Below are 144,179 nucleotides of genomic sequence, written 5' to 3'. Positions count from 1 at the left end.
GGGTCTGCCTAAAGCTCTAGGTTTTCATTATCAGAAAGCTAAAAGTCAATGAAACATACCCAAGCAGAGAAGCTATGATTGACTTATATATGTAAATAGGATTATGTGCATAGTTTGCTAATAGATTTGAGGAGAGCCTTGGAACTGTTAAAGAGATCATTAAATAACTCATTTGGGATTAGCTGCTCTAATGGAACAGTGACAGTTAGGAATAATGAAGTTTCTTACTGCTTTGAAAAAAAATTGAAATGCATGCAAGTTTAATTTTCATTGTACTTGTAGTGTTGTGTTTGCTCATTAACCCCTTGAAGTCATTTTATGTCATGAAAGAGGAAAATAAAGATATAATTCTGAAAAAAAAAACAAAGCAAATCCTGAACATGAAAATCTAAACGAAATTTAAAATTTTTAAATGTAAAAAGAGCCCTTCACAGAGATATAGACATTTAGCCATTTTCATTTAGCTTGAACTTTGGAATTTGTAGCTTGAAAGGAAAAGCATTTTGGCCCGAGAAGATTCTACATTCTACCTTTTACTTTTGTGGGCAAAGCAGAAGAAATACTAGGAAAGAAGACCTGGTATCACTACTAAGATTTCTGTTGACATGGAGCACCCTAGAAGCTGAAGTTTACCCACTGGGTTGTAAATCACAGGCAGGGCAGTGTACTGATCTGATTTTCAATTACAGGCCAACTTCACCCTTATTGGGGTTTATCCTTACTGTTCAGAATTTTCCATTGACCTTGTGCAGAGCCAGGGATCCACAAGAAAAGGGTAATGGTGACAACTTCTTCATTTTTAGGGAAAGCAGAAGGGGAGCCAATATCACTCCTAAATTTACACAGAATACCATAAGGGATGAAGTTTACTCACTGCATTTTAAAGCAGAACAGAACAGTATGCAGGTCAGATTCCTAACTACAGACCAGTTTCACTCTTTCTTCAGTGCAGTGTTTTCCAATCAACATACAGATATGCAGAGCCCTGGAAGTGGATCTACAAAAAATACACTCTGAGGATATTTCCCAGAAAGGAATTTCTGGGAAGGAAGCCCATTATCATTTCTAAGATTTCTTTTACAGAGGATTCGCTAGAGGCAGAAGGTTATTCACTTTAAACTCACAATATTTAGCTTGTATATCACAAATACGGTGCCAAAATTAGTTTCAGAACAGGGGATCCAAACAACTGGTTAGGAGCTCTAGCTAGATTTTTTTTAAAGCCAAGGGCTCTGACCACTGAGACATTTTGGTAGAAAAACCTTTATTATTTCTTGCATAAGAGAAATATACTTTATTCTGTGATGTTATTTTTTGTTGAACCCCCCCTGTTATATATCCCAACTTGAACAGCAGCTTTTCAATTACAGCAAGGGTTGAATTCACGGCAAAATTCCACATTTCGCCATCTGCGATGCGTTTTCAATAGTCGCCCACAGTTGCCTCAGTGAGGCAACTTCGGGCGATTATAGAAAACGCATCGCCGCGTGTGCATTAGCGCAGGCGACTTTGCGTTGCAGCCTATGGGGAAAAACGCCGAGGCAGTTTGGGGAGATAGTCGCGCAAAAGACGAGGCGATTAGTCGCCAGGCGACTAATCTCCCCAAATCTCCTCGTGTGGCCTTACCCTTAAGAGTGCCCTGAAGTCTCTGAACTGCTGCCATTGAGATGGGCTAAAGGTGCATTACACAATATATGTAATGGAAACCGAGAAACAGTTACATTTGTGAATTATAATATGCAGAGCATCAGTTATGAAGCACATACTGTACTTATTATACCCCATGTTGCAGGTTGATAACTTATCAGCTCTAGTGACACTTTATACAAGCCATGCAGTGCCCAGGGCTCTAATTTAAAAAGGTGTTAAATTCTAGACGAACAATAAAAAAATAAAATGCAAGAAGGTGATTCAAACACCTTTTTGTCTATATATATCTTTTAAATAAACCGTGAAAAGATAAAAATGGCATAATGAGAAAACAATTACAATGTAGTCTTTGTTGTTTAATTGTTCCGTTAGTGCACATTGCTTCACAATGTCTACAGCTCATCAATATCCTTCTAGAGCCGAGAAAATGTCAGATGAATATGAATTATTTCCATTCTGTTGATATGACTAACAGTTCCCTAACATCAACAATGTCACCCATGGATGTATAAGACCTCTTGAAGGTTTGATAACTGCTCTTTAGAATTCTTTATGATGGCACCCTATTAAATTACTTCCAGCCAATGTGCACATAACTGCTTTTAGGTTAAACAAGTGACATTTAATCATTTATTATCTCTCTTATGGTCGCACCTTAGCTTTGGTCTTAGAGTCACACTACTTTTGCTTTAATATTACATAGCACATTCAGCACAGGCTCGTGATTTATTGATGGTTTCCTCTATCCAAGCCTTTAACATGATCGTGCATGAAATCCAATTTATCTTGCTTCCACCAGCATTTTCAGATTAAGCCCACCCTATGCAACACTTTTCTGTCTTCCTACTTCACCCCACATTTATCACACCCTGGAATGTATCCATTATACAATAGTCAGCTAGTAGGCTCTTTTATTGTATAACAGCTTTATAAATCAGGAGAAGTGAAGATTAAACAAGACATTTGCGAGACAAAAAATGATTATTAGGAAGATTTAATTTTTATGCAAGGGACCTTTGTCCTTGACATCTTTTGAACAATGCATGTACCAATACAGTTTTAGTTTTATTATACACAAAAAAAACCCATTTCAGCAAAAAGTGAGATATGGAGGGGAAGCCCAGCCTGCAAACTGTATATCAGGACTGTATATCAGACCTTGCAGGCCTTGTACCACGACCCGGACCCAATCGGCAAAGAGAAGGCCTCGTTATGACTGGGGGAGCTACAGAGATCGTTAAGAGGAGTGGGACCGGCCCTTATCGGGGAATCCTACAATTTGGATTGAAGTTCTCCGAAACTGAGATCTGAATCCCTAGCACTAGCACTGTGATTGTTGAAATGGGACACAATATTCCCCACTGCCAGATAGGAAAATCCGTAAGCACCATCTCTCTGCTTAGCTTAGCTGTTTTAACATCTTTGGGGAAAGCTCCCAAGGTGGCGGGTAGCGCGAGGTGCTTGTTTAACTGTGTCTATGTAATAGGCTGAACCCACAGGGCAGGAGATGAATCCATTCTGTGAGTTCATGCCAGCAGAGGAACTGGTTATTGCTGCCAATTGGAGTTGTTATTAGTTCTTACTAATAAGTTAACAGGGAAATGGATTTTAAATAATCTAGTTAATTGACCTACACCATATAAATGCGCCTTTTTTTTTTAAGTGTCTTCCACCCAAGGACATTTTTTTTGCACAATTCCAGAAACTACAATTGTAACTTTACAATTTACATTATAAATTCGAATTGTACTTTGGTTTTAAAGTTACTTGTAAATGCAATTGAAAATAATTTTATGGTTGGGGGTCACCACAACATGAGGTTGAGAACCACTTTAAAAATGCTCTTTTTTGATGAACTCTTTTTTACTTGTTATTAAAAGGAAAATTCATATTATCGTTTGCTGAAAGTGATACTTTAACCATTAAGGAGTTGAAATTTCATGCTGGACATGTGAGAAGTTTGCTATAGGCAATTTTTGTCAAAAGAATCTCTGCAACTTCTACTTTAGCTACTCATGAGCATGTTGCTTCTGTGCAAAAGTAGAGTTCTATTTTCACGCATCCCTATCTTCAGTGTGTAGCTGCCTGGGGAACTATCAATTTTTAGTACACCTAGGGGCACATTTACTTAGCACGAGTGAAGGATTAGAAGGAAAAATACTTCGAATTTCGAAGTATTTTTTTGGCTACTTCAACCATCGAATTGGCTACTTCGACCTTCGACTACGACTTCAAACTATTCAAAGTAAAATTCGTTCGACTATTCGACCATTCAATAGTCGAAAATACTCTCTCTTTAAAAAAAAACTTCGACCCATTGCATCTAATCAGTGAATAACTTTTTTTCAATCAGCTCCAGGTAACACTGGAGTAGAATTAAGTGTTACTGGGTTACTGGGTTCTTTTATTCAGGGGGTGGCTCTGCCATTTAATGCTTAACTTTATACTGCTGATCATTATGCAATGCAATGCTGTGGGTCTCTATAGCATCTAATGCAGGTAGTTGCCATGTTATTTTATGCTGGAACCCACTGGTTTGCCATCTAAGATTTGAGGTCTCTGCGCCCTTTAATGCTGTAAATTACTGTGCCATTTAAGCGGTTATTTAGTAGTAGTAGTCTGAATGCTAAAAACTCGAAAAATTTGAGTTTTTTTACTATAAAATCCGTATTTAGGGGAAAAAACCCTCACATTTTTTGGCATTTGCATAATTTATGTATCAACATATACTAAAGAAAGATATTCTGCAGCAACAAAAGTAAATGGAGGATTCAACCAAATCCTTCTAAAATGCTCAAAAACTGCTTAAAAAACATTGAAAGCCTGTACTGTACTGTTTCTTTAAAAATTCGACTTCGACCATTCGCCATCTAAAACGTGCCGAATTGCTGTTTTAACCTATGGTGCGCCTCCTAGAACCTATTTGGAGTCAATTGGTGGACTTAGAAAAATTAAAAAAATTTTTGGGAAAAACTTTTGATTCGTATGATTCAAATTAGGCCAAATACAGACCTATTCAGCCAAAAAAAACTTTGACTTCATTTTGGTTGGTCTTTTTAAATTCAATTTTCAAAGTTTTTTAAATTCAAAATTCGACCCTTGATAAATCTTCCCCCAAGTGTTCTCTATTACCAATCTAGCCCTCTTGTAAGCCTGTTACAAGCAACTTCTGGTTGCTTGATCATTGAGCTCCCCAGCCAGATCTAGCCTGTGACTCCTTGTTCTTTTCCAAGTTCCTAGTTTCTGAGTCCTCTTCCTGTTCTTGTATCCTTGTCCTGGTTCCCTTCCTGATTTGTGTGAATCTCCTGGTACTGACCTCAACCTGCTCTCTGGGCTTTCCCTCTGACCTCTTCCTGTCTCGACCTCGGCTTTTTTTGACCTTCCTGCTAGCCGTATGTCCTGATGTTTGGCCCGTTGACTTGACTCTGTGTTGCCTGCTGGTATCTCAGTATATTCTGTTTATTCATTGGTTACTGTTTTTGTATCTTTTTCATTAAACCTTCACCTTTTCATAGCTTCCGAACTCCTATTTATGGTTACATACCAGGTTATCCAGTATACAGGCTCCCTTCTTCCTATCTGTCCTCAGTGACGGAACGTGACAGAAAGACCCCTTATCCAGAAAACCCCAGGTCCGGAGCATTCTGGATAACAAGTTCCATACCTGTAAATAAATTTTCTCATAAGTTTTCATTCAGAATGTATAGTTGTCCTATACAAAGAAAGTAAAGAATAATGGGGATGCCATTTTGTTGAATATAATGTGTCCTCCGCACACCTGTTTTCTCAAAAATACTGCACTGGTGGTGCTGGCTATCCATTGACCTTGGCTAGGTCCCGTAGCAACTACAAAATATACGAAGCTGCACACACTTGATTTACTCAGTTGGGCAGTTTACTCCATTTATTGCATCACCAAAAGTATCAACATTTCGGGGTATACCCTCCCTTCGTTAGGATCCAGCATAGCGTATACACATGCGTTTAAAGCCAAAGGTCCCTCCTCCCTTACCCAGTGTCCCATAGTCCTTAATAATCCAATTAGTCCACAGTGTGATGAAAATATCCAAAGTCCAATCCAAGTAATGAGGCATACATTCCATTATTTGTGAAAATAATATACATATAGCCTCATATGTTAATTAAATTCTAGCATTTACTACATAAGGTGTAGTAACTTTATCTTTACTCATTACGTATTCCCCCCAGCATCTCTTATCTGCCTCTCTATTCACCCCAACTGAATAAATTGAGTGTGTGCGGCTCCATATATTTTGCAGGTGTCATTTAGTTAGACATCCCTCTATGATGAGCTACCCTGGTATACTGCACTTCTTCTTGAAATAATTAATTGGTGCATCAGGTGTCCATTGCATGCACTCAACTCAAGCCATGTATACAATACTTAATGATTTCTTTAAAATTTTTACTTTGTTCCACTGTGGCCCCATAGAAGCCTGGTGTAAAACGTATGGATTAAACAGCACATACTGGGTGGTGGTAATTCCTAGCAATATAAGGCACACCTGCACACTGTTCATCAGAGCAGGCTGGTGAGGTACATAGGTTATTAGTGCAAGTTAATATGTTCAACAATATAATCAATTTTTGCATTCTGCACTTTTCTTTGCATTGTAAATGAGTCTTATAGAAGCTCTGTTACTGCCAGGTAGGTACTTCAGTAGCATTACCGTAGGTTCCACAGTAAGGCAAGCGATTAAGATAATTTTATGTTCAGGTTATTGGCAAACAAACTGTCTTGTTTGGTGAACACACCAATTAAGGGATATTTGATAACCCAAGTGGTGGGTCAAACTGGACAAAACAATCATCAGTTGCGGAGTGGGGTTGTGAGCTACCATTGTTTGCAGCGGCACATCTTTTCTGAAGCAACCACACCTGCTTTACCAGTCCAGAGCAACAGTACATTATATTATTGTTTATTTAAAATACTTTCATTATTTGGTGCTACTGTTCCTGAATTGCTGTTTTTGCCTATGGGGGACGTCCTGGGATCAATTTGGAGTTGTTTACAGCCTTCCTGAATATCAAGTTTCTTTCAGAAAAAAAAAACTAGAATCAAATTCAATTTGAATTCGATTCAAGTTTGCGGGTTGCTCCCCTTCACCCGAGTTTGAAAAAATCGAATTTGTTAATAGATTGCATCTGGTCGAATTTTGGTTGAATTTCAAGTTCATGGGATTTTAGGGGAGTTTAAAAAAAACTCCCATGAACTTTAAATTCGACTCTTGACAAATCTGCCCCCAAAAGTCTGAAAAAAAAAGACAGCCAGTCAACGCTAAAACGTGGTTAGATCAAGTACTCACAATTTCTTTTTGTTTCGGTTTTCATTTCTAGTATACCTAAAAGCAACTCTGTACATAGAGACAAAACACAAGTAACCATTGTATTTTGGCATGCAAAGAATCCTATGCAGCGGTGTGAAAAGTTAAAACTGTATTGTGGGGGGTTAGTTCTTCTTTAAAACATTAGTATTACACTTATAAACATTGGCATAGACACCAGTCTATATTAATTCAGGACCCATCTACTGGCTTTTCAGTTGCCTACAGCCAGCTCCTTAACAAATCAGGTCTCACACGGCACCAATGTTTACCATGTCAACCTGCCCTTAACTGGCACAATATTTAAAAGTTGTAAATACTGAACTGAACAGGTGTTAGTAGCATTACACAAAATGCACATGTGATTTTTTTGTCTTTGTATATGGGTTAGTGTTAGAATGACTGAATGTGCTCCTTTTCCTGTAGTTCCCATTCCTTATGTTCTTAGAAGTTTGAGAATTGAAAGAAATGCTGAAACCATTGATTGCTATTGACCTATCATTCTTCTATCATTTCCCCAAAGTATAAATCAAATGTGCACAACTTGATTCTTTGAAAATAGCCCACTGCTTTGCAAGTAAAATGAGACAATTTGCATATCATTTTGGAAGTCTCAACAGCGTGACGCGTTCTTATCCCTCAGGAAATGGGTATTTCATCCGAATGTTGTTATTTTTTCAATTAACATCATCTAAACCAAGATGTTGCTTGAGACTAGTTTTTAATTGCGATCTCCCAATCCCCCTATATCAGAAAGCTGCCAACATTCATGCCCACTGCTCTTGGCAAAAGAAAAAGATAGTGAGAGACTCCTCATTAGTAAGAAAATTATAACCATGAAAAACATGAAAGCTGTGTGCTGGTACTGGAGATTAAATTATGCTGTGAATGTTAAACACTCCTCTGAAGATTTCAGTGTGTGAACTCTTCTCCTCTGAAGTGCAACAGGTTTATTGAACAAGACACAATATTGATGGGACAAATACAGTAACAAATGCTATAAAATTACAGAATGGCACAATGCCACAATACATATATACATATATATATAAATAATCACATGTATGGTCTTACTGGGAATAAACTAATATACAAAAACAATTACATACGCATTGTTACTCTCAGAGATAGATTTTCAGCTAATATTTATGGGCAGGGATTTTCAAGTCAGTTCTCTTCATTTTCCCCAGTTCTGGCCAGGCTCTCTGGAATATTAAAAGAGAAAAGAGAAGGGAGCATTTGTGAATAGGCAATTGGCGTTCTGTGATTGCTTTTAAAATATTTATTAAACGGAATTATACTATTATTTTCTCTCTTATCTCCACTTCATGTATGGAGTAATGAATCAACTGCGGAACACAAAACAAATATGACATGGAAGCTGAACATTGACTGTTTGTAAGTACATGCACAAAAGGGAAGCCTGATTTGTGTGTGCACATTGGGTGGATCCAATTAACTCTTTTTTTTCTGAACACCTTTTAACCCTATTGTGGCTGGATTGCCCTTTTCAGACAACATAAAACAGTATTGCCCTATGTGCGTTTCCTTCTCTTTTCTCTTTTAGATAATTTGCAGCACTGACCAACTTTATAGGAGAGTTGGATTTAAGGAAGCAGCAGAGATATTAAGTGAAGTGGCGCGGTATTGAGAAAAGCCTCTCCCAGTGCTTTTAATTGCCTTTGTTCTCTGGAATATTAGTTAACATGCAGGATTTTGTTACAGTTCGGCAGTTTTGATGGTGCCAGCATGACATGCTTCAGGTCAACATGTGCACAGTGGTACCTCCTCAAATATACATAAGCTGTGCCCATTTGGTTTTAGGCGACATTACATTACATTACATTTTCAGGAATTTATTAAACCCAGAAGGTGTTCGGAATAAAAAAGTACTCCAACTCAGACCTGCCGAGTTCATGTAAAAGTTAATGGGAGAAGTCCCTAAGATATCCTGATCTGTGCTGAGGCATTCCAAATATAAGGAGCAGCAAGGCAGAAGGGTTTGATGTGGGAAACAGCGGTAGTAGTGGGGGGTGCAACCAAAAAAGTTTATGAGAAGCCATGATAAAGTCTGCAGCAGGGGTGGAGCCTGTACCCTTTTGGATGAGAGGAAGAGAATGCTGGCAGCAGTATTTAATACAGATTGTAGAGGGGAGAGATGGGAGTTATGGAGGCCAATAAGTAGAAGGTTACAGTAATCTAGTCAGGATAGGATGAGAGCATGCATGAGTGTCTTGGCCATAGAAGGTGAAACAAAGGGACAGAGTTTCGCAATATTGCATAAGAAAAAGTGACAAGTGACAAAGGATCAGAGAAAGAGAGAGAGAGAGGAGTCAAAGATTACCCCCAGACAGAATACTGAGTTGATTAATGGACATGTCATCAATAGAGATAGTAAATGGGGGAGTAGGACCAGGCTCAGGCGGAAAGATGATTAGTTCAGTTTTTGTTAGGTTGAGTTTGCGGTGGTGCTGGTTCATCCAGTTGGAGATGACTAGGAGGCAGTTAGAGATTTTATATGGATAAATATATTTGGGTATCATCAGCACACATATGATGATTAAAGCAACATGAGCAGATGAGATCTCCTAACGACTCCCAAAGAGTGTACAGGGAGAACAACAGCGGGCCAAGTACAGAGACTTGTGGCACCAATAAAAGTATATAATAATGCTGGGGTTTCCTGTATAAAATTAAATCTGTTGTTTTAGTGACTAGATAAGTAAAGAAGGGCGTGTCAGGTCCCATAAACTCTGTGAAAGGATGTTTATTAACTTTATTTTTAAATATAGGCCTTAGAGTATGAGGTACAACTGGTAATATTATCTGGAAGGATGTTCTATATGTTTATACTGTATATTTGCAACCCATGTACAGATGAAGCCACTTGGATTTGTGAGTTAAATGCGTCATGACTCAGAGTTAATTGAAGAAACTGTGTTATCTAAAGTTATCTTAACTCATTTAATGCATTTAACCTTTTCATTAGCATACCAAAGCACCATTGTTCACAATGGTGAATGCTTTAATTAGATGGGATGTTGTGACACAGTTTTCTGTGTTAAATGAGATAAATGGGATATCTGTGTTTAGTTATTCTGTGTCAAACAGACAAACCAAAGTGGCTGCATCTGTATGTATAGATTGATTTCATTCATTTCAACATGATGGAAAAGTGTTAATAAATTGTCATTTATCACTTTGGTTCTATGTATGTTATACAATATTTCAAATGATTGTGGTTAAGCACTTGGCTTGGCTCACCTTTGCTCACAAACCTGCATAATTACTAGTGATGGGCGAATTTGCGCCGTTTCGCTGAAAAATTCGCGAATATTGCGCGAAATTCACGAAACGGCGGAAAATTCGCAAAACGTCGCCAGCGTCTCGTTTTTGACGCCGACGCCTGTTTTTTGCCGCGAATTTTCGCGGGCGTTTCGCAAATTTATTCGCTGGCCGCAAATCGCGCAAATTCGCCGCGAATTCGCGCCTGGCGAATAAATTCGCCCATCACTAATAATTACTGATATAATGTTTTTGAAGTTCCCTGAGTTTTCATGACAGTAAATAAGCATTCAACCTAAACGGAATGGTCTTCAAGCCTATCATCCTATAGTTTATCCATTCCCTTTTTTTTTATATTTTCCTTGTCTTAAGGGATAACCCATTCATTTCAATTTTGTAGTCAATTGGACCTTATTTATTCACCATTGTACCTACTCTCTCCATGCCATTTGTGAACCTTTATTTTATTGTCATTTATCACTTTGGTTCTATGTATGTTATACAAAATTTCAAATGATCACATAAATATTTCATATGATGCGTCTACAAAATGTTATGAATTCCAGTTATGCTCATTCTACAAAACAGTAGGGAAACTTGTGGGTCATTTATAAACACTGAGCAAATCTGGCCGTGGGCAGTTACCCGTGTCAACCAATCAAATTGTTGCATTTATTGTTTTACCTGCAGCTGGCTGATATTGTGTTATTCAGGGTTTGGCTGTGATACAGATTTTGCTCCTTTATTCAGTTATGTTCGCTTATTTCTGGGTTTTTCCACTGCTCCAGAATTGATTCACAAACTGCAGCATTCGTTAACTCCTGACCCAACTATAGCAAACTTGTCCTTACTACCAATTGGATAAGGCAACACCTTTAGCCCTTATGGAAGCAACCTAAATATCATGACCTGTTTGGACCTAGAGAGGCAAAATATGTACATAAGGGTACATAATGGACTACTGCCTTTAGTTTCCGTAGTAGTTCTCAGTAATTCCATTACTAAGCAGGGTTTAACCATTACTAGCTGGGTTTGGTGCCTGATAACCTCGCCAATCTTCGTTTTTTTTCCACAAGTGTTTTTTTCCCATTTTTTTAAAAAAAATTTGAAAAGGAAAAATTACTGAGGGAACTACCATCTGGTTGAAAGGTGGCTGTAACTCCTTGGTTCCGCTGTCAATAGGTGCAACTGCATGCTATTTGGAATGGAAAGCAGGTACCTGCATTAACGTGCAACTGGCTGCGGGGAACTTAGCACAAGACAGCTGTATTTGCTGTTGTAAATTACCTCTTGTATGTCCTCCTAGTGCAGCATACAGCTTCCTCCCACACCACAGTAACATAAGGTCAGGTAAATAGATAAAATCAACCATAGTAAAGGGGCACAGATTGTAATCTTCATTGGAGAAGAAACTGATGTGAATGATAATCTATGTTAAGCAATGAATACAATTTTAGTGCTGTATACATAAAGGATAATAATACATTCTGAAAGTCAGCTCCTAATTTTCTATTAACTTTTCTTGTCTAGTTTTCTGCCTGCCTGCATCAAACCTCAGGGGAAATTAGGAGAGTTTTTAGAGGTGTATTAAGTGATGTAAACTGGATCGGCAAAGTAGAAGGGCACACTTGCTATTGCCAATGTAGTTTGTTAATTCTTTGATCTATCACACTACCATTTAATTGATACATTTGTCTATTCCATGGGGGCTCAGATGAAAGTCTCAGAATTCACAAATAACACTTGAGGCCATGCCCCACAAGGAAAATATCTAACATATTCTAAAATAGAAAGGACATAAAGTTATCCTCAGGGATAAACCAGGCAAGTGGCTTAGAATGATGCAAGTATTTTCCCTTAAAGTTATCTGCTATTTCCCAAACTAATTCCTTTATCCACTTCATGAGTATCTTTATGCATTGGTTTTCATCCTCTGTCCATGCCCTTACTTATCCAGCACATCAGGCAGCAAAAAAGCAGTGTGGCTGTGAATAAATGCTGTGGCCATTTTGCCCCATTTCTGGCTCCTGGTTTTTCATTAAGGTATGTTATAATGGGGTTCAGTGGGATGGCTATAAGTGAAGGATCAATTGAGTAGTCCCCTTGTCAAGATTCTAGAAAAATTTGAGGCATTCAGAAATTTACACCCAATACATTGGGTGAGGTTAGTAAGTACAGGGTTCTGTTGTGGTCTGTGCCTACTGTATGCTAACTGAGGTGTAGGTTAGTGGATGGGTAAGGGATGCAGGTATAGAATATCCACTTTAGAATGGTTGCACTCGACAAACAAACACTGATATGAGATGTCAATCTTTATTAAGTTATTAAAAGCTTTTAATAATAATAAAGATTGGCTTTTAAGTGAGGAGAACGCGCACAAAGTGCTTCCATTCGCATCAAACTTTGCCCGCCCACTACCCTCCGTCCCACTGCCGACACTTTAGGGACTGCGCAAATTTATTTAAAGAGGAAGCAGCTGCAGATTTTCATGTTATAGAGGAAGCCAACTCCATTGTTGGGACCCAATTTTTGACAGTCCCCCCTGTGACAGTGGGGTCTGCTTCTTCTATATTTAAGCCAGTGATCAGTGCTGCAACACCTGACTTTACTGAATTTACTGGGTGACTGCTGATATATATATCGTGGTGTTTATACAAATGGAGAGAGAGGGTGACCATGAAATGCAAAGCAAAGGGCCTGGGCAATGAGGACCCAGGCCAGTATTTATATGTGTACACAAAAAGAAGAAGAAAGATTTCCAGCGCACATTTTGCCTTTAAAAATAATTTTTACAGAAAATGAGGTGTTAGTACCACATTTTGGCCAAAATATGTAATCTCATGTGCCACATCAAAGCCCCTCATTGTGCGTGAGTCCTTCACTATCTGTGAGCATTCTAGTTTTGTAGTGCATTTAAAATCAAGTCCCCCAACAGCAGCAACTAATGTGACTAAGTAGTAAGACCAGTATGCACTTAACCTTCACTCAAGAGCTCTAGTGAAAAAGCAGGGAGCTTTTAAGTCCCAGCCCACTAACATAACCTGTAAATAATTCCCTTCCTCCACTTTCTATTAGCATTCTATCTTTGTAGTGCATCTAAACTCAAGTCTCCAGCAGACAGTGTGACCAAGTAATAAGACAATGGTGCACTTACCCTTAATTCAGGAGCTATAGTGTGCTGTGTCCTCACATACACGGCCCAAGCTTCTCATGTAGGCCCTTCACTGACCTACTCCTGAGTGCTCACTTCCCTCTCTGGTATACAATCACTAATATTTGTTGGGACAACAGGCTGTCCGTGCTCACTAGCCCTCTCTATCTTTCACTCCTGGAGCGAACTTACTTGCCCCTACTATCCACTGGCTAGCCCTACGGCACCAACCTTCCCCCCACTGGCCATTCAGTCTGCTCTTGCTTTAAGATGTTACAGGCCAAAAAAGAGGAAGTGCTTCAGCAAGGCACTGTCTTATATAGACTCACAGGTGAACTTATCGCCACCCGCTGGCTGCACTACAGAATAGTTTAACTATTTACATTTAAAAAAACGATTTACATAATAAAAATGAGTCCTAAGAAAGTGTAGGACTCATGCACAATGAGGGGCCTTGATGTGGCATGTAAGCTTACATATTTTGGCCAAAGTGTGGTACTAACACCTAATTATTTTTTAATAATTATTTTTAAAGGCAAACCATGCAGTGGCAATCTTTCTTCTTTTTGTGTACAAATATTGGCTTTTTATTGTTTATAGCAGCTGGTCAACTCCTGATGGGTGCAGCGTTGATTCCACACCTAACCCTCTACCTCCCCCCACACCACAATTCTCCTACCCAAAATAATACATACACGCCACTGGTTTGGAAAGAGATGGCCGCAGTTGTTTATTTAAACACAATAATAAAGTAATAGTCATGTATAAAATTTTTAACCTTTTAACAACCGTTTGTATAACAAACTTTTAAACCTTTAACCTATTATTGCCCCACCCAGGGAGGAGGGAATGGGGGTGGGGTGTCTGTACCCAACCCTAAACCGGGCTGCATACCATACTATGAGGACCCAGGCCTACCAGGCTACTTCCACTGACTATGAAATAACCCCTTTTAACTTCCCCTGGGGGTCCTTGCAAAGATACCCTCCGCAACTGAGACTAACACACATATTATAGGGAGGGAGGGTGGGATGCTGCGTCCTTCATCCTCCACGTCCTGGCGCCGAATGGTAAGTATTACCGCTGTTCCTTCCTCTGCTCCTTCGCCCGGGACTCACCAGCCCATCAGCACCTGAAACAGAAAAAAGGGGGACAGGCGGGGATAGCTGTACTCCTAAGGCCCAGTCAAGACCCTGTTGCCCCTATTCAGGCCATGGGGTCCCCAGATTGTGGGTTAGACCAATCGCTGGCACAAGGGTGTTTCTAGCAGCTGGGGAATGCCACAGCATGGGTTATACCAAACGCTGGCAATTTTTTTTTCTGTTTCCAGTACTTATATGAGTTATGTATTTTGTTGTTAAAAGGTTCTATTCCCCTATTATTCATCAGTGGAATGCAGGTTTCTACACCAGGGATCCCCAACCGTTTTCACCTGAGTGAGTTCCAGTTGTCAGCTTTGTAGTTAATGAGAACATAAATGCATTACTGCATACTGGGGAATAGTCTAACTATTTAGGCTATTATTGTAATCCAGTCATTCTCCAGAGACAGGGCTGTCATTTTACAATGCTTTTTATAAAATGATGTGACTTCAAAGAGTATTAGATGAGCAGTGAAGTGAACGACAGTACTTTTTTTTAAGCTTTACCGCAGCAGCTGAGGCCTAACATTTTAACACTGCAATTAAATGAAATAAAAGGGCTCATTTATGAAGGGGTAGGTGCAGGAATAACTAAGCTAATTGTCATATAAACCGTCCTCATTAACACAGCCATATGCCTATCCCTAGTGCAGTAAACAAGTACATTGTGCACTTCTGCTGTTTATCTATAGAAATAAGTCAAATTAACTGAACTTGCTGTGTTTTTCTTGAAGACGTTTCACCAGTCATACAACTGAATTTTTCAATTCAGAATAACTTGTAAATAGGATCTTTTTTCGGGAATATATCCTCAGGAATTTTCCTCCAATCAGCATAATCTATTTATCATAATCCGCAAGGATGTCATTAATTTAGGTGTAGTGATGGGCGAATTTGTCCTGTGAAACGGGTGAAGAATTCGCAATTGGCAATTACGCAAATGTATTCGTCCACGGCGAAACACTAGTTAGGTGTTGATTGTATTAGCATGACTGGAAATTGGAGGTGTTATTAAACCTTCCAGGGAGTGTTGCCATAACAGCATTGTATGTTGCAGACAATAGATGTCGAACCCCCCCCACCTCTATTCAAACTTGGTTTTTAAATTTTTCTTTTTATATGGCTTCTGTAACACCTCTTTTGAACCAGTTGCTCTCCCGGTCTAGAGTCTGGGCCTGTTGGTCTTCAAACGTGTGTCCTTTTTCTTTTAGATGTAGGTACACAGCTAAGTCCTGACCAGAGGAGCTGGCTCTTCAGTGCTGTGCCATTAACTGTTGTTTGGTTTCTCCCAAATACAAATCAGAGCACTCCTCACTGCACTACATACACAGTGTTACTCTTCTTGTGCTTTGGGGTTGGGTCTTTTCGGTGAACTAGTTGCTGCCTCAGTGTGTTGTTGGGTTTAAAGTAGATAGGGATGTAGTGTTTATTAAAAATCCTTCTAAGTTTTCCGACACCCCAGCTGCATATGGGAGGACCAAGTTCTTTCTCCTGTCCTGTTTTCCACCTTCACAGGTAGTCTTGGTGTTATTGCTTCTCTTTCTACCGGTTTTTACAAAGGCCCAATCTGGATACCCACATGACTTCAGGGCCCCTCTGAGATGTTGCATCTCTTTCAACTTAGCCTCTGTGCTGGTGGGGATCTTGTCTGCTCTGTGGTGTAGAGTTTTGATAACCCCCAGTTTATGATCTAGTGGATGGTGGGAGTCAAACAGCAGGTACTGGTCTGTGTGGGTAGGTTTCCTGTAGATCTCTATATCCAGCTTTCCACCCTCTCTGACTCTTACCAAACAGTCCAGAAAAGGCAGTGTGTTATCTTGCACATCTTTTCATGTAAACCTGATATTGTGGTCCACTGTTTTGATGTGTTCAGTGAAAGTCTGTACCTCCTATGTGTGTATTTTAACCCATGTGTCATCCACATATAATGCCTGAGAGTGATTCCTTTGAAGCTATCCAGTGCCTTTCTTTCCACTTCTTCCATGTACAGGTTTGCCACAAAGGGCAAAAATGGTGATCCCATGGCACAGCCATGCTTCTGCCTGTAGTACTTGAAATAGTTGGTACTTAGACATAGGTCCAGTAAGGACCTACAAAAGAAGAAGGTCCAGTAAGGAACATACTTGCTCTGGGTTAAGCTTTGTTCTGTTGTCAAGGGTGTTGTCTTTTAGCAACCATTTTCTCACTGTTTTAACTGCCTCTGCAATGGGAATGCTTTAAGAAAAACACAACAAGTCCAGTTGATCTGACTTATTTCTACAGATACACCATAACACGGATGAATTAGAATCTTCACAAACACTTCTGCTATTTGTTTCCTTCATTAGCACAGCCAACACAACACTCATTGGCATAGCACTCTGGAGCACAAAGGAGCCCTGTACTTAAGGCTTGTCTTGAGCATCCACAGGTGCAACTTGTGCTAGCACCTAAGGGTAGAACTACACGGTGTGCTTCCGTTCATTCCGACGCAATGAGAGGAAATGCAGGCGTCACGTCGAATCCGCCAAATCTAATGTAAGTAATACAAATGTTGCATGTAAAAGCTGTCATGTCGGATGCAATCAGCTTCTACGTGCGACATTTGTATTACATTCGATTCAGCGCATCTGATGTGACACCTGCATTTCCTCTCATCGCGTTGGAATGCACGGAAGCTCATCAAGTAGCTCTACCCTAATGCTTACAAATATGCTAGTAATGCATCTGCATGCCTATTAGTAGTGATGGGTGAATAAATTTGCCGGCGAAAAATCCTCCGCAGCAAAAAAAAAATTGATGCGCATCAAAATTATTCAAACGCCCATTGAGTTTAATGCATTTGGACCAAATAGTCCCACATATAAAAATTGTCAATCGCGGCAAAATTGACGCACATCAAAATTATTTTGACACCTATTGACTTCAATGTGTTTCTCATATTTCGCCTATCCCTATCTATTAGCTTCCCCATGTATGGTAGAGCACAGAGCATTATGATCATTAAAAAACCATGTAACTTAACTGCCTTTTTTTCACTAACACGAGTTTTGATACAGTCTATTAAAAACAAATTCAACGAACAGAAAAGAAATTCACAAGGCTTTTTTTCTTTTCTCCTTTAATCCTTCCCATAATCATTTTTACTTGTCCCATGGGTTAAAAGAAACCCCTGCATCTCTGATAATACAGCTACTCACTCAAGCAAGAGCTATAAAAGAGCAGTTCAGAGCCACATTGTAATTGCACGCTTTTATTATGCATACTGCCTCATGCATTCTAACTGCCTCCTCATATGTCTCAGTACAGGGACTTTGCTAGGTGATAGATCAGGTTGCCTGACCTGCCAGCAAATCCCTGTGTCTGGAAACTCAGTTTCCTTTGTCTTCCTGCTAATGAAATGGTAATCAGATTGCCAGGCAGATCTCCAATTAATGGTTATTATGCAGTACTATTATGGAGATTCTGAATTATTTCTTTTACATGAGATATGTGCTCTTTACTTACAATTAATGCTTCCATTTCAGGCACTGCTGTTAATTTATCTTTGAATTTAAAAAAAATTATTTTAAAAGACTTTAAGTCATGTTTTATTAACTGCAGCATATTGTTTTTGCTTTCTGCAATTGGTGATGAATTTTCATTTCACAGGTTGAACAAGTACAGGGCATATGATCTTTAACATGACTTACTGTGTATTCTTGGGTCAGTGGCAATCTGGGTATTTTTTCATCAATGACATCATCTTACAAAATCCCAGAGGTCAAAATGCAGTTCCCTGCCAAAATGGGAAACACGGTAGTTTCATTATTGAACACTGTACAGTATGTGAAGTAGGAATTGCTCAGTAGCATCAAATAGAACATCAAAAGATACCAACCTAATGAATATACAGTTTTCTTTTGGACAGCTTATTTTTAAACAGAATGTGAAAAAGCTTTCACCAGGGAAGGGTCTTTTAAATTCTCATTTAGATTATGATCCCCCCTAAGAAAAGTGCAGAAATAAAAATACCCATCTTTTTGCTCCCCAGGATAACATTGAGTTTCTCCATATCAAGTTTGTCCTATTGGTGGCCTATTGGGTTGCATCCTTTCCTTTGGTCATGTAGCTTGTGTTTGTCCCCTGCCTCAAACAGATTTATTTTACCTTTTGCAGTACATAAATAAGCAAATTAACTGTACCAGGATTGTATATTCAGCAATTTAAACTCCTGCTGCTTGTCCAGTCTCATTCTATCTTCTTTTTTAGTAGTGTATGGGAGTGCATCACACATCTTCTGTAGGCAAGAATTATGCCCAGCAAAAGGCACTGATATAAAGCCAGAAATGTCCACCTGGGTATTCTCTAGTATTCTGGCATGCTAGTCTCCCTCCAAGGCCAGCACCATAACTGTAGTGCATTATATTTAGACATTTACAAAGCATCACAAGGTTATGCAGAACTTTATTAATTCACTTTAATGGATTAAGATATGACACTCTAATGTGATGTAACCCACATGTATATGTTTGTTGTGATATCCTGCTATCCACCTGTATTGACATTTTTTTCCTTATGCAAATGAATATGAATACATAATAAACCATTAACTTTATAGGCTATGGCTATAGATAACAAATCCGTGCATGAAAATTAGAAACCCTTGGTCCTTCTAATCCATAAAAGGCAATTCTTCCATTATTGGCAGTCCTACACAGCCCATAAAAGTGCAGAATCCCAGTCATTCCAAACTAAACTAATATAGTCATCTTTCATTTAAGTCTGCCTCTCCTGTGTTTAGTTGTTATTGCTGGTACAAGGAAGGTACACTATAAATCTTACTTCGTTGGAATCTTTTCTGATGTCTCTGAGAAAGCTTTTTTAATCAATCTTCTCTCAGACCCTAGTTCAGCACTATTCAGAGTGCCATTCAAGAGTAAAACAACGTGAATAACCTTTAGCAGTGTGAAAGCCATTGTAAGAATACAGTGGAATACATTCCAGCTGTGGGTTTATTTTATATCTTCAGTAAAGATTGGATACCACTTTAAATTTTTATTGAATCAATAAAAGAGGGATGTTTGCTGCAGAAAAAGAAACTTCCACTGCATTGTTAGTAAAAAAAAAAGTAACAATGGAGCGTTCCACTTGAAATCAATAAATTAATTTACTGTTTTCCCCTTTACTGTCCTTTCTTTACAGGCTGATGTCTAATACACTTAAAATGTGCTCTACTTATATATAATCATATCTGTGATTTTGTCAATGCTGTAAGAAGTTTATTCCTGACAAATTAAATAATCTTGCTTTTTTTCACATGTGCACTCCAGGTGGCAGCAATTCTACCCAGTTGAAGTAAAGGCAGCAAATAAGGAGAAAAATCAATGGGCTTTGTCATAAAAAAATGTTTAATAGAAAATGCCCAAATAAGACATTTTCATGCAAGGAAACTATGGAGTAGCAATACCTTCCTGACTATAAAAGTGTACAGGGATAATCCCAGAAGAACTGGCACTTCTTATAACCTTAAAGTTATTTCCTACAAAACTGAATTACAACAAAGCAAATAAACTGTTAAAATCAATATCCAGTTATGAGTTTAGTGACTCAAGCTTCACAAAAGCAATTCTGCAACCAGCATGCCCCTGAAATAAATGCACATATAATGTGTAGAAAAAAATGTAATTTCATATCACAAATGTACACTAGGTACTAATTATATGTTATTTTAAATAATGACTGTACAGGCAGTATACTGCAACACAACTTTTGGTTAAAATCCTAAAAAAGATGTCCTAGTGATGTTTAGAAAGGGTCAACATGATGTAATTAAATTTAATCTAAGGAACATCACCTTTGAGATTAAACAGGCACTGGATTATATTGGTTATATTTTTTCCGAGGTTAAAAAACACTTTAAGTAAATGCAATAATGTGCTAGTTATTGTTTTATCAGTTAGAACAGGAGAAAAACAATCACTAGTTCTTTAATATAAGATGATACAATTCAAGACTCAGTCTTACATCTCAACTTTAATCATCTACTCTTGTAGGGGCATGTTTGCAAAATGTTACAAGTTCCCCCTTAAACTTTGAGAATAAGGCAGCTTTCCTTTGTTTGTATTGAAACTAACTACTTACGAGGCAGTGTCCCACATGAACCCCTATACCTCTTTGGTCCCCCAGTAGTCAGAGTGTCTGCTTCCTTTATAGCTATGCCCCTGTATACTTGAGAGATACCTCATTGATAGCACTCACCTGTTTGCTCCAAGCATAATGCTCCCTTGATTATACAAAAAAAGGTTGAAATTAATGCCTCCACTTCAGGTATGTCTACTGTATGTTCAAATTCCTTCTATGCACACTTTCATGACACAGAGGCAGGTGACAATTCAACAAACAGTCAAATAATTTTGTTTTATTTATTATTTTTTGTGGCCGCCAGCCAATTGTTGTCTTAGATACTACTATATGAATCATGGTGCTTGCAACAAGTCATCAACTTCTTTCTAAAAGACTGTAAATACAGAACCCTAACTGACCATAGCCCCTGATCCTAGCTTTCTGGGCTACTCTCTCATATACTCATCTTAGGCCCCTTGTGCACTTCTTGGGAATATAATCTTTCAGCTGTTGGTGTTAGATCTCAAAGGCTTGATTCACAATTGCACTAAATTAATTGCCATACAATTCCGTTAGTCAAAAGAAAGTTGTGGCGTAATATCCTCATATAATGTGGCATAATATCCTCATTTACTGTAGAAGTTACAGTAGTATGTTTGAATATGAAGCAATTAGGGATGCCCCCAATCCTTCGATTTGAAAGATTCAGCCGAAAATATCGAACCGAATCCGAATCCTAAATTTCATATGAAAATTATGAATGGGAAGGGGGAAAATTTTAATTCCTTGTTTTGTGACAAAAAGTCCAGCGATTTCCCTCCCCACCCTAATTTGCCTATGCAAATTAGGATTCGGTTCGGCAGGTCAGATGGATTCGGCCGTATCCGAATCCTGCTGAAAAAGGCCAAGTCCTGGATTCGGTGCATCCCTCGAAGCAGTCCTGGAGCCTTGTTGTCAGACAGGAGTCAGTTGGTTGATTAGAACTGCAGTAAAGCAAATATTCTGAACTGTTATTTTTCATCTGTCTACACAAATGAGTAACCAGGTAATGAAGGTTTGCTTCTGATATTTCCAATTCTATTAATACATCAAATGATGCGTGTTTCACATCTGAGGAAATTCAAAAAGACTAGAACATTTAAAGATAAACAAGGGTCCGGGACCGGATGGTATTTATCCCATGGTACTTAGAGAGCTAAGCTCTGTGATTGCCAAACCTCCTCCTTCATTTAATTTTTCAGGAGGTCTGGCATGGTGACGAAAGACTGGCAAATTGTTAATGTGGTGCCAATATTCAAAAAAGGATCCCATTCTCAGCCTCTATAAAACTATAGGCCGGTAAGTCTGACATCAGTGGTAGAAAAGCTTGACTTTATTACAAATCATAATACTCGGAGTTTGTGTCAGAATGGTTTTAGGCGTAACCAATTTTACCAAACACATGTAATTGACTTTTATGAGGAGGTGAGCAGGAACCTCCACTCTGCAATGGATTGAACTCCACTCTGCACTGGCAGTGGATGGAATCTACTTGGACTTTGCTAAAGATTTTGATACAATGCTGTTATGTTTTGGGTAGACGAGGATGAGTAGAGTATAACAGTGCTTTATTAGCAGGCTCATGTAGGCATTACACAACAGTAACTTTTATTTCACTTTTAAGCTGTCCAGGAAGTATGCACAGTATAAGTCTGAGCACAGTGACATCTACAGACCATTTGTATAAACACCACATATTCCCCCTATAGTAGGAAAGCATTTGGACAACTATAATAAACAGCAACAATTAAACAGTATGCATTTTAAGACAATATTATACATTCTTCACATAACAAAAGTCCTTGGTCCATGCAGGTAGTTTTCTGATTCTCTCAGTACACCTTATCGGTTCACTTTCTTCAGGCCTATTGCAGTTGACATCAGGAGTATGAAAATGGCCTTCATCAAATGGAGCTTCTCCAGAGTCATATCTAACAGGAGCAAGACAACTTGCATTCCATATGCGACCATCAGACAGTTATTTTGTGTATGGTCCTTGCTGGTGTCTCACTTCAAGTGGTGTAGTCAATTTAGATTGTCCTTGTTTCAGTATTCCTGGTTTCTTAATTCTGACTAAAGATCCAGGCTGATAGTGCACCTCTCTTGCACCACGTTTTCTGTCAGTATAAGCCTTACATTTGGCTTGTTGACGTTTCACAATGTCAGCATTAGATGATTTTATAGGCACAGTATTTTGTTTGATTAAGTTTGATGTCTGCAACATGTAACTTAGTGCGCATCTGTCTGCCATGTAATAATTCAGCTGGAGATGATTGGGTTGTTGCATGGCGCGTTGTTCTGTAGTTATGTAGGAACTCTGTTGTAAATACTTTCCAAGATTCCCAGTAAGATTTGCTGTCTGTAGTGCTTCTTTCAGACTTCTGTTGAATCACTCGATTTCTCCATTTGCTTGTGGTTAATACACTAAAGATTAACGATGCATAATATTCCTCTCTCTAAGAAAGGATTCAAACTCAGATGAGACAAACTGTGGTCCATTGTCTCATATTAACTCCTTTGGATTACCTTCTCTGCTGAAGACTGTAGACAGAAATGCTATTACTGTAGCTGATGTTATATGAGAAACAAATGCAATTTCAGGCCATTTACTGTAATAGTCTATCAAGGTTATAGCAAATCTACAGTCTATAGGAGAATCTGTAAAAGGAACTACAATATCAATAGCAAGTTTTTCCCATGCTGAATCAGGGAATGGTACTGGCTGAAGTGGTGAAATTTTAGACACTGGCTGTGTGGCAGGCACTGGTGCTGTAGTAATGAGACCGTCAACTAATTGTAGGTTTAATGCAGCAAAGAGATCCCTTCCAAGTATAGCAGTACCCTTATTCACAATGTAAAAGTCACATTTTGCAGTATTTGATTCAAATTGTACAGTCACTGGCAAGCAACCAAGCACAGGGATTGAATCCTTTAAGTAACTGACCAGTTTCAGGGCAGGTGCAACCAGCGGATCTTTTGCAAAGTATTTCAAGAAAATATCCTTTGGTAGTATAGAAACAGCTGAAACTGTATCAAGCATCAGGTTAATGGAGTGTCCCTTGTCAGCAGAAGCAGTATTGACACTGACAGTGAATATAAACTTGTCTGGAATAAATGTACCAGCTTTATCCGCACTTAATAATGTAACATTTGTAGTAGTGACTTCATGAACATCTTTAGCAGATCTTAAAAAAAGTCCTACTTTTGTGCATTTGCGGCACCGTACAGCTTTTGCAGGGCATGTAACTAGGGATGTAGCGAACGTCGGAAAAAAAGTTCGCGAACATATTCGCGAACTTGCGCAAAAATGCGAGCGGTTCGCGAACGGTTCGCGAACCCCATAGACTTCAATGGGAAGGCGAACTTTAACATCTAGAAAAGACATTTCTGGCCAGAAAAATGATTTTAAAGTTGTTTAAAGGGTGCAACGACCTGGACAGTGGCATGCCAGAGGGGGATCAAGGGCAAAAATGTATCTGAAAAATCTGCCTGTGTGTGCTTGGAAGAGATAGTGTAGGGGGAGAGCTGTTAGTGATTTCAGGGACAGATGATAGTAAGTTTGCTGGCTAGTAATCTGCTTGATACTGCTCTGTATTGGAGGGACAGAAGTCTGCAGGGATTTGAGGGACATTTTAGCTTAGGTAGCTTTGCTGGCTAGTAATCTACTGTTCTCTTTAAACAACTGCCATACGTTGACCTTGTAGGCATTGTTTGCCCAGTTTTTTTGGACGCAGCCACTGAAGCACAGTTGCCAGAAAAAATATGCCATATAAATGCTGAAAATAGTCATTTTTCGCCATACGTTGACCTTGTAGACATTGTTTGCCCAGTTTTTTTGGACGCAGCCACTGAAGCACAGTTGCCAGAAAAAATATGCCATATAAATGCTGAAAATAGTAATTTTTCGCCATACGTTGACCTTGTAGACATTGTTTGCCCAGTTTTTTTGGTTGCAGCCACTGAAGCACAGTTGCCAGAAAAAATATGCCACATAAATGCTGAAAATAGTCATTTTTTGCCATATACGTTGAGTCAACGTATGGCAAAAAATGACTATTTTCAGCATTTATATGGCATATTTTTTCTGGCCTCTGTGCTTCAGTGGCTGTGGCCAAAAAAACTGGGCAAACAATGCCTACAAGGTCAACGTCGTTGACCTTGTAGGCATTGTTTGCCCAGTTTTTTTGGCCACAGCCACTGAAGCACAGAGGCCAGAAAAAATATGCCATATAAATGCTGAAAATAGTCATTTTTTTGGTCGCAGCCACTGAAGCACAGTTGCCAGAAAAATTATGCCATATAAATGCTGAAAATATAAATTTTTTTGGTTGCAGCCACTGAAGCACAGAGGCCAGAAAAATTATGCCATATAAATGCAGAAAATATGCATTTTTTTGGTCGCAGCCACTGAAGCACAGTTGACAGAAAAATTATGCCATATAAATGCTGAAAATATAAATTTTTTTGGTTGCAGCCACTGAAGCACAGAGGCCAGAAAAATTATGCCATATAAATGCAGAAAATATGCATTTTTTTGGTCGCAGCCACTGAAGCACAGTTGCCAGAAAAATTATGCCATATAAATGCTGAAAATAGTAATTTTTTTGGTTGCAGCCACTGAAGCACAGAGGCCAGAAAAATTATGCCATATAAATGCAGAAAATATGCATTTTTTTGGTCGCAGCCACTGAAGCACAGTTGACAGAAAAATTATGCCATATAAATGCTGAAAATATAAATTTTTTGGTTGCAGCCACTGAAGCACAGAGGCCAGAAAAATTATGTCATATAAATGCAGAAAATAGGCATTTTTTTGGTCGCAGCCACTGAAGCACAGAGGCCAGAAAAAATTAAACCAGTAGGGTTTGCACCCTAGTTTGTAACGGTGGCGGAGGGAGGAGGAGGACGCTAAAGGACAGCTGTGTGTGGAGTCATGAGGCTTGAAGAGAAGGACAGCTGCATAGAAGTCAGAACAAGTCTTCCGGCGTGCAGTAACCCTCCGAGATCCACCCCTCATTCATTTTAATAAAGGTCAGGTAATCGACACTTTTGTGACCTAGGCGAGTTCTCTTCTCAGTTACAATCCCTCCTGCTGCACTGAAGGTCCTTTCTGAGAGCACACTTGAGGCTGGGCAAGACAAGAGGTTCATGGCAAATTGTGACAGCTCTGGCCACAGATCAAGCCTGCGCACCCAGTAGTCCAGGGGTTCATCGCTCCTCAGAGTGTCGATATCTGCAGTTAATGCCAGGTAGTCCGCTACCTGCCGGTCGAGGCGTTCTTTGAGGGTGGATCCAGAAGGGTTGTGGCGCTGCCTTGGACAGAAAAACATTTGCATGTCTGACGTTACAGACTGGCCAAAGGGCTTTGTCCTTGCAGGTGTGCTCGTGGCAGGATTACTGGCACCTCTGCCCCTGGAATGTTGATGAGTTCCTGAAGTGACATCACCCTTAAAAGCATTGTACAACATGTTTTGCAGGCTGGTTTGTAAATGCCGCATCTTTTCGGACTTGTGGTATGTTGGTAACATTTCTGACACTTTATGCTTGTACCGAGGGTCTAGTAGCGTTGCGACCCAGTACAGGTCCTTCTCCTTAAGCCTCTTGATACGGGGGTCCTTCAACAGGCATGACAGCATGAAAGACCCCATTCTCACAAGGTTGGATGCAGAGCTATCCATCTCCGCTTCCTCATTATCAAGGACTGCATCATCCACGGTCTCCTCCCCCCAGCCACGTACAAGACCAGGGGTCCCCAAAAGGTCACCACTAGCCCCCTGGGAAGCCTGCTCCTGTTGGTCCTCCTCCTCCTCCTCCACAAAGCCACCTTCCTCCTCTGACTCCACTTCTGGCACCTCTCCCTGCGTTGCAGCAGGTGCCTGGGTTCGTTCTGGTGATTCCGACCAGAAATCGCGCGCTTCCAGCTCCTCGTCACGCTGGTCTACAGCCTCATCTGTCACTCGTCGCACGGCACGCTCCAGGAAGAAAGCGAAGGGTATTAGGTCGCTGATGGTGCCTTCGGTGCGACTGACCATATTTGTCACCTCTTCAAAAGGTCGCATGAGCCTGCAGGCATCGCGCATAAGCACCCAGTAACGGGGGAAAAAAATCCCCAGCTGTGCAGATCCAGTCCTACCACCCAGTTCAAAAAGGTACTCGTTGACGGCCCTTTGTTGTTGCAGCAGACGTTCCAACATAAGGAGCGTTGAATTCCAGCGAGTCTGGCTGTCAGAAATCAAACGCCTGACTGGCATGTTGTAGCGCTGCTGAATGTCAGCAAGGCGTGCCATGGCTGTGTAGGAACGTCTGAAATGGGCCGACACCTTTCTGGACTGGGTGAGAACGTCCTGGAATCCTGGGTACTTGGAGACAAAACGTTGGACTATTAAATTTAACACATGTGCCATGCAGGGCACATGTGTTAAATTGCCTAGTCTCAACGCTGCCAACAGATTGCTTCCATTGTCACACACCACTTTTCCGATCTGCAGTTGGTGTGGGGTCAGCCACCGATCGGCCTGTGACTGCAGAGATGACAGGAGTACAGATCCGGTATGGTTTTTGCTTTCCAGGCACGTCATCCCCAAGACAGCGTGACAACGGCGTACCTGGCACGTCGAATAGCCTAGGGGGAGCTGGGGGTGCACAGGTGTGGAGGAGGAGAAGGAGGACCCAGCAGCAGAGTAAGAAGAAGAAGAAGACGAGGTAGAGAGCGATGGAGGAGTAGAGGTGGTGGCAGAACCGCGTGCAATCCGTGGCGGTGACACCAACTCCACTGTTGTTGTTGAGCTACCCATTCCCTGCTTCCCAGCCATTACCAAGTTCACCCAGTGGGCAGTGTAGGTGACATACCTGCCCTGACCATGCTTGGAGGACCATGCGTCAGTAGTCATATGGACCTTTGGCCCAACACTAAGTGACAGAGATGCGGTAACTTGGCTCTGCACATGTTGGTACAGGTGTGGTATTCCCTTTTTAGAAAAAAAATTGCGGCTGGGTACCTTCCACTGCGGTGTCCCAATTGCTACAAATTTGCGGAAGGCCTCAGAGTCCACCAGCTGGTATGGTAAAAGCTGGCGGGCTAAGAGTGCAGACAAGCCAGCTGTCAGACGCCGGGCAAGGGGGTGACAGTCAGACATTGGCTTCTTACGCTCAAACATGGCCTTCACAGAAACTTGGCTGGTGGCAGATGACTGGTCAAGGTGGAAGGCGGAGTGGAGGGTGGTTCAGACGGGTCAAGGAGAGCAGAGGTAGAGCAGTAAGATGCTGGACCAGAAGGAGTGTGGCTTTTAGTTTGCCTGTTGCCTTTGAGGTGTTGCTCCCAAAGTGCTTTGTGCTTGCCGCTCATGTGCCTTCGCATAGAAGTTGTACCTATGTGGCTGTTGGGCTTACCAAGGCTCAGTTTCTGACTGCACTCATTGCAAATTACAATGCTTTTGTCAGAGGCACACACATTAAAAAAATCCCACACTGCTGACTTTTTGGAAGTGTGCGATCTGGCGGTAACAGTAGAAGTTGGCGGCATTGGCGGCAATGGCGGGTGCGTTGGCCGGCTGAACACAGGTGCCGATACATGTTGTTGCCCTACTGATCCCTGCGGGCTGTCCTCCCTGCTTCTTCTAAGTCTTATTCTCCTACTGCCTCTCTGACTCTCCGTCTCTCCATCTGAACTACCCTCCTCTTGCTCTCTTCTACTAGGCACCCACAAAACATCAATCTCCTCATCATCATTCTCCTCAGATGCATCAATTTCTTCTGACACATCACAGAAGGAAGCAGCAGCGGGGACCTCCTCCTCATCACTCATTATGTCCATCTCTATCGTGTTCTCTGCCAGAATTAAATCTGGTGTAAGGTCCTCATCTCCTTCATCTTCTTCTGGCAATAATGGTTGCGCATTACTTAGTTCAAGAAACTCATGGGAAAATAACTCCTCTGACCCCAGTGAAGAAGGGGCACCGGTGGTGGAGGAAGTGTTACGTGGGGTGGCCATAGCAGTGGAGGATGAGAAGGATGTTGTGGTAAAGTTAGAAACGGTAGAGGATGGGGTGTGCTGTGTAAGCCAGTCAACTACCTCTTCAGCATTTTGGGAGTTCAGGGTCATTGGCTTTTTAAAACTGGGCAATTTGCTAGGGCCACAGGATTGCATAGCAGCACGGCCCCTAGCACGGCCTCTGCGTGGCGGCCTGCCTTTGCCTGGCATTATTTTTAAAAAAACAACAACAACAACAAAAACTCAGTTGGTTTTTCTGGAAACGATAATACACACAGCTAGATGGCGGGTTGAAGAAAACACTGTGCAAATAATGCCTACAAAGTCAACGTATACACTACTACAGCGGTGGATACGGATTACGTAAAATATATGAATGCTGCTTGAAAAAAAGTAACTCAAGTGGTTTTTCTAGAGACGATAATATTATCAATATTTAGACAAAATGTGAACAAGGTCACACAGCTCGATGGCGGGTTGAAGAAAACAGTGTGCAAATAATGCCTACAAGGTCAACGTATACACTACTACAGCGGTGGATACGGATTACGTAAAATATATGAATGCTGCTTGAAAAAAGTAACTCAAGTGGTTTTTCTAGAGACGATAATATTATCAATATTTAGACAAAATGTGAACAAGCTCACACAGCTCGATGGCGGGTTGAAGAAAACACTGTGCAAATAATGCCTACAAGGTCAACGTATACACTACTACAGCGGTGGATACGGATTACGTAAAATATATGAATGCTGCTTGAAAAAAGTAACTCAAGTGGTTTTTCTAGAGACGATAATATTATCAATATTTAGACAAAATGTGAACAAGCTCACACAGCTCGATGGCGGGTTGAAGAAAACAGTGTGCAAATAATGCCTACAAGGTCAACGTATACACTACTACAGCGGTGGATACGGATTACGTAAAATATATGAATGCTGCTTGAAAAAAAGTAACTCAAGTGGTTTTTCTAGAGACGATAATATTATCAATATTTAGACAAAATGTGAACAAGCTCACACAGCTCGATGGCGGGTTGAAGAAAACACTGTGCAAATAATGCCTACAAGGTCAACGTATACACTACTACAGCGGTGGATACGGATTACGTAAAATATATGAATGCTGCTTGAAAAAAGTAACTCAAGTGGTTTTTCTAGAGACGATAATATTATCAATATTTAGACAAAATGTGAACAAGGTCACACAGCTCGATGGCGGGTTGAAGAAAACAGTGTGCAAATAATGCCTACAAGGTCAACGTATACACTACTACAGCGGTGGATACGGATTACGTAAAATATATTATGGCTGCTTGAAAAAAGTGACTCCGGTGTTTTTTCTGGAGACGGTAATATTATGGATATTTAGACAGAATGTGAACAAGGTCACACAGCTCGATGGCGGGTTGAAGAAAACAGTGTGCAAATAATGCCTACAAGGCCAACGTATACACTACTACAGCGGTGGATACGGATTACGTAAAATATATGAATGCTGCTTGAAAAAAGTGACTCCGGTGTTTTTTCTGGAGACGGTAATATTATGGATATTTAGACAGAATGTGAACAAGGTCACACAGCTCGATGGCGGGTTGAAGAAAACAGTGTGCAAATAATGCCTACAAGGCCAACGTATACACTACTACAGCGGTGGATACGGATTACGTAAAATATATGAATGCTGCTTGAAAAAAGTGACTCCGGTGTTTTTTCTGGAGACGGTAATATTATGGATATTTAGACAGAATGTGAACAAGGTCACACAGCTCGATGGCGGGTTGAAGAAAACAGTGTGCAAATAATGCCTACAAGGCCAACGTATACACTACTACAGCGGTGGATACGGATTACGTAAAATATATGAATGCTGCTTGAAAAAAGTGACTCCGGTGTTTTTTCTGGAGACGGTAATATTATGGATATTTAGACAGAATGGGAACAAGGTCACACAGCTCGATGGCGGGTTGAAGAAAACAGTGTGCAAATAATGCCTACAAGGCCAACGTATACACTACTACAGCGGTGGATACGGATTACGTAAAATATATTATGGCTGCTTGAAAAAAGTGACTCCGGTGTTTTTTCTGGAGACGGTAATATTATGGATATTTAGACAGAATGTGAACAAGGTCACACAGCTCGATGGCGGGTTGAAGAAAACAGTGTGCAAATAATGCCTACAAGGCCAACGTATACACTACTACAGCGGTGGATACGGATTACGTAAAATATATGAATGCTGCTTGAAAAAAGTGACTCCGGTGTTTTTTCTGGAGACGGTAATATTATGGATATTTAGACAGAATGGGAACAAGGTCACACAGCTCGATGGCGGGTTGAAGAAAACAGTGTGCAAATAATGCCTACAAGGCCAACGTATACACTACTACAGCGGTGGATACGGATTACGTAAAATATATTATGGCTGCTTGAAAAAAGTGACTCCGGTGTTTTTTCTGGAGACGGTAATATTATGGATATTTAGACAGAATGTGAACAAGGTCACACAGCTCGATGGCGGGTTGAAGAAAACAGTGTGCAAATAATGCCTACAAGGCCAACGTATACACTACTACAGCGGTGGATACGGATTACGTAAAATATATTATGGCTGCTTGAAAAAAGTGACTCCGGTGTTTTTTCTGGAGACGGTAATATTATGGATATTTAGACAGAATGGGAACAAGGTCACACAGCTCGATGGCGGGTTGAAGAAAACAGTGTGCAAATAATGCCTACAGGGCAAATAATGCCTAAAAGGTCAACTTATACACTACTACAGCGGTAGTAAAATAAAAAAAAGTAAAATAAAAAAAAAATGAATATTAAAAAAAAAAATTAAAGTTGGTGCTGCTGAACTACTAGGAGCAGCAGATTAGCACACCAGTCCCACTCCCCAACACTGCTAGACTAATAGCACTGGGCTCTTATAGTAGTAGTAGTAGTAGTAGTAGTAAAACAACAAAAAAATAAATAAAAGCAGTCCTTACAAGGACTACTGTTATTGCAGCAGTCAGCAGATGAGATCAGAAGCAGGACAGCTGCCCACTGCAGCTACATACAGAGCACTGCAGTAGAAGGTAGATTACTAGCCAGCAAAGCTACCTAAGCTTAAATGTCCCTCAAACCCCTGCAGACTTCTGTCCCTCCAATAACAGAGCAGTATCAAAACGATTACTAGCCAGCAAACTTTCAACTGTCCCTGAAATCACTAACAGGCAGCAGCTCTCTCCCTACACTATCTCTTCAGCACACACAGGCAGAGTGAAAAAACGCTGCAAGGCTTCGGTTTTTATAGGGAAGGGGAGTGGTCCAGGGGAGAGCTTCCTGATTGGCTGCCATGTACCTGCTGGTCTGGGGTGAGAGGGCAAAAAAAAGCGCCAACAATGGCGAACCCAAAATGGCGAACGTCGCGCGACGTTCGCGAACTTCCGGCGAGCGCGAACACCCGATGTTCGCGCGAACAAGTTCGCCGGCGAACAGTTCGCGACATCTCTACATGTAACATGATTTCCAATGTGTTGTGTTAAACCACAGCGAAAGCAGTATTTTCTATTTGTATTTGCTGCACGGTTTTGCAGTGTAGGTGAATCCCTTTCCTTAGCACTGTATTTCGCCTGTGACTGTGTATTATTAAGCCACAGTGTTGAATTCAGAATCTGTACATTCCCAGCAGTTCCCTGACTGAGAGTTTTAGCCTCTGCCACTGCTGTTTCAATTTGGCTGGCAACTGTAATAGCCTTTGCAAGAGTTAAATTCTGCTATAAGAGCAGTCTCTCTCTAATGCAAGGTGAGTTTGTTTTTTCCACTATTTGGTCTCTTACCATTTCATCTGTTAGATTCCCAAAGTCACAGGTAACAACCAGCTCTCTCAAAGCTGCTACAAATTGTTCTGTGGATTCGCCGTTACGTTGTCCACATTGGTGGAATTTATATCTTTCAGCAACCATATTTACTCTTGACACAAAAAAGTTCTTTATAGCAGTAAGAGCAGTTTCATGTATAGAATATACACTGTCCCTCTGCTCCCAGGCAGTGAATATGTAAAGCATGCTTTCTAGCAGCAGAAATCTCCCCTTGGTCAGCAGCAATAATGTAATTTTCAAACATGCGGATCCAAGCAGTAAAAGGTATGGTAGGCTCACTAGGGTTTAGAAGAAAAGGTGCAGTCTGCTGCAGAGGTAGAAGAGCCATTTCGTCGTCAATTTGTTATGTTTTGGGTAGCCGAGGATAAGTAGAGTATAACAGTGCTTTATTAGCAAACTCATGCAGCCATTACACAACAGTAACTTCCAACTCTATCACTCTTAAGCAGTATCAATAGTACTATGTATGCACAGTATAACTCATGTAGACAGTGACACCTGCAGGCCATTTGTATAAACACCACAAGTGCCACACGAAGGTTAATGGTTAAATTAAGGAATATTGACTTGGAACATAGTATTTGTACTTAAATAGAGAGCTGGCTGAAAGATAGATTGATGGCGTACCACAGGGGTCTGTGCTTTGTCCTTTGCTTTTAAACTTGTTTAATGCCAACTGGAGGTGGGCATTGAAAGTACTGTTTTTATTTTTGCTGATGATACTAAATTGTGCAGAACTATAGATTCCATGCAGGATGCTGCCACTTTGCAGAGTGATTTGACTAAATTGGAAACCTGGGCAACAAACTGGAAAATGAGGTTCAATGTCGATAAATGCAAGGTTATGCACTTTGGCAGAAATAATAATGCAAGTTATACACTAAATGGCAGTGTGTTGGGCTTTTCTTAACAAGTTGTCAAGTTTCAGACAGTGTCATTCTGTGGCTAGTTTACCAAATAAGGTGCTGCATAAAAAATGGCATTAACTCAAGGGATAAAAACATAATTTTTTCTTTTTATAGGTCCCTGTTAAGGCTTCACCTGGAACATGCAGTACAGTTTTGGGCCCCAGTCCTTAAAGTGTTTTTTTTTACATTCAAACACTTTTTTAAGTTTAGTTAGTGTCAGATTGGTCACAAGAAATAATTTTTTCCAATTGCTTTCTATTTTCTATTTGCGACATAAGTGATTCTTCGCTGTGAGGACAGTGAGGTTGTGGAATGCACTGCCAGATGATGTTATGATGGTTGATTCTGTTAATGTCTTTAAGAGCGGCTTGGATGATTTCTTGTACAAGCATAATAACCAAGGCAATTGTGATACTAAAATCGACAATTAATATAGATATTGGTAGATATAGTTTCAGTGGGAGTGTTGGTATGTGAGCTGAGTTTAATTTGGAGGTTGAACTTGATGGACTTTGGTCTTTTTTCAATCCAACTTAACTATGTAACTATGACTAAACTTTACTCATATAGCCGTGTCTGTTTCCTCCTAGATATAGATATATATTACTGATACTCTAACCACCCAGAAGGAATTGCCATGGTTATGGTAATACCTGTATAGTAAAATCAGTAATATTTGCACAAGACCTAGTAACTAATAGCGTGTGGTAGCAAGTAGTCAGCACAACGATTGTCGGATTCTATGAAGACAGTGCACGTCACTTCAATGGCCACTTTCCATTGGAATCATCATAGGCAGAAGAATTTTGAAACAGTTCCACCATATTTTGTTACTTCTTAAAAGCCTTTAATTGTGCATAGGTGATGACCCTATGCACAATTAAAAGCTTTTAAGAAATAAGAAAAATATGGTGGTGCTGTTTCAAACTTCTTCTGCCTAGTAACTAATAGCAACCAATCAACCGGTAGCATATACTATTTACCTGTTGCTAAGGGTTAAGGTACTTGGTGGAAAATTTGTAACTTTTATTAACTAGCGCAACATTATTTTGTTAACATCTTATTGGTTTCTGTGGGTTACTACATATAATGGAAAATGCTATTTCACTCTGCTGCACATGAGTTTGCCCTGGGAAATTTGAAGAAAGGAGAAGTGGAAGACGAAGATCGATCTGTCACTGGAAGAACCCCTGAGCCAATGCAGTTCCCTGCAGATAGGAGCACCGGCCTGGGGTATCAGGTAAGCAAATACAATCACTTAGGGGTGCCTAAACTTTGGCACCTCCAAGTTAAAATACTTTCCTACTCCTGATACATTTTTTATATGGAGCAATAATACAGCCTCAAATTAAAAAACACCCTTTTACAAATATGACAACATAAAACATATTCTTCTGCTTAACTAATAAAAATGATTAAATTGAGTCCTTAAGTCGACACTCCACTTAAAGCATAAAAAAGACGCCCATGTCATGGGCATCACCCAAGTCCTATTGTGGTATTTTATCAAGCTAGCTTGCCACCACAGCCTGAGCCAATGTACTGTCTAATAAAAGCTTTGTATTAAGAACTCTTGGAATGCTGTCAGAATCTGTAAAGAAATATTACCACTATAGCACTGTAATCATTCATCATATTGAGGTTAATGAAGCAGATAAGGAGAACAGAGTAGAGAAGAACAGGAGAAATATAAGCTGTGTGCAAACATTTCATTAGGATTTCCTCTGACCAAAGTTTTTTTACTGGAAATAAGGGACCTATTAATCATAGATCAAACTGGGGATTCCTAGTACTTGGATCTATGTTGCCTTTTTTCAGTTTTTCCTATCTGAAAAATTTTCTTTATATCCAGGCAAGTTTTGAACAAGGTTTTTATTAAAGTTTTAACTTGTGTCAAGCTCTCCTCAGCATCAGTGGTAAGGAATATCATCATTCTAAAACGTTGTTTTCTTATTTATTTCACATGCAGGGTGAACTGGTTCAGGCAATTATATTTAATGCTGGAACGAGTTGTTCCAGTGTGGAAAATAAATGATTCTGTCTGTCATTACAGCTCTGTAAAAATGACTAAGCAACAATAAATCAGCTTCTTTCAAAAACAACCAATAACTATCCCAGTGATACAGTATGGGATCTATTGTGAAATGTTTGGAACCTAGATTTCTTCTGTATATTTTCAATAAAAATTAAAAAAAAATACTTTTTTTTAACTTTTTCAAATGAACACACAAGAAGAACTGTCACAACCACCATGTTATAATTTACATTTCAAACTGACTTTAATTCCTCCTGTGCTTGCAGCTCTACTATCTTAGTTTCTACCATTACTAAAAATGTCACCTCTATATAAATAAAGAATATTAATACACAGACAAATTTAAATTGATTTGAAAAAACATAGTTCGGTACTGTATATGCAGTATGCCACAGAGTCCGCTACTTTTTATAGGCTGTGATGCTGTTAAGCTAAATGATGGCATTAGACATAGGAACAGTTGTTAATGCACTAGGTAAACTGCTTGTCAATTTCCAAGATGGATTAGATAAAGAATACTGCAAGGATGAGATTTTAATCTGGGTAAGGAAAATCCATTGTTCCTGGAAACAAGATTGACCAGGTTGATCAATAATGTAGAACAGAGAATTTCAGCTCCAATTCTACAAAAAATCTAAAGTAGAGTAAAAAAAAAAAAATGTCTCTGCTTGAAATGTTTGAAGTCCTTAATGACTATATTGACATTTTTACCACAATAGTGTTGAAGGTAAATTAGGTTAATAGCTTGCAGGCCTGTATGTAGTATGTATGTAGGCCGGTGCTGCGGAATACATTGCTGATTTAAAAATACATGTTAATAATGATAGGCTAGGGTTACAGAGGGGAAATAACTAACACTATTAAAAATAATAAAAATGCATCTGTCCTATACATTGTTTTAACTTTTAGTACCTGATATTTTTATTTATTTTATACCAGGGACCATGGATCCATGTAGATGCAGGGAACCTCTTAGCAAAACTGGCCCAGGGTAGCATAATAGGGTAAACTGAGTCCTGATTGCCCCTGAAATTTTATCAACTCCCTCATTCTTATATAAATGTATTTAAAAACCTGGAAGGGTACCATAAATAGATCTGGACATATAAGGTGGAGTTCTCCAGCTAAAGTCTCTTAAGCTGTTTGTCAGGAGATCAAAAAAGCATAGAACAGGTCATTACAAAAAGTGATCGGCAAGATTCTGTGATGTCACAACTGTACCACTAGTCTCCTGCATTATCACGGCCACACGACCAATGACCCGGGTTCATATTCTGTTGCTTTACCTCCCTGTTTCTCCGCTAACAAAGATCCTTAAATTTTGCCTCCTCCATTCTACAGCAGCAACCATCAGGCTTGCAGGAGCTTTATCACAGATGTGAAACTTGAACTTCAGCCCTCCCATAAGGTGGGTTTCATTAATTTGATTGTGGAAGGCAAAGCTTTGGAATGAGTGCCCCCACTACACCCTGTATCAGTGACGCTAGGACTTTTCTGCAAACACACTGGTCAATGCTCCAGGCCAAGTGGCAGTGGCCTCCATAAACATCTGTCAGGGAGATAGCAGTGAGTGCAGTTAATATTCTATAAAACTTGAACTCTAGCTTCTAGCATTTGCAACAATGAGGCTTTAGTGGCAGCCTACTGGCTCTGTTAAAGAACTTGAAAGATTGCCTAGTGTCAAAAGACATGTATAACTTTGTTACCACATTGCATACTAGTCAATACTAGTACAATTCCTAATAATATTTCTCAATTCTCATCAATAATAATTTGTTTGTTTTAATAAAACACTTATGGTTAGTGATTATTTATGTTAAGGGATCAAATTTTCCAGTGTGCCAACTCATAAAACGTTTTTTTATGTAATGCTTTATTAAATTATGATTATCTATGCATGCATGAAAACAGTCAACAAATCTAAATAATAAAAAAAGACCAGCACTAACTAAATACATCCCTATGTCTTTAAAGCCCTGTCGTCATGGAAGAGATAACACATTTCATAGAAAAATATTGATGAACAGCTGTTACTCTTTGGATGATGTGAAGTAGCTTTCTCTCCAACATTGGTGCAATCATAGCCTTATGCACCTATAGTATAATATACTGTATTTGCCTTTCCCATATGCTGAAGTTTTTATTCTACTTTTTGTTAAGAAATGTTTTCTATAGCTGTTATCCACTTACCGTTTTCATTTCTGATCAAATCAGTAAATTAGACTACATTGATAAGAGCAGACTGCTGTAATGGGAATATTCTTAAATTTTTCAAAGTACCTAACTCTATTGATTCCTGCTTATTATATCAATCTCACTGATTGACACAGTAACTGAGTTTCAAGCCTTTTTGGTGTCAGTATGGTCACCAGTTCAGTAGCCAAATCCTGGAAACTGCTCTGGAAAAATAATTAACTCATTAGACATAGACAGATGAAGAAATAGTATGTAGTATCTCTGCTTGTTGTAGCACTGCCATTTCAAACATAGCTAAATTCAGTACTCCATTTAATTTTTTGATAGCTCAGATTCTTTACACAAAGCTAAACCTTAGCAACATCAGCTTGAAAACTGAATCACAGTAACTGAAGTTGCCACATCTTGATTGAACCAGGGTGAAAATCATTTTGCTTCCAGCTGCAATTTTATCAATCTGTCAGCAGTAATACAGTGTTCAGACCATGCTTATAAAACAAAGGCCTCCAGTACTATAAAATGAAAATCCCCAATGAGAACCACAATCACAGAGGAAAACAAAAGCTGATTATATGCCTATTTAGGCTCAAAAACATATTGTTAAAAATTAGCTTTCAGTTTAACAACTCTTCCTTTATGTAGGTATAATTGGCAATTCAACATATGAAATATTTTAAAATATTGGAGGCCAAGATGTTGATATCCACCAAATATCCCCAATAAAACTAGTAAATTGATTAAAAATAAAAAAAACAAGATAAATGATTTATGAGCTTTTCAAGCCAAGTGTCAAGTTCTGGTGAAAGATAGATATTACCTTAAACAAAGACGATGTTGATCAGCATCACTTTTTGCTCAAAACAACCATTCACAAGAGAAATGTTTTATGTTTTAAATGAATTTATCAAACTGATTTCAAAAGATTGAACTGGGTCTACAGTGCTGCTAATGAAAAGAGAATCCTGCTTCACCCATCCTTCCAAACTGCTGCAGTCTTGTTCCCCAATATGTTCCTGCTCCTTTTCCTATGTTCCTCTTCCTCAGGCATGGTGCTCAGCAGGGTTGGTTTCCACCAGTTTGGCAGCTTCACTTCCACTCCTTTGCTTCTTGGTGGACTGCTGAAAAGAAGCTTAAGTGCTGGCTTGTAGCAGGCATGCTCCTGGTTGGTGATGTGAGACAGAGAGTAGGGATGCTTTGAGGGTGTGGTGGTGCAGAAGTGGGGCAATTGTGCTTCTCTGAGCAAGCATCATGAGCCCCTTGACCCCTTCAATTTCCAAGAAAGAATACAGTAAATGTGATCACATTCCCAGGAAACCGGGTATGAAGAATGGCATAGCTGGCATAAAAAAGTGTCAGTTTACCGACCCAGTGCAAAAAAAGATTTTATATGTAGACACATAATTCAGTGATGGCTTAGACTGCAACAAAGGTCTAAAATGTCATTTTTGCACATATGCATAGTCGCAGAATCTAGAGTAGATGATGATCATCATTCACAGGATTAGTGATGGGCGAATTTGCGCCGTTTTGCTTCGCCGAAAAATTCGCGAATTTCGCGCGAAATTCGCGAAACGGCGAAAAATTCGCGAAACGGCGCCGGCGTCTCGTTTTTTGACGCCCGTTTTTTCGGAAAAAATTTTTTGACGCCGGCGAATTTTTCCGCAAATTTTCGCGGGCGTTCCGTGAATTTATTCGCCTGCCGCGAATCACGCAAATTCGCCGCAAATTCGCGCCTGGCGAATAAATTCGCCCATCACTACACAGGATGCCTCTTCTTCAACTTGCACTTTGGCAAAGATAATATAAATGCAAGTTATACACTAAATGGCAGTGTGTTGTGAGTTTACTTAAATGAGAAGGATCTTGGGGTTTTTGTAGATAACAAGTTGTCTAATTCTGGCAGTGTCATTCTGTGGCTACTAAAGCAAAGAAAAGTTCTGTTTTGCATAAAAAAGGGCATTAACTCAAGGGATGAAAACATAATTATGCCTCTTCATAGGTCCCTGGTAAGGCCTCATCTGGAGTATGCAGTGCAGTTTTGGTCTCCAGTCCTTAAGAGGGATATAAATGAGCTGGAGAGAGTGCAGAGACTTGTAACTAAACTGGTTAGAGTGATGGAAGACTTAAATTATGAGGGTAGACTGTCAAGGTTGGGGTTGTTTTCTCTGGAATAAAGGCACTTGTGAGGGGACATGATTACACTTTACAAGTACATTAGAGGACATTATAGACAAATAGCAGGGGAACTTTTTACCCATAAAGAGGCCAGAGGCCACCCCTTCAGACTAGAAGAAAAGATCTTTTATTTGAAGCAACTTAGGTGGTTTATAAGCTTCTCATCAGCCTTTTGAGTACTGGAGACCATAACTGCACTGCACATGTAAGCTGTGTTACTATAGATAATCGGAATCACATAGGACATGCTACCACCTGTAAAATAGTAACAATATATTTTTTCAGCAGGCTTTAGAGGGGTATTCAATCCAGTTGCACACTTCCAATTGTTCCAGACATTCTGCAATATATGTTATGGTCCCGATTCCCTTGCACTAGATGGGATCTCCTTATCCCAACCTGCCCTCAACAACTTGATGATATTGAATCATCCTTCTGAGTCCTACCCGAAGGCATGGGCTTCGTTGCCCAAGTGTCCCAGGCTACCGCCCGTGGACAGCTTGAACGGGTGGGTCCCCCTTCGCCGAAGCTGGGGAGGGCCCACCATCCCCGCCCCCCGAAGGGGTTTGGGGTCGTTTCGCCAAAGCTAGGGGGAGTCCAGTCTACCCTGGGTTCTGCCAAAGCTTTCCCCAGGGCGTGTCATGGCCTGCGAGTCCAGCCAAAGGGACTAGGACCCCATCCAGGGTGCTCAAACCAAACACGAAAAGGGTGTTGGAGAGAGCGATGCAATGTCATTGATTGCCTTGATGTTACATCTTTTTATTACAGGCAGGAATTTTCACTGTGTCCATATCCCACAGCACTAATTTCCCTAACTAGCACTCTGTTACTAGCTGGTGACAAAAAGGCTTGGGGTATTTAAATAAGGCCTGCAGAAGCCAAGGTATACTGTAGCTGTCAGAACAAAAAGGGTTTTTCATCTTCCAAATACATTTATTGGTTCAGTTGTTTTCAGGTTGGATGCAAGTTAGAATGGGGAAATACACACCTCCTCTGCTTCCAAAGATTCTCTGTGTTGGAAGCAGAGGCACACACAGAAGTAGGATACAGAGCAAGAAGATGTGGATATGGAATGAGCAGTTTCCTGCAATAACAACATTTTGTGGGTTAGGGTTGGATGTGGGTTAGTGTCATGTGCAGGAACTCTTTATCCATAGGGCCAATGGGCCATGTGCCTAGGGCCCACTGATCTCAGGGTGCTTATGGAATTTAAAGCATAAACACTAAGGGGCCCATTCACTAAGCTCGAGTGAAGGAATAGAGGAAAATAGAGGAAAAAATAATTGATTTTCGAATGTTTTTTTTGGCTACTTCGACCATCGAATTGGCTACTTTGACCTTCGACTTCGAATCAAATGATTCAAACTAAAAATCGTTCGAATATTCGACCATTCGATAATCAAAGTACTGTCGAAATTTCTTCAACCCCCTAGTTCGCCACCTAAAACCTACCGAGGCCAATGTTAGCCTATGGGGAAGGTCCTCATAGGCTTTCCAAGGTTTTTCTGATTGAAGGATAATCCTTTGATCAAAGGATTTAATTTTTTCGATCATCAGAATTGTGCAAAATCCTTCGACTTCGATACTGGAAGTCGAAAGATTTTAATTCGGTAGTCGAATATCGATGGTTAATTAACCCTCGATATTCAAACCCTTGATACATCTGCCCCTTAATCATAGGCCTATGATTAAGTGTTTAATACACGAAACACGTAAGGCTGTGGAAACATATAAAATATTTGCAGGCTATGGCCTGAAGAGAATGAAGCCAGAATATAGTATATTGCACTTGCTGTACCAAAGCTAGTAAAAGTATGTGCTACATTTCTTAGGCTTTGATGAAATCTTCACCATCAAACTGTAAAGATCAGTGTCGGACTGGGAAACCAGGGGCCCACCCAAAAACCTTTGACATGGGGCCCACCAAGAAAATTTAGACCAGGGGCCCACTCTCAGTACTATTATTCTTCCTCTCCTCACTCAACCTCTATTGTCCTAGTCTCTTTAGTTATAAATACTATAACCTATTATTCCATCTATTTAGCATCTTTGATATAGAGAATGGCCATGAAATAGGTCAAATGTTTAGGAGCACAAGGACCCACTGACACCTGGGCCCACCGGTTTTCCTGGTATCCCGGTGGGCCAGTCCGACACTGGTAAAGATACATTGTATGTTTAAATTATGAAATAGTTCTGACAGATTATTTTACACTCTGGGTAATAATGAATACCAAGCGCTTAAAAATGAATGTGGTATGCATAGGGTTTACTGTATTGATCTTTCCCTACATCTTAAATGGTTCTGCTTCCAGTAATTCTGTGACCACATTATGTCACCATAATGGTTCACAGTGAGTAATGTAATTCATCCTATCAAATTAACTTTGGATATGAATTTATATTACGGTATTAGTACAAGAATGTACAGTATTAATCTCTGTGCATAGTCAATCCGGTATTTTGTGGAAACCATAGGGGTTCATTTATAAAGTTCATGTAACGCAATGTAATTTACTTGCAAATGGTTTTATTGCCCATGTTTTTTTCCTGTATAGTGATGAGTGAATTTTTCCCAGACATGAATTTGAGGCAAATGTCACCTCGAAAATTTTTGCCAGAACAAAAAAATCACCAAGACAAAATTGAGACAAAAAAGTCGCCATAAGAAAAGATGCCCATTGACTTTAATGCACTGAGACAAAAAAATACTGCGAGTGTAGCGCGCATAAGAATTGGTCGTATGTAAAAAAATATCAATATCAATGTGATTCGCAATATTTTCACCATTTCATTAATTTTTTCGCCGTATTTTTTTTTTTTTTGCCTGCATTAGAGATGACTAAAAGACATCTACTTATGTGTATCAGATAAAAATGAGACAGTAGAAGATTAAGGTTGCTTGTCCCACAAGTTATGTGTCTGGTGTCAACCCTCTCACATATTTGACAGGAGGGTTGGGAATAATGCTAATATTGAATTTTAAGTTTGTAACATGGTTGGTCAAATTTTATAGGTACCAGGCTTCCTTCTGCAAGGCCAAGAGGACTCATTTAGTGGTTATGAGCTGCTGATTGATACAGAGGTGTAACACACATGTACTATAGAAGTGTTGCTGGGCAGGGAGTGTACATAGGCACTGTTTTTGGAAATGGGATGAGATAACATTCACTAAGCTGGCAACTTTGAAAGTAAGTAAAATTATTCTTTTTACATTTTGTCCCCTCTCCTTTTGTCAGTTTATCTCTTCCTATTCCACTTTGTAAGCTTTTCTTTATGTCAGGATGCATGATCAAATTATTATATATCTGACCTGATAGAGCTGCATTTATAACGGTCCGAACTGGAAATTGCTGATTTCATGTACAAGTCAATGGCAGAGGTCCAGTGACCCCATTTGAAGACGTTAATAGCCTTCCTGACATTGAATTTGATTCAAGTTTTTGGGTCGTTAATATTCGTTCGAGTTTTTTTTCTTAAATAATATACTATTCGAATTTAGAGGTTATTCGAGTTAATTCGAATTTAAAAAACTCTAATATCCGACCTTTGATAAATGTGCCCCTTTGTGGTCAAACATGACTTTATTTATACACCATGGTGCCTTGAGAAAAGTCACAGATACTTGAATACTAAATGAAACATACTAAATTGCGTGCTGGTATATATATATATATATATATACATATATATATATATATATATATATATATATATATATATATATGGCTAGGGCACACACATAAGGAGTTACACACCATGAAAAAAGTTGATAATTTATTTGATCAAATAAATTATCAACTTTATTTGATCAAATAAATAAAAAATAAATCAACTTTTTTCACGTGGATCAAATAAATTATCAACTTTTTTCATGATAAATCCTGGTGTGCAGCAGCATTCTTCTCGAGTATATATGTGTGTGTGTGTGTCCTTGAAGATTTTTTTTGTGGAATTTCCTTTTCATGGAATTTATTCACAAATATGTCTTAAAGGTTTTAAAGAATAACTAAAATGTTGATACTAGTCATGACATTGGTTTTAAAAGGAGTTCGCATTGAACGTGGATTGATTTTATATATAAGGAGAGACACTGCTCCGAGAGTTTGAACTGAGCAGGAATTTCTTTACTAGTCAGTCAGTTTATTGTTTGTAAAATATATATACTTGTGACTTCTCAAGCTCACAGGGGAAATCTGAGACTTTATAGGGCTACAAGCTATTTACTAGACCTGGTAAAAAGAAGCAACCTCTGCAAAAGATTTTCTTTCCCAGGAAAAACCCCTATAGGTTGTATATATAAATACAGGCTAGACCCTGCAAAACGTAGCTGAAGTGGCCACTATTTTGTTAAAAATGGGCCACGTTAACAAACCAAGTGACCAATATATTTCCATAACTGTTACATTTTCACTGAACAACAGTCACAAGACAGGTGTCTGGAGTATTACATGATATTGCTGCATTTAAATTGGTGAAACCCACAAAGGCTGATCTTGTTCGGCTAAACTATGTTTAGAGGAGCTATGGGAAGCAGCTGTAATTAGGGTCAATAATTAAGTCTGGAGATGTAGCTGACAAGGGTGACGCATGTGGACACTGTCTGCATACTCATTACTGCTAAACCCTCCTCAGTTCCCTGGGTGCAGTGTCCCAAAAAATTGTACTGATCAACCCACGCCCTACAACAATATATTTGCCATGCTGCTTTATTTATCAGCATCTTGATGCATGCATCCCTGCGTAACTCGTAGCCCCCTCCTTCTGGAGTCATCCCAGTTCAAGACGTCTGTCTGCCTTTTATTAAAGATTCTCTCTCCGAATATTTCTGCAGCAGTGTCTGTACAACAACAGCTTTATATCAATGGCACAGGAGGTGTGTTTGCAGCTGTGACATCATTGTATAAATATCAGACAGCAGTGCAGGAAATTTGGGCTGGGTAAAGGCTGCACTCTTTGCTGAGTCTGCTTTTACCTTATTCTGTGTCCTCAGTACATTTGTACTCATACAGGAAGGATTGCACCCATTCTTTCCTCCTGTGCTTCACCTGGTGGAAATCACTAAACGTCACCAGGGTCCAGGCCCCTTTCCCAGTCACTGGCTCACTTTGTGTACTGGTAAGTCAGAAGTTTTCTTTCTTTTAGTTGCTGAAATAATTCATCATTAGGGCAGCATTATTGATTTTGATGTCTGTTAATCCAGACAGTTTACGCTGAAGGTCTGATTCTTAGGTGGGAACTTGATCTTTGTACAGAAGGACATTTTGTCATATTGTGAATGTGCATTTTTGCTAAAGATTAATGAATAACATACATGAAGAACAAAACCTGAATATACAGTATGTAGAATGGCTGGGGGACTGACTGAAATGCAAAGACAATTTTATTATATTGCAGTAGACATTGAGCTTCCTATTGTCTTTTGTGTATGTGTATTGATGGACACCATTCCACTTGATTTTTTTAATAGCCATTCTATTCTGATCAATAAAAACACATTCAGTTTTTTGTCTGGAATGAACTGATGCAAATTAAAATGTCATTCAGTTGTTCCAGGCTAGCTGCATAGTATATTTGTAGAATGTAGAAAGCTGCAGGCATCCCATGTGGTAGAAGAGTTAGAGGAAAACTTGTTGAGGTATTAGCCAATTTTGGCAATTTATTTTCAGATGCAAATCATTTTGGTGCCAGTGACCAGTAAGGCGTTGTGTCCCATATTGTCTTTCTTTTATCTTTTTACAGGTTCTCACTCTGAAACACAAGTGATTCTCAATTGCAGCGTTATCCAACAAACAAACTTGTGACTTTGTACCGGGTTGTAAATAAATAACATTCTTGGCATCTTTTCATCAATGCTGACACACACTGGACTTCTCTGTCACATTTACCAGTATCTTACTGGCTGCATAGGAAAACAATAGTTATGAACAACCAATTTTTTGTCTTCCCTGGAATATTGTTGATAGGACTTTGGGAAATTCCTTTGAAGAAGACTCTTGCTTGGGAGCCCTATGGATTATAATGTTGCACATGTTCCAGGCTGAGTTATTTTTACTTCCAAAACTTCTCTGGGATTTAAAGTAAGCTATTGGACTTTATTTGCTACTACCAGTATCTTTATTTCCACTACCAGTTATATCCACTTCTGATTGGCTTTTGGTATTTGGCTTTGGTGTTGGAAGTGTAGAAATGAGAGAACTGAGAAAAGGGAATGTTTGTGCCGTCACAATGGCACTTCGCCGATTTACTAATGGGTGCTGGTGTAAATTCGCTAGCAAAGTAGACATACTCTAGCGCTACTTCACATCATAACGCCACGCGAAGTTGCGCTCTGGCGAAGGGACGCAACTATGCTAATTTACTAACTTGCACCACTTTGCCCCCTCAGACCAGGCGAAGTGCAATAGAGTAGATAGGGCTTGCTTCAAAAAAAGTCCCAAAAAGCGCTGGTGTCTTTTACTTTTTTAAGGGTGATAGGCTGAAAAAGATTGTAAATTTTTTTGGGGGTACCCTCCTTCCCCCCTACATTTCCTAACATATGGCACCTAAACTATACAGTGGGTACATGTGTAGGGCAAAATAACAACTCTATTTTATTTTATGAAGCTTTCCCTGGCTTGTGTAGTGTAATGTATTTGCTGCTACACATACCTCCATTACTTTAACTTGGCGCCATATGCAAATTAGGCATCGCTAGCGTAATTTCACTTTGCTTAACGAATTGTCGGTAGCGCAAGTTCGCTACCTTTCACCTCCTTGAGTGCAACTTCGGATTTTAGTGAATTAGCAGCACCCTGGTGAAACTTCGCCTGGCGAAGTGTGGCGAAGTGCGGCAAAGCCAACGCTGGTGCAACTTCGAAGATAAGTAAATTTGCCCCATTGTATATAACTAATCTAAACCAGTACTTTCCTTTTTGTCCCAGTAACACTAAAACAGTAAAGGCCAGTATAAGACATATCCCTCAAACACCATTTCCTTCCATCGAACAGGGAGGTGAGTAGGAGCTTGAAGTTCTGTACAATATTAGGCCTAAAAACCAGATTTTACTAATTTAAAGGTTTCATATGGAAATTGCATATTAGCAGCATCAAAGTAGTGTGACTTACATGTAATATAATAGGGAGAGCTCATTCATCAGCTTTATAGTTTTTTTAATTGTTGCATGGTGTAATATTAAAAAGGAAAAGCCTTTGCCTTTTAGTTGTTGTACAGGTATGAAATCTGTTATCCGGAAAACTTGTTATCCAGAAAGCTCCAAATTACAGAAAAGCTGTCTCCCATAGACATTTTATCCAAATAATCCAGATTTTTAATACTGATTTCCTTTTTCTCTGTAATAATGAAACAGTACCTTATACTTAAGCCCAGCTAAAATGTATTTAATCCTTATTCAGTCAAAACCAACCTATTGGGTTTATTGTTTAAATTATTTTTGTTATCCAGAAAACCCCAGTTCCCTTTGCATTATGGATAACAGGTTCCATACCTGTATTATTAATTAGTGGTATTTAGGTCTTCAACAATGTGCCAAGGTCGTTATGTCAGACATGGTGCTATACATGATCAGTAGCACATTTGAATGTTTTCTGCAGTAACTACATTTTTTTAAACTTCAGCCTAGCCTAGTGGGGAGCAGTGGTATAAGTAGCAAACCGCAGACTCTGTAACCATGGGGGGGGGGGGCTGGTGTAGAGTGGGGCCAGAGCGGTCATCAGCTGATGGACGGGTTGTTGAGGGTCCAGAAATATTTTTGGCAGGGGGCCTGGCCTGGCTCCTAAAAGTTATGCCACTGTGGGGTGTAGATCAAATTCAATCCTGTCCTTAGTAGTTTGCTTAAAAGCTGCAACTGGCTCCAAGTGAGTTGGATGCGAATGTCAGTACTGATGCTAGGTGCAGGATGGCATTTGAACACAAATACAAAAGGAACATATGTGTTGCAATCTGTGCTAAATTCACGTGGCGTGTTGTCCGAGGTCTGGTCAAACTTTGACCTGAGGAGGGACCTGACTTGGCAGCAAAATCTTACGTTGCTTATGTAGAAATGTATATGACTTATGTAGAAACTTAAATTACTTTTTTTAGAAACTTCTGCTACTCACATAGAAAACAGGATCACTTAAATACAGTATCAGGTAATGACAATGCAGAGCACCTTGACAGGGTCAGGCAGTAGTATAGGGTTCAAACTTCACCAACCACTAATGAGCATACTTACTATCACATAATTAACTGAACTACTTATAAAGAGTAATAGCAACTGTTTATATTGGGATCTACTCTATTTACTCGATTATATGAACTATCTTGTACATCAACTTGCCAGCAGTGAAGTGACTAATTATTGAACCCCACATCTTATTGGGAACAAGATATTTATTTACGCTGCTTATCAGTCAAAACTCTTCAGCCACTTAGTAGCTGCAGGATCTGTTCCCTCTAGAGATACACCTTACAGGGCTCATTTACAACCCTAGTTGTGGTGATTAAAATAATGAATACAGTTGTTACATGCATTGACAGAAATCATTAAAGGTACTTGTGCCCAAACATCAGTCCCCAGCCCCTGTTCTAAATCACATGCAAGTGCGTGTATTGATGCAGGGGAACCATTGAGTTACTAAATCTTGCTGCCCACTGTTGTTGTTAATACAGGTAGCACACTTGCATATTTTGTTGAGCATATTTTGATGAACTAATTTTGTGTTTGTGAATCGAGTTTGTGTTGCTCTAAATGCATGATTCTGGAATTGTGGATAAAAAGGCTGAGTTCTGGGTAAAATACATGGTCAGTTAGGCCCTATATTGCACTTTGCACACTGCACTTGCGCTTGTAAATTACCCTTAATGCATTATAATCCTAATGCATTATTAAAGGATTAGCCTACATTGCTAAGGCTAAGTGAGGTATAAAGTCTGTATTGCTGGGGCTAAACTTCTCTGTCCTTATTAAAACCATTTTAGCCATATTTTGGAGGTACAGGTATAAGATCTGTTATCTGAAAACCCATTTCCAGAAAGCTCAGCATTAAGGAAAGGCCGTCTCCAATGGACTCCATTTTATCCAAATAATCCAAATTTCTAAAAGATTTCTTTTTTCTCTGTAATAATAAAACAGTACCTTGTACTTGATCCAAAGTAAGATATAATTAATCCTTCTTGAAATCAAAATCAGCCTATTGGGTTCATATAATGATTATGTAATGTTCTAGTAGACTTAAGGTATAAAGATCCAAATTTTGGAAAGATATGTTATCCGGACAAGTCCCAAGCATTTCAGATAACAGGCCCCATATATTTTTAATCACCGTGAGGACATTCAGAAATTCAATATCTTATTGTAAATGAGTTTCTGGGTGTTGGAAATATTTTTACGTGATCCATAAACTAGAACTGGCACTGGATCTGTTGACAGAAATTATGATGACAGTATTATTGTGATGTCCTAAATTGAGTAGAAAACTAAGGAGCTGGACTATAGCATGATGCATGTAATGACTTGCTATTCCATAATAAAATATAAAAACCTTCTTGTGCCAGAGTACCTTAGACTCCATGAAAGAGACAAGACAAGTTAGCCCAGAGCAAGTTGATGAACCGATAGGATGAATAGGGAGGATGGTGTCTAGAGCCCAAATACATTCTTCATAGGAATATTGCATTAAGCCCAGGATTTTTTAAATTGGGAAATAAAAGCAAGACATATTGTAACTAAAGGTTAGGTACAGCCCTTATTAAGCTGTCTGTGACATTTATTCTAAGCTGCACCAATATACTGAATATAGTTGAAAATTTTAATGTTCTTAGTGCCTAAAAGAGTTATGGATTATATTTATAAGTATCGGATTAGCATGGGTTTCATGTGACTCTATACATTGCTCATCCAGGGTTATCACCACTTCCTCCCCTTTTAAAAAAAGAGTATACATCATTTCTCAACTCAGATTAAAAATAATTTATTCCACCTTGGCTGATTCCATGTAGGAAATAATGAAAAATAGCTATCTTTCCATTCTGCACTTCCTAGGTGTCACTCCTCACATTCCTCCGTCTTCCTCACCATCTTATTTTATAGCCAGTGGGTGGGCACCAGATGCCCCATTCTGGTGCATAAACAAGATTTTGGCATGCTCTAAAGATTGCCTCAATAACAGTGTCCACAAAATGGTGCCTGCCTGTGTGATGTGATTGTGATTTCCACAATTCTCCACTTAGCCTTGCCAAAGTTTTCCACAGGTGACTACCACTCTTCAGGAGCAGTAAAATGCTGAGTGGGATTAGCAATAGTGCATTGATGTGTAACATACTGTATAATATTGTATTGCTATAGTAATGAATTGTAATTGTAAAGTTATTGTTCTAAGTCAGTGATTCCCAACCAGTAGCTCGCGAGCAACATTTTGCTCTCCAACCCCTTGGATGTTGCTCCAAGTGGCCTCAAAGCAGGTGCTTATTTTTGAATATGTTTTGGTTTACAAGTTTTGATTGTATAAAAACCAGGCCAAAACTGCCAAACAGAGCCTCAATGCAGGTTGACAATCCACATAGGGGCTACCAAATGGCCAATCACAGCACTTATTTGGAACCCCAAGAACATTTTTCATGCTAGTGTTGCTCCCCAACTGCTTTTACTTCTAAATGTTGCTCAGGGGTTCAAAAGGTTGGAGATCCCTGTTCTAAGTGAAACATTTAGCTGGAGGAGGTGGCGTACTAAAGTGCCTGAGGTGATGGAGGGCAACAGGAACATATAATAAAACATTGTACTGTATTAAAAAAGTAACCCAGCATAAATTTAGCAAACCAAAACCTGCATCCCAAGGAGAGCGGCATCAATCAGTTACACTGGCCTGTGGCGTTGTGCCATCCTCATACAGACAGAGATGCCAACTCCGACCCAAACTGATCCAAGAGCATCTTCGATATGTCTGTTATACCCCTGGCCCTATATGCCGTGTTTCACTGCTTCAGACAATATTGAAGGACTTAAGGTGACAGTTTTACTGTATGTATTTCTATAGCGAGGGAAAGTTAGGTTTCAGGGGAAATTACTGACAGTGGGAGTTGGCCACCGGGGACACTCTGGACAAATATGGAGTAGCTGACTTCTGTTTTTTTATGGAGCACAAATGTAAACACTCTGGGGCAAATTCACTAAGATGCGAAGTTGCGCCAGGCGCAACTTCGCCGCGCTTCACCGCACTTCGTCAGGCGTAGTTTCGCCAGCGCTCCGCAAATTCACTAAAATCCGAAGTTGCGCTCAGGGGTAGCGTAAGTTTGCGAAGTTGTGCTAGCGTTGATTCGCTATGTAAAGCGAAGTTACGCTAGCGAAGGCTAATTTGCATATGGCGCGAAATTCAAATTTAAATGGAGGAATACGTATCAGCACTACAAATGCCTAGAAAACCTTCAAATCAGCAAATAAAATTTTTATTTTGCCCTACACATGTGCCCACTGTCTAGGTCAGTTGCCATGAGTCAGGAAATATAGGGGGGAAGGAGGGGAGCCCCAAAAAAATTTTCGATCTTTTTCAGCCTATCACCCATCATGTAGAGAACACGCCAGCGTTTTATGGGACTTAGAAAAAAAATTGACTTTTTTTGAAATAATCCCTATCTACTCTATTGCGCTTCGCTAGGTCTGAGGTGGCGAAGGAAGTCTAGCGTAAAAGGTAGCGTTCAGTACACTGCGCAAGTAAGTGAATTTGCGTAGTTTCGTCGCTAGCGAAAATTCGCCTGGCGTAAGGGTGCGAAGTAACACTAGCGAAACTACGCCAGCGTTCGTTAGTGAATTTGCGCAGTAACAAAAATGACAAACGCTAGCGAATTAACGCTAGCGTTCGGCGCTTCGGCGCTTAGTGAATTTGCCCCTCTGTCCAGTAGTAGGCTTATTCTGCCCCCAAGACCAGTGTGATAGCTCCAGCTGTTTTTGAACTGCAGCATTCAGCATAATAGTTCATTAAGTCATAGTAACCCAATTTCTAACATTACATTAACCTCTAGTGTAGCACCCAGTTGCTTTCCATCAGCACACCGTAGCAAAAAAACAGGCAGTACTTCACATTATTCAAAATGAATTTGCTGAATAGCTCAGCTTGTCCTAAACATACTTTTTACCTATTATTTTATTGATTTTGTATTTCTTGATCTATACAGGGCAAAAGGAAATAGAAGCTACTCCATTTATGGCTCTTGTGAAGTAGATAATCAGATTGACAGTTCTTGACAATGGACTTCTGTTAACAAAAACCTTATGAGGGAATGTAATAAAAGTTGCAAAGAGCAAAACAATTAGCACAAATAAGAATAAAAAGTCTAAATTCACAATGTAATACTCTTCCTTAAACTGTTATTACATTGCGAATTTTAATTGCGCGTTGCAAATTTTAATTGCTTGAAGATGTCCTAATCTTTTTTGGAGCAAACATAACATTAAGACGTTTTATTACATTTACTGCGCACTGGTGCTTACTATAAAATTCACAAACCTTCTTCCACTGTCGGAAGTGGTCGCTAAACAGTTTCCGGTTTCGCAAAAGCTATATTAAATTTGTACAAAGGCAAATTTGTTCGCACAGAGGCATAACTTTTCGCATTGCGAATATTTTTTCCGTTACCGGCTTTTATTACATTCCCCCCTTAGTCTGTCTAAGTGCACCACAGAATTCTTTGAAGTAATTTATTTTATTATCTTTCTCTCCTAGATATATGGTATGCCATGTAATTGGTCCACTACATGTAAACGGCTGAATATGTTTACTTATTAATTATATAGCCAAAATAATGGCTGCTGATGCCACTAAAAGTTTTTATTGGCCATTATAAATCATGTTTCTAATTACAGACAGACCTTTTATCTGGTAAAACTCCAAGTCCCCAGCATGCCAGATAATCCCATACTTGTCTTATACAAAATTATATTATTTTATTATAATTATATTGTATTATGCAAAATATTTTACCCCAGTGAAACTGAATATTCTTTTATTGGTGAATGCTCACAGAAGCACATGCAGTAAGTAGTGCAAGAGAATAGAAGAGTTTCAAGAACAGAGCCATGATGTAGCTCAGCTGAGACAGGATGAGGTGAGGAGGTGAAGCAGGGATGAGAGAGAGAAAAGGATTGATTTGAAGGTCTCTTGGAACCCAAGATAAAAATGGAGTAACAGGGAATGAATGGTCTGGCAGAACCAGACGGGGTCTTTGGATTAAGCAGCAAGTAGATTATTAGCTGCTAAGATCAAGTTTTGGTAGAATGATGTAGATGAAAACCAGACTGTAGTGGGGCTAATATAGAGTAGGATTTTATATATAGTGGAACATTTCAACATGTATCTGCTGGTCTAGTCATTTTGGGAATACTAGAAGAATTGAGAATTGCCAATAACGTTGTAGGTTTGATGAAAGAGTGTTAAAATGGAGATAGGTAAGATAGGTTAAAATGTACATACAAGAGTGCCAGATGAATGCTTTTGAAGGTATTGTATGTTTTGTGAGCTAGGGTAGTTTTTAGTATCAAAATGGGTGGTAGGGAAAACTGTGTGATTTTTTTCTAAGCAGAGAAGATATAAAGAAAAGTGTAGGCTGCAGTGTAGTTGAAAGAACCTTAAGATTCATGTGGTAAAGGTTCTTAACAGTGACCAAAATGTTGTGGATTTTGAATGAAATATGAAATCCACTATTCAGACAACTTCAGTTCGTATCTAAAGATGAAGAACTTTATTCAAATTGTCAAATCTAGAGATTATAGATTATATTGTATAGGGCGCAGCCTTCATAAGACTTTAAGAAGCTAGATGCAGGGCAAAGGTGAGTAAAGACTAGGGTAGAGGTCCATTGTATGAGTTTTTGGAAGTGGTGGAAGCTTGGAGGCAGGTGGCTCGTTCACATCAATGTTAAAGTCTTGTTAAGGTCTTCCATAACTGATGGAATACTCAGGAAAATGATTGATTGGACCCAAACTAAGAAATCATTGGTAAGCAGGTTGTAGAAAGCTACCTGTGGAAAATGGGAGTATAAATTGCATCTGTTTCAAATAAGGAAAGGTTAGAAATTCCACCTTGCTTGTTTTCTGGTTTGGGCATCTGGCTAAACTAAAAGCTGGTATTGAAAAATGCAACGGGAGCAACTGTGTCCATGGGGTCATATAAAGGTCATGGAATTCAGAGGCGACTATTAATATCCTAATATTTTAGGTATTATAATACGCATCTTTTAGTGAGTCATGTAAAATAAATAACATCACTAAACTCAGATTATAACTAAGCACCTTTTATGATGATGTAATTTACAGGATATTCATGACTCTTGTGTATGATATAATAGATAAAGTGCCCCTTACTGTACTTTATAAACATATTAGAGGTCACCAAGGAGTTACATGACCATATACAAGCACAAAGCTAAAGTCTGAGTGCTCTTCACTTTATAAATTGCAGTACAGGTACATAATTCATTAAAATCTACAGGTCTCTATATTTAAGTGCGTGTGTCAAGAGAGCTCTTTCCCTTATTTTAGGTTATCAAAATTCCTGCCCACCACTCCTTTTTTCATTTTGCCTGTGCTCCCTGCAGCATGGTACTTCTGCTTCTACCTCCTGCCCCTCTGTTCGTCTATGCTCTTTGCCACCTGTCTGATGACATTTGCTGCTGCCTCTCTGTTTACTTCTGCTACCATCTGCTCATTCCTCCGTTGCTGCCTACCTCCTACCTGTCCTCCCACCTCTACTCTTCCCCACACTACAACCACTTTTGCTGCCTTTCCCCCGTCTACCTGTTCTAACTCTGCTCAGTCTTACCAGTCAATTGCACTTCTGCTTACTTCCGCTCAACCATTACCCTGTTCTGTTACCCACCTGCTCATTCATAAATAAGTATATACTGTAGTACATACTGTATATGTGTGTATGTGTATATATATATATATATATATATATATATATATATATATATATATATATTTATATATTTATATATATATACATAATATATACCTACATATATGCTATTGTTACAAGTACATTTTGTGGTTGGCCTTTTATACTTTGTGGCTCTGAATCATTTAACTTTATTTACTTTATTTATATTAAACAGCTGCCTTATTTCTATGTTAAGTAGGTCACTAGCAACCACAGAAAAGTTTCAGTGACAATCTGAAAGATTAATATGAGAACTTCAGAATAGAAATAGAAGTAATAAAAAAATTATAAAAAAGAATAATCCAAGGCCATGGGTAGGACAGCGAGGTATGCTGAAAAAAGTCAGAAAAAGCATTGGGTTATGAATCAGTTATAAGAGCTTAGAGAAAATTAAGTGGATCATGGGGGCGTACATAGTCTCTGCTGTGTTCCTGTGTATATACTGTATTTACAGAATCTTTTTTACACAAGATTATTGCCCAGTTGTCTTAGGTCTTCCTTGGCATCTTGTCAGCTATAATATAAAAAGGACATGATAAATGTTAGATATGGAGACTACAAAAAATAGGGCCATCAGAACACCTTCTGTGCAGTGCTAACAAACAACAGATCAACACAATAACACCAATAGATAGGCAGGAGTTCTCAACAAATGTGGGGTCCAAATTAGGGGTGTTTCAAGAAGTCTAGCCCTTAATAAGTAAGACTAGCATCCTATTCTTCCTCCTCTTCTTTCTTTCATTATTCAGTGTTCATGAACCCTCACCCAGCGCAACATATTTGCAACATGGGTTTACATACTGTATGTAAACCTGACTAAAGATCAGCCCATGCTACCCAGTAGTGATGTGTGGGTTAACATAAAGTTGACCTGGTCTGATCATAACCCATACTTTCCCAACCTGAACCTCCCTGACCCGCTGTGTTATCATCATTTATATGCCCTTGTCATTGCTGATATCACTGCAAGAAGCAAAGTGGGGCCCTCGAACCTCAGGTTTTGGGCCAACATTTGTTATTAGGTTTTTTAAATACTTTATTTCTCGTTATGGCCTCCACTATGGCTTCCACTGTGCATTCTTTGTCTGTGGTAACCAATTATAAACAAGTATGCATGGTGTCTAAGCATGCCATTATACTGTGCAATCTTTGCTTTGGCTCTAGGCTGTGTCTAGCCTCATACAAAGTGCCCTTGTTTACATGTCTGATTATGCGATAATAGACAGCATTTAAAAGCAATAATAATATTAAGAATATGTGCTGTCTATTACTATTTTTTGTGGCTGTAAATACTGGAATACCACTGCAGGTTTTCTGCTTTACAACAGTTAGTGTGAATGGAGGCTTTCTGTGAAATGTCTTATTGCTCCTAATTTCCCATAATTGTATCCTATAATGCCAAAAACAAGCAGTAATTTGGAAATGTGTCATTTGTAAATGATAATACACATCAACAATGTATTTCACACATAACAGTTGGTTTGTGCATCTGACATTACCTTCCTGTTTTATTTTATTAGATTTAATTGCAATTTATTTTCAACTCAGGCTGCTGGAGTACCATATTGGAGAGCTCATTATATGTTTGTACGGTATGTTCAGCCTAGGTTTTCAGACAAAAGAAAGAGGAGCTTATTTACTGCAAAGTAAGAACATAGGAGATATGCAATTGTACTGCATAGTGTCTCTATTGTATACTGTGCTCTGCATAATAAACTCCCTGCCAAGGGGGCTGACCCAAATCCTTCTTATGATCACTAGAGGGCTGTGTGAAGCTGCAGTGTGCACAGATTTTTCACCTGCCTGTAGGAAAATTATACATCTTGCATAACAAAATACAATGTTATTTCCTTACCAGCAGGACACTGATACAGTGAATCTTGCTTTCTAGGAAAACACATTTAACAGACGTTATGTTTATATAAGCCAACAATTTTTAATTGAAATGTTTGCTAGGTAGAAAACACAAAGAGAGAGAGAGACTCAAATTAGTACGTATATAAAGTAAAAATTTTCATGAATGAACTCTTTCGCTGTAAATGAATATCAATGATACATAACCTTGCATACAATCAACCTCAGTTTCGAATCCATTATGAAAACTGTGTTATATAATGCTTTATATTTCTCTCACCATGAGAAAGAAATGTATCCACCTGTTATCCAGAGAGGAAATAAAAGTAACAAGTATGTTTAGAGCCGATAAAAGGAATACTGTAGTATTTAAGGGGGATCTGATATCACTGTTTGTACATTGTTCTTGTGCCAAACAAAGGTTGAAAACCTTATTAGTAGTCCACTATTTTGGAGATGTCTTCCAATCACAAACCCAATACACACAGTGTAGACTCTTCAATTTAAACTTTGGGTTTTGGTGCACATGCCCAGACCTACAGCCCGTGGTGGAACTACTGGGGGAGAGGGGTTACTATTACACCAGGGCTTGCACCCCCTTGGGGCCCACACCCCCTCAGTTCGCATGCCTGCATTTCCACCACGAAGATCGTTTCTGGAGGTGGGGGGCGCAGCTTCATGGCCTGCACCCAGGCCCAGTGCCGGTTAGTTACATTGCTGCCTCCAGCTTGATGTCCCCATATGGTCCAGCTTCTGCTAGCCAAGATTTGTATCTTCATTAACGATTTTGGAGATGTTTAATAATCATCCTAAGGAACAAAGAAACTGTACAGGGAATTAAACTTCTGATCCACATACAATGCATTTGGAGTCAAAAGCACACAACTGCTCAGACAAGGATTTACAAATGCCTTTTAAATAGGATATACCAACAATGTTATCAGATTACATCACTTACTCATGCACACAAGGGTCCTTCCTATACCCTAAACTCTTCACTTGGGCCCTAACTTGTGGAGTACCCACCAAGGTACTAACCCCCTTACTTCCTTTGCTACATTAGCTGTTCCCTCTCTACCTTTCATCCCTAGGATGAGTTATGGCAAAAACTAGTCCTGGCATACCTACCATGACAGCTTCTCCCACCTGGTGTCTACCTTTTGGTTCCTATTTACGGTGTTCTGCACCTCATGCTCCTGGCTTGCTTCCATAGGTGTCCCCTTGGCCAAAGAGAACCACACCCGATCCTTCATTCCTTTTACAGTCTTTTGGCCCCCTCCCTCTTTTCTAGACTAGGGAGGCTTCTTTTGTCTTGTGGTGACTTGTAATAATTGCACCCTTTAAAATGAACACCAAAACTCTCTACTGCCATCTTTTGGTGAAAAATATACATAACATACATAACTGGTGCAGTGTCAAGCTCATCCCCTTTTTCCACCCAACACAGTCAAATAAAAACACTAACAACATGATGTATGGAATTGAAAGGCTGCAGTTCCTTTTTAAATACTATTAATCGCCATGTTAAATACCATAACATTTACCATAAGACAGATGAACAGGTAACCAACAGGAATGCTTGGACCATTAATGAGGCCTCCTACCAATGCATATAGACAATTACAAGAGTCCTCAGCACTCAACCCATTATCAATATATTTAAGACAGAGACATTTTGTGCATACTGCTACTGAAAAATGCCTTACCCTTTAGACAAAAGAGGGATTGTTTGTCCATATATTGCAATATATTTAAGATGGCCAACTACGTCAAAGTCATCCCATATCGGGCCAGTCCTATACTCAATTTTCATCTGATTCATTAAGAATTCTATAGTTTCATTATACATTTTATAAAAGGGACGAATACGTTTTACCTGCAACTTACTAGCTGCTTTCAAAGTAAAACTCCCAAACTTGGCTGCCCTTTTATTAGACACCAGTGGGATCACCTGACTATAGTTGGAGAGGGTGGGAGCTACAACATGGAGCTGGTCACTGCTCCTGTAGAACTATAACAAACAAGGGAAAGTTGTGCTCACCACTAGTTTTTAAAACCATTAGGCAGGGGTGCAATACTTGTAAAAAGTGGGCACGTGAGAGTAGGACAGCCTGTGACTTTTTACAGCTCCGGGAACCCTGTGCCCAAAGAGCTACCATTCCTCCTTACTCTACACCATGGGGTTACCAACACCTTCAAGCATTCTAAACCGCTGCAACAGTAAATTGATACTCCTCTACTCGCAAAGTGTGCAGTGCATAGCAGGCCTATAAATGCTGAACTTAAAGGGGGCGGGTGGGTGATGTGATCCCTCTGCTGCCAGTTCTAAATGCCCGGGAAAACACCTTCACAATGCTATTTAATACCTCATAACAGAAAGGGTGGAGGAATTTTTGTATACCGCTAATCCTATGCTATCTCTCCAGCTAACTGGCAGCTATGATAGCCCCACTATTCCCCACTTTCTCTGCAAATCCTGGCCCAGTCATATGCCCCCTACGCTTATGCTGTCTCTTTCTTGCAGCTCCAGGGGACCATTTACACACATTACTTTTTAACCTGTCACCCTCTTACACGCTCCCCTGTGACTGAACAGATTGAAACAGGGAGCACCACCAAAAAAGCTCATGAGTAAGATCTTCCATCTGATTAAGGGGCATGTTTACTAACATTGGAAATAAATATCTGGAGAGATTTCTGGAGATGTTGCCCATGGCAACCAATCAGCAATCAGATTTAAACAGCCACCTATCAGTTAGAAAACAAAAGCAAAGATCTGATTGGTTGCTATGGGCAACATCTCCATAAATCTCTCCAGATATTTATCTCCAATGTTAGTAAACATGCCCCTTAGTGTTCAGGTATTCTTAAAAGAGAATGAATGGTAGAGTGTCACAGCTACATATGTTGACTGGAAAAAACTGACTTCACTGATGAGCTCCAACAAGGGTGAAACTAGTCTGCATTTAGAAATCCAATCAGTCTACTGTCCTGGCTGTACTTTAAACCTTTACCTGCCAAGCATGTAGGTACTATGTACTTGCAGAAAAATTCTCCAACTATCAAGAACGTAGTACCTACTTGCTTTGCATGAAATGGCTCCTCTCTGCCACTGGTGTAGGGGGTCAGATGTGCTCTAAACCACCTAGGAAACTAGCTAAGGGGGCTGCCCAGTGGGTCCTGCAATCCAATCGTCGCAGGACCCAACTTCTAAATGTAGACACATGTCTGCTCTTCCTCTGCTCCTTCCAGCCCCCATGTGCCCACCCACTCACTTCCTGCTGCGTGGACTCATAGACCCTCCATGGCTGCCAAAGACCCTCTTGCACTTCAGAGTGAAAAGTAGCCTGTACTTTTTTTGTTGCAGTTTTATGCTTGCATTGTTGTTGATTTACTTTTGTATCTCACGTGTGTGAGATAAATCCAAGGATTTGCAATATTTTTAGGTGATTTTCAGAAGTTCCATCAAAACCACTAATTTTAGCAAAGCTTTGCAGTTTGGTAGTTTGGAGTAAAAATGAACATGTACCCATTATGGATTTGTCACAATGTGTACTTTCCAAAAAGATATGGTTTTCAGGGGTCACCATACTTTTTTGCAGATTTTACCACACATAAAACTGGTGGTGTGTTTCTGAATTAGAGTAAATGTAAGCCATGAAATAAGCATTTTACCTTTTTTGTAACTTTACTCCTCATAAAATGATGTATGTGTTGATTTTGCAAAAGCTGAAATGACTATGGACTCCCTACATGCTGCATAATTAGGTAAACCTATACACATTGGGCATCAAACTGTTCAGTGGACCCCTGACATTCACATTTAGGGTTATTTATCTTGGTACCTAATGATGTGTGGGAGATTAGATGCTGCAAAGGGGACGTTTTGAGGTGATTTTCAGAAATGTCATCAAAATTAACAACTTTAGGAAAGCTCTGTGGCTTGGTACTTTGGAATAAAAAGACATGTATAACCATTTTGGATTCGGGGGAACGTGTACTTTTCAAAAATATATGGCTTTCTGGGGTGAGCTTTTTTGTAGCTTTATCCTTTATAAAATGTAGCAAATAGGTTGATTTTACAACAAGTACAAGGACAGTGATGATCAATCAATTTGGGAGTATCTTAATTTTGGGGGGTCTACATGTCATATGCTTAAGTAAACTTATGCACATTGGGTATCAAACTGTTCAGTGAACCCCTGACCTTCATATTTAGGGTGTTTTATTTGGTTACCTAATGACATGTAGGAGATATGATGCTGTAGACTGGAAGCTTTGTGGTAATTTTTAAAAAAAATAATCGCACATGTTTATAAAAACTGCTAAATTTAGGAAAGTATTGCAACTTGGTAGCTTTGACTAGAAAGATATATTTACCTTTTTTGGAATTGTCAGAATCTGTTCTTTGCAAAAAATTATATTTTTTCTATGGTAAACCTATGGTTAGTGGCAATTTTGGTCTTGAAATCTAAAGTGTGCAGATTTCTGAAGCAGTGTACTACTGGGAGTTTTAGACCTATGCAAGTGAAAAATCTCCATAAAACTCTACCTATTTGTGATGCATCAGGAAACATGGATCTTTCCAAATCTGTTGTATTTTCATGCATAAAATAAATTATGCATATTATATATGATTTTTTTGTCATTTTTAGACATTTAGAACCCTGTAACTTGTTACAGAAGTGGAATTGCATCACAACTCTAGTATATTTTGAGAGATTAGGTGGTCCTGTAAAAAACAATATATTGTTTTCCTGGGTAAACTAAAAGACCCCCCCCCAGGAAAGGCCCCTAAAGTGAAAGAGTTCAAAATGTTCAAAAATGGGCTGAAAATAAAAGTACTAAATTGGGCAAATCAGCTGGCAGCAAAAGAGTTACATAACAGTGGGTGAGGACCGAGAGTCTTCCATGAAAATAGACATTTTAGGAGCAATCCATTACTTATTTCCCAGAATTCTTTCTATTTAACATACCTGTCAGAGTTGTTCATGTTGATCAGAAGCTTTGCATGTCTAAATGTATAAGCAGGAAAAATTTCCCTAAGTAATAAGGTATCACAAGGTCAATTTTATATACCTGGATGTATGTTAATATGCTGCTGTGTCATCACGTTACTGATTTATTTGCATAATTTAAGAGCAAACAGCATTTTCCTTTAGGGAGAAAATAACATTGCACAATTGTATTCTATAGACCGTATTAGGAGTATATACCTAGTTGGTGATACAACTACAGGCAGAAACCGGAAAGAGCCAATGAGATATGAACAAACTATAATTTAATAGTCCAGGGTATGAGCTGATGTAACAAACCTTAACATATTTTGGGGTCCGTTTACTAAAGTGCGGTAAAAATATTCGCACAAAATATAGACAAATTTGTCGCCAAATATGTTTTCGCCAGTTTACTAAACTGCGGTAAATATAAATTAGCAAATTTTCTTGCGCAAAAATATGTTTTCGCCGGTTATCACATTTGCTGAAAATAACGCTATGTACACATTAACGCCTGGTTTAATAAACAGTGAAATGTGCAAAAGACAAAATTTACGCAAGAATATTCGCAAAATTTTACCGCCACCTATGTAGTGGCGTAAAAGTATTTTTCCGCCAGAAAATTCTCAAGGGGCAGGAAATATCCCATAGTATTTTTTTACCCATCATTCTTTGCTGACAGGAGAGAGATCTGTAGCTATTGCTGACAGGATGTTTTGGCTTCTGCTTCTATCTGTTGCAACAGCAGCAGTTTCAGCTCAGAGGTGTATTATTGGCAGCGGCATCACAGTCCAAGGATTCGTCAGTCTCTACGCTTTTTTGGTTTCATTATGATTGGCTACATTAAACTGTGCATTTCTATGAAGCAAAGAGATTGACTGGTATCATTTCTTGTTCCTATGATTCTATTGGCAGAAGGGTTTATATGATACATACATGTTTGATTGGTGTTACTCTGGTGATGTTGTTGGATGGTATAATCATCAGTCAATAAAGTTTTAGAGTTTTGAAGATGCATTTCTGGCCATAAATGTCACAGTAAAAATTGGCATAATGACCGCCATAAAACAAGACTATTTTATAGCATAAATATTCGCAAAAACGTAATTTGTCGCCAGAAGATTCGCAACTCGCTAAAATTACCGCTAATGTAAGCTGGTTCATTAACGTAGTTACCGCAAGTGATCGCAATGACTTTTGAGCGCATCGCTGTTTATTAAACTTAGTCGCTGCGAATATTCTGGCGGAAAAATATTCTCAGCGATAACATGCGGAAACTTAAAGTCAGATTTACCGCACTTTAGTAAACGGACCCCTTAAAGTCAGATTTACCGCACTTTAGTAAACGGACCCCTTTATCTGATTAGTGAGTCTGTATGCTTATTTTTAGAAACATTCCAAATGGTCACAGTCATTTACCTAATGTTAAATGTCTCTTTCTAATTTACTAGAGACGCTGGGGTTCAATTATAAACACTGAGTAAATTTGTACCTGGGCAGTAATTCATAACAACCAGTCAGGGATTATCTTTTCTTTATCAGCTGCAAATAAAACAATTAAAGCAAACATTCCCAAAGGTGACAAATTTCTGTTTGCAGATAATGTAATTTTGTCAATTTTAACTTGAATTGAAATATGCAAATAATGGTTTTGATGTGCATAGGTGTTTGACTGAATCGAAAAATTATGGATTTGTATCGTCCCTGTAACAAACTCACCCTCTGTGTCCTGATTGTTATGTGTGATGCAAGCACCTGAACACCAGTGAAATAGCTGAATGAAGAGAAGTGGCACTATAAACATCTATAGTAGTGATGGGTGAATAAATTTGGCTAGCGCAAATTTGCGATGAAATTTCCGCATTTTGCTGCCGGCAAATAAATTCGCAAAACTCCCAGGAAATTTTGCTGGCGTAAAAAATTTTTTGGACAACACTATTCGGATGCCCATCTACTTTAATGCCTGCGTCGAAAATGATGCAATCGACTTTTCAGACTCGCATCCAAAATTGACGCGTGCATCAATTTTCAAGTATCACTAGTTTTTCGGAAATTCTTCACCGTTTCTCGATTTTTCCAAGAATTAGCTAATTTATTGGCAAAACTGGAGAAATTCACCCATGCCTAATCTATACCATAGAGCATATTAAAACAATTCAAGCTGCCAAAGAATACACTGTGAGGGGCATTGTGCAAACACAAAACTTGTGTACTGTGGCTTGAATTGAATGCTTCTTGCATTAGGTAGAGCTCAATTTAAAAGAATGTGGGGGCAACAAGAAAACTTTGCCCCTCCCACCCAGTAAGTTGCAAGTCATTCAGATTCGATACAGAGGTATCAGGGCCATATTCTTACCGCCTGCTCTGAGGCAGCTATCCTGTAGGCTTGAAATTGCACCCCTTAATGCTCTTCCACTTGCACCCTCAGAATGTCAGAATGACTCCTACAATATGGCACTCATTGTTCTACCCAATCAATATGTGGGAGCATGCATTATAACAAGGTATTTATGCTCGTTCCACCCCAATCAAAAGTAACTTTGCAAGGGTAGGATCACCTAGATTCAGCAGCATCTCTTATGAATATATACATTTAATAATTATAAATTCTGTATATATATCGACACTTATCTCTACAGAATTTGTGCACAAGCTGTTAATGACCTGTAGGTTCTTCCTACACAACACAAGTAAGCCCACGTCCCCGTTCGATGCTTTTTCCAACATTTTTTCCTTATCCTTTGCAGTCAAGCAGTGCTCTTTTAATGTGTGTAATTCTTAATCATCGCCCTAGGCAGTTCATTTTCCAGTAATAGTGTTAAAGGGATAATCTGAAGAGCAGAAAAATCATCCACTGGGTCAGAATATTTTTCAATATTGTAAAGCCATTCTTTGCTATCAGAAAAAGACATGCAAACCTTATTTGCATTTTGTGTTTTTAATATACATCATCACATTGTAACAGTATTGTATGAAGGAGTTTTAAAGAAAATTTTCATTTGTGGTTTTTGGTTGGTTGCTGGTGAGTAAATCTACCCACTTCCTACCTATACTACTGTTGGGAGTAAGATGATTCTTCTCTCAGTTAACTGTTACCTGGCTACATCCCTTTCAAGTCAACCTTAGCTTCATCTGCCTATGACATCATCAAGCATGGTTTCAGGCAGGGCACAATCTCATTAGCTACACTAATTTAGATGTTAAGGACAACTTTGAAAACCCTTGGAACCCAATTGAGGGGTTCCCTCTTACTGTAGCCAATAATTTTTTCTGATTTAATATTGGTATAATTGCTTAAAAAACAATGTTAATTTGAAAGTGTTTATTCTGTATAATGTATTATACAGTGGTTCCTCTGTTTTTGTGCACCTGTCTATACATTAATTACTGAGCCTATTGAGGCAAAGTTTATAATCTGACTCTCTGCAAATGTATGAGAATACTTGGTGGTCAAGTGGTGGTGCAGCTGGATGCCCACCAAACCCACAGCAGGGAGGCAGCCGCGTCCACTTCCCTCAAGCACCTGAATGATGTGCGCTCACGCCGGTTCCAGGTTGACGCAAGCTCTGCGTCTGACATCATTGTACATTGGCATGAGATTCTAATATTTAAAGAGGCTGTGGCAAAACACACCTAATGTAGCTCTATCTCCATAGTTCCTTGGTGCGTTTCTAGTGTTCTGATCGCGTTCCTTGACTGTCCCTGATCATCCCTCTGCTGCCTGTCCTGACCTTAGCTTGTATTTTGGCTACTCTTTTGGATTCTCCTCTGTACAGCGATACTGTTGTTTTTTGACCGGCTTTTGACCCTGACTACATTCTTGTCTCCTGATTCAGTCTGTTGACCCAGCCTGTCCCTTGACCATGCTCCTTGTTCTCCGTTCCTCCTGTAAACGTTTGGTTCACTTGGATGACCAGAACTCTCTCCTTGGTCCTCTCACATTAAGACCTGTTGGCATCTGAGTAGCAGAGGGCTCCTCCCAAAGCGAAAGGTGATGGTTATAGGCAGAAGAGTGAGCCATGACCTTGGGGGTTTGTTCTGGGTTTGGGATACCATACGTTACAAAATTATTTCATTTTGTATTAGTGGCACTATGCCTTTAAGCATGAATTTCCCCCTCCTTTCTCTCCTGTCTGGTGATTGATGACTCCTACTTATCATGTTCTGTGTGCACTGCTACTTGCTTTATTAATATTTACAATTAAGGCATGTCACGGTCTACGATCATTTGTTAGAACTGTAACTGATTTTTTGTACAACTATACAGCCTACGGCAAGCAAATTTTGTGACACTGGCAACTTGTCACCAGCAATAAACAAATATGGTTTGCCCAAAACCTGCAACTTGTTCTTCAGAAGAAATATTATTGCGATTGTGCCTTGTACACAAATGCTCTAGTTTAACCCTATATTCTCTAGCTACCTATAATCGTAATAAACAGATATCCCCAATTATTAAAAATTTAATTACTCCTGGAATTGAATATGCTTCGCTGTGAATAGTAATAAATATTTATTTCTTGCCATGGATGCAGTAGTAAAGTATATGTAAAACATAATCTAAAGAATGGCGTGAAGAATAGAGTTATGTTCTGATGGACTGCATACTCAGAGAGTCAGCCAGCTGATTGTTGAATCTATGTGTTGGACTGGATAAGCTGAATTCATCCTGTCATCCTCAGCATACAAAGATATAAAAAGCCGGCCAGCTGGGAATGATGGGATCCAGTTGACATGCCAATGAGAAATGCACATGTCCAATATGTCTAGGAAGTATTGTGTTTAATTTAAAACAAAGCATAAAAATTGACATTTAACAACTGACAATTCTGACTATTTATAAAAATCTTTTAACATCTTTATCTTCGACATCTTCAATGTACATCGAATTATTTACAACTTTTATATAGAAATCTGTTAAACATAGCCTTATATACTATGGTTAGTTATGTCTGTTTGATTAATTGAATATAGATGCTTTGTCCACTTTAAAGTTATAAAACTGGTATATATACCTCAGCATAGTGCACTTACTGTATATAATCACTGAAGTAGTGATGGGCGAATTAATTCGCCAGGTGCAAATTTGCATCGAATTTCAGGTTTCGGTAATGGCGAATAAATTGGCAAAACTGTGGTGAAAATTCGCCAGTGTCAAAAAAATTTGGACATACATCGGAATAGCCGCGCATCAACATTATTGTCTTTAATGCGGGCGTGTCAAATTTGGGAGTCAAATTTGAGTTTCATTTTTCAGCGACGCAAAATGGGACAAATTCGCCCATTCCTGCACAGAAGTCCTTGGTGACTTTCAATATCCCTGTATTTTACTATGGGGCTACATTATTGCATATAAGCCACATATTCAGGAAGAAATCTATCCATATACATTTATATTCCAATCCTACAATCCGTAGCTTCTCTAAGTCCATTTCATATTCCCACAGAAGCAAAGGGGGTTTGTTAAGTGATCCATCTACCCTACTGTGTGGATATACAGAAATGTTGTGCTGTTAACCTGCCTTGAAAAACTCTACTGCCCAGGATTGCTGCTTAATAGTGATGAGCTAACTTATTCACCAGTCATGGATTTGCGGCAAAATTCCATACTTCACCACCTGTGATTTTTTTTTGCGAAACAGAGACAAAAATTTGCTGCAGAAAAATTGCCTGTAAAATCTTTTTACCACCCATTTACTTAATTGAATTCGGACAAAAAAGTCACCTTGCCTCAGGCGGCAGTGAATGGCTAGTTACAAGGGGCGGCAAAAAGCCACCTCCTGTAACTTTAAGAGCTGAATTTCCGATTTTTAAACCGGAAATTCGGCTCTGCTAGTGCAGAAAGCGCAGTATGCACTCGTCGCACTAGAGATGCAGCCCCTTTTGACCCGCTCCGATAAACAAAATTTGAGTTAAACCTACTAACAAAAAGTATCACTCAATCTGCACACGGTAATTTTACTTCATTTTAATAGTTTGATTTATTTAAGATCATCCAGTTCATTTATCAGTTACTTAAACATGAATTAATATCTCTATACAAAAAATGAATCAATTAATCTTAACATACTTAGTCAGTTGGTTAATAAATGAATAATAAGTTATAAAGTGCAAATTTCCGCATTCTCATCACAGTTCATTAGTTCATCAGCCTATAGTACAAATTCATGTTCAATTCATGTGGGGTTGAGTTAGTGTGATGGATTTCTTTGCACCCAGACATTTTGAAAATCGACACAAATACACTATTACTTGCTGAATGTCACCATCCTGAATCGCTTATAAAGGGTATCCCAATTGGTCAATTTCTATGGTTACGCAGAAATTGTACTTATGATATTGACTTTGAAGGTCAAGCCACAGATTTGGCACAGAGTTTGACTAATCGGGGCTATGACCAAAAAACTATTGATAGAGGGTACACAAGAGCAAAATAATCTGTTTGCTCTGAATTGGTTTGTAAACAAAGGAAAAAGGGTGACAACACAGTGGTACGATTTATTACACAGTTGAATAGCCAATGGAGTGACTTACAGCACATTTTGAAAAAGAACTGGGATCTCCTGCTGGTAGACCTGGATTTACATGAACTATTTGGCCCATTCCCTAGAATGACAGCTAGAAGAGCCCCGGATAAGTTAACTTGAAGCCATTTTGTCGATTCAAATCCTGGGTTTACCACAACCTGGCTACCAAAATGTGAAAAAGGAATGTTTAAGTGTGGCCATTGCAATCTTGCAAATATGTACAAAAAGGATCTAGTTTCTTACATCTACGAAATAATAAGAAATATACAGTTAACAGTTTTATTAATTGTAAAACAACAGCTGTAGTATATGTGATTGAATGTGATTGCCCGTTGGGATATATAGGAAAAACAAAGAGATCAGTGGGCACTAGCTTATTGGAGCACATTGGAGACATTAGACCTAAATCAAAAAAAAGCTCAGTTGCAAGATACTTTAATTTAACCCATGGTGGTAATGTAACAAGCCTAAGAATGTTTGGAATTGAACACGTGTCCTTAGGAATCCATGGAGGCGATATTGTTAAAGTGCTATTACAAAAGGAACTAACGCATCAGTCCCTGGCTACATATGCATGGATGCTAGATACAAACCTATATTATGTTGCAATGGGTCTCTATATAATAGTATTTGCTTTGCTATTATGTGCTGAAGCTCATTGTGCCACTATTTGCATTTGGGTACGTTTACAGTGCTGTGCTTTAATGTGCTGGGGTTTTCATTTGCCAAATTTGTTCTGGAATTCCCATCCTTTTGATTTGGAAGTAGGGTTGCCACATTTGCTTGAAGCTAAACCCAAACAAAGGGGGTTGGACAGATAGACCATTGGGGGTGGGTCAATGATAATGGGGTGGGCTTGATGACATCAGAGGTGGGCACAATTTTGTTGGGACGGGGTAATTGCATCACATAGACACAACTGGCTGCACAACTGTCCAGTTTTCTCAATTTTTTAAACCGGACAGAAAGGGGCAGCCCTTTGAAAAATTGAGAAGTCCAATGCAATACCATGAAGGTAACAGCCCTGTCTCCATCGATATTCTGCCTGATCAGTAAGCCTAATCTTTTAATTTTTTTAATCTGTGTTCCCCCTGCATATTCCTTTTTATCTGATGCGCAATCTATTATACAGAAATGACATTCCAAACTATGGAAAGACTCAAATTCTATGAAATGGAGGGTTTAGTTTGACTTTAGATTTTTATCCAATTCAAGCTCTATTTACTAAAAAAAACATGTGCTGGAGTTTTTGCATGGTTCTGAAAGAAAAGAGAAAGAACATTTGATTGAGCCAAGTGAACTATATCCATGAAGAGAAACTTTGGGGATTAAAGGGCTTCAAAACGCTAGAATAATCTACACAGTGATCCCAAACCAGTAGCTCGCAAGCAACACGTTGCACTCCAACAGTTGCTTTTTTTTGAATTTCTGGCTTGTAGGCAAGTTTTATCTGCATAAAAACCAGGTGCAAAAACAGAGTCTCAATGTAGGTTGACAATCCAAATAGGGGCTACCAAATGGCCAAACACACACACAATCCTGAGTGAATATATGAAATGGCTTACCTCCGAGCAGGAACAAATGAAAAGTGAGCAGCAGCATTTGGAGAAAAGTTACGTGGACTATCGAGTGGGCTGTTACCTGTGCAAAAAAAGAAACCCAACCCATCAGTAAAACGTTGCAGTCGAAGGCAAATATCAGTTACATTTATGCCAAATAATAATCAGCAAAATCAATCAGCAAACACTGACCTTTGGCCTTCATATTTTATTTATAATGATAAAATGTGGTTCACAACAAAATACAGTACTGTCATCTGATGACTAGTCTCAAACCTGGTACAGGTATGGGATCAGTTATCCAGAAAGGCTGCCTCCCATAGACTCTATTTTATCCAACATATTTTTTAAAATGATTTCCTTTTTCTCTATGATAATAAAACCAAGCCCCCATTTCCCATCCAAAATGTTTTCTTATATACATTCACAAATCTCTGTGTTGTATCCTTTGGCTGCTTTAGACCACATTTCAATAACTTGTCAGCGTTCCCAGGTTGTCATGTCTTGTAACGGCAAACAACTTAATCCTTTCATTTGAGTCTCTGAGATGAATAGCTCTGGGGAACTTTTTTAGATCTCTTGAATATTTAATTTTACTAAATTTACTTGAAAAATTTAGCTTGTGAACTGTTCTTGAACCTTCTCACGTGTTCAACAGACGATCTGTCCGCTCCTGCCTTCCCTTTGATATTTTTTTCCATATGGAGTTTAAAGTAACTGTGCTTATTACTCTGTTTTTCAGATTTCACTGCATTCATTTCTATAGCTTTCATGTAAATGCAGTAGGCTATAATAGATCATTAATATTATGTATATATATATATATATATATATATATATATATATATATATATATATATATATATATCTGAAAATCGTGTTTTTTTTTAAAAAAAATTTATTTCTCTAAAACACTAAAAATTCAAAGTATATTAAATGTAAAAACCATGAAAACCTCTAATACAAAACTTCGACAATTAAAAGCTGTCAAGGTCCCATAAAAGTCAATGGGAGCTGCACAGATCATTGATCCTATTGGGTCATTTTTAATCAATTTGAACTTTTTAGAAATTTTGTCACTAGTAACTATTTGTAACACATTTTTAGAGGTTATAGAGTTTTTTTTTAACATTTTTAAGTGCATCGTTCAGCTTTTTTTCCATTTGTACTTTTTCGATTTTGATGATTTAATAAATTCCATGGCATTCGAAGTTTGAGAACAGTTTAATCGCTCTAAACCTTAACTTAAATTCAACCTTTATTTAATAGGCCTCCACTACTTAAAGTTAATTTTATTATAAATAATATCCTAATTGACTCTCAACAATTTTAAAACCAACCCTTAGCTTTTTGCCAAGTGGCAGCCAACATATTCTGTGAGGTACTCAGAAGAATAGGGATACAGTCAATCCTTTCTATAAGGGAACAATCTCAATATTATGCTTTTCATTGCATAGTGATAGGTATAGTATACAAACAAACATAAAAAAGTACCTGTAAAATATCAGAAGTTCAACAAACATTTTCTAATTAGTCATTCATATTTCTAATTATCATTTACAATTTCAAGCCAGGTGTTCTATGGTGCCCATTAGGAACTCTGGGGGGGCTTATAGATTAAGTTGCTAAAACACACCAAAATGCAATGCTTTAATAGTTATGGGATCCGTTATACGGAAACCCGTTATCCAGAAAGCTCTGAATTATGGGAAGACCATCTCTCACAGAAGCCATTCTATCCAATTAATCTCAATTATTTAAAATTATTTCCTTTTTCTGTGTGATAAATAGTAATTGATCCAAACTGAGATATAATTCATCCTTATTGGAAGCAAAACCAGCCTATTAGTTTTTTTTAATGTTAAATGATTTTACAGTAGGAGAAGGAAAGGAATTTTTTACTTGGGGCTGCCAAAAGTTAGGCACCCCCAAATGATTTTATTTACTTACCTGACACTCCGGGTTGGTGCTCCTATCAGCAGAAAACTGAACTGGCCTGGGGTTCTTCTTCCAGCGAGCTCCACGGAGCGATCCTCTTCCTGCTTCTTCCTTCTTGTTGCGGCTGTGCATGCACAGTAGAGTGAAAAGCCGAACTTTAATAGAAAGACTTTTTCATTCTACTGAGCATGCATCTGGCCCGGGAAATTTGAAGAAGAAAAGAAGCAGGAAGAGGATCACTCCATGATGCTTCGTGCTCGCTGGAATAACCCCGGCTAATGCAGTTTTCTGCTGATAGGAGCACCGGCCCGGAGTGTTAGGTAAGGAAAAAAAATCACTTAGGGGTGCCTAACTTTCGGCACCCCAAGTGGAAAATACCTTCCCTTCTCCTTTAAGGTATAAAGATCCAAATTGTGGAAAAATCCATTATCTGTAAAACCCTGAGTCCTTTTCAGGGTAACAGATCCCATACTTGTACCTTGGTATGCTGTATAACATCGCACATATTTATAAAGCTGAGTAAATGCAACAATTTCACCAAGTACAGTATATCAATTTGGTGTAAATGAGGTATTAGCTTGAGTTGTATTAAAAACAGTGGTGAATACTGACATTTTATATGTTTCATACAGTTTTTCATTGATCCCTGAATTTGTCTCTTTGATTTGAAAATGTTATATATATCATCTCTGAGTTGGTATATAATAATGACATAATATGCACATTAACCCCCATTATGTGCATTATTATAAGAGAAGCTTGATTGAAGAGAAGCTGGATTGTGTATCTATCTATCTGTAAGGAAGACTTACCTGGCATCCCTAGTTGGCGGCTTCCAAGATGGCGGCATCTCCCATGTGGTTCCTCCTGGGAGCAGCTCTGTGACATCACGCCAGCGTCAGACGCGTCAGGTGGGTCGCCAGCGGCGAAGTGTCAGCGTTGGATTAGATACCAGCGTCAAGACGCCTGCGTGAGAACGCCAGCGTCATGTCGTCACTGAGTCCGTTTTAGCCCCAAAGGAGGCCTATAAAAGATGCTGGAGCACTGCTGACTTTACCCTACAATAGGTTCTTCCTTGTGAGTTCCTGTGTACGCTTCTAGTAATTCTAATTCTTGATTCTGTGTATTGACCCTTGCCTGTTTCCGTGTACTGAACCTTTGCTACCTGAACCGACCACATAGCCTGAACTCGACCACTCTTCTTCTAAATCCTTATCTGTACTTCAAACTATTAGACTGGTGCTTCCTCCTTGGTCCGCTACTCCTGACTGAGCCTTCGGGCCCCTTACAGTATCTATCTATCCATCCATCCATCCATCCATCCATCCATCCATCCATCCATCCATCCACGTGTATCTATTATCTATCTATATATAGTGTGTGTGTGTGTGTGTGTGTGTGTGTGTGTGTGTGTGTGTGTGTGTGTGTATATATATATATATATATATATATAAAATGCCTTGCATTTTGAAAAGTCTACATTGATCAGTGAAATAGAATATGTATGCATCTTTATTAAATGACATTATAAAAGGTATATTGTATACTCTGTCTACTTTCTCTTGCAGTCTTTGTATCATTTCCAGCAAGCTTGGAGAAACAGGAATAATTTATTTGTGTTCTTTTCTTGCCCCTGCTTTCTCCATAAGCTTAGGAGCTGTATTTTGCTTTGATGTCTCTGTGTATTTGCCACATTCCCCAGCTTAATGAATAAATCAAGATCTAGGATTTAAACTTTTCAGATGAGTTTTACAAGAAATAGAGACTATTTCACACTTTGGAGATTTTAAAGGTTTTAGTCTGCTTTTTTTTCCTTGGAGACCTTTTTTTTCTACAGTTATCTTAAGAACTGACAGAATTGGCTAGAGGCATGTACTGTGCAGAAGCCAAGATATTGCAGCACAGGAAATGTTCAAAAGAAACGGCCTGCTAACTCCTCATTATTTGTATGTTAGGTTAATAAAATACACTGCAGAGGCATCCACAGCCTAATCTGCACACAGACAAAGCACACAGATATAGTAAGCGCTTGAGTGTAAATGTAATTATTTTATAGCGGCTGCTACCTAACAATGGCAAGGGTATAAACAATGAAGGTGAGGTAGAAATGTATCTGTAAATAGCTCTGCAGTGGGTTATGGTCTGCACTGACTTCAGTTTATGCAATAGTCCGTCCAAATCCAGGTATTACCATACATATGCATGAGTGCATTACTGTTCATGAACTTAATAGAATTAGATTATTCCATATCCTAAATCTGCTTTCTGTGTGCAATGTTAAACAATATTATGCTGTCCAGGTTACTTTTTATAGCTATTTATTGTCTTTGTCTCAGTCATCAAAAAAAATATTGTAAGTGCTATAATACAAAGTATTGCAGAAAGAAGAAAAGCACAATTATGCACTAATCACATTCCTTGTTTCGTTCTAAGAATCTACTATATATTATTTTATATGGTACTGAAGAACATACTGATACTGATGCTCACTTAAATGAATGCACCCATATGGTGTAATGCTAACCTCATATGTTACTTTCATGATTTATGCAATGGATTTCTTTTTAAAGTTGGAGTGCAAACATCTCATTATTATATAGTCATGTATTCATAAAGCACAATAAGTATATAACATATACATTCAATATACAGATTTATGTAGAAAGCAGTCAATAACTGACACAAGACATACATTTGAAGCAATTTAACAAAATAAATAACTTTGGTATGTTGATTCAATGTATCAATGGCATAATAACATGTCATAGATCAACATCTCTACACAGCGTATTATATAGATCAGGGGTGTCCAAACTACGGCCCGAGGGCCACATGCGGCCCAGGATGCATATGAATGCGGCCCTGCTTGGTTGCAGGGGAAACGTCATGTCGCAAAGGATATAGGAGGAGGAGGGACTCTGCCCATTGCCCAGTTAGTAATAATAATATAACAATAAGTCTATTTAATATCCAGTTGTCCCATATTCCAGTGTATAGCTCCATCTGGTTATCCAACTAGCATTGTAGTTCTTTTCTGTGTATTTCCTTTACTTTTACAAATCAAACGTGTTTGTGTATTTCATATGTGGCCCCAGACAATTTTTCTTTTTCCCATGTGGCCCGGTGAGTCAAAAGTTTGGACACCCCTGATATAGATCAACCTGTAGTCAGTAACTGTGTCATCACACCTCAGTTTATTATGTATCAACTGTAATGTGTTATCTTAAAGGAGGAAGGTAGGTTGGGTGAGTGTAGGGAGAGCAGAAGGAAGGGAGAGAAAAAAGCAGAGAGAAGGGATAGAAAGAATTCAGGTTCAGGAAACAGTATGATCAATATGGATACCTTAGGTTGGGTCATTAGCTCTAGATTTTCTAGGCTTTCTAGTTGATGGGCCTATGGAAACAGAATAAATCCTTTAGTGTAGCATGTGATGTTGTGATGACAGATTCTATTAGCACCGTTGAGAGAGGCTTGAAAGACTTGACTAGACTTGAATAAGCAGAATATCTAAGTCTATTGAGATCTCAAGAGCTACAGCAAGTTTGATATAGGAATAGATGTATTTTGAGGGGTTAAAGTGAGGGCTATTAAGATCTCCAGATCTACAGCTAGTTTGATAAAGGTAAAGGTTTATTTTAGAGGGGTTAAACATAATGTAATTTGTTCTTTTTTAAACCCAAACTTAGGGGGTTATTTAGTAAGCTCTGATATTTTTAACATTTAAAGGGGAAAATACAATTTTTTCTGAGAAAAAATAATTCTAATTTTTTCTGGGTTTATTAAAGGACCAGTAACTTCAACATTTTTTTTAAAAAGAATTTGTTTGTATAGAACGAAAAAAAAAACACCAAGACATTTGTAATTTTAAAATCCCAAAGTATTAAAAAATAACTTACCGAAACTCTGCTTGCGCTCCTCTTCAGAAAAAGCGACAGGGCGACGATCCATTGTTTGGCGCTCAATTTTTCCTCCCTGGCTATCTCCTATCTCCTTTTATAGACCTGCGCCGCCCCGCTGATGATGTCACAATGACGTCATAAAAGGGGTGGGGCGAGCAAACGTGACACTATAAAACCGGAACCCAGAAGTCGGATTTCGGCATTTGAAAGTGGCCTGCCAGGAGCACTGCAAGGTCGACCTGCGGGTCACTAGTGCAGACTCTAAACTGTTACAATTTTGCAATGTTTAGTTTATACATTTCTCAGCATCTCTGGAGTATTAGTAACTATTGTATCAATTCTCACAGCTGCCTTTTATGAAACTCAGAGATTATGTTCAGCTGGGACAAAGATAAGAAATTTATAAACTAAATGTATCAATTTAGAACAGTTTACAGGGTCGGCGACCCCTTCCCAGAGCTTTAGAAGGTGAAAAATTACACTTTACACTTCAATATTAGAAAAATGGTGACACATAGAAAATAGAAAGTAATTGGAAAAAGTTGTTAATTCTATCTGAAAACAACTCTAAGTTGTTTGAAGGTGAACAACCCCTTTAAGTCTCCCCAGTTTGGAAATTAGGGATGCACCGAATCCAGGATTCAGTTTGGGATTCGGCCTTTTTCAATTCCCAATTCCCAATATGCAAATTAGGGGCGGGGAGGGAAATCACGTGACTTTTTGTCACAAAACAAGGAAGTAAAAAATGTTTTCCCCTTCCAACCCCTAATTTGCATATGCGAATTAGGGTTCGGATTCTGTTAGGTATTTGGCCGAATCTTTCACAAAGGATTCGGGGGTTCGGCCGAATCCAAAATAGTGGATTCGGTGCATCCCTATTAGAAATACTAATGGGTTTTCTATTCAATGCTTCCCTCAATTGGTGATACTGGCTCACAAATAGAATAATTTTATTATGCCTTCAAGAATTTTTTTTTATTTGTACCATTCAAATCAGAATATTAGCACTGTGTCTTTTATACAGACCTACCACTCTAATGCTGCTAATTTTGGAATAACAGTCCAGAAGAGTGCAGGGTGCAGCTTATATGAAAGTATGCAGAAAATGTAACCGAACAAATGGTATGAATAGTCAAACTGGGTATGTGGCTTTTTCAAATATGGAATATAAACACTTTAAACCATTCAAAGAACTAAAATATTATGCTGACTATTATGTTACAGAAATCTGGGAAATTGTGTCTAAAGAGAATAATTTTGACTCCATTATGAATATTAGTTTTGAAAAGTAACTGCTGATAAATGACAATCTCAAACAAGACAAGTTCCTAATCACGGTTATTACCTGCTGTATATCTTTGTACTGTATCTTCAACCATCATGAACACTGTCCTCTGTAAAAGGGTACAATATAAATACCAGTAATTTTCTTTTCATTTCTGCTTTAATGTAGAGGATCTATCATATAGAGTAATTTGTAACGCCCCCTGACCATTTTTGCTATATACCGGGTATTGGGTGGGTTTCTCATATTAGCAATGTCTTCTCTTTTTGAAAAATAGAAACTAGGAATGTTTCTCAAGTGATTTATCATTGCACCTTTCTGTTTTTTAATCAACACAATCATCCCTATGTTTACAATCTCCTCCCATGGGAACAGCAGTAGGCTTCGAGCTTTACATCTATCAAAAAATGTTTTATTGTAAGAGTTAAAGTTCCCATTTAATTATAATAATTCTTCAGTGAGTAATGCTTTCAGCAAAAAAAAAAATCTCTACTCGAACTTTAATGTAACTGATAAACTGGGATAGATTTGCCCACACATCATTAGACAATTCTTTTCTGTAACAGTGTGCAGGCGTTACACTCTTTAAAGGAGAAGGAAAGTCAAAAATGATATTAGGCTCCAAGTATTGCCAATGATAAATATGTATCTGTGCCAGTATCCTTTCCCTCCTTAGTTTTGACATTAATATTTTACCAGCAATCGATGTAGAAATAAGTTTAAACATGTATAAATTCACATACCCTGTCTGCAGTCCAGAAATCGGTCAGAATAGGGCATGCACATGCGCAGAATGGATCTGCAGTGCCCTGTGCATGCGCAGAATAAACCTCTGAGTTCCGTGGTTAGTGCTGACGTTTTCATCACGTGATCTCTGCTGACGCAGCTGACGGCAGCGCTGACCTCTCTCATCCAGCCCTCAGATGCGTCTCAGGTGACGTCAAGGGGTCATGAAGGGAGCGCATGCGCACTGACGATCAAGCGCAGGCCGGAAATGACGCGACAAGGTTAAAATGGCGGCGCCAAACTATGCCAAGCGCCGCATCTTCAACATGAAAGTGCACGGATACAGCAGCAACATGCGACTTTACAATATAGCGTTTCAGGAGGGGGCATATTGATGAACCAAATGAAGTAGGAATTATTTTTTTACTTTCCTTCTCCTTTAAACTTCCATTTTGCCAGATGTTTTCACTGATAATTAAGCAAATACTATTCAGTTGCCTGTGCTGCCAAACAACACATTTTGTTCCATTAATGGCATATATACAGTTCAGGCTGATGAATTGTCACTTCTTGTTTTTTTTTTAACAATAGATCTACTGCTTTGTTGTTTGAAGACACATCCCTGCAGGCCCCCCAAACAGTTCATATCAGAGTCAGAAAGTGACAATAATGCCTATCTCTTTTCTTATGTTGGTTATACACAGGCCAATATCTGATGCAGACTTGGACCCTTCAGGTAGCATTTTGGTCTATGCATGGTTGCAAACTGTTGGCCTGCCCAGTGCCAACTAATATCTGGCCAGCTCTGCTGTGAATGATGTTTAATCTCTTTGAAGTGCTGTGTAAAATGTGTTGATGCCATATAAATAACAATAATAAATATCTTATATTAAAATGGTGACACTGACAATTGTATGTGAGCTGGAAGTACTAACAAAGTAGTGAGAAGCAGCTGTGTATGATTGTACTGTAACTTACATATGGTTCTCTCCAGAGAATCTGGCTCACAAGTTTATTTCAGTGAAGATAAGGGTCTGACTATGTGCTTCAGATGCTTCCATTAGTTATAAGCAATCTCTGTTTGTTAAGAGGAGGTGGAAAGTTAGAATGACTGGAGGGTGCCAAGTTCCCAGTGATTTAATAGATGCTTACTTCCTAGCCTGGACCAGCATTCCACTTCTTCATAAATTTTACTAGGCCAAAGTACTACCATACCACCATTTTCTTCCACGTCCCAAGAATTCAAAACACTGGCCTAGGATAGAAGGTACGTGACTAGAATCACTGAGGCTACCTAACAACCTGACATCCCCCAGTCATTCTATATTTCTTCCTATCTTCCCTTCTTTTATTAAATTTTAGTTTTATAACCACACCTATTTTTCCATGTTCCACTGAGAAGAAATTGCCATAGACTCTAATGGATAGTAAAAAAAAGTCACATTTTTAAAAAATGTTGCATGGTTTGAAAAATTGTTGCACAAAAAAACTCCCATTAACTTAGCAAAATTGTTGCTGTTTTTTGCCTCAAGTTTTTGGCAAAACAGGTCCGATTCGTCCATCACTACCCACAACTATAACTACATCACTGGTTCTGACATATCTTGTTGCTAAAACCTTCTGCTGCCATTGTTGTTTGCATGTTTTAATGACCTATAAACATCTAAAGACTCCTAGTGGTTCTGTTCTACTTTCAACAGCTTCCTGCAAGCTGATCTTTGGTGTAATGCTCCTTTTCCAGTCTAGTTTGTTGACATATTAATGCTATGTCTTATATATTCTAGTTTTCTGAATCATTTTCCCTTTCTGCCACATTCACCCAGTGGTATAACGTTAGTTACAATAAAGTATAAAAAGGAAAACCTGCATTGTTTGGGTTATAGTTTACCTTTAATCTGCATCTCCATCACAGTGGCATAAAATAACTAATTTTCATAAACATACATTGTTTTAGTAGTATATGCATTGGATAGTCCTTAATATAAAATTGCCATTTTAAGTACTAAGGGCTGGCCCCTGGGATCATATGAATGGTGAATGCAAACAAAGGACACACATACATGTTAGGTCATATCAGCCAATTAATGGACAATGTTCTGTCTTTTAGGGTAGGACTTGATGATGCGATTGGACTACGACTAAACGCATGCGACGATGTGTCGGATTTTCTAAAGAAAACGGAAGTGAAGGAGAAATCGCAGGTAAGAACTACATTTATCCGACTGTCGGGTCAAAACGCAGCGCCCGACAGTTGGATAAATGTAGTTCTTACCTGCGATTTATCCTTCACTTCTGTTTTCTTTAGAACATCCGACACGTCGCATGCGTTAAGTCACATTGCGACGTGTCGGCTCCAAACGCGCCGTCAAGTCCTACCGTTACTCCCACACTTCCTCCTGTTACAGTTAGAGCTGCATTATCCCTAGTCAGGTGATCTCTGAGGCAGCACACAGATCATCAGAAAATGGTGGCTCAGGGTAAGAGCTGGAAAGGGTTAAAATTTACTGATATATTCCAGTTTGGTAAGATTCTTTCAATAGCCACTTAATATAATACAAACTATCTGTTGATTAAGTATTCATTTTGAGGGTACAGTATGGTTTCCTTTAAATGAATTTAGATACAGTAAGTTAAAGGGATACTGTCATGGGAAAAAAAATATTTTTCAAAATGAATCAGTTAATAGTGCTGCTCCAGCAGAATTCTGCACTGAATCCATTTCTCAAAAGAGGAAACAGATTTTTTTATATTCAATTTTGAAATCTGACATGGGGCTAGACATATTGTCAATTTCCCAGCTGCCCCAAGTCATGTGACTTGTGCTCTGATAAACTTCAATCACTCTTTACTGCTGTACTGCAAGTTGGAGTGATATCACCCCCCCCCCAGCAACCAAACAAAAGAACATTGGGAAGGTAACCAGATAGCAGCTCCCTAACACAAGATAACAGCTGCCTGGTAGATCTAAGAACAACACTCAATAGTAAAAACCCATATCCCACTGAGACACATTCAGTTACATTGAGAAGGAAAAACAGCAGCCTGCCAGAAAGCATTTCTCTCCAGAAGTGCAGGCACAAGTCACATGACCAGGGGCAGCTGGGAAATTGACAAAATGTCTAGCCCCATGTCAGATTTCAAAATTGAATATAACAAAATCTGTTTGCTCTTTTGAGAAATGGATTTCAGTGCAGAATTCTGCTGGAGCAGCACTATTAACTGATTCATTTTGAAAAATATTTTTTTTTCCCCATGACAGTATCCCTTTAACTTACTGTATCTAAATTCATTTAAAGGAAACCATACTGTACCCTCAAAATGAATACTTAACCAACAGATAGTTTGTATTATATTAAGTGGCTATTGAAAGAATCTTACCAAACTGGAATATATCAGTAAATTTTACCCCTTTCCAGCTCTTACCCTGAGCCACCATTTTCTGATGATCTGTGTGCTGCCTCAGAGATCACCTGACTAGGGATAATGCAGCTCTAACTGTAACAGGAGGAAGTGTGGGAGTAAGGGTAGGACTTGACGGCGCGTTTGGAGCCGACACGTCGCAATGTGACTTAACGCATGCGACATGGACAGGTGGCATTGCCAGCTCTGGTACTTCCGCTTTGTTAATGCATATTTTGGAGCTAAAGTTTAAAATTAAATATTTTTTCTTCTTTTCAAGGAGTGATACGTTAAAGGTAATTTATAACTTCCTGTGAAATTGCAAAACACAGTCATGATCTTGATCACATAGGGGGACTGAGTTTATACTAGTTTCTCATAAAGGCAGTAATAGCATAGGAGAGATAATCTCTATAAACTCTAAATAAAATTCTATTTTGGAGTTGGGATTTTTGCTAAAAACAATTTCGAGTTCTAGATTCCTCAGCTCAAATTCGAATGTGAGATTTATTACAGTCAAACCATTCAAAAACTAATATTCACCACCTAAAACCTTGCCGAGTTCATTGTAAGGAACTTACCCTGGTGGTCTAGCGGCAGCAGGGTCCACGCCGCGTCCTCGGCGTGGACGCCCGTTGCTCCCTGCTCCATGTTGGTTCCAGGCCTCTAGGGCGCGCGCATTATTTAAAGGTGCAGTCGCGCTGGCGTGATGACGCCACCGCGCAATTGGCGCGAAATTCAAACAGTTTAAAAGGGGAATTTGGTTTTCAGCAAATTGCCCATTGTTAGGTTCAATTAGCTTGTTCCTGGGTGTTTGTTCTGTGTGATTCCTGTTTGATCTACTGTGTTTGACCCTTGCCTGCCTGCTTACTACTCTGACCTCTCCAATACTGACCTTGCCTGCCTGAAACTACGTTGTTCTCTCCAATCCTGACCTTGCCTGCGTGAAACTACGTTGTTCTCTCCAATCCTGACCTTGCCTGTTCTCTGACTATTCTACGATCCTGATTCTGGCCTGTCTGACTATTCTAACTGCTTGCGCTGGCCTGGATTGCCTGTTCCTGGTGGCTTCCTATCTTCCAGCATCCTTGTAAACAGTCGTGCCCCATTGCCTGCCAGAACTTACGCCTTGCACCTCTCGTTGAGTCCAGGGGCATCTGAGTAAGCCAAGGGCTCCTCCCGAGGCCAAAGGCGGTCACTTAACTGGTGAAGTACGAGCCAAGAACAGGGTGCTTGGCATCTGTTCTGGTGTTGGGTGCCGACCGTGACATTCATTTAGAAGGCAATGGCAGAGGTCCCTTGAACTATTTTTGGATGTAAATAGTATAAATTTTTCATCAAGCTTGTCTGTGAAAATGACGTCCATAGACTCCAATGGGAGAAAAAAAATCGAGATTTTTTTTTTTAATTTGAATTTTGGGGTCAGGATTATTCGATCAAAATTTAGACGTTTAAAAATTTCCATAAATAATATACCATTCGAATTGTGAATAAAATCATATTTATTAGAGTTTGAAAAAATTCACATTATTCGACCTTTGATAAATAACCCCCGGAAAGTCTCTGGAGCTTGGCAGCAAGCCAAACGATAAACACAGCTAACACACTGCCACAAGGGAAGAGAAATCTTAAAAAAATGTAAACTGGAAAAAAAATATAAATCACAAATGTCCTTGTTTTAGTCTACTATCTGTAGAGGTTTAAACAATAATGTAAAAATAAAGCTTCCATATAAATAGGGCATTGATTCCTTTTAATATAACCCTTTTCCTCAGGTAGCCTCTCACTAACATAACGCACTGATATGAGTTTAAGTGTTTTGATGTCTTCTTATGAATATTCATGAGACTAGAAAGAAAGAAAGAATGTAGAGCTTTGCAAACCACTTGCTGTTTATTGGCTAATGATTCAATGTGGAGGAGAGGAATCTTTATTTTTTTTCCTGCTAAACTTGATTTCTTAAGCTTTTGTTTCTTACAAATGACCTAGTTTCACTTGGCTTTAATTCCTATCCCTGTCCAACATGGCAAAATCTGCCTTGATCTCTGTGTTGATGCAACTGTGAGAAACATAATGAGGTTATACTGCTTCTCACATTGTCTCAGTAAACTGCCTACCATGACAATCTGGTGCCATTTTCTCAGATTCTGAATTCTGTCATCCTAATTCAGTTCAGCACTCTGAAATTCCTATTGAACCGCTAACACACTTCAGTAGTCGATATTGCTTCTTCATTTTATGTTCTGCTTTCTGGGAAAAATAGAACATGACAGAAAAAAACTACTGCAGGTAGAAATGGGATTTTGTTTGCTGAAAAAAAACATCCTTTGAGGTTTGGCAGTGTGTATCGTGTTTGAATGGTCTACACCACTATTTATGGGAAAAACTGTGGCATTAGTTATCTAGGATGGCTTGATTATTTTAAGTTCAAGAATTGTGGCCATAAGACAATTTCCATTGCTGAACCAAAATATATCATATCTCCTTAACAGTCAATGATAATTTTGTTATTGTCATGTGCTCGTTATTGTAAATGGCTTGACATATGCAGTTTGAAATACTATACTGCAATTTCTGCATAATAATGGTTTTTAGTCAGGTAAACAAATAGGATACTGGTAAGCTTCATGGAAGGGAAAATTAATCTAACAATAAAATGTAAAATTAAATTATCATCTAGCTAGAACATCAATCACCCTAACTTCTTCCAGATGGGTATATGAAATATCCATTAAAAAATCCAAACAAAAAGTACATTAGGAACTGATTCCTCATTACAAGCATATAGTCGGGAGTTTTATTCAACAAGTGACCTGGGTGCAAGCACACCACGTTCTATTTTGAAACCGGAGAGATCCGTTCAGTTCACAGGTAATGAGGAGAGTAGGAAACAACAGAGATCGCTCTCACCGGTCTCTTCGAGGTCTTTTTTAGCGTCAGATCTGGATCAGTCAGAGAACGAACCGGAGGAGCACAGCCATCAGGGCAATTTCAGCGACAAGCACACAGGCAAAGCCAAGGGAAAGTTCTATACCAAGAGAGATCCGGTCTATACTCGCAGCTCCGACAACAAACCAGAAGGGGGGGACGGCGGAAAAACATCAGGTCATCAAGGGCCAAGAGATGGGAATCGCAACAGGAAACCCCGGTGGTGAGCGATGCAGAGAGCTCTAGTTTAACAACAGTCCCTGGCAACCACGCTCAACTTCCATCTCATTTGGATGTGGTAACTATATCTAACCAACTTACCAATAATGTGATTAATTTGTCCTCATATGTTTTATCTTCTGATGAGCGTACTTTGCTCTCTAAGGGTTTAAACTTTGTTCCAGATGCATCTGTAGACTCCTTCGCGGCAATTCTGGACTTGAACAGGTTTATTAGGATTTTGACATTAAAAAGACACTTTGCCAATACAGATGGAGTACAATCGTTTTCTGCAAATTATATCGATGAAGATGCAGGATCTGCAGGAAGTCAGAATTTAAGTCATGTGGGTTTTGGGGGCAATAATAACGATGTTTGGGTAGATCCCACTATTACATTTGATTTTAGAGATGAATGTGCCCTGATTAATCTAGATGATTTGTCTCATGAGAATGTTTCCTTACAGGTCGATGATCCCCCAGTGGTATACTCTAATTTGAAAAGGCCATCTAACTTTTACCCCATGCAATCAAAAAGTAACTATATAGATACCTTTCATAAATTAGTACAACGAGACATTGAAAGGATTGGGATGAAAGTGGGTGTGAATCCTCCGCCGAAAACCAAGGAATTTAAGTAGAGGGGAATACAAAGCATTGAAAACCCTGAGTAAAAATGCTAACATAGTGGTGAAAAGTGCTGACAAAGGCGGGTCAGTAGTTGTTTTGGATTCCACCACTTATGAATCAGAAATCTTGAGACAACTAGGTGATACAGAGACGTATAGACGTTTGGAATCAGATCCAATAAGTATGTTCCAACATAAATTGTTAACACTTTTGTCATTTGCGCGGAGTATGGGAGTGATCGGACAGGCTGAATTCGAATTCATCCATTGCAAGGATCCGGTCATTCCAATATTCCACGTTTTGCCTAAAGTGCATAAATCGCTGGAGGATGTGAATGGTCGTCCCATAGTGGCCAGTATAGGCTCTCTCACAGAGAACTTGTCGAAATATGTGGATAGACTATTATTACCATTGGTGTTTAAATTACCGACATACTTGAGAGATACAACCATGTGTCTGAATAAGATGGCTAGTGTGACATGGAAACCGGGCTATAGATGGTTTTCTATGGATGTAGTCTCTCTTTACTCATCTATAGATCACGAAATGGGTTTACAAGCTATAGGTTTTTGGTTGTCACTGACAGAAGCCTTTCCACCGGTACAAAATGAAGTAATAATGGAGGCTATTGAATTTCTATTAAATGCTAATTATTTTCTCTTTGATGGACAATTTTATTTACAGTTACGTGGGGCCGCAATGGGGGCATCGTTCTCTCCTACCTATGCGAATTTGGTTATGGGCTGGTGGGAAAGGATCTTCATTTTTGGAGACCAGAATCCCTACAGACATCAAATTATACGTTTTTATAGATATATCGATGATTGTATTGGTATTTGGGAAGGGGACGATGCCTCCTTTGCGGCCTTTGTTACTTATTGTAATCATACAGTTAGAGGGATACAGTTCACCTATGAAATCAATGAGTTAGAGATACCGTTTCTGGATGTAGTTTTAGTAGCCATGAGGGGAAGATCTCCACAGATCTTTTCCGCAAGACTATTACTCGTAATACTCTTCTCCACGCAGAGAGCAGCCATCCAGAGGCATGTCTGAGGGGCATCCCAGTTGGGCAATTTTTGCGGTTACGCAGAGTCTGCTCTTCTTGGGATAGCTTCCATGCACAAGCTATGCGCTTGTGGGATCGCTTTGCGGAAAGGGGCTACAGTGAAGATATGATCAAAACAGCGTATGATAAGGCGGTATTAGCAGATAGAGAGCAATTATTGCGTCCTAAATCCAAGTTTGAGGGAGGATCTGGTGTGTGTCGTGTTCAGAGAGGACAACCTGTTGTTCGATTCTGTACCACCTATAGTCGAGACACTTATTCGATCAGGAGGAGTGTGAATAAATACTGGGGGATACTTTTACAGGACCCCGTTTTGGCAAAACTTTTGGATAAAACACCCTCCTTTGTGTATAAAAGAGGGAAGAATTTGGCATCTTATATTTCTAGAAGTTTATATACGTCTAAGGGACAAAGTGAGAATAAACCTTGGTTAAAGTTTAAGGGGACCTACAAATGTGGCCGCACAAGATGTAAATCATGTTCATGGATTAATATATCTAAACAGTTTCAGAGTTCAGTGGTGGGTACTGTATATGATATCAAGGAATATTTTAACTGTATGTCGAAAGGGGTGATCTATTTGGCGACGTGTAAGTGTGGGGCCCAATATGTGGGTAAAACCATCAGAAGAGTGGGTACTCGCATTTTGGAACATATTTCAGCAACTGACCGATTGGACACCAAATCTGCAATAGCCAAACATATACTTGAAAAACATCAGGGGTCCGTTTGTATGTCTTTTCAAATTATAGATAGACCCCCCAGAAATATAAGAAAAGGTGATTTGGATCAGAAATTATTGAGGCTGGAAGCCTATTGGATTTTTTATCTAAAAACTACCGAGCCTTTTGGGGGGCTTAATAGAGAATGGGAGCTTTCTTGCTTTTGTAATTGATGTACTTCCTAATATTTAGTTTTGTTCTATATTGTTCTATATTATTTGTGGTATTGATTGTGTATAATATATTTATCATTATTACTTTTCATTACATTAATATATATAATATTGATTATTATTTAGTTTTTTGTTGTTTTTTTTGTTTTTTTTTGTTTTTTTTTGGTGCTTTTCTATATTCATCCCCACGTTATGACTTATATTAGTCTGTGATAGAACAGGATATCTTATATCATTTGACTACTCATAATATGTTGCTATTTAAGTGTTATATTTCTATAAGTTTTTTATAAGCTTTTTGCAACATGGTCGATATAAAGTGTGACAAAGTTCTATTTCTCAGATTAGCCTGACCTGACCAGTAGGTGGCATAAACAGAGAGATCTGTGTTTTCTGATCAAGAATGTCGATCATTATTATATAATTAATGATTTGATTGGTTTAATGTTTTTAGGGGTTGGGTCTTGTGGTTTTATTAACGGTGTTGGGGGTGGGTTTCCCTATGCTTCTGAGGAAGTGGCGTGATGCCACGAAACGCGTCAAGTGTGGGGGTTGTCATATCCACATGTATACTGTTCTGATGATTTTAAAACTATTTTTTCAATAAAGAACACTTGATTTTTCCACAACCACCTATGTGCTCCACAGTACTATTGCTTAATCCTCATTACAAGCATAAAACTACAGGAACGGGTTCCTCATTATCGACCTAAAACTATACATATCCATTTTGAGTTGACGACCTTGTACTTTTGCTATTATAATAAATTACTACTTATGTGTTCCTATGGGTCTTCCATGTTTGAGTTCAAAGGGCTGGTACCTTAAACTATTACATGAGTAACCACCTAGACTTCAATTAACTTATCAAGATCCCCTTATATAAATTACAGCTCCAGGCCTACCTCTTAGCTGAACTCTGAAAAGACCTTCCGCTCTGCTTCCTTGGATTGTTTCTCAATAACTCTTCTCCAAAACAGCTGCTGAGGGTCAGCTGTCCATTGCTTCCAACATTGAAAAAAGTTCTCCCTACCCACATGGAATCTGACTTCATGGATTGACTACTCAGTACTGTGTATCCGGCTTTAGTCAAGTCCTCAAGGATTTGTCTACCCAAGGTCTTAAAAATCCATCACAGATAATCCTTTACTGTTGGTGTTATTTGAACACTGCAATAATTAACATTGTCCAGGAGTGTGTTTAAATTAACCACATTTAACTCTGCTGTCACCCCTTTAGACTAGAAAAGAAATTTAATTTGAAGCAATGTAGGTGGTTCTTCACAGTCAGGACAGTGAGGTTGTGGAATGCACTGCCAGGTGATGTTGTGATGGCTGATTCAGTTAATGCCTTTAAGAATGGCTTGGATGATTTTTTGGACAGACATAATATCAAAGGCTATTGTGATACTAAACTCTATAATTAGTATAGGTATGGGTATATAGAATTTGATTAAAAGTAGGGAGGGGTGTGTGTACGGATGCTGGGTTTTCATTTGGAGGGGTTGAGCTTGATGGACTTTGTCTTTTTTCAACCCGATTTAACTATGTAACTATGTAACCATTTCCAAAGATTTTCTAGGATAGACAGTTAAAAACAGGAACTATGAGTTGACTGAATCATAGGGCTACAAGGAACTGTCAAGAAATGAAATGATGATTACTTCAATGGCATTTTAAATAAACATTCTCTCCCCCATTATCCCCATTATTAAACAAATCTTAATATATTCATAGTGGAATTACTTTTACAGTATGTGCCATATATGTATGTATGTATGTATGTATATATATATATATATATATATATATATATATATATATATATATATTTCCAATGCTATTTCTAATGCTCTATTTTTATAAAGTCCAGGCTTCTTAAATCTGTAAGATTACAGCCCAAATGAAAAACGAATTGTTAGTGATCGTGGGTATTAGCCAATTTTTGTTCATTCCTCGAGCTATGCAAGAGTAGAGACCTTATTGAAACCTAAGATTTCTCTGACATTATCTACAACAGCACATTAATCAGTCACCCGCAGGGTTTTTCATTGTTCTGGTATAACATTCCTGGCATGATAATAATTCTCTGCAGCATCAGCTTACACTGCAGGGTAGGTGCCATGTATGGGCCAGGAAAAGGGCCTGTTTGATATTGTAAATCACCCAGTTTATGCTTATCCGATGCCATTCTTGAAACATTAAGGTCACAGGACAATAGGAACGAATGCAGAACCTCTAGTGACAGTGAGACAAGAAAGGCAGACTATCTAGTTGCTTTTCTTGGTTTTGGACTGAAGCCTTAATTATTTGGCACAAACAGGGCACTAAACAACAACACTAACAGCATTGTAGCAATCTAAAAATGTTATAAAGTGAAATATTCAAACATACAGTGTATGATCTGGCATTACATATCCTTTCATCGACAAACCACCATAAAATAATAAAAACTGAAGCTATGGTATACATTCTTTTTTTTTTAATATTTTTTTTTTAAATATTTCTCTGTCCACTAATGGGTTAATCTTTCAAAAGGGAACTATGTTTAGCTCCACTTCATTGACATTCCACTAGCCTGCAACAATCTGCTACTCAGGGTAATCTGCAAGGCTGGAGCGTTTCAGTAAGACCAGCTGAATTATTATGCATAACGTAAGTGCCAGGGTACTATGAAAACAGAAGCAGAACCTGATAACAGGTGATTATGTTTAACAAAAGTAACATGCCAATTCCATACAATTAGCAGCAGCAATAACTTTTACAAAACACGTTTTTAAGCTTACAGTCTGGTACGTTATTCTGAGATGATTCTTTGAGCTAATGGTTAATGTGACAAAAAGCACCAGTATATGTTCAGTGGTGTAAACTGATTCCTAAACTTCTAATCACATAAGGCAAGCTGGAAACGAACAGCCAAGAGACAGCCCTCCAATGATTTAATGTGCCTGAGACTGATCAGACCTAGCACCTCTGCTCGGCTGCTTCCCTAGAAATATAGCCCACCCGTGACCAATTTGGACTAAAAGCCTCTTGGCCTAAAGACACAATTCCAGCTCAGGGTGTGCAGGATACAGACATCAGCTCCTCTTTTCTAGGCATCTGCTTATTTTCAGTCTGCTAGGAAAAGGCCTGCAGCATTAAATCAGGCATGATAACAAACAGGAGTATATTTCATTACTTATCTGCTTTGTCCACTGATAAGATAATGATGTGTTTGCTGTAAATGCTCAATTTGTTAACACAGTTTTCAGTTATCTGGACAATAAAGGACTATGCATACAGTTGTCATAAAGGGGTCAATGACATACAAGTCTTTCTACTGCAGTGTTTCTTACGTTTTTTCTCACGGGACCCAAATTAAGTCAACATATCTGATTTACAACCCCAAAATTGGGTTAGAACCATGCAATCTATACTTTATATTTACTATTTTCTACTGTGGGCAGAAACTTCACATAGAGGAACCCCCTCTAAAAAACAGTTTACAGGGGCCCAGTTTACAGTTCAAATCCATATCAAGAATCCTTACTCTACGTATAGAGAAAATCAGTGGGTCATGGTCAAAGGGCCACTTCACAGTAAAGTTAAAACTGGATTCGACCATTTGCAGTAATCATTTACAGTACTACCTGTACTTCTTTTATATAATCTCCATCACATAACACAAATTTTGGCAGTGCAGTATGTTTGTAGGCAAAGTGTTGCAGATGCTGGTTCATTATTAAGGACATAACTTCAGCAGAATCAATAGAATCAAGATTTGTTAATCTTCCCCCTTGCTGGCAAACCCTGGGTAGCATTCATTTTCTTCTGCTGGATTAGTGGCACAGACAGTCCCTATTAAGTAGTTGGAAGCATGGTTGACTTTCCCTTTTAGTGAAGAAATCTGTGAATATCAGCCAGAAAGCACAAGCTCATTTACTCATTTGAGGGCAGGGGGGCAAGTTGCCAAGATGTCATTATTGATATCAGAAGAAGCTTATTTGGCTGGTAGTTTTAATAAATGCTTAGTAGAGACACCAGATAACTTATTCCATGTTATTGCCAGGACACTACTTGCATTTCTAAGCTCTTATTCCTCTGTAAACCAAGTATTCATTAATTATATTCTCCCCACTAACAAGGAGTTTGTTTATGTCTTTGACTATACTACAAGCTGGTATTACTTGGGGAAATTCTCCTAGCAGCAGTATCTTTGGTACACTCAATGATTTGATGGCACCCACAGACAGATATGATTGAATGTCATGTTAGTTACCCTTCTGGACTTCCCTTTAAGGAAGGGAATTTGTATTTTTATGAATTATAACTTTCAATAACCTTCAGTAATAGAGTAAACAAGTAAAATGTTATGTCTAAAATGTGAAAAGAAACATACACTTTTTGTAGGTTTCTATGCCTAATTTCGAGGGTCTGTTTGGATATTTCTACTGAATAGACACACAATGTTAGGATTCTGCTTTGTCTGACAAGTGTATAGAGGCTTAAACTAGTGCCCAACTGCACGTATTCAGAGAAAATATTTAATGCTACACAGAAGAATCCTTTCTGTAAAGTTCTGTGATGAAATTTCCCCCTGCTCTAGTCCCTACAACTTTCCACCTTAGGTGTCATGCACAGAGTAACATTTGCTTTCTGTTTTAAAGGGCATTGTCACTAGACACTTGCATTACACATTAATACAAAGTTCACTGTCATAGTTTTAGAACTAGATGTCATATAGCTGCCATCCTGACACATTCCAGCACAAACATTTGTCACATAGTTCTAGAGATCACTATTAGCGTAGCTTGTCAAAGCTGAAGTCACAGACCGAAAGGATCCAACTCCTAAGGGCTAGTCCACACGGGGAGGCATTTTCAGGCGACTGTTGAAAAGCGCATCGCCTCGTGTGGTTAGCACAGGCGTTTTTACATAGGCGCCCATACAAAACTGTCGCCTGCGCCGGTCGCGGCGCTTTGTCGCCGCGACCGCAAACGCGTCGCTATCTCCCCGTGTGGACTAGCCCTAAAGAAAAACAAAGCAATGTGGTATACGCAGACACAATGGTAATCCTATAATAGTAACTACACAGAATCAACACCTCTGTGAATTTCAGATGTCACCTCTTTGAAGAGTTACAATGTTACAATGTGCCATTGTGATTGGATTGGTGGAAGAGTTTAAATGCCGAGAACAGTGGAACTGAAGAAGCTGCTCGGATGAGTAGCGAAACGTCTTCAACGATTACACAGCAAGTCCAGTTGTTTTTAGAATTACTTGCATTAGATATTACATAATGCTGCTGTCTGATGAAACTGACAGCCAATTGAGTTCCATTGAGTAAACATTCTAATATTAATTTCACTATTCTATTTATTTACCCTCTGTGGAAGCAATACATATGTTTCTTTGGCTTAGAAGCTAATTTATGTAGGAGCTCTTACCCTGAGGCCAATCTCTGTAAGCCTACGCTAGACCAGCACTGCAAGGGAAAATAGTGCATGGAGTTACCAAAAGCAGAACATTTTTATCAAACATGAGCATTTATAGCAAGCTGCTTGAAGCTATTAGCTTGGCAAGCCAACTACCCATTGAGAATGCTTGTTAATGTTTGTGCTTCATGTTCTTTTTCTATATTTTTGCATAAGCATTCCAAAGATTGAAATAACAGTGTGCCAGCTTAACTGCATCATGAGCCTTTGTACATTAAACCGTATTTGTTTCTGAATTATGCAAATAATAGGGAACTAAGTCTGCTGTCAGTGTCACATACAGTGCCTTTCCTTTATAAACCTTATACTGACTGACAGAGAACAATTATATTTTTAATTTCTTTGTGTTGCAAGGAAAATGGGAGGCAAAGAACAGATTTTCCTCCCTTGCATTTCTGTGAATTAACGAGACTTAAGAGTTCAGCACAATGATAATAAGGGTTTTTCAGATAGGGAGTTTATTGTGTGTACAGCAAAGGATTAAACTGACACCAGGTAAGAAAGCATTGTCTCCAGAGTGAAAGGCATTTAAAAGACTTGAAAAACACAGTAGAGCATCAAGGACTCTAGAGAGATAAAGTATAACCTTGTACTCTGATTTTTGAGTAATTTAGCCCAGAACTTCTTGACAAGGCAAGTAAGACACCATGCTGTAATCTTAACCTCTCAGATGCTTAATGGGATGCAACTGTACAATAGGTATAAAGCTTGAAAATAATGTCAACTCTATCCATCAAAAATAATTACATGAAAATAAACTGGTATGTGGTATATTTGGGATATGGCAGCATTACTAGAATTACATTTTCAGATCTAGAGTCACAATCATCAGCAACTGATCACTGATTTCTCAAATTCAAAAGCCCCAAATGGATTGCTTACTCACCTTGGCTAAAGGTAGATAACTAGAAATAGGTGGAAGTGAAGCAGATTTTATAAAAAAAATAAATCTGCATACTGTTTCTGGCCAAAATATTTTTCAGGGGATTCCAGACTTTTAAGAGGATGTGCTGAGATGGATTAAGAGAGAGCTTTGTTTAAAGGTGACAAGCTAGAGAGGGCATGTGAACTAGCCTGGCAGAAAGAGATAAAGTCAGGAGAAAGAAATACAATAAGCAGCAGTTCCAAAGGTAATGTTCTACTGTAAAATGTAATGCCATCTCTCCATCTACAGTTAATGAAAAGAGCTGCCTTTTCTCCTCTTTGATGTTGGGACCGTGACAATTTTCTTCAGCAGGACCCAAGTGACACCACACCACTTAACCAGAAACCTCAACAAAGAGAGAAATCCTTTTTCATTTTAACAGTCACAACCTTTATTTATTCAAATACCATTTAGCTTCCAATGGTGATTATCGGTTTCCATTAAATTCTGCCTCTCTGAGCTTAGGGTTTCTTCTCCTTTTGTTTGATTCCTTTGCGGCAAATATTAACCTTTTAGTTGCTAGACCCACATCTTATTTGTATTTTATCTGTAATTAACTCATCTAGAATAAATTAGTTTTTACATGACCATCATTCGTCTGAGGATACTATTTAAATTTTCATATCACACTCATGTTAATGTGATGAAGGCCATCTTGTTGTCCAGTAGCTGATACTGTCATCCATAAAATAATTTAAAAAGGGCTAATGAAGCTGTAGCCATTGAATTAACATTGAAAAGTAGGAACAACAGATTAATTGCTTACACAATTTCTCTTGCAGTTTTCCCTGTATTTTGGTCTTTTGATTCCCCCAGGCAGTTATTTGTCTTTTTCCTAGGGTTAAAAGTAATTTGATCTAGTTCAAAGTTTGCCTAGTAGTAGGTGGCAGTATCATTTTGTATAAAAGGGAGAGCACACATGTGCACAGGTTTTTTTCCTTGATTCCACCTGGCAGGGAGATTTACAGTACTGGATCTGAGCTGGTGTCAGGTCATGGACAGTTTTAGTTAGAGATAGAAGTCTTGTTCTATAGTTGCTCTAGGAGTGAAAGTTAGTGGCAGTTTAGCTAATGCGCAGCTATTCACCCCAACAAGGAGAATAGTTGGGGTTAGCACCCTTGTGGTAATGAAAGCATTGTGGCAAATTCATACCCACTCAATATGCATGAATGAAAATACAGAGAAAATGTAAATACAGTGCATATAGCTGCAGCGTTAGCTTGGGAGAAACAAACTGAAATGAATTGTACAGTGAAAAACAGTTCAGGTAATTGTGTAGAACTTTGAGAAAGGCTAGGGACCTAGCCGAAACGTTCGTTTTTTTCTGTTAAAATAAAAACCTTTATTTTATATATTTTAAATATTACTGCTACGGCTACATGATTCCTGATTGCACTGTGCTGGGGGACCCCGGACCTGACTTTGGACATGCCTGCCTTAGCCCAACTCATTAGCACCCTTGTGGTGATGAACCAGACAGGGTCACAAGTGGTTGAGCTCAGGAGCAGGGAGAGTGTGAAGGTTTTCACTGACTCAACTGAATGTGTTGAGTAGATTACTATTTGACCACTTTGATACAGCTAAACTGCCTATCCCATTCAATAAAGTTTATTTGGTTTAAAGCACTCTTTGGACTGCTGTTATTTCCAACTGGGTTGCCCTGTGTACCAGGACACAAGCCAGAACCCACCTGAAGGTAAGGCACTTAAAGGGCTAGTGCACACTGCTGGGAGTTGCACTATTAGGTAGGGGAAGCCTGCTGAGGAGGTTCTAGAGCAGGTTTTCCTCTAGCTATCTAATTACAACCTTGCTTATGAACTCCCATAGTCTTTACTTGATTTCATAATCCTCTTACATGTGCCACTGGGGGGGAGGGGGGCTCAATCAAGAATATTAGTAGATGTGGCCTGATAAAAGGAGCTGCCCTATAAGTTTGCTCACAGCCAGCAGTAAGATATCACAGAACAGGACTGCTTTCTAAAATCATGTGGTCTAGTATACCTGCAAGACCATGCATTTACCACACCCTGATTTGCCCCCTAAACCTGACAATTTCAAAGCAATCCATACATCTGGGCCACCTTGGACAGTGCTCCTGATAGAACGCCTCTGTGATGCCATCTTAAATATTGCTCTGTGCTAAACAAAAAGCAGCTGCAAATTCTGTTGGAGATTGTGTTCAGTTCCCTTTAAAAAAACACATTAAATACAGCCCAAGTAGTCATATAACAATTGTGCTATTACCTATATCATTAAAGTATAATAAAAAGATTCAGTGAAGTTGCAGAAAGCATTATGGCAAATCCATACCCACTCAATATGTATGACTAAAAATACAAAGAGAAGGTAAATACAATGCATATAGCTGCAGCATTAGCTTGGGAGAAACAAACTGAAATGAATTGTATAGTGACAAACAGTTCAGGTAATTGTGCAGAACTGAATATGTTCATTGAACTGTATTATATGTGTATATATATATATATATATATATATAAATACACAAATACAAGAGGTCCTCTGCACTCAACCCATTATCAATATATTTAAGACAGAGACATTTTGTGCATACTGTTACTGAAAAATGCCTTACCCTTTAAACAAAACAGGGATTGTGTGTCCATATATTGCAATATATTTAAGCTGGCCAACTTCATCAAAGTCATCCCATATCTGGCCAGTCCTACGCTCAACTTTCACATGATTCATTAAGAATTGTAACTATCCCGGAACTGGGACATAACCCCCAAAACTACTCCTCCTGGTCAATTTTATAACAAACAATACCAACTGCAATATTAAAAAGGCAATATTTATTCCCAAACTTGCCATAATGATGTGAATTAAAACCTTATTAACAACAAGCAGTACTGCATCTAGAGAGAGGGCCCTCACCCAAAAGTACTTAACCTAGCCACTTAATAGATGGAAAATAAGTGTGATAAGAAATCAATTGTATATGATATATGAATGTACTGAGCATGTTATCACGTAAGCTCAGTGAGCAAATTGCGATGTAATGTTTGTAATCCTCATTTGCACATTTCAATATTCATGGCGAGGGTCAATGAACCTGTGTGGATCCAGTGTATCCAATGTTAGTAACCACAAACATAATCACAAGCCCTAGGTGTCGGGTAAAGTTTCAAAAATATTCCTCAGAGTTAGTAGAAGCAATAGCTAGTAAGCATGTAAGGCTACTTGCCGTCCCAGTGCGTCCCGGTGGTGCTGGTGTTCGGCTTTACAATATTATATTTGACGCTTAAACCTTAGCGTTGATATATGGCTGCTGGAAACTGGTCAGATTGAATCTGCAGGGGTAGCGTGGTCAGTCCCATAAAATATTGCAGCGATTTTCGCAGTAATGTGGGGGTCAGTTCCACCCGCCCTCTCCGTAATACAGATACAGTGTTAGTTGTGCTCACCACTATTTTTTAAAAACATTATATATATTGTGTATATAGAATATATATATTTAATATAGTAATATAGTAAATACAAAGGAATTAATTTTACTTGTTACCAGTGATGGGCGAAAAAAATTGTGAAAATTGAAATTGACACCCGCGTCCAATTTTGGACACGTGTCCAAAAAGTCGCTCGCATCAATTTTGACGCTGGCGTTAGTCAATGAGCATCCCAATAGTGTTGACACCCACCGATTTTGATTATCACTACTTGTTACTATGAATTACACACACAAAAATATCATCTTTATTTGTTTTTGCTATATCCTTCTATACCATTGGCGTAGGTATACGTTCTTTTAAAGCTTGTATGAGTGTTATTGAGAACTGTGATCAATGACATTTTCACAATCTTTCCCTAATGACATACAAACATGTGACCCCCCCTTCAAACTTGTGTTCAGTTCTGTGAACGCTTTGCTTATGTGAACAGAAAGAAAGCAGCACAATTATAAGCTGCCCCATTTTTTGGACTGATTTACTAGATAGATGGAAAACCTAATAAAAGGAGTCATTTGCATTCATTCTGTGTTCAAGGAAACTATACTGTGTAAACTGTTCTTAGTAGAAACGTGCATGGAGTGTTAATAGGCAAAGGGGAGGATAGATTTATGCTCTGTCAGTATATCTATAGCTATTTATCTGTTATTAGATACCTCACAAATCGAGGGCTTGCAATCTAAAGCTTTGCATTCACTGGAGCCGCTGCTTCAATATCCTTGTCATTTGCAGAATGGCTCAGTTTTGGTCTCCTCTTTCCTCTCTAGTAGGTCACTGTTAATACATATCACTCCATCAATTTATTACTTACCTCAGCCATATACCTCCTTTGTTCGACAGCACCCACAACCTGGGGACCTGGTAATTGTGAGCGTGTCAGGCAGCAATAGTGAAAAGAGGGAGGCTGAGTGATAAGAGCAGTCAGTTATTTCTCGGCTAGTAGCTAAATGAAGCTTTGTGAGAAAGGATAAAGAGACAATCCTGCACCAGAAAATGAGATTGTGGAAGGTACTGCATTAAACTAGAATTATAAGCACTTGACAATCTATCAGTAGGGAATTCTTTACTGCACTTAGAATGCATTTCCATCCCTTTACTGATTACAGTGCCGTAAAGAGCTATAAACAGTTCAGAATCATATTTTTGATCTATTGAATTTCTTATAGCAAGCCATGCCTGCATTTTACGTGGCTATAACTCTAGGTGAATGAATACCTTCTCCACAACAACCTTTGTGCTGTTAATATTCCTCTCATGGATTCTGCTATCCTGTTGTCCTAGACTAGAGATTAAATAAAACAATCTTTATATGTCAGCCTCCTCAGATTATTTTTTACCATTCTGGTTAACAAGAGAGGAGCATTAGAGGGTATTAGGGTTGCCACCTGTCCGGTTATGACCCAGACAGCCCGTTTTTTTGAAGGGCTACCCAGGTCAAAACAGCCTGCCCGATTTTCCAAATTTTCCTACGATTGACGCGGCAATTGGGCAATTGACGATCGCCACTTCAAAGCACCGCCACTGATATCACAACCCTCCCCCCCACAACTTCATAAACCCTGCCCCCTTTGTGCCACGGCCCGCCCCCTGCCCGGATTGATCCCGGGCCAAAAGGTGGCAATCTAGAGGGTATGCCCTTGAAACAAGTTGTTGCATTTAAAGACGGTGGCAGTGGAAAGCAGTGTTTTTATGGGCTGTGCAAGTTTATGCTCTGTCTGAGAGAAATGGCCATCTGTCAGTACTTAGATTCGCTTCTGATGTAATTATCAGGTAGTTCAATCGTCCCCTAATTGCCTTTTTGTATTAGGAATTCTACATTCTTTCTTTATTTTACTGCATTTTCAAACACACACACATAAAAAGCAACTATTAAAATGTTCCTTATAATATTATCAGTTAGAGTCCATCAGCTTTAATCCCTGTTAAACGTATACAGCTTCACAATCAACAAATGTAGCAATCTATGGAAATTGGACACAAGGCACCCTGTTTGCACTTTGCCCCTTGCTCCAAGGTGATTTGTATATTGCACCCCAATACAAAAACATTTGTACTTCTTAAATGGGGCACACATAATTGTGCCTCTAACCCACAAGCACCACTGATTGCATTTGGCAGTGCTGTTTATCGAATGGTATGTGGACATACCTTAGAAGACCACTGAAGACCATTAAAAATGCACAAGTTGAGGGGTGCCAAGGATACAAGGTACTGGGAAGCATAATTCAGCAAATCCTGTGATTGTGTATATATAACAATTTTATATGTGAGGTTCATGTGACTAGTTTGAGGTCCCTAGTTATACTGTATTTAGAGTTTACAACCTAATCTAGATTGTACCGTGGAAGACTTTGCTGAAATATTAGTTCATGTTTTGCTTCTGGTGCTACAAACTATGTAAGGGTTGCAGGTTGGGCAGATCCTTGTAGAGGTCACTTTTTCTAAACATGGCAGCCAAAATATTGAATTGTTGAGTATCCTCGGCTCTTATATTCATATCTGTAAATATAATGTGGTATTTTTCTACAACCCATATCCACCTATTTTCACTGGCACCCAGTTACCAGGTCATTCTTCCTTCCTGACTATTCTCACATAGAATTTATAAGTGGGATTACTAGTACTTAAATAAGTATGTACTTGAGTCAAGATGTACATTTCATTTTGGTTTTTGAAAACACAAGCATGCATAATGTTAGCTATGAGGTACACTGTATGCTTATAAAATATTCAGTTGACCAGGATGGAAATCTTTACACTTGGTTGGTTTCTGAAAATGAAAAAAGATTCAAGCAGCTCAAAAATGAAGAGAATGATTAAAATAATTGTACAGTAAAAGTGTTTAAAGGTAAACGTACTGCTTGCTGCACAGAACACTGTATCATCATTTCATGCAATTTTGCTATAACAAACAGATTAGCACCCCTGGCCCATGTTGCCAACAAATACATTTCTACATCTCTCTTTTCCCCCCTTTCTTTGTTTCTTTCTCTTTTGTGATAGTGAATGTATCACTTGGCACAGAACAACGATGAAACATAGGTTTTGCTGCAGTCTAGTGCCATTCTGTCAATCTGTAAAATAAGTGTCAGGATAATAGGGATGTAGCGAACTGTTCGCCGGCGAACTAGTTCGCGCGAACTTCGACTGTTCGCGTCCGCCGAATGTTCGCGAACGTCGCGCGACGTTCGCCAATAAGAGTTCGCGTTCGATTCGAACAAAAATCGTTCGACCATTCGACCATTCGATTCCTTCGACCGCTAAAATCGAAGGATTTTCGTTCGAATCGAACGATCGAAGCCATTCGATTGAATGAAATCATTCGATAGAATGGCTTCGATCGTTCGATTCGAATGAAAATCGTTCGATCGAACGATTAAAATCCTTCGATCATTCGAATCGAACTATTTTGCGGGTGTTCGAAGTTCGCGAACTGTTCGCATTTTTTGCCGGTGTTCGCGAACGGCGTTCGCGAACACATAAACGGCAGTTCGCTACATCCCTACAGGATAATGGGATGTAGCAATTGCTCAAATCACTTTTCAGTGATGTCCGAAAATGATAGTACCAGTTTAAAGGAAAACTATACCCCCAAAATGAATACTTAAGCAACAGATAGTTTATATCAAATTGAATGACATATTAAAGAATCTTACCAAACTGGAATATATATTTACATAAATATTGCCCTTTTACATCTCTTGCCTTGAACCACCATTTCGTGACTCTATCTGTGCTGCCTCAGAGATCACCTGACCAGAAATACTACAACTCTAACTGTAACAGGAAGAAGTGTTGAAGCAAAAGGCAGAATTCTGTCTGTTAATTGGCTCATGTGACCTTACATGTGGTTTGTATGTGTGCACAGTGAATCTTACGATCTCAGGGGGCGGTCGTTATTTTTTAAAATGGAAATTTTCTATTTATGATTACCCAATGGCACATACTACTAAAAAAAGTATATTATTATGATAATGGTTCATTTACATGAAGCAGGGTTTTACACATGAGCTGTTTTACTCAGTATCTTTTAAAAGAGACCTACATTGTTTGGGGGGTATAGTTTTCCTTTAAAAGTACAGAGAGATGCAGGTAGTTCCTAGCACTGTCAATCAGCTGTAGCTGCACTAATCTATGAAGGTGACACTACTGCCTGTCAGTCTTTAGCCCTTAATGAAGCACAATAAATGTCTCCTTTCTCCGATGTTTTATATATCATTTATGTCTCATTGCAAAAAAGGTATAATGTTTTCTAAATGCTTAGATCTGTTAAAGAAATGTCCCTGAAAGTTAACACCAAGAAAGTGATGTTTTTATTTTAAAGATATTTCTATTATTTTTGTACTAAGAATATGCTGGATGTCAGTTTAGTGAACATCTTTATCTGCAGAACATTTTACTTATCCTTTTGAAAGGAAAAATACTGAAATCTGCACGGGTAAATATTGAATACAGGGGCACTGTACGCCAACCCTAATTAATTTTCAGGATGCTATAGCATTTTACATGACATTTCCATGTGTTTATTGCAATGTTTTAGTACCTCTGAGAAAACGCATTTTATTTTATATGCACCAAGGCATACAAACAATGCAATGTGAAGTAAAATACTTTCGTGCTCTGAATTTTCTCTGGAAAACACTATAAATGAGCCATATACCCACCCGAATAACGTAATGTAAATTTGCTTTTCTGAGCACTTTTGTAGCAGTTTTTTTTTTTTGGCAGATCGTTATCACTCTAATGAAATGGGGTTAGTGGACATCACTGAAAGTTATACTGAGCAAAACAGAAGCACCCTTTGAGGTCTTAGCATGCAGGTATAATATGCCATAGTTATGCCATCATTTGCCAAGACACATGTATAGGCAATCTTACTACTAGAAGGCCTCTTAATATAATAAATGAGTTTAACATCTCTGTGACTGATTCCTATTGTGATCATGTCACACCTGCCCTACTTTTTTAAATCCCTCGAAATTCGACTGGGGAATAGAATCGAATAGGCAATTCGGGCGTATTTACGCGCCGGCGAATAGTCGAATGGGCGAATATTCGCCTGGCGAATAGTCACACGATCGAATATTCAATCAAAGGATTTTCATTTGATCGAATGATCAATCGAATGCCTTTTTGTTCGATCAAAAACTTAGAAAACAAGCCTATGGGACTTTCCCATAGGCTTTTAAAGCAATTCGGTAGGTTTTAGGTGGCGAAGTAGGCAGTCGAAGTATTTTTAAAAGTGACAGTACTTCGATTATCGAATGGGCGAATAGTAGCGTTTTTGTGCTCTATCTATTCGAATCATTCTACTCAGGCGAATTTATGCCAATTCGATAGTCGAGGAGCACAAAAAACTACTCGAAATTCGAGCTTTTTTCCTTCTATTCCTTCACTCGAACTTAGTGAATGGGCCCCTTAATGTTTGTGTGCAACTGTATTATACACTTTCTAAAATGCAGTGAGCTTTTTTCTAAGACAGTTGTCTGAAGTTAATTTAAAAGCTTTTACTGTATGTGCAAAATTGTGTGATCATCTTGCTATTATACGTTATGAGCAATATTGTTTATATTTCTGAGGGAATCCACCAACAGGCAAAATAATAATGGAGTGTTTATTCTATGGCAAACATCACTATTTTCTTCTGTTATTTAAAGGGAAGATGTTGGGTATATACCTTTTCTATTCTGTGCTTAAAGGACTATAGGACTGTTATAATATTCTATCTATGGTGGCCTGTCCTTACCAGGTTTTATTATTTCATATTTGATATTGACGGTTAGTGATCACTGTTTTATTGTTACATACAAAAAGTAAAGCTGTGTGGGGAACTATGAGATGATAGCATTGTTATTGCTATTGTAACCTGTTATCGATTGAGGATTGCGGGTCTTTTAAAGTCATATTGTGTAAAAAAAACAGGAATGAGCCAGTGTATTATACACTTTTAAATAGAGAAAGAAAGTATTGAAAAAAAGTAGTGTTTCCGGTTTGATTTATTGAAAATTTCCTCAAAAACCCGACTAGTCCCATACATCGGTTCCACTTCCTCCTGACTCTTTTCACAGGCTGTTCAAGGGATCTGGCACTGTACGAGGGGAATCAATCATCACATCGGCGGACCGCATAGGGAACTTCAGGCAGGGACCGGTACACACAGGTCTTTTTCATTGCTGATACTGAGCAGTGTGCTCTTTCTTTTTGTTTTTAAAACCTTTCCCAACTGTCACCGTCTTGTGCTAAGGAATGGATTAAAAATGGAATTAATCTCACAATGGCCTGGCATGTCTTGTATCATATGGTACCAGTAAACTGTTTACATTCATTGGCCTAGGGTTTACACACCCTGGTTCTGCAACTGTACATGATGAGAACCTTGTCTCAGGCAACAGTGAGCAGCCAGTTACAAGGGGTGGCAAAAAGCAGATGTTCTGAGGTCACAGATGTATTGTATTTCAGTAAAGGGGGTCCCAACAGAACCCTATTAATGACACAGGCTCTAGGGTTACCAGATCATGGGGAAATAAGAGGGCACATATAGAAACAGTATAAATGCATCTTCTATATGTGTCCTCTGATCACCGGAAAGTCTGTTACTACATAGGGCTTTTTGATCTCAATGAAGGAGAATAACCTCTGATAAGCTCGGGCAAATCTGCTGCACTGGAGGAATGAATAAATAGGCCTATTCACAACTACAAGTGTAGCAGTCAGTTATAAAGTACATTTTTGATGTGACCTGGCCAGATGAATTCATGATAATGATGGTGCCATTTTCAATCAGATCTTTTGCCAAACCGACAGAGAACTCCCCCCACTACAGCTGTGAGCCTTAAAGGTCTATCATTTCCAGATAATTGCGGCAGTGTCTTTAGAAACACAGCTGGAAGCAGTCCATGTAAGGAGCTCTGTCCAGATGAAATCAGAGCGATGATCTTTCTGACACACTCTTCTGTAAGGTGGTCTAAGTATCCAGTGGAATCCATGTCGAAAGCTTTGCCTAAAGGATGGAATTTGTTGGCTACTTTCAGGCAGCACAGAGCCATCAAAAGATGCATAAGTGCAAGGCTCCTGATAGTGAGTCAGACTCAGTGTTGTGATGCCAGAAGTCAGGATGATGGCTTCTTTTGGTGCATCCTTCTTGTAACTACTCTCAGGACGGTGAAGTGCTCCAAGAAGTAATCAATGGTCAGTGGGGTCCAGTTGAAAAAGCAATTTGTGGATGATAATTCTCTCCAATTGGAAAATTTCCTTCTGTGTATTGGTGTCATCAAACAGTTTTAGGGAATTCTGTCCTCTCAGTTTACCAGGACCATTCACATGAGGTCGGTGGCCGAGTTGCTTAGGGCGTCTCTGCCTTGGACAAACTATTTACAGTGGTTTCCCTATTCTAACTGCAACTAGGTATAATTTGGCTGATAGCCTGGTGAGGATTTCAGAACTTCTGTACTGTTACAGTCAGTCGGTTATTATGCTTTACTACTGATGTCCCAGGCTATTTTGTTAATGTTTAATGTTAGTGTTTACATGATTTTCTAAAAGACCTAATGTATGAAGATCAAAATTACAAGAAGATTTGTCATCTGGAAAACCTCAGGTCTCGAGCATTCTGGATAACAGGTGCCATACCTGTATATCATTTGGCTGCTAGGGTCACTTACCCTCTCACTCTTGTTCTTGTAATTTTTATCAATTACCTTTCTATTAAGGGCAATGAAACACAGTTCTGCTTGTTACCCGTAATTTCTCACATTGCGTAATTGCTCAGAAATGCATACAAGAGTTTTAGCAGAGACAATTCTCAGTATTGTCTATGGCAGGGTATTTTCTGGGGATTTGTAGCTGCAAATGGTGGACAACAAATAGCACGGTGTGTTGTTTTCCATTCATCTTCTAATCTTTTATTCACCCCTTTACCTGGCTGATAGGATAAATTGGACACTGGCAACCACATACAGTAATTGTTTCAGTGCTAAACTAGAGTGCTGCAGAAGAAACTAGTTTATAAAAACACAAAGAATAAAAGATAAACACCATAAGTATGGGGCTCTTTGGGTCTGGTGTTCCCCAGTGAACATCTCTCTTTCTGTGAGTGATAGAATCGTATGTTTGTATAGCAATATACAAATACTGTATATCACTGGCCTGTGCTTGTCCCGGAACAGCTAGTGAGCCACACATTTAACATTCTCACATTCCAAAGGATGTAAACATCTAGCTGGCTTTATTGATTTTTCATTTCAAGATTCAAAACTAGTAAGATGCTGATTGGATTTTACATGTTGCTTTTGTTGATGTGCATTAGATGTGCAATTATAAATTCATCTATATTCTTCAGCACTGGGTAATTAATGTCTTAATTTACAGAAAGGAAAGCCCTGGAGCTTTAAACGCAGGGGCTGCATGACAAAGGATCTGAATGACCAGCAGCCAGATGGCACTGGTTTATATTTAAAGATTGGCAGAATCCGATGTAGCTGTGATTGGGTGAGAAGGAATGAGTTAAGGCAGGGAAAGCATATTTTGTGAAATGTCAGGAGTTTCTCTTTATGTTCTTATATTATCTATTAATAAGCCAATGTGAATGTATTCCTGCATATACTATTATATTGTGGCTTTGGTACTGTTATACAGTATAAACATGAGATAGTTTACATGTTATTAGTCATGTTAAATGAATGTCAGATGCTTGATCCAAGGAATATTTCTGATTGCCATTGGGGTCAGGAAGGAATTTTTCCCTCTTGAAGCATAATTGGCACTGGCTGTTTTTTTGCCTTCCTCTGGATCGAAACAGTGGATATATGATAATGTATTTTAAGTTTTTCTTTGTCACAGCAGCGGTAGGACCTTGCCAGAGTACTGCACAGGTAAATTTAGAAGAGGGTAAAAGAAGGTTCTCTCCTGTGACTGCACAGTGGGTTGATTGATACCGACGCTACTACTGCTTGTGCTAGGTGACAGCCTGCTTGCATTTCGACATCATCGACACACTGCAGATTTCGGAGATGCAGCTCCTGCTCATAGCAGAGTTTGGGGCCATCCTCTCTGTAGATAGAGGCAGCCCCAATCATAGGCCTATGATTAAGTGTTTGGAACACGAAACGTGTCAGGCTGTTTGACACAATAAAACTTTTTCACATTTGAACATTTGCCTGGTGGAGGTTTTGCCTTTTTGAGTGCCTGCTCCATATTGGTTTGTCCGCCCCCCTGTGCTGAGGGCTCAGGGCGGTGCACCTGGGCCACTTCCTTGATGTGGTGAGTAACCATTATACTAACAAGAGACCCTACAACACAGAAGTTTTTTTGCTTATTGATCAAAATCCAATTGTTTCAAATTTTTTAAATAAAGTCCAAAATAGAATTCGCGATTTGTCCTGTCAATAAAAAAAACGCATTAAAAATGGAATTTGGAAAATTCAGTTGTTTTTTTTCATTTGACACCCGAAAACCATGAAAAATTAGAATTTTAACAGTAAAATAAGCATCAAACCTCAAACTCCTAACATTTTGTGAGGGTTCAAACATCTTCAGATGGTTAAGGGGACATCTGCCATTGCCTTTTACATGAATTCGGCAGGTTTTATATGGCGTCTTGGAACAGCTGCGGGGCATAAAATAACCGCAAATTTTTCAGGTTTTCAGAGTCAAAACAGAATGTGCATTGATAAATAATCCCCTAAAACTTTTTTTTTCTTGGACCAAAATAAAAAATGTTCCATCACTTTTTACAGCATTTACTGTGAAAAGTGAATCAGAGACTTTGAATACTTTAATTTTCATAGCACTGAGACATACCTTTCAAATCCATTGATGCATGTACACTTGAGAAATAACTGCAAACATATTCAGATTCTGTAGAACTAGAAAGTGGAATAATACCATTAAGACTTTAAGAGCAGCTACACAACTAAGATCACAGCAAAAATTATTTCTGGAAATTAGTAAAGATCATGTGTTTCCCTATACTGCTATGGGGTTACAGCTATGAAAATATATAACTCTAAATACTGAATATGTTCAAATGATTATCTTGGTAAATGTATGAAGATGTTTATGATAAACTGCATCCCAGATTTTAAAAAAATGCAGTGGTAGATTTCACACAATTATTGTATTAAATATAATATGAAGAGCATGTGATTAATATTTTATTTTTATTTGGTTTTGGAAAGCTATTTCTACAATATGCCCCCTGTCAAAGTACTGTACCAAACATTGTTCTTATAAGTAGCTCCTTAGAAAGAAATGAAATTCAGTTTGTGTGGCCTTTACCAGAGAAGTCAACAGTGGGCCAATATGTTACATATTCCATATATGTGGAACTAAAGCAAAATGAAGCAGAATAAAATAGAAAGGTTGAGAAGGCAGTAAGCTAAGCTATAGTCACACTGTACATACTTTGTGAAGTGCTAATATGCACCATTGCAACAGATTGAACATATTGAAAGAAAGATTATAAGAAAAGTAAGACCTAATAGCAAGGGGAGACTTATCTAGAGTTTAAGTGAGCATTTTGCAGCAGACATTGCAATAATCAGCCGGAGGTAAATGCTTTTGACATGAGTTTTTAAGTGATCATTTTGGCAGCTAATGTACAGGTAATCATGGCAAAGAGAAGCAAGCAGAAGATTTTGACAAGTTTTGAAAATCTTAGTGAATGGCATAGAATGGTGTGCTTGTACTGGTGTAGGGGCACATTTATCAAGAGTTGAATTGCATAACCTAATTTTAGATTAAAATTTTGAGCTAATTTTAGTGTACTTCAACTACGGAATAGTCCAAATTCGATTCAATTTGAAAAAAAATTGAAAATTTGAATATCGAAATTTATCATTTTTCCTCATGAGGAAACTTCGGGCGACTTCGGAAAATGAAGTGCCGCATGTACATTGCCGCAGGCGATTTTAGCTGGCGGAGGGCAGGGGGAAGGCAGTTCGGGCAGATTGTTGCGACTAATCTCCTCGAATCTGCTCATATGGACTGACCCTTAAGCTCACAGGTTGGTAAGGAAATAGGTGAAAAATTATACTGGTCTAGCAAACCATGGCAACCTATAAGATGTTTTATTTCCAACAGGTGATCTGCAAATTGTATAGGTGGATTGGTTGCTATACATTTCTAGACCTAGTACAAATTCTGTTTCTTTTATTACATTACTCTCTACAGTTCATTATTACAAGGAACTGTGATTATATTAAATAATATATTAATATATATTAATTAATATATTATATAATAAAAAATTATATAATAAATATTTATATATATATATGTATATATTTAGCAGATGTATAAAAGGTTGAGGTGAATTTGCGAATTTCGAGCTATTTTTTGTGTACTTCGACTAGAAAATAGTCCAAATAAAATTTGAATTTGAAAAAAATTTATCATGTACTGTCTCTTTAAAAATTCGACTTCGACCATTCGCCATCTAAAACCTGCCGAATTGCAGTTTTAGCCTATGGGGGACCTCCTAGAACCTATTTCGAGTCAATTGGTGGAATTTGAAAAATAAAAGTTTTTTTTGGGAAAAACTTCAAATTGAATTTGATCTAATGTGCTATTCCTTCGGTTCGAACGATTCAAATTCGGCCGAATACGGACCTATTAGATTGAAAACTGACCTATTTGACCAAAAAAAACTTTGACTTCATCTCGGTCTTTTTGAATTCGAAGTTTTTTTCAAATATGATTAGCATTAACACCATTTGCCATTTCACAGTATTCCATATAGAAATGGATGAAAGGCCAGATCTAAATCATTGAGAAAAGCTTTTGATGTGACCAGTATAAACATGGTATGCACTTGGGATTTGTCTAGAATGCAAATGAGAAGTTTTCTCTGCCAGCGTGCTTTTAATTATCAATATATCAAGATTAACTCACCGGCTGAGGCAAGAAAAAAGAAAGCATTATAAAAGGGAAAAATCAATAGCCCACAAGGCATAAAACTTCATCACAGTAGTATGTTTTATTGGGTTTTACTTAAGTTATTCTTTCTTTGATATATAACATACAATAAATCTACCACTCATCACAAATCAGGTGTTAGTATTGGAAATTCCCTTTAATCTTTTTTTAGAAAACCCAATAGTGAGCCATAATCTTCTATGACTAGTTAAAATAGATTATTACCCAGGAAAGAGGGTCACTGACCTCTGACACCTGATCCAAGTATCCTAAGATTTCCCCTGTCATTAGGGGCAGATTTATCAACGGTCAAAGTGAATTTTCTAAGTAAAAAACTTCGACTAGGGAATAGTCCGACTTCGACCATTCACCACCTAAAAGCTGCCGAAGTGCTGTTTTAGCCTATGGGGACCTCCTAGAACCCGTATGGAGGCAATTAGGGGAGTGTGGGAGATCGAAGGTCGAAGTTAAAAAAACTTCGAATCAAAGTAGATCGAAGTATGATCATATGATCGTTCGAAGTAGGCCGAATTCGGCCCACTTCGACCCCAAAAAACTTCGACCTCCATTCGGATGGTCTATTTGAATTTGAGGTTCGAAGTTTTTTTTAACTTCGAACTTCGACCTTTGATAAATCTGCCCCTTAATGTTTTTTTTATAAACCTCGTCTTGTAATCATGCATGGGCAATTTTTGTCAATCCCATCACCTCTAAATTGGACAATATAATATGTAGGGATAAGAATACCCATTTTCATCGAGCAATTATCTAATTATACTCATAAGTCAGGAATTTTACTTGCAACTTTTAAAGGAACCTATGCCTCCAGAATGAATACAGACAAATACAAGAGGTCCTCTGCACACAGGGATATATTGCAATAAATTTAAGCTGGCCAACTACATCAAAGTCATCCCATATCGGACCAGTCCTACACTTAATTTTGATCTATTTTTTTCAATTCTATTGCTTCATTATACATTTTACAAAGGGTCTAAGTTTTACCTGCAACTTACTTGCTGCTTTCAATGTAAAACTCCCAAACTTGGTTGCCCTTTTATTAGCCACGAGTGGGATCACCTGACTACAGCTGGGAACCTAAGGGGGTTATTTATCAAGGTCCAAATTTATCTCAATATTGACTGCTACAAACTCCGATATCACCAACTCGAGTTATTATTTATTATTAAATTTTCCCGAAAATTTGCCTTGCGGGAAAATCTAATATTTTCACAATTTTTTCGTGAATTTTCTCTGAAATCTCTGAATTTTTGCGGAGTTTTCACTCGAAGGCTCCGAAAACATTGTGAAATTGCCCAAAACCCCCGACACAACCAATAATCAATGGGACTGTTCCCATTGACTTTTATGCAACCTCGACAGGTTTGAGATGCCATGTTTTTATATTCCGGCTTTTTAACCCTTGGGGTTTAATTAATTCCGAATAATTAGTGATTTTTTTTAAAAATCTGATTTTATAAAAAAAAATCACAAATTTTTCGAATTTCTGGGAATTTCGGTTATTCGGAGCTAAGTAAATAACCCCCTTAGTGTTTGTGAAGGATGCCTTGTATGTAAAAATAGTTTGCTTTTTACATTTCTGTTTGGAAGTTTGATCTTTTGATTGCCTGATCTACTATAGAGTTGCTATCTTTGCCGGTGGCTAAACGAGATTAAAGGGGGCGGGCAGATAGCATTGGGGGTGGAGCAGTGATGTTCGGGTGGGCATGTTAACATCAGAGATGATGTCATGGAGTTATGATGTCTGGTCAGGGTTATTGCATCACTTACATGCAACTGACTGGATTTCTGTCCAGTCTTCGCAATGTTTTAAATGGGCAATGTTTTAAACAGCCCTTTGAGAAACGGAGATGTCCATTTGAAACCCAAACTGCTGGAAACCTTACCTCTATCTAATCTGCCCGATGAGTGAGACCAATCCTTTAACTACAGCTATGGGATCTATTATACAGAAATCAGTTTTCCATTTGAAATACAGCAATGCTCATTTATAAAAACTATTTCTTATTTTTGATTGAATTGCTTATTTCTGTTTCTGTAATAACAAGAAATGAACTGCACTTGATAATAACTAAGCCATGTCAAGGTGAGTATCTTTGTATTTAATTGGTTTTCATATATTGGCCAGATTACTGTTCGGGTTACACAAGGCTGAAAACCGAACCGAAAGTTGAGACATGAACAGGCCTTAGAAAAACCAAACTGTTCATGTCAAAACCTAACAGGTGGCAACCCTACTCTACTGCCATAGGGAAGAATCCTGTTCATACCTTTTAGATTGCCAAGTTAGAATCTTTGCTTTTCCATTTTGCATTTGACTTTCCTCCATGATTGCAATCTTTCAATACTTTTACATACAACTTTTCCTACTGCTTCTCTTTGCTACTGCTTCATTTTTTCCCATTCCTCATGGTTTGTTGTATATTATAGGCTTTATTGTATTTCTTGAAATGTTTGCAGAAAAAGAGGTATAAAATATTGCAATGTACTTAAATAACATTGTAAATGAACAATCGCACCTACTGTAAAAGCATTTACAAATACACTTCACCTGTCATGATAGTGCTTACCTACTCTAGTCAATATTAGACCATGTCTGTCTGTCTATTGTAGGGACCCAAAGATTTAATGCTTCCCTATGGCTTAAAATCCATTCCTTACTTTCTAGTTACTGGGCAGAAGGAAATGTCTCTAGTTTGGGTTATTAACATAATGTATAATGTGTATCAACGAGGGAGGGAGTGGATATTGCTGGGAGCCTGGGACTTAGGCCCCAGGAAAGGAAAGCCCCAAAGGGTGGTCAAGCACTTGGCGAAGGTGGGGATACAGGACCTCATAAATGAGGTGTAGTCAGGACAGGGTAGATTCTGTAAGAGCACTTTCTAAGAACAGTATATACCAAGAGCAGCCTGTGGCCCAACTAGGATTTGATAGCAAGGGGTAGCTCTCAACTCAGTCAAGACTGGTCTGTAGTGTAGGGATCACAGAATAATGGGGAATTAGGTTATGTGATTTCACAACTTGTGGGATCCAGGTCACTATTCAGAAATCCTGAATCTATCAATCTGATATGCTATATTCACAGAGATGCCACAAGATGCTGACTCTAAATTGCTGTGATGTTATCTGACATGTATGTGTTTACCTCAAATGATTGTGAGTATGAAAATCTTGATTTGAGCTTTGAAAGATTAAAGTCTGTTACTTTTTGTATGTGAGGCACCTCCCCTTCACTCTTTCATGTAGCTTAGGCCCATCCTGTGGAGAGAGGGTCTAATGTAATGCTCTGCCCAGTCATTTCGTACAAGTTTTAAAACACAAGTCAAATGGGGGAAAAAACTTCAGTTTTTGAACAAAGTTTCAAAGGAGATGTAGGTCAAAATGACAATTTATGACACTGCAATGGTGTGTGTTCAGACAGTTTCCTAATAGATTTTGTTGAGCTTCCAACATAAATGGAGTTTCTCTTGGCCTTTAGTAATCACAATTTGCTCAAAGTGGCTCAGAGATCAATGTATTATCCAGGGGAACTAAGACATCAGCTAAAAACAATTTTGCTGCCTTCAGTGTTTACGAATGAGTTACTATAGCAACTAATGGTTTACTGTGGATGGTGTAACCAGGTGAATTATGTTATCAAGTGGACAGTCACATATTTCCCCATGCTTCCATCCATCAGCCTAGAGTGTATATATAGAGTGGCTAATAACCGATCATCGACTTCTTATAAAGCTTCTTTCTATTTATTCTCTTGGCTTTAGAAAAGTATGTCTAGATTATGGGACTGTTCTCTCTTGCAGGAATAGCAATATTTCAATAAAACTCTTATTTTATGAGAAAAAAGCAGTTATTCAACATTGCATTTTATATTTCTCAAATTCAGTTTGGTGATTTATGTGGACAAGAGTGTTGTGATGGATGTGGTTACAATACATTACTGTGATTTTTTTTTTTATTTGTAGACACAATGCTATTTATTCAACCTCGTCATTTTTCGTTACTGTCCTGTTGTCCTGATTTTACAGGATAGGGAATAGGAAACAACATGATACAGTATATAAGTAAAGTTTTTATCGAAAAATTGAAAAGCTGCGCTGTTTCTTATGGACTCTTCTACAATGGCATGCATTGACAATGTCCACATTACATACTTGGTGCAATACAGTATTTGCAAACTTTTTATATGCCATCTGCCATATAAACAAAGGAGCTGACAAATAACTTTGTGCCGACACTATAGATTCTATGCTTTAGAATTGCCTATTGATCTGGCAACATGCTTCAAGGCAACACCAGACACAAGGCACTAGCATTGAATATGATAAAGCATTTTAACGTGACTTCATTTTAATGTGACTTCATTTATTATTACATCAGCGTGTAGCATGCAGCAATAATCAATGGGTATTTCAAAGTAATAAAGGCCGATTGGTTTGGACCAGTTTTTAATGCATAGTTCTGTTAAATAAATACCAGTTCTTTCAGCAACCTATTAAAATGCACTCAACCAAGAATCTGTTAACCGTGTTGTATTATTTTTTACTTCTTTGGAAGGCTCAATACACGCAGAACAAAGACAATCTGCAATCGGATTACTTTTAACATGGCAACATAGCTTCCAGGCTCCATTAAGTAGCTGAACTGTTGCAAGAATCAGTAATCAAGATTTGGAACTAGAACTGAAACTGAAAAAAGCAGTTTTGACTGCTGCTAATATTTGCATGAGATATTTGCATATTTGCATGAGATAAATATTTGCTGAAATACAGTATGTATCTCATGTACTCCTTTCTATAAGTCGACCTAAAGCCTAAACAATAATATGGGCAGCAATTAGTAAAGATCCCCATCTTCAAAGCTGTCCATTGCAGATCTCTGTATTGGATCCTTTTAGGCCATCTTTTCAGTGTCAGTGGTACAGCTCGTGCTCAGTGTGCTCTGTGCTATTGAAAAAACTAAACTTTAGAGCCAGGGCTGTTTCTAGGTGAGGAGCTGTATGAGGCGACTTATGTCCCCCCCCTTCCAATGTTTACCTTTCCTGCACTAGAGGGGGGCTGCATCTCTAGCGTTCAGAGGGCAATTGAGCTCTCTCACACTAGAAGAACCGAATTTCTGGTTGAAATTTGTCTCTTCAAGGTAACAGGAGCACTGCCACCTGAGGTGAGCTTTTCAACTCACCTCCAGGGCCATCAGAAATCATTGCAGAAGGTAAGGTTATAGCTGTCGAAGAAGTGGATGCTACAGGGCTGATTATTAATCAATTCTGATGCATAATACACTGATTTCTGTGCTGCAATATAAAGTTAATATTTAAATATTTGTATACATATCATAATAAAAAATGTTTATTGTGAAAAATGTGTTTCTTCTAACTTAGGCACAATGATTGGCTACTTGCTTTATCACGTTGCACATTATAATTGCTTTCATTGGCTACAGGTCTGAATTATTTGTAGTAGATGCGATTGGTCTACTGCACACCTATGTTACAATTACACTGCACTGGTGATGCTGGTTAACTGTTGGCCATGCTTGGTCCCTTAGCAACTGTAGAATATATATACAGATCCTTGATCAATATTTTGCAATTGGGGAGGTTACCCCATTTATTACATCACGAAAAGTATCAATGTTTCGGGGGTACGCCCTTTCCTGACGAAGAGAGGTTGTACCCCCCCTGAAACATTGATACTTTTGGTGATGTAAAAATGGGGTAAGCTCCCCAACTGCAAAACATTGAGCTTGTGCAGATCCCTATATATATATAGTCTACTGTCTTATTTGTAGCAGCTTTTAATTTGGTCTTACTTTTTTAAATTCTTATAATAATTTTTTTTTTTATTTGCCTTTTCCAATCACTAATTCAAACCACTGCTTGATATGGTAAATTGGACCCCCATCTACCAGATAACCTGTTGAACAAAAACCTAAATAATTCAAAAACCACAAAAAAAATAAAAAGTCTCAGAATATCTTGGTCCATGCCATAATGAATGCTAATTTAATGTGAATGAACTCTTTAAATGAAACAGTTTATCTCCAATGAAAAGTCCTGGACACACACAGAAAATGTGTGTCCAGAACTTTTTGATAACATTAAAAATAATTACAAACTTAATATTTCATCCACGAACAGGAATCCATAACAAATGCTCTTTCTGCCCATCACTGAAAATGATTCACATTCCAACACATCCCTGAAAATGATTCACATTCCAACACTTATTTTTATTATGAAACAACAAAATGCATAGCCAGCTGCTCCCCTAGCCAGCAGCAGTATTTTGCTGACTTAATGAAATGCTCCATGTTGTTTTATTGTATACATTTACAGACAGATTTGTGATGTACATATCTGTACTGCTTTTCTATCTTTTTTTCTATGTTCTATAATTTACTTTATTCTGGAGTTCTGAAAGTGCAGTGCTGCATACTGTTTACAGAAGCAAATGCTAATGCAAAAAAACCCCCACTGCTTTTGAGAGAACCAATTGCAAGAGACAATGACTGAGATGTCCATTAGATGGCGATCCTGCATTAAGCCTTGAGTTCAGGATTGTCAGAATGATAACAGTGACAAACCTGATAGTTTGGAATAGATTTGCAAAATCGAACCTTGTAAGAGCAGAGCTCCAGCTCCTATCAGTGGTTGATTAGGGATTTTATTGAATAATTTAAATAAAAACATTAGCAAAAACAAAATACACCAACCTTCACATTTTCAAATCATAGGCAGATTATGAATAAAGAATTTTTACATAAAGCAAATTAAATATCATCAAGAGAAATTTCCCATGTAAAATGAATTCCCCTCCAACAATTTATATTTTCTTTATTTTGACTAATTTCTTTAAATCTGATGAAATACAAATCCTTAAGAATTTTCTTAACAGTCAGATCCATGGTTCCTTCCTCCCTCCCAAAGGTTTTGCCACACCTACTCATCCATAACTGATACCGAATAACAGAAAAAATAATAAAAAGTGTTTCCTTCTCCAATGAATGTTTCCTGCTAATGATACCATAGGCCTTTTCCTCATTAGTTCCCCTACAAAGGCCCTTAAAGAAAAACTATACCCCTAAAATGAACACTTTAGCAACAGATATTTCATATCATATCAAGTGGCATATTAAAGAATCTTACCAAACTGGAATATATATTTAAGTAAATATTGCCCTTTTACATCTCTTGCCTTGAGCCACCATTTCGTGATGGTCTCTGTGCTGCCTCAGAGATCACCTGACCAGAAATACTACAACTCTAACTGTAACAGGAAGAAGTGTGGGAGCAAAAGACAGAACTCTGTCTGTTAATTGGCTCATGTGACCTAACATACAGTACAGTGAATCCTAAGATCCCAGGGGGCGGCCCTTATTTTTTAAAATGGCAATTTTCTATTTAGGATTACCCAATGGCACATACTACTAGAAAAGTATATTATTATGAAAATGGTTTATTTACATGAAGCAGGATTTTACATATGAGCTGTTTTATGCAATATCTTTTTATAGAGACCTACATTGTTTGGGGGGTATAGTTTTCCTTTAATACCCAGTATTGTCGGACATGATCATAAAGATTGTGGGAAACCGAGCAGTTTATTATAAAATGGTCCGTAGTTTCTTCTTCTCCACATCCCCAAAGACAGAATCTTTCTACAATATTTAGATTTGAACATTTGAAAAGCTTCCCAGGAAGCCTATGGCCATTAAAATTTAATGCAATCCCCATACTTATCATAGGACAATCTTTCAAAATCAGTACAGAAGTAAAAAAGGAATTAAGCACCAATCTATATAATTCCTTTCTAGCGAGATTTTCCATGGCCCTAAAACTCAAGTTCCACTTCTTAAGAAGTTTTAACCCCAGAAGAATGTGCTGCGGAAACCCACCCTCCCTTATCCGGACCCCCTTCACTCTACCACCCTCCATCCAGTCTCTGATAAAAGGCGAAACCCAGGACCTGACACAGTTTTCCCACAGAGAACACGTCCTTTGACCCAGGTTCCCAAAGATGAATTTAAGGAAAATGGTGCCAAAGAAGGCGATTGGACAAACCATCCCTAAACCTCCTTCTTTCCTCTGCAGGAATGTTACCCCTCTTTTTACTGGGTTCAGTCTGTTCCCCCAAAGCATTTATTGAATTATTTAATAAAAATCCCTATCAGTGGTTGATTAGATTGTTATATAGAAGTCCAACTAACACAAGAGGGAAAATGTGTTTAAAAGGAACTTGCACATCAGTGCAATGAAACCAAACCTGTCTAGTATTTACTGTAACACTCTGCTGTTGCTTTGTAAAGCTTTTGTACAATCTCAGATGTATTGATTAATAAAATAAGCTGTTGTTAAATCCAATACAGAGGCGATTCTGGCCCCTCTGCCACCCTGAGGCAGCTTGCTGCTGCCCACCAACACACTCACCCTTTTGACACTTGAGGGGGTTCACAGGGGGGTCCACGATGCTAGGAGGATGTCAGGAGGAGGCAGGGGCGAGTTAAGGCTGTCGCCTCAGGTGGCAGCGCATCACTAGGTGCAAAAATGCCGCTCCTGTTAATTTAAGAGCCAAATTTCTGGTTTTCAAAGAGGAAATTTGGCTCTTCTAGCATAGAGAACGCAGTTAGACTCTCTGCGCTAGCATACTGGCCCTCTCTGCTGCCCTTGTGGACCCCCCTGGACCCCATCAGGTGCATAAAGGTAAGCGCACAGGGGAGGGGGGGCAGCAGGCGGCGGAGGGGCCAGGATCACCCCTGGGAGGAAGATCTATGATGCTGGGAACTGTCATTGATGAACAGACAATGACCGGCCCAAAACTAGAGGTACACAGAAGAGGAGAATGCCTGGGGCACAATGGTTGGGGGCATACCACTTCTGCCTGTTTAACCCTGTCCCCATCATGTTGTTGCCATGAATGTATGCTTCCTCTTGAACTGTCACCGCCCATGCTTGTTCACACAGGGAAGGGGTTAGCCAGGTTGCCTAGGGTGCCCAGCTGGCCTGGCCCAGCACTGGACAATGAACAAGGAAGGTTGTGGCATATCTAAACACAGAGCTTTGTCTAACAAATCACATACTGATATATGATTACTCTTTATAAGTACATTAGAGTGCATTATTGACAGATAGCAGGAGATCTTTTTTCCCATACAATGGATCATCACACCAGAGGCCACCCCTTCAGACTAGAGTGAAATAAGAAGTTTCATTTGAAGCAGTGTAGGTGGTTCTTCACAATGAGGGCAGTGAAGTTGTGGTTGCCTTGCCGGGTGATGTTGTGATGGCTGATTCTGTTAATAACTTTAAGAGGGTCTTGGAGGATTTCTTGGACAAGTACAATATCCAAGGCTATAGTAAAACCAAACTGTTACTTAATCTGAGTTTGAGGAACATGAAGTTGAACACTCAGCTAACACAATTTCAACTGGAAGATGTGGTGCTGGACGAATGGAACATTCTACTTAGAACATGTTATCATGTGAGTCTATTTCATATGACACATACAACACTTTTGTCCTCACTCAGGCCTGGATTTACAAACCGGATGCCCCTAGGCTGGCTCCGGTTGTCGCCCCCCCTCCCCCATCATTTTCCCTTCACTGTCCATATCTCCCTCCCCGTCTAAGTCTGTGCCCCTTCTTTGTTGCCTTCTGTGTCCTCTTCCCCTTCCTGTGAGTGCATGTATGCACAAATGCACTGGAGATCTGGAGAAATTCACCCCTTTGTGACCTAGCCACAAATCTGCGAAATCTATTCCTATTAGAAATGCATACCATTTTCAGTTGGGTTGAGAAAGGTTTAATCAGTAATTGTATGACTCAGTGTCACCTGGTAGGAGCTTCCCACATCCTGTCTTTTTTGAGCTTTGGTTTAGTGACGTGGAACATGGGGAGTCTTATTCCTTGTTGTATTTTAAGAATTCGAAAGTCCTAGAGTTTAGTTATCATGTTGCTTCTGCCACATCTTCCCAACACATATATAATTAGTCTCTCATATGAGTCATATATCCTAGCTCACTTGCTATTTCTGTTTACAGGGCAGTTTGAATTGTCAAACTGTCATTAGAAATCAGAATACATGTTTAGCACTTCCCTCCACAGATGGAGGAAGCCAGGTGTCCAGTTTAAAAGGGTAGTATATTGCCACTTTCATACAAATGCTGAACGCTGGAAATGATGCCAGATAATTTGCAACTAGTGATGGGCGAATTTATTCGGCAGGTGCGAATTCGCGGCGAATTTGTACGAATCGCCGCCAGTGAATAAATTCATGAAACGCCCACGAAAATTCTCGGAAAAAATTCGACGGCGTCAAAAATGGGCGCCGGCATCGGAAAAACGGGCACCGGCGTCAAAAACGGGCGCCGGCTTCAAAAACGAGACGCCGGCGCCGTTTCGCGAATTTTTCCCTGTTTCGCGAATTTCGCAAAATTTTTCAGCGAAGCGAAACGGCGCAAATTCGCCCATCACTATTTGCAACAGAGCACATGTGCAATTGTATTCATTTTGGAAGTACAAGTGGCACCTGCCAAAAATATTCAATCTGCTGCAAAACAGTATTTTGCTTATTTCTGATAATTGTTTTGGTACAGTGATATTGAACACATTGCAAGCTTATTCTATTTGTGCAAAAAAAAAGTATGCAAAATCAAAAACGTACACCCAGAAGCTAACTTTACACTTGTGAAATGCTACTGACTATAAAGCAATTGACTTGAATAAAAAGTATATGTGCATATACTGTATATTAACATACATATGTACAAATGTATAAAATATCACAATACGGAGGCTTGTGTGAGATCTCACTCGCATCTGCCCCATGTTATTTTATATTTCCTTCACTTTCATAGCTGAATTAAGAACAAAACAAAAACTGTGGTAACATTTTAGCCAGTAGCAAAAATAACAAATAAAAAAAACAAACAAAACAAACAAATACAAAAAGTATTGTAGAAGTGATACCTATATTGGCTAACAATAAAAATACATTGCAAGCTTTTTGGAGCACCAATGCCCCTTCAGATTTTGCCTGACGAAGGGGCCTCGGTGCTCCGAAAGCTTGCAGTGTATTTTTAATATAGAAATGTTGTAGGGTACTAATAGTTTGTTTTTGCTCAAGTACCTTCATCCTCCTTGGTTTAATCAGAGCTCAATAAGAGAATTTCTTTCTGGACAACATTGTCTAAATCTTAATTGAGAATGTCAGTTACGAGTCATTAGTAAGTAACTAAGCTACAGTTTGTATATTGCAGTTTACCTGTACTAAATGCTAATGTTCTGATTTGAATTTGATGTACACTATTAATATGCTACTATGTTCTTCTAGTACTTTTATTATAATTCTTTCATGGGCAATCTTGCTATTTGCCTTTCCTTCCACCCATCCCTTCCTCTTAGTCGCTCTAATGAATTTGTGTGTATTGTTTTTGAAATTGATAAATAGCCTTAACCAAGAACATTTAAAAATGACCTGATGCTGCTACTTAATAGTATAAATTAGTATAATGATCCTATTGTCTCACCCAAGGCTCGATACAGTTAGTCTCTTGCCAATGAAGACAAGCATTGGGATGATAGTGTAAACAGCTGTGTGTTCTAGTACTTTTGCTTACCACTACTTTTACTGATAACCTGCTTATCTTTTCTAGTAAATATACTCCTACAGAATCGAAAATACTGTGTAGCCATTGACATTCTCCCAGTATTCTTGACTCTAAATCAATTCAAAGGTGAGAGACTAATGCTGAGAAAATGTCCCAATGTCTAGAAGAGAATGTTTGGCTTATTCAATGTAGTACAGTATATCCTAATTGCTAAGGCTCATTCTTTTCAGACAAAGTACAAACTGTTCTATGGCTTCACCGCCATTTCTCTGATATATAAGATTCCTGGAACTGAGATGTCTAGCGTCTGTTTTATCTATCCATCTATTTTAACTTGTTTACCTGTACACACTGTCTATGTCACTCAGCTAAACACAATAAGAATTAACGACTTGTAATGAAGGGCTACTAAACTCTAAATGATCTTCCCCAATTGTTATTAGTATGTAAGAATCTGTATTTGGACATAGGTTTATATTCTCTCTTTATATAGTGGTCAAACTTGTGGGTTTCTTGCTGTTTCTATTCCAATTCTTTTCCATTAACAGATGCTTTTATTAGGGCCACATCCTTTGCCTCTAGAAGGGAATTATGACACTTGTATCCAGAAATAAAGAGAACAATGAAATCATAAGCAAGACGGAAATTTGCAAACATAAGATGTGCTTTAGCAGCCCCTTCCTACTAATCTATACCTCTGTGTAATTAGCAATTCTCATATCCCCGTGTGTACTTTCCTAATACACATCTCATTGCATTCTCCTCTAACCACTTACTACTCTAGATGTCTTTCTAACCCACACATGTTTCCCTACCCCTCAATGCACTGCACCCAATGTACACACCTGTCATTGTATTTCTTCATCTCACCCAATACACAAACTCCTTCATACCACCCCTTCTATTCTATCAACACACTTCTCTGTATCGTTTTACATTTCCCTTACCCCAACGTGTATTTTGCTTTTATCTTTACCAATTCCTTTGTGTTATCCCCAACCCCTTGCCTCACCCACGCCTTTTAGTATTCACCACACCCCATTCACCCATCTGTTACTGTATAATGCTTTACTGCTGTGTTGTTGAACCTTGTATTACTGTACTACCATCCTCTACCCATTTCCTTATTGTGTTGCCCCCAGCTTGGTTTGTCCCTCACTTTCCTCATCCTCTCCTTAGTTTCAGCATCACTAACTACTCAGGGTAACCTCTGCCTTCCCTTAGTATATTCAGCTGGGCCAGTCTCCAAGTTAAGTTCCTACCGTATATATTGGGGAGTACTTACGAAAGGTTGGAAAACAGAACACATAGGGGGTAATGTAATAAAAGGCACTAAGTTTGCCCAGGAGCAGTAACCCATTGCAACCAAACAGCAGGTAGAATTTTCTGGTCACCTGTATAAAAGCAAACATCCTATGGGTTGCTATGTATTACTGCTTTTGGGCAAACTTTTATTACATATGGGGGTTAATAATATGCCAAAGGTAACTTCACAGATCTCTTATCATGTGTATAGTATTTTTAAGGGATGTACTGTATTTGTGTAAACTCTCACTTTTACTTCTTAATAAAAGTGGTGAAAGTGAGAGTTCACACAATGATGAACTGTGGTGAACTCTCATTTCACTCTTTGATAAATATGCCACATTGTGTAAAAGGAGCCAAGTTATCGATTCCTGTTATGGGACATCTATTGAAAAATATTGCATGAACAAAATGCTGTCAAACCTATTCATTTAAAGTCATGCCCTATATACATTTTCTTTATTCTTTTTCACAGGCTTCTTTAATTTATCTGTATTTCTTTTGATTTGCAGAATTTGCATACAAGTTATTTTATTTAAAAAAATATATATTTTCATGAAAAAACTTTATATTTTTTAGAAGGTAGTTATACATATATTAAGATTATAAACTGTAATTAGCATGGCCCTTTTACTTCTTGTTTAGTCTGTATTTGTATGTAATCTATATATTCAGATGTTGCTGCTTTGTAATATATATATAATATACTGTAGGAATTTCTGTGGGCCAATATAGACTGATGTCTAGCCCTTCTTTACGGTTCTCTGCAGCAGTCAACTTGCTGTCTGTCTCCCCAGCAAGTGTCTTTGTGGAATGCCAGTATTTTGTTATTGATATAGGATTTAAAAGAAAAAGCTCAGCTTTTCCACCATCCAAGGTTATACAAAGCACTGATTGTAGGTTTTCTTTTTATCTGGGACCAGTTGACAACCCTGGAGAAAACAGACAAGTTGGAATCCATGCAAGATCAAAATAGACATTGACAACAGAAGTGAAAGGCAAGTACATTTAGGATCTCGGTGAACATCAGAATGAATAATAAGTGTGTTTGGTAATGGGATGGTAGAGCCATTGAAGAAACGTCTGAACCTCCAAATCTGTGTTACCAGTGGACTGGGAAAGCTTTGTCTTGATGACAGTAATTGAGAGGCTGCTTCTCTCTCTCTGGCAGGCGCCACACGCTCCCTAAAGAACCAGCCCCCTCCCGCTTTGGGAAACAAGTGGAAGCAGAAACAAAGGCAATTGTAATTGCTTCAAGCCGGCTGGCATATAAACTGAACACAGAGAAAGCTCATTGCTGGGGCACACAAGATTGTTATAGAGTATCTGTGCATTACAAAACACTGACTGTCTGACTTAATCATCATTTACTGGAGACAGGATCCAACTATGTGTTATCAAAGCCCGTCAACTCTTACTCCTAAGTAAAGAAATATCAGTGATTTGTTTATGTATTCAGTCCTAATACTTATCGCACATTGCAGTTGTTATAAATTCCTATGACTGGTGATCTTTTCTTGAATAGGTTTCAAAACTGATATGAAATGAACTATCACAGACTTGGCTTCAAAACACATTCCCTGCTTTGTTATCTTTGAGTATGGTAAGGCATAAAATCAACTTTTTAAATAAACTCTTGTGTGAAAGCCATGTTATTTAACCTTCTGGCATTTAGATCTACCGCAATGTAATATTTATACTATATCGCTTCAAAAAAAGCATGGCATTAAGTTAATTTACTAACATCTAAAAAAAGAATCAAAAATGAATGTAGTTCTTTGAAGGCACTTGTAAATGTAATACAGGATAGCAGCTCTAGTGTCCTGGATTTGGCCCATAGCTAGTTCTGCTATCAGATTTGGGTGGGATGAAATGGATGAGTATATCATAGATTATAGTGAGAAATAGTCTGCATCTATAGTTGCAGGATTGACATACTGTATGCATGTAAAGTATGTAAACAATCTACAACTTGGAAGCAGTATTAAGAGTTTGCTCACTCATGCAAGAAACTTTACAGGGAGAGCTTTGATGAGCAATATATCACATTACTGGTGTTGCTAAAACAGAATGAGTAATATGACTTAGCAGTAAGGCTAGTGGCACATATCAGCCAGCAGAGAAGCTCCTGAATCCTGCTCAGGAGCCCATCATTCTTTTTAATGGAAATGTAAAATTAGCAAGCCTAAAATACTCAAACAAGCACTTTCCTGCAGGTTTCTAACCTCTCTGCCAGCTAAAAATACTAGCTGTCAATTAACCTAAATATTGAAGGATATACAATGTTTTAAAAGAACAGAGTAAACACACTATAATGGCAGAGGAAATGGTGGATACATTAGAGATAAAACTGAAGCCACGTGGGTATAAAGTTTCTCAGACTTTAAAGGGATACTGTCATGGGAAAACATGTTTTTTTCAAAACACACCAGTTATTAGTGCTGCTCCAGCAGATTTCTGCACTGAAATCCATTTTTAAAAAGAGCAAACAGATATTTTATATTCAATTTTGAAATTTGACATGAAGCTAGACATATTGTCAGTTTCCCAGCTGCCCCCAGCACTATTAACTGATGTGTTTTGAAAAAAACATGTTTTCCCATGACAGTATCCCTTTAAGGCAACAGACACATTTATAGGAATTAAAAAATGTTTTTTGGTTTTTGGTATTTCTTGCACTAAACAGGTGCAAATTGAAATCAAAAGAAACGCCATATTGCATCCTCCTAGTTATTTCAAGTAATTCCAGGAGGACAAACTAGATAATTAAACTACCACTCTACAGATAATCCTCCACTATAAAGAACTATTGCTTTTGTGTAACTAGAAAATGATGTCACTGTTTATGCTTTAAATTAAAAAAAATAAAGAAAGAAAATATGATTTTTCAACACAAGTCCTATTTATTGTGTTTCTGTAAGTGTACATAGTCATTTAAATGGAGTATTTAAATAACAAATACAATGACTGGATGCATGGCAGTGTCATGGTCCAGACTGATCGTGACCCAACCATAAATGATTTATAACAATAAAAGAACACTTAGAACACTTTAAAAAAGTAATTACTTGCTTAAAATGAAAAGACCAATCCCCAAAAATTTATAAACAATAAACAAATTATCAGTGGTCGACCCAGGACTGGGTACTTAAACATTGTAGCAAAGTTCAACAAGACTGCAGGGTTTGATGGAGTACACCCCAAGTATTTTTTGCTTTAGCTATTTTTATTAAAACACTTCTGAGACAATCTTCAACATACATTATACTTTCTATTGCCTTGTTCATTAGTATATATTTTCAAAAGGCACAAGGGCAGATGGGGTTTTTCATCCCACTCTGGATCAGCTAGAAAAGTAGGTATAATTTATTTCTAAATGTTAAAATGTCTTTTCAATCTCAACACTACGTAACTATATGTGTCATATAGACACACACTTTCATTATACATGTGTATTGTGTTTGTTTGATTAATGAAATTAGGGGTCTATTTATTAAAGGTCGAGTTTCTCTGGACAAGTAGTTTAAGTGAAAAAAAACTTGAATTTTTAGAGATTTATTATGTCCCAAAGCAGCAAAAAATCCAAATTCAAAAATACTCCAGCTGAAACCTGTTAAATCATGTACAAGTCAATGGGAGAGGTCCCTTTAATCATTTGAAGATGTTTTTTGCTTTTACGATTTTTATGTGTTTTGAGGTGTTTGACATTGGTTTTCGCTCCAAAACTTGAAAAAAATCAGATTCAAAAAAGTTGCATGATTAAAATGTCAAATCGAAAAAGTTGGACGATTCGAATTTTTGCAAGATTTTGTCGCAACTTTTTGTCCCACAGATTTGTTTGAGAATAATTATTGGTAAATTAAGGGGATTCGGATTTGGCAGTTTGGTGGAATTTTTTTTTAATAAAGTGAGCAAAAAGTTTTAGTTAATAACCCCCCCAAATCTTACAATCTTAAATAAAGACCAAAGCAGTTTCTTCATTAGAAATATTTTTGAAGATATACTTTACTTCATTGCTTTCTCTCTTTATTTTTATTTGATCCCCATATCCAAAACTTCTACATTTACTTTTATTTAAAGTTTGTCACATTACTTGTCTTGTGCATGTATTAGAAGGAAATTAATCTGTTCCCGTACCTTATTTAATTCCTATAATTTTCTCCATTGGCTCCATTTTTTCTTTCTTATTCCCCTTCAGACATTGGTAAAATTTCTTACCAGTGACACAGGCTTAGTAAGCATATTTGGCAGGCACAGGATTCTTGCTAGTGAATGACTTCTCACAATATCCCTCCTACAAGAACCACAGGGACAGAAGAGACTGTGCCACTTATGTGCATTTATCATCTATATATAGGTATAACGCAGGAACTGGCCTTAGAAACACATCCTCTTGTTTTAGCAGAGAGTCAATGGGAGTAAGCAATAACTGATGTGATCTAATACTCTTAACGCAATCACAAATGAAAGAGGCAATTAGTAACCTGCTGAGAAAAGTAGAGCATATTCTATGGAGTGACTCATTGCCCTTAGGGAAAGCCTTCCTTATAGACACACGGTTGCTTTCAAAAGTTTCCATTGATAAAAAGGGTTATCTCTCTCCTGCATTTATATGGCAGACCATTTAACCAGATTAATTACCATGCTTGGCAACAATATAGTATGTTGGCAACCTCTGATATTTTCCTAATGCTAGAAGAAGGGTTTACATTCATAAATTGCAGCCTGCTCACCATCACCCTTATGGATTGTATATACGTCTACTGATATCATTTACCATACCATAAAGCAATTGTTTTTCTAAATGCATCGGGTAGCATCACTCGTAGATCTGGCGGTTGGCTCTTGGTCCTTCGGTGTAATTTGAACATATATGGGGTGATTCTAAAGAATTCTACACAGTCCCATTCAAGCTTCACTAAGGGTAAAACTGCTGTTAACATCTTTCCTGTCATTCCTGTCTTATGCCATAACATTCATTTCTCTCATAAAAAAAATATTAGATGGGCACAATTCCTGTTGCATCTTTAGGGCATTACAGATGCAATACAGACATTTTATCTCCAGACCTGACCAGTCTCAAGCTGTACCTACTAGGAAAATAGTAAGTCTGTTTCATAAGAACAGTATTTATTATGCAACATGTTAGCCACGCACCCACATATTTTTGTTATTTGTACATTTTGGCACCTATGATGATCATTTTCACTGGTTAGCCTCTGATACAATCCAAACAAAGTCTAAACAAAAAGCCAGGTCATGAATTTAATGAATGACACGTATTAAGCATTTTCTGCTGACCCAAAAATGTGCTTGTCCAATTTCTCTAAAAGTTCTTATAATGATGTTAATTCAGCCAACATGCCCATTGGTCATATCCATGCAACTAGCCCATTGACCTGCGTGGTAATATTGCACTAATATCTAGCATTCCCTTTGAAAACCCCCAACACTCGTTGCCCCGTTGATGATCTGATCATTTTATTCTGGTGTATTAATGTATCATATTCTTTCAAGGTATAGATATGTCAAACATTATGGCACAGTTTGTGTGAGAAGCAGGAAGATTTCCCTCCTTGGCAAGGCTTATTGGTCTAAAGACTTCAGTGGAATCATGCTCTTTGATATTAAAATGATCATATTTAAAATGTATTCTTTTTCTCCTTACTCACTATAACTAACTCCCTTGGATCTCTGAACCTTGACAGCCATGCATTTATAATTGTAAAAATAGATGCTAAGGGCACATTGGGGTTTGTTTGAAAAGATTAACCCATTCATCTATAGAATAACACAAGTAATATGCTAATATTTTCCAAGCAATTAATAAGCTCTGCTGCTATGTTTCATTACTTCCTACTGTTCATAGACCAATGGTGAGCTACAGCTTGTTTCAAATTCTGAGGAGAAAATGGCAGTCCCAACATATCTGCAACTTTCATGTGATTTAGCAGTACTCATTAGAGAAGATAAAAGGGCAGTAGTTGGCAGTGCTTGTTCATAATGATGATTATGCACTGAATTGGTGCAGGTATCCACGTTGACTAAAATACATTTTGACAGTTCAGCAATGCGGTCATGCAGAGGGCTTTTAGCATCATGTGACTATTGAAATGCAAATAATCAATGACAGCATGTTTCTAATAATACTAGTATAACCATATAAGGTACCAATTCCTAAATGTAAAATTGTGTCAAGATGCTCAGGTAACATAAGGGCGAATGGGTATTTTCATTTTCTCAGAAAACTATAAAAGATATAGATGGGTCAGTATCTGGCAGAATGAGGTTCGGTAGGTTTTAGATGGCGAAGTAGGGGGTCGAAGTTTTTTTTAAAGAGACAGTACTTCGACTATCGAATAGTCAAACGATTTTTACTTTGAATCGTTCGATTCGAAGTCGTAGTCGAAGGTCCAAGTAGCCAATTCGATGGTCGAAGTAGCCAAAAAAAACATTCGAAATTCGAAGTTTTTTTTATTCTATTCCTTCACTTGAATTGAGTAAATGTGCCCCCAAATCTTTGTAATGTTTAAATGATTTTTAGCAGGCTTAAGGTATGTGATCCAAACTATTGAAAGACTCCTTAGGTCCTGAGCATTCTGAATGATAGGTCCCATATTTGTACTAAACTATGAATATCAGCAATGCGTAATACATCATTTGGCTGCAGTAGAAATGCATATAACCTCAGTATTGTTAGCAATGGTTGGGCCTTTTTAAACCTCAGGCTGGATTGTGGTAACAGGGCCCTAAAAACTGATTTTATGTACGAATGCTGTCCCCAGAATCAGTGTCCACTAAGGGCCTTTTATTTAACAAGCTTGAATCCTTGTCTCAATACATCCCTTCTAACTAACTCTGTAACATGTAACTGTTTTCAACCACCACAGACAACATCTTTGTTATTTCTACAGAAAACAGTAGCTTGCATTAATTAAAATATACTCACACTAGGGGTTATATATTTTGCATAGTCCTTGCCTTATAGTCTTGCTATTGGGGTATATGGCCTGTCTTGCTACCAAGCTGTAAATAGGGAAGAAGCACACCAACTTACACTGGCTTATGTCTTTATCATATTTATTGCAGACATTGTAGCACAAGGGGTTGGTCCCTGAAAGCTTGTGCTACAACATCTGCAATAAATATGATAAAGGCATAAGCCAGTGTAAGTTGGTGTGCTTCTTCCCTATCAACAGCTTGGATGCTAATTGACTTGGAGGCAGTCAATGAATTGAATGCACCCCATATGCAAGTAAATGGTGTGCAGGATAACCTTTTTTGCAAAGCTACCAAACATGGCCCTCTGATACAGGCTACTCTCCTCCTTTGCCAGTTTTTCTAGTTGCAGTCCTAATATTGGCTAATCCATACTTTATATTCATTTCTAATATCAAACAGCACACATTCTGTTCCTTTTTGGTTGTGTTCTTTTAAATCAAATGCTAAAAAAAAACAATTTAAAGAACTTTACTGTAAAATAGCTGAATAGTTGGCAGGTCCCCTGAAAAAAAACCAAGTCAAGCATGTCAAAAGTAATAAAAGTAGGCACCCTAGAATTATGACAGGGCATAAAATGTTTGAGAGGATTAGGTTCAGGACTTTCTCAGTTGGCATTACATAAGAAGAAGAAATGCTTAGCCAGTATATCAGATGGTTACAACTACATATGAATGGGAATCCCCTGCTGACATTGCACAAAGAGCAGTCAATATTAGAGTCTGTTGGCAGCTATAAAAAAATCTGTGTGAACAGCTGGCGACATTTCTATTTTGCTTGCTACTGTCCATTTGCATTGCAGCTGACTCCCAGGCAGTTAAACACCTGACCAATGAACTCCAGAAAATGCTTGTCCATGGCAACTAATACTTTTTTATATTAAGCCTTTTAGCACTAGTACAATTATTTTTGTATCCAATGGAATATATTTTATGCCCAGCCACTTACATTTACAATTGTGACAGCTTTGTGTTCTAGTATTATTAAGCTTTGTATTTAGATTTTTATTTTGTAACCATGTCTGTGCAAGGGTCCTCTTGCTATTGCCAGCCATGTGTTGCCAGTAAACATGTGGCACCGCATTGATCAAAAGGGAGTCCAGTAGTATGGAACCAAAGGCCTTGTTATGATGGTGAGCTGGAACTATAGATTCATTCTGTTTTGTACTCCTTTGTGGCCCATTATACCACCTTTTGTGGCTCTGATCTTTTAATATTAGACCAGTCACTAATGGCATGGGGAGAGTCTAGGTACCTGGTTCTCTGTAGTATTATGGCTCAACCTTGCATTATTAGGGATTACATCTGCTGGTTGTCCCTCTAAGCCAGGGATCCCCAACCTTTAGAACCCGTGAGCAACATTCAGAAGTAAAAGGAGTTGGGGAGCAACACTAACATGAAAAATGTTCTTGGGGTGCCAAATAAATACTGTGATTGGCCATTTAGTAGCCCCTATGTGGATTGTCAACCAACATTGAGGCTCTGTTTTGCAGTACAACTGGTTTTTATGCAACTAAAACTTGCTCCCAAGCCTGGAATTCAAAAATAAGCACCTGCTTTGAGGCCACTGGGAGCAACATCCAAGGGGTTGGAGAGCAACATGTTGCTCGCGAGCTACTGGTTGGGGATCACTGCAATGAAAACACGGACACAGCCAACAGTGTATGCACTGTGGCAAGTATTGCTCTTATTATTAAAAAAGTACATTAACCAGCAAATTTGTGGCTATGCAAAATAAACTACATTACTGCATCCAACTTTAAGACAAATTCAGAGAACTCATGACACAACCTTGCGTTTATGAAAAAGCTTACAATTAGTGATGGGTGATTTTATTCGCCAGGTGTGAATTCGCATCAAATTTACACATTTGCCGACAGTGAATAAATTCACAAAATTGCCGCAAAAATTCGCCAGTGAAAATTCGCTGGCATCAAAAATATTTTGATGCCGGAGACCATTCCAACGCCAATGACAATTAATAGGCGTCCATTGACTTTAATGTGTGTCAGTATTGGCGTCGGAAATTCAAAATTCGTGTTTTGAAAATTTTTGCAGTTTTGCGAATTCCTCAGGAAATTCGCCCATCACTGCTTACAATCTAAAAAGAGAGAACTCTAAAGAAAGAATCAATTTTGCCACTTAAAGATAAGTTTAAAAAGGATGATGATATTTATATTCAGATAAAACAAGTAGGCTATGTAAGCCCTTTGTTCAATTACCATACCGTTTGTTCAGTTACAGTATACCTTGCATGTGATTCAGACTGAATGCTGCTAGATAAATTGTTTTTAAAACTGATAGAATTCGATGTGAATTATCTCAGATGGTAGGTTTGCCATATCTGAGCTGGAGAACAAATTGAATCTATTTTGTAGAAAAATATGTTGAAGTAGAAATATGTTAGAAAAAAGTGATGGACTATGAAATGAGGTTTTATAAATAAATGCTCTCTAAATAGAACTCTAAAACTTCTCCTAACCATGCAAAATTATTAAAGCAATTTCTTGATGAAGAATACAAAACTAAAGCCACTTGTTAGTGTGCTAAACGTAAACTATTATTTGAAAAAACATATTGTTCATCTTTGTGCTTGAATTCATAGTGTAATGTTTACAAGATTTTTTTTAATACTTTGACTTTATATATTTATGTTTGACTCCATCATTTATATTTGTATTTTAATGCAAACCATGGCACATTAAGGGGCCAATTCACCAAGCTCGAGTGAAGGATTCGAAGTAAAAAAACGTAGAAATTCAAAGTGTTTTTTGGGCTACTTCGACCTTCGACTATGACTTCGACTTCGAATTGAATGATTTGAACTAAAAATCATTCGAATATTCGACCATTCGATAGTCGAAGTACTGTCTCTTTAAGAAAAAAATTCGACCCCCTAGTTCGCCACCTAAAACCTACCGAACCCAATGTTAGCCTATGGGGAAGGTCCCCATAGGCTTGCCTAAGTTTTTTTGGTCGAAGGATAATCCTTTGATCGTTGGATTAAAATCCTTCGAATCGTTCGTTTCGAAGAATTTAATCGTTCGATCGAAGGATTATTCCTTCGATCGAAGGATTATGCCTTCGATCGTTCGATCGAAGGATTATGCCTTCGATCGTTCGATCGAAGGATTATTCCTTCGATCGTTCGATCGAAGGATTATTCCTTCGATCGTTCGATCGAAGGATTATTCCTTCGATCGTTCTATCGAAGGATTATTCCTTCGATCGTTCGATCGAAGGATTATTCCTTCGATCGTTCGATCGAACTATTTGCACTAAAATCCTTCGACTTCGATATTCGAAGTCGAAGGATTTTAATTCCCAGTCAAATATCGAGGGTTAATTAACCCTCGATATTCGACCCATGATGAATTTGCCCCTAAAAATGTGATGTAACTGAATGAATTGTTAAAAAACTTGGGGTGATAATAGAATCCCTTGAAGAATAAGAAGAGAAATTTCATAATGATGGAATATGGGATCCCTTATCCAGAAGCCCATTATTTAGAAAGATCCAAAGGATTACAAAAAGGGCACTACTCCATACTAAGCAATAATTCTGTTTTTATTTTATTTTTCTTTGAAATAATAAAACACCTTGTTCTTGATGATAACTAGGCTAGAATAAATCCATATTAGTGGCAAAACAATCCTATCGGGTGTTAAATGTTTTAAACCTAAAGCCAGTCCTAATTACAGTCTGGATAAGATATAATTTCTTCTGGTGGAATTCAAATGAGTTAGAAAATGAATTATCATGGTAGTGCCCAACACATTAGTAATTGCTGCAGAACCCACACCTAATTTTTTATAACAATGTTGGAAAACCCTATGTATTACAATTCTAAATAATCCTAAGAAACAGATCAACTGTATCTCACTCATCTTTAAAAATGTTCTGCACTGGCCAAAGGGCATTATAGCTTAGCAGATCAGCTTGATTTCAGCCCTGCTCACTGTATTGGAGGAAATATGGAAATGGTCTATTGCTGTAAAACAGAATTACTGCCAAGCCTACCTTTAGATGGATTATATTGACTGGAGACAAGAAAGTATCTGGTAGTCCTCAAAGAAGGACTGCTTATAAATTCCTTGAACTGCTTTAAAAACACTATAAATCCCAACCCCTGTGGTGTTACTAAGATTGGGAAACATTTAAGATAACAATCAAATGTCATTTGGCCTAGATCCAACATTAGATTCTGAACCTATTCTCTTTTTGCTGGCATCTGGAACTCATTATTTGCCATGTCTTTGTTATTTTGTTTCCATTTCAGCAATTACTTTAAGAAGTAAATTCTCTTTATGCCCCCTCTTTAACCCTTTTATTATGTCAAAAGCAAACCCAAAAATCACAAAAAATTAAGGGTTTCTCCCCCCAAAAAAATTGTGTTTTCCCCTTTACTCATTAAAGGAACAGTTCAGTGTGAAAATAAAAACTGTGTAAATAGATAGGCTGTGCAAAATAAAAAATGTTTCTAATATAGTTAGTTAGCCAAAAATGTAATATATAAAGGCTAGAGTGAACAGATGTCTAATAAAACAGCCAGAATCAAACTTCCTGCTTTTCAGCTCTGTAACTCTGAGCTAGTCAGCTAGACTTGATGGGGGGCCACATGGTACATTTCCATGTGAGTTTGCAATTGATCCTCAGCATTCAGCTCAGATTCAAAAGCAACAGATATGACCCATGTGCCCCCCTCAAGTCTCTGATTGGTTAATGCCTGGTAGCCAGGGTAACCAGTCAGTGTAAACCAAGAGAGCTGAAAAGCAGGAAGTAGTGTTCTGACTGACATGTTATTCATCAAATCACTCCAGCCTTGATACATTACATATTTGGCCAACTAACTATATTAGAAACACTTTTTTATTTTGCACAGTCTATCTATTTACACAGTTTTTATTTTTACCCTGAACAATTCCTTTAAAGTCAGAAAAAAATATGACTTTAATAAATAACACCCTTATTCTCCCTGTAGCAAACCATAAAGTACACAGTATGAAAAAAGGAGTACAGTATTTTCCCTACACATATACATGTTTTGCAGAGAAGTTCTTTTGTAGACAACTGTATAAGATGTATTGTAGGACAATGGCTTAAACCAAGAGGAGCTGATATCCAATGAGCCATCAAGCAAAGTTTAGATTATTGAATCCCAACTATACATGCACAGGACCATACCTCCCAATGTTTAAGTACAGAAAAGCATTAAAATTAGTCCAGTTATACCTAGACATTGCAAATTTGGGGTGCTCAATTCAGGAATGCTCCACCAAAATAGGGGTCATGGAGGACTAGTATTAGGCCCTATTGATACTAAACAGCATTGAATTTCTAGATATTATTTAGGAAAAAGCATGTCCTTTTAAAGGAGAACTAAACCCTAAAAATGAATGGCTAAAAATGTCATATTTTATATATACTGAACTGAACTTATATATATTTTCTATACTGAACTTATTGCACCAGCCTAAAGTTTCATCTTTTCAATAGCAGCAATGATCCAGGATTTCAAACTTGTCACAGGGGGTCACCATCTTGGAAAGTGTCTGCGACACTCACATGCTCGATGTGCTTTGAGCAGCTTTTGAGAAGCTAAGTTTAAGGGTTGTCGCAAATTATCAAGCAGAAAATGAGGTTGACCTGTAATATGAGCTGATGCTACAAGACTGATGCTAGTTGTACTGGTTTTTGTGCTGTCATGTAGTAATTATCTGTATTAATTACTAATCAACCTTATATTGTGACATGTGTATATTCTCTGTGTTCTGTATATTTTGAGTTGGTCCCTAAGCTCAGTAAGTGACAGCAGCACAGAACATGTGCAGTGAATCAGTAGAAAGAAGAAGAGTCTAAAATAACTGCTAAATTAGCTATGAATAATGTTGTTGTTTTTTTTTTTTTTAAAGGGTTGAGGTAACTGCTATATAAATTTAGAGAAATAAATGCTAACAGCTTTCACCAATTTGATAGTTATCCTACTAAACCAGATGCCTCCAAAATATGTTGACTTGAACATCCCTTGAACTGGAGATATGCAATCAATAGGTGCTGCTGGGGTTTGTATCTGGCAAGTTCGACTTTTTGATTTCTAAGTGGTAAGCTTCAAATAGCTGAGACAATGGGGTAAATTTATAAAAGAGTGACTTTAGAGATCACCACAGTCTATTAGAGTGAAATACTGCCTCTCTCCATTCATTTCTGTGGGATTTTTAAAGGCTTATTTATTAAATGGTGAACTTTCACTTTCCCCCTTTGATAAATATGCCTTTAAAAATCCAATAGAAATGAATGGAGAGAGAGGCGATATTTTACTCTAGCAGACAGCTATAATGACTTGTGGAAAGCCTTTGGCCAGTGTAGAACATTTTTAAGCAGCAATATGTAAACTTACTATACAATGTTCAGTAGAAATGCAATGATAAAAGACTGTAGCCTGAAACCATGTATCTTTTTATGTTTTGTGCCAATCAACACCAGCTTGTGGGTGATGATGCTTTAGCTTTTCTATAGCGGCCCAAAAATCACAGAGTGGAATGTCAGGGCCCCCTGGGAGGCTAGAAAGATGTATCACTACGTAGACACAATCATTCCCATCATAATTGTGCTGGGTCAGTACTGTAAAGTACAGAATTTGTAGCCTAATTCTCTAATTATTATACCAAAGACACTGGTATTAGCAATTCTACATTGGTTTTAGATAAGAGGAACATTGCTTAGTCATTGCTGTTTGCATTCTAGTAGAGTCATTTTCCTCTGTTGACATATTTAAAACTGAATACAATTTAAGGAAATATATTGTAAATTTCCTTTAAATGTCTTGCATAACCTTGCAACAAAAAAGCCTGCTGTGTGAAGGTCAAGTACAAAACCTTGCAGAGTGATTAGAACAGAGCTGACAAGGGCATTGTTAAGACAAGAGCTTATATTTCAGGCTTGGAGGAAAGATTGTGGGTAATAAAATAATACTGATGGCAATCATTAAACATTGAAAAAACAGAGCTAAACAGTATTGAGTAAATCAAGGCAGTGGGCTAACAGTATATTTCGGACAGATACCGATCGCGGAAGCCTGTCGGAGGGCCCCATACACAGGCCAATAAGCTGCCGACTCTGGCTGTCTACAACTTTTATTGGCTTGTGTATGGCCAGCTTTAGTCTAATTCATTTGGTTTATCTGCCTCATGCCATGACGTTCACCCTTTCCTATTGACACCAATTTCTCCAGCCACAGATCTTGGGGAATGTGTCACTTTATCTAAGCCTTTTCTGGGGCTTCCTTCCGACCCATGTTTTCCCTGCTGGGTCCTTACCTTTATAGAAAAAAATGTAATGAAGCATGAGATCTAACATTACTCCCAGGAGTACCTGCATAGTGGATGGCTCAGCCCAAAGGCAGTGGGGGTCTGTTACAGGTAAAAAAAACACAGAATTGAAGGATGCCCAATGGAAAGGCATACTGACTACAGGGATGTATCAGAAAAACCTTTACACAGAGAAGGTGGGTAGCATTAAAGTCACTCTATACAGTAGTTATTACCCTTCTTTGATGGTCCTTCGCTTTTTCTATTATTTTGTCTACTCCTTCCATATGTTTTTTAGTAGATTGTGAGCCAGGAAAACTTACAAGATTTTTGCATTTACACATGTGTTTTAAGATGCCAGGTCCAAAACTGTATTGAATTTCTTGTGGTCCATGTGCCTTTCCTCTCTCATTACATTCTAGGAGAGTGGACATCACATTTCCTATTCAAGCACACCTCCCAGCATGACTTTGTTCAGTATTCTAACTGAAACTACTGTAATAGTGTCTGGTTTCCCTTAGATCTCTCTGCCTGGCCTTAATAAAACTGAACACAACCACCGCAGGCAATGCTTTCCAGATAGCCGAACCCTCTAAGACATTTGCAAACCAGGAATATTCTTTATTTAGTGTGAGTGAATAAATGATGGAGGTCTAAATTAATTTTCTTTCCTAACCTCTGTAGCAGCTACTTACACATGGAGAACAGGAACAGGAAAAGTAAATTAGGATAAACTTATATCACACATACATCAATAGATGGCATTGTAACAAAACATATGCATGTAAGATAAGCAGTTAAACACATGCATTTTAAACATAATAAAAGAATGATTAACTGCATGGGTAGCACACGCAGGCTGACTTCTTTGTTACTGCAGAATTAAAGCCCCTTTTGTTATTCACATTGGTTATTCTTCAATCTGTTTGGTTCTTTGATCCTTGACTGTGTTCAGATTTTGTTTGGTCTGTCAATGACCTCTCTTGATTGCCATCTACTTTGATCTTTGGTCTGGATAACAATTGTGTGTTTACCTTGACAGTCTGCTGTATGCATCTGGTTTCCTAGTCCTCTGCTGTCTTCTCCACCTGGTTGTCTGAGTTTGATCAGATCTCCATTCAAAAACAGGGGGTCCTGAAGGAGATCACTGAATACAGATGATCTCAGACTTTTCCAGAGGTGTCAGACTGCAGCACAGAATGCCTCTTCTTTACTCCCAACCATACCATTGCATTACATTGCAGCACATTTACTGCTAGAAGATAATAACTTCCAATTCTGATTTTCTCTGTTAGCAGACCTGTATAATTAATACTCCAGTTGCTTGTTTTTCTGTTTGCCTGTCGATGCAAAAAACCTAAATTAAAACAAAATCTCTGAGTCACTAATACAATCTCTTCGGGGGGTTTGCTACATAATAGTTTCTGCAGCTGCATGTGAAACCTCATTTATTTAAATCTTAAGCTATGCCCTAGGAAGATCTATTAATCAGTACACTCGCACATGTATTATGTTATGGAATGTTTGTGTAACCCTGTTTAGGAACCTATCTTGTACCTCAGGTTCCTCAGCACCAACCACCCTCTCCAGCAAGTGGGGTCCAAAGCACATTGTGACCTTTTTAAAGAGTAGGGAAACCTGAGACACCTGGGGAACAGCCCAGCCCTAGCCCTTGTGAAACAGACCCAGTCCTTGGCTAGATCAACCTATATGAATTGAAGTAAAGGTGAGCAAAACCTTTACCCTCCTACATTTATATAGTTATATGAAATGGTGATGATATCCCCATAGTCTTCAGAATTTAAATTTCCTTAATTTTCCCGTCCTCAGACTAGAATCTTTCATACAGGGTCATTTATTAAGACGGGCAGATTTACACATAGGTAGTAACCCATGGCAAGCACTCAAATTTTTGCTAATTGTTAACTGATTGTCATAGATTACTACCTAGATGTAACCAAAGGTGCGGGCTAATAGAGCCCCCACTTCAGTTGAGGGTAACAGTATTGCTTTTTTTTAATTGTCCCCCACCATTGCTAGGCCACCTGCATCAGGAGGGATCTCCCTGTTTGAGTGGCCATGTTTTGGCACATGCCTGTGCATAATGAGCGAATGGTGCAACTCATTATGTGCATGACGTCAGATGAGCATGTGCTCTGGACATGGCCGCTTGCACTGGGAGCTCCCTCCCGGTGTGGGTGGCCTATCGCTGGTGGGGGCAATTTTTTTTAAACGGTACTGTTAACCGGAACCAGAGTGCCTGCACCTTTGGGTGGGAATAATATTTTTTGGCAACAGGTGCTCTTTAAGGATTATCAGCTTGATGGAGAATCAAGAGGAACCACAGAGGTGCGCCTCTTCTTCATTTCCTTTTAATTGATGTTTTGTGCCATATGACAGTAATTAACACTTGTTTCATGCTTTATAGGTTCATTTTTTTACTGGGCATGAACAGCAGTGTGTGATTTTACAAGATGAAGCTCTCTTACAAGATTTATAATTTGACATGCCTTTCTACAGGCAATGGAAATAGATGTATTCTTAGGGAACATTTCTGAAATTAAAGGAATTTGCTTAATATCACTATCACCTATTTGGGTTTCCCTTTGTGTGAACTATTCTATGGGCACTACATGTATAATGAAAAGTACAAATACCCAGTTGATTGCAGTTGCACAGTAAGCAGCAGTAATAGAAAGTTGAGGTCAGAATAATTTAACTGCAGCTTCCTGTCTTTGTAATGTATTGTAGGAATGGCAGTTACATTAACAAACATATGAAAATCTATAAAAGGGAATATTACAGAGCAATGCAAGGTTATCCGCTGCATAGTACATCTGAAGACTCTCTAAAGAAACCTATTTAGTTTTATGTTCATTCAATCATTCGCTACTGACCCACAGTGGCACAGTCTAACTTGGGCAGGGTGGCATCATACTTACCCATAATGCCTTTTTTCTATCATTCATTCCTTCACTGGCTGCTGTACTGATCTTTGCTCCGTAAGAACTGCTTCTCTTTGTGCAGTGTGTTCTTTCCTCTGATTGGCTGACAGTGATGTCATTATGCATGACAGTCAATAAGCAATTAGAGCAGTAGATTTTACACTTACAGGAGGGTACTGTACATTGCGAGTTAAGCTGATTTTTATTACAATAATTTACGGTGTCATTCATTACACAGACAGACACATTTGTCAAAGGTTTAATGTACTTGTTCTTTGTGAGCTGTAAAGATATGTGTGAGAAAGGTAGTTATTTAATGAAGGCATGTGCTCTTCCAAGGACCTCCGAATGCACAGCTTCCCATTGTGTAGCTACTGACTCATACAGTTCTGATTTAATTCACTAATCACCTTTTCGTTTCCATATAAGAACTTGCCTTGTCTCTGAACCCGGCTGCCTTTTTATGTCTTTATTCTACACTCCAAGTGCATTTTCTATAATTCTGTCACGTAAAATTCACACTGTGTCAGTCAATACTCAATCCTTTTATTCTTTTGTATTATACTGCTGAAGCAAGGCACATTTTCTAAAGCGGTCTATACTTTCAATACCAGATGACTTTGTCTAATTTACTCAGTCCTTAAACTTTGTTCATAATCAAATTGCATACTGTCAGTGTAATGATATGGCACTTGCTTACTGCTTTTATCACAGCTTGGAAAATTTCAGTGTTTAATTGGATATTTAACTTTTTTCAAAGGAAAGCAGGTACCTTGTAAAAATCCATGGTTCAATCCATGTGCTCAGGTTGCAGTTTGTTAATCCCCTTACCTGAGCAGGCAGGAAGGGTGAAGTGGAACTTAGACAGGTCAAGTCTAGTAAGGATAGGCTAGCCCCATTTCATAGATCACTCTAGGAATGATAGATAGTATGGCTATTAGCCAAGCAGCTGAAGCTCCACCGGGAGTGCGAGTGGGATTATGATCCCGGGTACCAATTGCCCAATCGCTCCATTTAAGGAAAAGACTGAAAGCTGAGTGTACCTTGGTAGATGCTGTTTATGCTATTGTTGCTGCAGGAACTGATACTGACCAATGGCACTTGTGAGTATATCCACTGATGTTCTGTGTTCCTGCTTATATCTGTTTGAACTCCTACGTGGATTATTTTGTGCATCAAAAAATCTGTTCTATGTTTAAGTGTTCAAGAACCACTGGCCCCCATTTATTGACATATATAGTTACAGTTGTACTGCACCCTGCCTCCACACCATTGAGAGGGCTTACTCCCTGAGAATTAAGGTCTCATCCGGAGACACATTTTCACCTCACATATTGAGGTATAGCTACTAGTGTTGAGCAATGGCGCCGCTCATTTTACTATAAGCTTATATGTGTAAAGCGTTTAAAGGTGATGTGTACAAACAAGCAATTAGCTACAATTCTTGGGACCTGGGGAGGTTCTGAAAATCTATCTGTAGTTTGTATCACTATACTTTAAGATTACTAAAAAACATTTATAACCTCTTCTTTAAAAGCATATTAGTTGGCCACTGTCTGTTCCAGACTCTGAAGTGTCCCCTGCTCTACAAGTTTAGACACGGGGGTTGTGTAGTTCAGAACTTTCATGCAGATTTCATTTATGAACATGAGTGTGCAAAGTCATTCAGGGGACATTTCAGAGACTGGGACAAGATGGCAACTGCTTGGAAAGTAGAGATGCTTTTCATTAAAGAGAGAGATCCATAAAAAATCAGGGTTGTTTTGTTACCAACATGGATTTATAACAGTGCAGCTCTTATAGCAATAGACCAAACTCCAGCTGCTTTCCAGGATAGAACACTCTTACATTGTGACTCTCCACCACAGCTAAGCCCTTACAGAAACTTCCAGTTTTTCAAGCTGAAATATAACTTTTACAAAGGAACGTAATCGCCAGTGGTTCTTAACTAGGAAAAGTAAAAGGTACAAAAAGGTACTTCCTTCTTGTGTTATGGTATAATGTCACATCATAATGGGTATTACTCTCAGTGCATGTTTATGATGTCAATAACAGGTGCAGAATCACCCCTGGCGCCAGAGGGAGCCCATGCAGACAGAACCATATGCTCCCTCCTATATAGACAGGAACTTCAATCAGTAGCCCTGGGCCTAGAGGAGCGCATTCCCACCCCCAAAGCATAGGTGCACATTCTCAAAGAAGGTATTTTAAACTCCATCACGTACCTTCACAAGCTTAGATAATATTATGTTTGTAAGTTAATGGTTGATGTATAATTAGTTTTGCCACTAAGTGGCAGTGAGTCCTAAGTTAAACTGTGAAGTATAAAGTTGTTGGTAGTGAAAGGTGAATAAAGCAAACAGAAACAGGATATATGGTGGCCATATTGGCAGTGATAGAGCAAGGGACAACAGTTTATGTCAGATAAAAGTGAGCAGAAAGAATTGTGCTGCAATTTACATGTTTTCCTCTTTATGAGAAAGTCTTCCATATTTCATGTTCCAAGGTTTCATGTATAAGGTTCTGATATCACAGGTGAAAAAAGTATATAAAAATGAATTATTTGCTTAAAATGAACTCCTGGACATGGAAACACATAACAAAGTTCTACAATTACTGGAATTTTGAGAAAAATGCCAACTTCAAATTGTTTTGGAACAAAATGTTGAAATTACAGTAATTAAGTTTGCATATTCTGTTTGCCATTCATCATGCTTCGTTAGGATCATGGTAAATACAATATAAGACTTTTTTTTTTTTTACCTCTGTGGAATAAGTAAACTTTTTATACAGTAAAATGCTTCCCCCAAGCTTTTTAATAAAAAATAAAGTACAATTTGCTGGTAAGCAGGCTATTCTCTGATGTCCTGCAATAGTCTCTGAGAGGGCCCATGTCAACAAGGGAGAATTTAAAACAGATTCCATTATCTTTCAATGCTTGGCAGCTTGACAGCTTAGATGCACAAAGAACCAATGGTCCTCTGGGTCTGTGCCTTACAAAACATATTGGTGTCAATACCTTACAAAGTGTGCAGAGGAGTAACATTATAATTCCTGTAAATCAGAACGAACAAGAATCTTAGCTCTTGGAAAGAATAGAGATAATCTGGGTCTACTAGTGTAACTGGAGCTCTACAAAGTGCTTCGAAATCTAGGCAGACAAACCAATATTGTTAGCCTCTTGGACTGAAGCCATTAAAGACACAACTTTAAAGGGCATTGCAAACTCTGCAGTAAATGTAACTGAAACAAAGTGATTTAATTTTGCCATTTATCAAGATCTGTGATTCACACCTTCGTGAGGACACATGGCTGTAGTTAGACATTTAAAGGGGAAGTTCACCATTTTTATTAATAGCTTTTTAATTGTTTTTTTTTTTGTGTATGGTTCTTAAGCATGGTGGCCACATAAGTGCCACCACTTAGCTAGGGTAATGACTTCAAGGAATTTGTATGTTCTCCCTGTTTCTGCATGGTATTATAAAAGTCAATTTTATGTTGATTAATTCCTTCAATATGCATGAGAGATGAAACTCTTTTGTAAGTTTTGGACCCTAAATATGACACAAGAAATTGTAAGGACTTATGCCACTGGTTTATAGGCCCTACAAGTCTTTTGAAAGATCAAGGGTATATTTTGACCAATGTGATCCTTTCACATTGGTCAAAATGTGTCAAGCACAATGAGTCTAAAGTTGCAACAAGGGCCTAAAAACAGTAATAACCAATGTTTGATTTCATTATTCATATAGCGAATTTTTCAGAATTTACCCCGAGGATGGAAAAATTCAGAATCGAAAATCCAGCATCTCAGCATCTCATTGCATATAAGTCAATGGGAGAAGTCCCAATGATTTTTTGATCTGCACTGGATTTCATGATATAATCTGAAGTTTTCGGGGTTTTCTGTCTTTTGCTTCCAGACTTATTCCTGCTACAGTTCGAGCTGCAGTATTTCTGGTCAGGTGATCTCTGAGGCAGCACATAGACCATCATGAAATGGTGGCTCAAGGCAAGACATAGAAAAGGACAATATTTACTTAAATATATTTACCAGTTTGGTAAGATTCTTTAATATGCCACTTAATATTATATAAACTATCTGTTGCTTAGGTATTCATTTTGGGGGTATAGTTTTCCTTTAATGTGCTTGTACTCTAGCAAGGATTACAGAGGTTCAATATTCCCACTGTTGTTAATGTGATCAAAATGGTAAAATATTGTCTTCCTTAATGCACATCATGCAATAAACAGTATTAGTCTTATTTCTATACTTCTGGGGCTTGGAAGTGCGTAAAGGTGCAGCTGTTAGAAGCTGAGAGAATGCAGCTGAGCTAGCAAAAGCATTGCTATATTGTTCCATTGTTCCAGTCTATCGCCTTTCATAAAATAGGCCAAGGGCAGCCAGAATACAGGAGCACCAGATGAAATCTGAGGTGCACAATGCAGGTAGACACTGCAGTGGTTCCAACCCCAATACAGGTTAATGGTTAAACCAGGTCACACTAACTTTGTTTTTCTTGTGCCTGAAAAAATGAGGGTGTTTATTAGATTTATTACTAATGAAATAATGACTTGAAAGTTTGGACTCTACGTTCAGCTGCCCATTGCATGCTTAAGAAATGTTAATTTAACTTTTTTAAAATTCCATATAATATCCATATTATATTTGGTATGTGGAAAAGGGCTCAGACTAGGGGTCAGACTAGGGGTTACTGAATGAAACAGGAACATGCCCCTTCACCTTTGAACCCTAGGCACGTGCCCATCTGCCTACCCCTAATTCCAGCCCTGTTAAATACCCAATATTATTGTTTTACCTCCAGTAAGGATTAATAATATCTTAGTTAGGATCAAGTACAAGGTACTGTTTTATTATTATAGAGAAGAGTAAATATTTTTTAAAAATGTGAATTATTTGATTAAAATGAAATCTAGCGAGAGAGGGCCTTTGCATCATTTGGAGCTTTCTGGATAATGGGTTTCCAAGTTTAAAATGGTTAAGGGGATGGGATTGTATTATTCGCAAAAGGCACATTTCAGTATAGACCAAATATTCTCTTAGAAATGCAGAGTTTTTATTGGTGTCATATAACTGTATTAAAAAACTAGGAGAATCTCCAGTTATACCAGTTTTAGGGTCGGCCTGACTTTTCATCTTTACAATGAATAATCCATTAGAAGGAATAAGGGTCAGATATCTCTGTGAAAATAAAAGGAATGTATTATAATGACAGCATTGGTTTATTAAAAGGTTACCTTTCTATAGCGTATGTGTCAGACACGGTACTCACTAATAAATGTGAAAATTAGAGGCTCAGTGCTATTAGCAGTGCTATTTTAGGCAACTAAGCCCTGTTCTTAATGGCTGCCATGCAGAGCCGCTCCTGCCATGTGGCAAGGTGAGAACCTTTCCTCAGGCAGCAGCAAATGGCCGGTTACAAGGGGCGGCAGAAACTTGTAACTTTAAGAGAGCTCATTGCACTAGCACTAGCTCCGACGCTCAGTGGCGTA

The 144,179-nt window shown here is 38.5% G+C and overlaps 1 long non-coding RNA gene across 1 annotated transcript; it reads left to right on the top strand.

Annotated features, from left to right (window-relative positions):
- Positions 1–44,537: 44,537 nt before the first annotated feature.
- On the top strand, positions 44,538–123,047 carry LOC108715576. The gene is made up of 3 exons (XR_005960967.1): positions 44,538–44,985; positions 45,610–45,947; positions 122,338–123,047. It is a non-coding gene; the product is annotated as an uncharacterized LOC108715576 (long non-coding RNA).
- The last annotated feature ends 21,132 nt before the right edge of the window (positions 123,048–144,179 follow it).

This window comes from Xenopus laevis, chromosome 4S (assembly GCF_017654675.1).
Source record: "Xenopus laevis strain J_2021 chromosome 4S, Xenopus_laevis_v10.1, whole genome shotgun sequence".
Classification (NCBI taxonomy): Eukaryota; Metazoa; Chordata; class Amphibia; order Anura; family Pipidae; genus Xenopus; species Xenopus laevis.
Note: the sequence above shows the minus strand (reverse complement) of the source record. Positions and strands in the feature narration are given on the sequence as shown.